Genomic DNA, 107,395 nt, shown 5'->3' on the forward strand with positions numbered 1-107,395 from the left:
TTCATATAGTTGAACAGAAACAATTCATTACTTAAATCTTCTCAAGATTAACAGCAATTTCTCCTCATGTAAGAAAAGTTGACAACACCGTTTGCTGAGCATTCTTTCATAGTTCATCCTATAATCACCTGGTAATTGGGGTAGCCAACTGGACTAGTTAATTCCCTTAATCAGGAAAAAAAAAAAAAAAAAAAACAAACCCTACAAAACTTCTATCTCTCTGACAAGTAAGTGGACAACTTGGAGCAAGACGTCTAGCTGAAACTTTCCAGGGTGACTGAGATAGGGGCTATCTTCGATGTTTAAATTTCAAAACCCTGCACTGTCCCAGGGACTTTATTAAAAACTTTCTTACAGTGTAAAGCTGGTAAGAGGCTTATTTAACCTTTAAAAAGATTTACATACCTATCAAATGGACAAAGCAGGATTTACGAACAGGTTTCTCAAGGAAATGCTCTAAGAAAAGGGAAGGAGGAAAAAGTCTCGATGTTTGAAAAGGACAATCCGATTTTGTTTACCCTTACAATTTAAACGCCCTCCCCACGAGCTAAAGTGGGCCTGATTGGCAGAACCCCATATGGCGTATTGCAGAAGGGACTAACGTAGCCCTATTCTGAACCAGCGTCCGAGAAAACAAAGGTCAGAGAGCGAGACTCCAGCTTGTGACTTCCATCCTCCCTCCAGCTACAGGGCGACGACTCAGACAAGAGAAAATGACTACACAGGATGAGGTAAAGGCCCACAGAAGACTGCTTTGCCTTCCCAGTCTGTCTCCCAGCAAGCAAGAGAAGGATGACCACAGAGATTCGCGGGCAGCGCGATGTTTCCAAGCCTAAACCCAGGAAACTGGCTCCCTGACAGCAGAAAAAAACGGTCCGGGAAACCTCCCTCCAGCTGACGCCCTCAACTAACCCAACACACCAACCGGAACCGCGTCACGTAATCGCCGGCACCGAGAGGCGGGTCCGGAAGCCGTCTGTGGAAGCCGCCGCAGAGGATTCTGGGGGAGTGTAGTTTTTGAGACCGAAGGCGGAGGGGACAGAAACTTCTCTGCAAACTTCTCTGCATGGATAATCTTAGAAAAGAGGAGGGAGAGGCTGTCGCCACAATGGCCATTACCCGTGGCGGCCAATGGGAGGCGCAGGCAGCGAGGGTTCGGGGGACTGTAGTTCTAGCATAGATCCGCGGTGGATGGCTGTATAGACCGATCTCCCTGTCCTTAAGTGGCTCTGGTGAGTGAGGCCCACGTGGGTCCTTGGCCTCAGGTATCCTTCCCTGCGCGAGAAAGAGGGTCGGGAAAGGCTGGGCCCGGGGTAGAGTGCGGCTGGTGGGGGAATGGGGACCGTGATTGGGGCCAGGGGTGCTTAGGGATGCGGCGTTGCGGTGTCTCAGGCCGTGCGGGTTCAGGATGTTCCATTTTTGGAGGAGGGGCGCTCGACAAGTTCATTTGGGGCGGGGAAATGGGTTAAACTCAGCCCCCCTTGAGTTGCCGGGGGTGCTTCGCGGTCCCCAGCAACAGTTCATCCTGACAGTTGGATTCCCAAGCCTGTGCCAGCGCTGTGAAAACAAAATTGATGTTAGGTACCGTTTATTGGGCAATTATTCTGTGCAATTGTTCTGCACCTTACAATTACTGCAAAATTTTATTCCTTCAACCAATTTGAAACTTAGGAATTAAAATTACGGAAGACGAAAAATTATAGAAGACGACGTAGTGTGTTATAAAAGTTAAGAACCTTTTACCTTTTATAATATGGCTGGGATTAGTATTTGGATCTTCATCAGTTATCAACATTTTGCTGTTATTGTTTCATCAACACCCCTTACCCCTCGTTTTTTGTTTTCCTGTTAAAGTATTTGGAAGCAAATCCCAGATATCATTTCACCTAAATATACTGTAGTAGGTATTTCCAATAGATAAGAACTGTTTTTTTTTGAAAGTATAACCACAATACTATTATCATATTCAACAAAATTGACAGTAATTCCTTAATGTCTTTTTTTTTTTCATTTTTATTGAGATTGTTCGGATACCATACAATTATCCAAAGATCCAAATCGTACAATCACTTGCCCCTGGGTACCCTCATACAGCTGTGCATCCATCACACTTAATTTTTGTTCAATTTTTAGAAACTTTTCATTACTCCAGACAAGAAATAAAGTGAAAGATGAAAAAAGAAAAAAAGAAAAGGAAACTCTAATCCTCCCCTATCCCTAACCAACCCCCCTCAATTGTTGACTCCTAGTATTGATACAGTACATTTGTTACTGTTTATGCGAAAATGTTGAAATACTACTAACTGTAGTATATAGTTTGTAATAGGTATATAGTTCTTCCCTATATGCCCCTCTATTATTAACTTCTAATTGTATTGTCATACATTTGTTCTGGTTCATGAAGTGATTTCTAGTATTTGTACAGTTGATCATGGACATTGCCCACCATAGGATTCAGTTTTATACATTTCCATCTTTTGACCTCCAACTTTCCTTCTGGTGACATATATGACTCTGAGCTTCCCCTTTCCACCTCATTCACACACCATTCGGCACTGTTAGTTATTCTCACATCTTTCTACCAACACCCCTGTTCATTTCCAAACATTTTAAGTTCATCCTAATTGAACATTCTGCTATACTAAGCAACCACTCCCCATTCTTAAGCCTCATCCTATATCTTGGTACCTTATATTTCATGTCTATGAGTTTACATATTGTAATTAGTTCCTTTCAGTGAGACGCTGCAATAATTGTCCTAATGTGTCTGGCTTATTTCACTCAGTATATTGCCCTCGAGGTTTTGTCATCAACCCATTTTTTTTTAATATGGTTTTGTTCACTCACCATACGTTCCATCTCAAGTAAATAATCGATGGTTTTCTGCATGGTCATACATTTATGTGTTCACCACCTTCACCACTATCTATATAAGAGCATCTATATTTCTTCCACAAGGCAGGAGGGAGAGTCAAAGAAGGTAGAGAGGCAAAAGAAAGAGGAAAAAAAAATGACAGCTAGGAAGCAGCAAAAGGAAAAATAACCTTAAATCAAAGCAGAATAAAGAATCAGACAATACCACCAATGTCAAGTGTCTAACATGCCTCCCCTATCCCCCCCTCTTATCTGCATTCACCTTCGTATATCACCTTTGTTACATTAAAGGAAGCATAATACAATGATTCTATTAGTTATAGTCTCTAGTTTATGCTGATTGCATCCCTCCCCCAATGCCTCCCCATTTTTAACACCTTGCAAGGTTGACATTTGCTTGTTCTCCCTCGTAAAAGAACATATTTGTACATTTTATCACAATTGTTGAATACTCTAGATTTCACCAAGTTACACAGTCCCAGTCTTTATCTTTCCTCCTTTCTTGTGGTGTCTCACATGCTCCCCACCTTCCTCTCTCAACCGTATTCATAGTTACCTTTGTTCAGTGTACTTACATTGTTGTGCTACCATCTCCCCAAATTGTGTTCCAAACCACGCACTCCTGTCTTCTATCACCCTGTAGTGCTCCCTTTAGTATTTCCTGTAGGGCAGGTGTCTTGTTCACAAAGTCTCTCATTGTCTGTTTGTCAGAAAATATTTTGAGCTCTCCCTCATATTTGAAGGACAGCTTTGCTGGATACAGGATTCTTGGTTGGCGGTTTTTCTCTTTCAGTATCTTAAATATATCACACCACTTCCTTCTTGCCTCCATGGTTTCTGCTGAGAGATGTGCACATAGTTTTATTAAGCTTCCTTTGTATGTAATGGATCGCTTTTCTCTTGCTGCTTTCAGGATTCTCTCTTTGTCTTTGACATTTGATAATCTGATTATTAAGTGTCTTGGCGTAGGCCTATTCATATCTCTTCTGTTTGGAGTACGCTGCGCTTCTTGGATCTGTAATTTTATGTCTTTCATAAGAGATGGGAAATTTTCATTAATTATTTCCTCTATTATTGCTTCTGCCCCCTTTCCCTTCTCTTCTCCTTCTGGGACACCAATGATACGTACATTATTGTACTTTGTTTCATCCTTGAGTTCCTGGAGACGTTGCTCGTATTTTTTCATTCTTTTCTCCATCTTCTCCTTTGCATGTAGACTTTCAGGTGTTTTGTTCTCCAGTTCTTGAGTGTTTTCTTCTGCCTCTTGAGATCTGCTGTTGTATGTTTCCATTGTGTCTTTCATCTCTTGTGTTGTGCCTTTCATTTCCATAGATTCTACTAGTTGTTTTTTTGAACTTTTGATTTCTGCCGTATACATGTCCAGTGCTTCCTTTACAGCCTGTATCTCTTTTGCAGTATCTTTTCTAAACTTTTTGAATTGATTTAGCATTAGTTGTTTAAATTCCTGTATCTCAGTTGAAGTGTACGTTTGTTCGTTTGACTGGGCCATAACTTTGTTTTTCTTAGTGTAGGTTGTAATTTTCTGTTGTCTAGGCATGGTTTCCTTGGTTATCCAAATCAGGTTTTCCCAGACCAGAACAGGCTCAGGTCCCAGAGGGAAGAAATATTCAGTATCTGGTTTCCCTGCGGGTGTGTCTTAGAAAATTGCTCCACCCTTTGATGCCTCGGGTCACTGTGCTTTTCTGCCCAGCAGGTGACACCTGTTAGCCTATTATCTGTGACTGCTGTGAGGAGGTATGGTGTTCCCCCAGGCTCTGGGGTCTGGTTCTGAATGGAAAGGGCCCCGCCCCTTTCCTCCTAGAGAAGACAGACCCCTCTGGTGGAGGTCATTAGCATTTCAATGGTCTCGCTCTCTGCTTGTGCTGTCTCCACCCTTCCCAGAGTCACAGCCCTGGAAACTGAAAATGACTGGGGCTTTCTCCACTGAGCCAAAAAAGAAACAGATAGTCCCCTTCAGACCCAGTCCAAGGCGACCCTCTGGCTCTCCCAGGTCAGTCGTCACCCAAAGCCTCTGTCTGTTTTTTGGGGCTGCGTACCTGTAGTGAGCAGTTCACACTCGCTCCTTAAAACCCCAGTTGGAGCTCAGCTGAGCTGTATTCGCTTGCTGGGAGAGAGCTTCTCTCTGGCGCCACGAGGCTTTGCAGCTTGGGCTATGGGGGAGGGGGTCCCACGACTTGGTTCTGCAGGTTTTACTTACAGATTTTATGCTGTGTTCTCGGGCATTCCTCCCAATTCAGGTTGGTGAATGATGAGTGGATGGTCTCGTTTGTACCCCCGCAGTTATTCTGGATTATTTACTAGTTGTTTCTGTTTTTTTGTAGTTGTTCCAGGGGGACTACTTAGCTTCCACTCCTCTCTATGCCGCCATCTTGCCCGAGTCCTCCCTTAATGTCTTTTTTTAATTCAGTTTTATTGAGATATATTCACATATCATACAGTCATCCATGGTGTACAATCAGCTGTTCACAGTACCATCATATAGTTGTGCATTCATCACCCCAATCTATTTTTGAACATTTTCCTTACACCAGAAAGAATTAGAATAAGAATAAAAAATAAAAGTAAAAAAGAACACCCAAATCATTTCCCCCATCCCACCCTATTTTTCATTTAGTTTTTGTCCCCATTTTTCTACTCATCCATCCATACACTGGATAAAGGGAGTGTGATCCACAAGGTTTTCACAATCACACTGTCACCCCCTGTAAGCTACATTGTTGTACAATCCTCTTCAAGAGTGAAGGCTACTGGGTTGGAGTTGGGTAGTTTCAGGTATTTCCTTCTAGCTATTCCCATACATTAAAATGTAAAAAGTATTAATTATATTGTGAGTAAGAATGTCCACCAGAGTGACCTCTTGACTCCATTTGGAATCTCTCAGCCACTGAAGCTTTATTTCGTTTCATTTCGCATCCCCCTTTTGGTCAAGAAGATGTTCTCAATCCCATGATGCCGGCTCCAGATTCATCCCTGGGAGTCATATCCTGCATTGCCAGGGAGATTTACACCCCTGGGAGTCAGGTCCCATGTCCGGGAGGGTTGGGGGAAGGCAGTGAGATCACCTGCCAAGATGGCTTAGAGGAAGAGAGGGCCATATCTGAGCAACAGAGGCACTCAGGGGGAGTCTCTTAGGCACAATTATATGCAGGTTTAGCCTCTCCTTTGCAGTAAGAAGCTTCATAGGGGCAAGCCCCAAGACAGAGGGCTCAGCATATCCCTTGATGTCTTTTTAATACCCAGTTTGTTTAAAACATTTCCCATTTGCCCTGAAGATAACCATGTTAAAGTGCAAACCCTAATCATTCAGGTAAGACGCATGAGAGGGAGAAGGATCTGGATTTCAGCAAGGCAAATTCTCCCTCTCCCTTCATTTTCTCTTTACCTATTGCTGGTGAACTTTCACTCTTGGTCACAAACTGGAATACTGACTCCATCTTGCCATCTTACCTCCTTGTTCTTTCTGAATTTGCCATCTATCTGATTAATATTGAGTCCTCAATTCTACTTTGACATACCCCCCCCATCTCACCCTGTGCTACCCAGATTTTCTCTCTTTTTTACATTCTATTTACCCCTCTGAGTTGTTCCTCTGAGGTAAAAAAGAAAAAAGAAATGATCATGGCATTCGCCTGCTAAAAAAAAGGCCATATCTTATTGCCTGTCTCTGATTCTGCCTAAACCCTCTGGGCTCTGGAGACAGACTGCCTGAGATCAAAGTTTGGCTTCACCACATATTAGCTATATTACTGTGGGCACATTATTTTGTCTCTGCCTTCCTTTCCTCATCTGTAAACTGGGGAAAATGATAGTACCCGATCTCATGGAGTTGTGAGGAAGAAATGTGATAATTCTCATAAGGCAATTGCAGTGCCTGGCACATAGTATGTGCTCAATATTAGCTATCAATATTAATATTGATTCCGAATAGTACCTCAACACATTTTTTTCAGTCTTACCCCTATTTCCTCCCTTTGAACCCTGTTTACAGCCAAGTGGGAATAGATTCTGTTTTGAGCTGTTTTATTCCTCTGTGCTTTGTTGCTTGACAGTTGAACTCCTGTTGATTTAGTTCATAAATTTACCCCATTGCAAAGACTCGTAGTTTCCCAGCTGCTAAAACAAATATCATACTATGGGATGGCTTTGGAATTGGGTAGTGGGTAGAGGCTGGAAGAATTGTGAGGGCTCAAAAATGAGCACTCATTTTTGAGTGAGAGAAAATTTGTGTTGTCTTAGAGAATACCTAATTCATGATGAACAGAATGTTGATAGAAATATGGACATTGAAGATACTTTTGGCAAGGCTTTAGAAGGAAATGATGAATGCGTCACTGGAAATTGGAAGAAAGGTGATCCTTGTTATAAAGTGGCAGAGAACTTGGCCATATTGAGTTCTAGTATTGGATGGAAGGCAGAACTTGAAATTGATGAACTTGGATATTTAGCTGAGGAGATTTCCAAGCTAAGTGTGCGAGGTACAGCCTGCTTTTTCGTTGTGGCTTATAATGAAAGAAAGCCATGGAAAGAACCTGGAAATCAAAGGAACCCAGAGGAGAAAGAAGATGTTGCTGTGTGCATTGCCATGTAATGCAGAAAAACAAGGACCAAGGCAGCCCCAGAACACCACAGGTTTTGGGGAGAAAGCATCTCCTTGCTGATGCCTCAATTATGGACGTCTTCCAGCCTCAAAACTGTGAACCAATAAATCCCCATTGGTTAAGCCAACCTGTTATATGAGTGAACCAATAAATCCCCATTGGTTAAGCCAACCTGTTATTTGATATTTGTTTTAGCAGCAAGGAAACTAAGACACTTGGCGTGCCTGGATTTCCTTAGGTGAAGTTATCCTCAGCCTCTTCTTTAGCACCAGAGTACTTTGTACATTCATACTCTACCTGTCCTATTGGTAGCTCTTTGAGAGTCAGGTACCTCTTCTTGCTCATCCTGGGTCTCTGTCCCAGTGCCTGACACCTGGCTGGACTAAGTGGCTGACTGTGAGGACATGAGGTGTCCTGCGTTCTCGCTGGAGGATCCATATGGGGGAGTCAGAAGAGTTCATATTCAGACAGAGGGTTAGGGCATTATTAGGGAAAGCCCCAACTTCCAAGTTAATGAGTGTGGACTTCATTCTGTGGCCATTAGGAAACCCCCGAAAGTTTCTGAACTGCTTTTAAGAATGATTTCCCTTCAGCTATTACGCTATTTCTCTCCTCTCCTTTGTAGCAAAACACCTTGAAAGAGTTGTCTCCACTTGCCTCCAATTTCTGCCCTCCTGTTCTCTTTTAGATCCACTCTGATCAGACTTTTGTAGCCCACCCTCCAGAATCTGTTTTTATCAAGATCACCAGTGACCCCCAGAGTGTTAAATCCAAATGGTGTTCCGGTTTGCTAATGCTGCCTTATGCAAAATACCAGAAATGGATTGGCTTTTATAAAGTGGATTTATTGGGTTACAAATTTACAGTTCTAAGGCCATAAAAGTGTCCAAACTAAGGCATCAACAAGAGGATACCTTCACTGAAGGAGTGCCAGTGGTGCCTGGAACACCTCTGTCAACTGGGAAGGCACATGGCCAGTGTCTGCTGGTCCTTTGCTCCCAGGTTGCATTTCAAAATGACTTTTTCCAAAATGTCTCTGGACTTCTGTCTCTCTTAGCTTCTCTCAGCTCTCTGCTTGGTTCTCCTGGGGCATTTCTCTCCAGGCATCTAGGAGTCCTCTCTTAGCTTCTCCAGGGCAAACTCTAGGTTTCATCTCTTAGCTTAGCATCTCCAAACGTCTTTCTGTTTGCATCTCCAAATGTCTCCAAGCATCTGTGTGGGCTCTTAGCTTCTCCCAGGGGTAAACTCTGGATTACATATCTTAGCTTCTCTCCAGAATGTCTCTCTCAGCTTCTCTGAGCTACTTGTTTCTGTGAGCTCTCTTAAAGGACTCCAGTGATCTAAATAAGACCCACCTGGAATGGGCAGGATCACATTTCCATGAAAACACTCAATCAAAAGTTTCCACCCAAGAAGATTGAATTAAAAGATGATGGCTTTTCTGGGGTCCATAACAGTTTCGAACTGGCACAAATGGTCAATTTCAGTCCTCATCTTATGCATCTTTTTGACAGCAGTTGCCACTGTCGATTCCTTCTTCCTCTTTGAAACGCATTTTTATTCCTCCCACTCTTCTCACTGGATCTTTCCATTCCCCTCAGTATCTATCACTGTCTGCTATATTGTCTTTTATTTGTGTTATTTTATTTTTTTCAATTTTTCCACACTAAAATGCCAGCTACATGAGGGCTGATGTTTTTCTCTGCTGAGTTTGCTGCAGTATCCCCAGTGTCAGACAATAGGCACGCACACAGTAGGCACCCAATAAAGTATTGATTGAATGAATGAATAGCTCAGCCAAGCATGTAGCGCTAACTCTGGGAAGCATAGGTAAGGCACCAAAGGATGTGGGGAGTGTTTGTTTCTAGGATTCCTAGAAATAATATTAAACAAAATGATTAATATAAAAAAGCAATTGTTAAAAAAAAACAATTGTTGCTTAACTGAATTTTGTTTTTGGGGGGATGCAGCATTCTCTAGCTTTCTGAAGCCATTCCTAAGCTCCAACACAAATAAGGATAAAAATGTAGTGCTCTAGTGTCCATCATAACTGACTTATTCGAAACAGACTTATGCTCCTGTATAATTCCTCTTTTTGGCACATCTGAGGGACGAGAGTTGCAGTGCTGATTTTTTCAACACTTCTGCAGAGCATTTAATTGTTGCCAGGCAGCTTCCATTTGAAGTTAAAAACATATAAGGACAGAATTACATGATTAATATCCTTTTTTGTGGTTAACTTTGCATAATGGAAATTTTCAAAAGTGCACTATTGAACCTGTTATCCAGCATCAAGAATAACCAACTCATGTTCAGGGTTGTTTTGTACACCCCTCCCCCAACTCTTTTTTGCAGAATTATTTTAAATCTAATTCTAGACATCTTGTTATTTCATCTATAAATACTTTATTATGTATTTCTGAAAAGGACTTTCTATTTTACCTTTTTAAAAAAACTGAGGCATAATTTCACACAGATCTTAAGTATATATTTCAGTGAATTTTGACAGATACATATACCCATGTAACTGCCATCTCAGTCAACATGTAGAACTTTTCCATCATCCTAAAAAGTTTTCTTGTACCTCTTTCCAGCAATTCCTCCCCCAACTCCTGAAGAAACCACTATTCTGATTTCTATCACCACAGCTTACTTTTGCTTATTCTTGAATTTTATATAAATCTAATCTTACAGTGTATATTCTTTTGCATTGGGCTTCTTTGGAACATGTTTTTGAGATTGATCTATGAATCTCTTTTAGTATTCTGTAGCTTTTCATTGTATGAATATTATCCCAAATTGTTTATTCTTTCTCCTGCCAATGGATGTTTGGATTGTTTCCAGGTTTGGGTGGCTCTGAGCATTCTTGCCTGAGTCTTTTTGCACACACTTGTTTTTTGGAGGTGGGGGGGAGTCAATAGCTAGAAGTGGGATTGTTGGGTCATACGGTAAGTGTATATTTAACTTTGTAAGAAACTGCCAGTTTTCTCCAAGAGGTAGTACCATTTTAACTCTCAGTTCCTGATGCACATCATTTTTGCCACCATTTGATGTCAGACTTTTTGTTTTAAGTCATTCTAATGTGTAACAGTATCTCACTGTGGTTTTAACTTGCCTTTCCCTAGTGATCAGCAATCTTGACCATATTTTCATGTGCTTTTTGGCTATTTATATATCTTCTCTTCTGAAGTATCTATTCAGATCTTTTGCCCATTTTGACTGGATTATCTCTTTATATATATTTGTCCTTTGTTAAATATATGTCTTGCAAATATATTCTCCCAGTCTGTGCCTTGACTTTTCATGTTCTTTATAGTATCTTTCAGAGAGCAAAAATGAAATCTAATTTTTTAATTTCTTCTTTCATAATTATTGAAACTTGTATTCTGTTAAAGAATTCTTTGCCTACCCAAAGTCATGATTATCCTGATTTTTCCTAAAAGCTTTAAAATGTTAGCCTTTACACTTAGATATATGATCTATCTCAAATTAATTTTTGTGTATGGTTTGAGGTAGAGGCTGAGGTTATGGATAATGCTTGTTGCAGCATGTTCCGGTTTGCTAATGCTGCCGGAATGCAAAATACCAGAAATGGATTGGCTTTTATAAAGTGGGTTTATTTGGTTACAAAGTTACAGCTTAAGGCCATAAAAGTGTCCAAACCAAGGCATCAACAATAGGGTACCTTCACTAAAGAACACTGATGGCATGGTCTGGAAAACCTCTGTCAGCTGGGAATGCACAGGCATGTGGCTGGCATCTGCTCCGGGTTTCTGGTTTCAAAATGGCTTTCTCCCAGGATGTTTCCCTCTGGGTGTCTGGCGGGGGGGGGGTTCTCTTAGTTTCTCCCAGGTAAACTCTGGACCAGCAAAAGTCTACCTTCAGTGGCCATCTCTAAAATGTCTCTCTTGGCTGTGGCACTGAACTCCTTCTGTCTGAGCTCTTATGAGGCTCAAGTAAACTCATCAAGACCCACCCTGAATGGGTGGGGCCACATTTCCATGGAAACACTCAATCATGAGGTCACTCCCTAATCAAAGATGTCATTCACAGTTAGGTGGTTCACATCTCCATGGAAACACTCAATCAAAAGCTTCCAACCTAATCAATACTAATAAGTCTGCCCTCACAAGATTGCATTAAAGAACATGGCATTTTGGGGGACATAGTACATCTAAACTGGCACACAGCACCATTTGTTAAAATGACTCTCATTTACCACTGGATTGCCTTGGTGCTTTTGTTGAAGACCGATTGACCATATATGTGTGGGCCTGTTTCTGGACAGTCTTCTTTTCCATTTATTCTTTTTTTTTTTTTTTTAATCTTCATTTTATTGAGATATATTCATATACCACGCAGTCATACAAAACAAATCGTACTTTCGATTGTTTACAGTACCATTACATAGTGGTACATTCATCACCCAAATCAATCCCTGACACCTTCATTAGCACACACACAAAAATAACAAGAATAATAATTAGAGTGAAAAAGAGCAATTGAAGTAAAAAAGAACACTGGGTACCTTTGTCTGTCTGTTTCCTTCCCCTATTTTTCTACTCATCCATCCATAAACTAGACAAAGTGGAGTGTGGTCCTTATGGCTTTCCCAATCCCATTGTCACCCCTCATAAGCTACATTTTTATACAACTGTCTTCGAGATTCATGGGTTCTGGGTTATAGTTTGATAGTTTCAGGTATCCACCACCAGCTACCCCAATTCTTTAGAACCTAAAAAGGGTTGTCTAAAGTGTGCGTAAGAGTGCCCACCAGAGTGACCTCTCGGCTCCTTTTGGAATCTCTCTGCCACTGAAGCTTATTTCATTTCCTTTCACATCCCCCTTTTGGTCAAGAAGATGTTCTCCGTCCCACGATGCCGGGTCTACATTCCTCCCCGGGAGTCATATTCCACGTTGCCAGGGAGATTCACTCCCCTGGGTGTCTGATCCCACGTAGTGGGGAGGGCAGTGATTTCACCTTTCAAGTTGGCTTAGCTAGAGAGACAGGGCCACATCTGAGCAACAAAGAGGCATTCGGGAGGAGGCTCTCAGGCACAACCATAGGGAGGCCTAGCCTTTCCTTTGCAGCAACCGTCTTCCCAAGGGTAAAACCTGTGGTAGAGGGCTCAACCCATCAAACCACCAGTCCCCTATGTCTGTGGTCATGTTAGCAACCATGGAGGTGGGGTAGGCGAATACCCCTGCATTCTCCACAGGCTCCTCAAGGGGGCACTACATCTTTTTTTTTCCTTGTTTTTGTTTTTCTTTTTTTTTTTTTTTAACTTTCCCTTCTTTTTTAAATCAACTGTATGAAAAAAAAGTTAAAAAGAAAACAAACATACAATAAAAGAACATTTCAAAGAGACCATAACAAGGGAGTAAGAAAAAGACAACTAACCTAAGATAACTGCTTAACTTCCAACATGTTCCTACTTTACCCCAAGAAAGTTACCTAATATAGCAACATTTCTGTGAACTTGCTCCTACTATATCCATCAGAAATTAACAGACCATAGTCATTCCTGGGCATCCCCAGAACGTTAAATAGCTTATCTGTTCTTCTTGGATTATTGTTCCCCCTTCCTTAATTGCTCTCTATTGCTAGTTCCCCTACATTCTACATTATAAACCATTTGTTTTACATTTTTCAAAGTTCACATTAGTGGTAGCATATAATATTTCTCTTTTTGTGCCTGGCTTATTTCGCTCAGCATTATGTCTTCAAGGTTCATCCATGTTGTCATATGTTTCACGAGATCGTTCCTTCTTACTGCCGCGTAGTATTCCATCGTGTGTATATACCACATTTTATTTATCCACTCATCTGTTGAAGGACATTTGGGTTGTTTCCATCTCTTGGCAATTGTGAATAATGCTGCTATGAACATTGGTGTGCAGATATCTGTTCGTGTCACCGCTTTCCGACCTTCCGGGTATATACCGAGAAGTGCAATCGCTGGATCGAATGGTAGCTCTATATCTAGTTTTCTAAGGAACTGCCAGACTGACTTCCAGAGTGGCTGAACCATTATACAGTCCCACCAACAATGAATAAGAGTTCCAATTTCTCCACATCCCCTCCAGCATTTGTAGTTTCCTGTTTGTTTAATGGCAGCCATTCTAACCGGTGTTAGATGGTATCTCATTGTGGTCTTAATTTGCATCTCTCTAGTAGCTAGTGAAGCTGAACATATTTTCATGTGTTTCTTGGCCATTTGTATTTGCTCTTCAGAGAACTGTCTTTTCATATCTTTTGCCTATTTTATAATTGGGCCGACTGCACTATTGTCATTGAGTTGTAGGATTTCTTTATATATGCAAGATATCAGTCTTTTGTCAGATACATGGTTTCCAAAAATTTTTTCCCATTGAGTTGGCTGCCTCTTTACCTTTTTGAGAAATTCCTTTGAGGTGCAGAAACTTCTAAGCTTGAGGAGTTCCCATTTATCTATTATCTCTTTTGTTGCTTGTGCGAATACCCCTGTATTCTAGGAAGAATACTCTGTAGTCTAGGAAGTGGCCGCCTAATACAAGGTCTTGAAGATGCTTTCCTACATTATCTTCTAGGAGTTTTATGGTACTTTCTTTTATATTGAGATCTTTGGTCCATTTTGAGTTAATTTTTGTGTAGGGGGTGAGGTAGGGGTCCTCTTTCATTCTTTTGGATATGGATATCCAACTCTCCCAGCCCCATTTGTTGAAAAGACCATTATGACTCAGTTCAGTGACTTTGGGGGCCTTATCAAAGATCAGTCGGCCATAGATCTGAGGGTCTATCTCTGAATTCTCAATTCGATTCCATTGATCTATATGTCTATCTTTGTGCCAGTACGATGCTGTTTTGGCAACTGTGGCTTTATAATAAGCTTCAAAGTCAGGGAGTGTAAGTCCTCCCACTTTGTTTTTCTTTTTTAGAGTGTCTTTAGCAATTCGAGGCATCTTCCCTTTCCAAATAAATTTGATAACTAGCTTTTCCAAGTCTGCAAAGTAGGTTGTTGGAATTTTGATTGGGATTGCATTGAATCTGTAGATGAGTTTGGGTAGAATTGACATCTTAATGACATTTAGTCTTCCTATCCATGAACATGGAATATTTTTCCATCTTTTAAGGTCCCCTTCTATTTCTTTTAGTAGAGTTATGTAGTTTTCTTTGTATAGGTCTTTTACATCTTTGGTTAAGTTTATTCCTAGGTACTTGATTTTTTTAGTTGCTATTGAAAATGGTATCTTTTTCTTGAGTGTCTCTTCAGTTTGTTCATTTCTAGCATATAGAAACATTACTGACTTATGTGCATTAATCTTGTATCAGGCTACTTTGCTAAATTTGTTTATTAGCTCTAGTAGGTGTATCGTTGATTTCTCAGGGTTTTCTAGATATAAGATCATATCATCTGCAAACAATGACAGTTTTACTTCTTCTTTTCCAATTTGGATGCCTTTTATTTCTTTGTCTTGCCGGATTGCCCTGGCTAGCACTTCCAGCACAATGTTGAATAACAGTGGTGACAGCGGGCATCCTTGTCTTGTTCCTGATCTTAGAGGGAAGGCTTTCAGTCTCTCACCATTGAGTACTATGCTGGCTGTGGGTTTTTCGTATATGCTCTTTATCATGTTGAGGAAGTTTCCTTCAATTCCTACCTTTTGAAGTGTTTTTATCAAAAAGGGATGTTGGATTTTGTGAAATGCTTTTTCAGCATCTATTGAGATGATCAATTGATTTTTCCCTTTCGAGTTTTAATGTGTTGTAATACATTGATTGTTTTTCTTATGTTGAACCATCCTTGCATGCCTGGAATGAACCCCACTTGGTCATGGTGTATGATTTTTTTAATGTGTCTTTGGATTCGATTTGCAAGTATTTTGTTGAGGATTTTTGCATCTATATTCATTAGGGAGATTGGCCGGTAGTTTTCCTTTTTTGTAGCATCTTTGCCTGGTTTTGGTATTAGATTGATGTTAGCTTCATAAAATGAGTTAGGTAGTGTTCCATTTTCTTCAATGTTTTGAAAGAGTTTGAGTAAGATTGGTGTCAGTTCTTTCTGGAAAGTTTGGTAGAATTCCCCTGTGAAGCCATCTGGCCCTGGGCATTTATTTGTGGGAAGATTTTTGATGACTGATTGGATCTCTTTGCTTGTGATGGGTTGGTTGAGGTCTTCTGTTTCTTCTCTGGTCAGTCTAGGTTGTTCATATGTTTCCAGGAAATTGTCCATTTCTTCTACATTATTCAGTTTGTTGCCATACAGTTGTTCATAATATCCTCTTATAATTTTTTTAATTTCTTCAGGGTCTGCAGTTATGTCACCTTTTTCATTTATTATTTTGTTTATATGGGTCTTCTCTTTTTTTGATTTTGTCAGTCTAGCTAGGGGCTTGTCAATCTTGTTGCTCTTCTCAAAGAACCAACTTTTGGTGATATTTATCCTCTCTATTGTTTTTTTGTTCTATATGTCATTTATTTCTGCTTTAATCCTTGTTATTTCTTTTCTTGTACTTGGTTTAGTATTGGTTTGCTGTTCATTTTCTAGCTTCTTCAGTTGATCCATTAGTTCTTTGATTTTGGCTCTTTCTTCCTTTTTAATATATGCGTTTAGTGCTATAAATTTCCCCCTTAGCACTGCTTTTGCTGCATCCCATAGGTTTTGGTATGTTGTGTTCTCATTTTCATTCGTCTCTATATATTTAGCAATTTCTCTTGCTATTTCTTCTTTAACCCACTGATTGTTTAGGAGTGTGATGTTTAACCTCCAGGTATTTGTGAATTTTCTAAGTCTCTGATGGTTATTGACTTCTAATTGTATTCCATTGTGGTCAGAGAATGTGCTTTGAATAATTTCAATCTTTTTAAATTTATTGAGGCTTGTTTTATGTCCCAGCATATGATCTATTCTGGAGAAAGTTCCGTGAGCACTAGAAAAGTATGTGTATCCTGGTGATTTGGGATGTAATGTCCTGTATATGTCTGTTAAATCTAATTCATTTATCAGATTGTTTAGGTTTTCAGTTTCCTTATTGGTCTTCTGTTTGGTTGATCTATCTATAGGAGAGAGTGATGTGTTGAAGTCTCCCACAATTATTGTGGAAACATCAGTTGCTTCCTTTAGTTTTGCCAGTGTTTCTCTCATGTATTTTGTGGCACCTTGATTGGGTGCATAGACATTTACGATTGTTATTTCTTCTTGCTGAATTGCCCCTTTTATTAGTATGTAGTGGCCTTCTTTGTCTCTCAAAACATCCCTGCATTTGAAGTCTATTTTATCTGAGATTAATATTGCTACACCTACTTTCTTTTGGCTGTAGCTTGCATGAAATATTTTTTTCCATCCTTTCACTTTCAGTTTCTTTGTGTCCCTGTGTCTAAGATGAGTCTCTTGTATGCAACATATTGATGGTTCATTTTTTTTGATCCATTCTGCGAATCTATATCTTTTAATTGGGGAGTTTAATCCATTTACATTCAACGTTATAACCGTGAAGGCATTTCTTGAATCGGCTATCTTATCCTTTGGTTTATGTTTGCCATATTTTTCCCCTCTCTCTATTAATATCCTTTATTGTACCCATACCGAATCTCTTTAGTACTGAACCTTTCTCCAAGTCTCTCTGTCCTGTCTTTGTTTCTCTGTCTGTAGGGCTCCCTTTAGTATCTCCAGTAGGGCAGGTCTCTTGTTAGCAAATTCTCTCAGCATTTGTTTGTCAGTGAAAAATTTAAGCTCTCCCTCAAATTTGAAGGAGAGCTTTGCTGGATAAAGTATTCTTGGCTGGAAATTTTTCTCACTCAGAATTTTAAATGTATCATGCCACTGCCTTCTCGCCTCCATGGTGGCTGCTGAGTAGTCACTACTTAGTCTTATGCTGTTTCCTTTGTATGTGGTGAATTGCTTTTCTCTTGCTGCTTTCAGAACTTGCTCCTTCTCTTCTGTGTTTGACAGTGTGATCAGTATATGTCTCGGAGTGGGTTTATTTGGATTTATTCTATTTGGAGTTCGCTGAGCATTTATGATTTGTGTATTTATGTTGTTTAGAAGATTTGGGAAGTTTTCCCCAACAATTTCTTTGAATACTCTTCCTAGACCTTTACCCTTTTCTTCCCCTTCTGGGACACCAATGAGTCTTATATTTGGACGTTTCATATTATCTATCATATCCCTGAGGTCCATTTCGATTTTTTCAATTTTTTTCCCCATTCTTTCTTTTATGCTTTCATTTTCCATTCTGTCATCTTCCAGGTCACTGATTCGTTGTTCAACTTCCTCTAGTCTTGTACTATGAGTGTCCAGAATCTTTTTAATTTGGTCAACAGTTTCTTTAATTTCCATAAGATCATCCATTTTTTTATTTAGTCTTGCAATGTCTTCTTTATGCTCTTCTAGGGTCTTCTTGATTTCCTTTGTCTCCCGTACTATGGTCTCATTGTTCATCTTTAGTTCTTTGAGTAGCTGCTCTAGGTTCTGTGTCTCTTCTGACCTTTTGATTTGGGTGCTTGGGCTTGGGTTATCCATATCGTCTGGTTTTTTCATATGCTTTATAATTTTCTGTTGTTTTTGGCCTCGTGGCATTTGGTGAACTTGATAGGGTTCTTTTAGGGTTTGTAGACCTATTGAAGTCTTTATCTCTAATTTATCAGATCTACAGCTTCGTGGAGTACACTTTCTCTAAGTAACCAGTAGGTGGCGTCCACGAGCCACCTGTCCTCCACAAGCCAGTTCTCCCCTGCTTAGCCTTTTTGGTGAGTGGGGGAGTGAGTCTTGTGGGGCCAAATTGGTGTACCAAGCTTGCGTGTGTAGTTGGTGTTGTCTGCCCTGTATGTGGGGCGTGTTTCTGGGCAGTCGGGTAGGAGGGCTGGCCCTAACAATCAAATCTCCCTGGTGATCCTAGAGTTTTAAAGCTGCTGCAATAGTCTAATCCTTCAGTTCAGTCCTGCCACAGTTTGTCTCTGCCACTGACCCACAAGTCCTTGGTATTGGCGTATGGCTCCTGAGACTTGCAAGTGGTCCCCTCTTCCAGGCTGTGCACCCCGGGTCCTCTGTTGAGGGATGACTGTGCTATGTCACAGGTGAGTGCCGTCCCCCCAGGGCAGTTCTGGGCTGCTGGGCTGTGTAGGGAGGCTCCCAGTCTGCTCAAATGATGGCTGAATGGGGCTTTGTTAATTCACACTGCTCCACCTTCCCAACTCTGGGACAATCAGCTGAGGTTGCAGGGAAGGCTAATGTCCACGCCCAGTTTTGTGGTGTGTGCCTGTTATTTGAAGCACTTCCGTCACACTGGGTTGTCTGGGGCAGCTCTGGGCTATGGGGCTGGCAATGGGCAGGAGTGTTACCTGTCCACCAGGATGGTGGCTGTGAGCGGACACCCCCCTTTTCTTGGGAAGTTGTGGTGTTTATTGAATTCTGTCAGCCACTGGATTATTGCCTTTTGTCTCAGAGCTCTCTTAGTTCTGCTCTTGACTTGACGTGCCCAAACTGAAAGTCTTTGAAGCTTTCTGTATTGGGCTTCTTAGAGTAATTGTTTTAGAAAAAGAAAAAAGGATTAAAAAAAAAAAATGGGTCCTCCTCAGAGATCTAATGGGTTATTGAAATGCTAAGAGACAAAGCAACCAGGGCCATTAAGGAAAGGTCCACAGGGCAGAGAGATCAGCTTTTCTTTGGGATTTGCATATGCGCCTCAGGGCCTGAGCTCGGGCCTGAGCTCTGCCCTTCCCCTTTCTATGTTCACCAGTACTCCAAAAATCCTCCGCTTTTATTTTGGAGTTTTTTGTGTTGTTTTTTTTCTATGCCTGCCTCCTCTCTGCTGGGCTGGCTGCTCTCAGATTCTCTGGTGTCTGGTCTCCGTCTATCTATGGTTGGAGTTTGGATCAGCAGAATGAGTTTCCGATAAGGGCTGCCACTGCAGTTCTCCCTTCTCCTTCCCGGAGCTGACAGCCCCTCCTCCCACGGGACTGAGCCTGGCAGGGAGGGGCGCGGGTCCCCTGTCTGCAAAAACTTACAGATTTCGCTGATCTCAGCAGTTCCACGTTTTCATGAGTGTTGTATGAAGTATGCCCAAAGTCAGATTGCTCTGTGGTGTCCAGTCCATGCAGTTCCTGGCTTTCTACCTACTTTCCTGGAGGAGTAACTAAAACATACAGCTCACCAGTCTGCCATCTTGCCCCGCCTCCCCTCCATTTATTCTTTTGTTTACTCTTATACCAATACCACACTGTCTTGACAACTGCAATGTTATTCTGTTTTGACATCTTATTAGACTTGACATCTCAAGAATATTGATTTTTTTCCTATTTTTCCTGTCCACAAATTTGCAATGTCTATTTATTTAGGTCTTTACTTTTTCTAAGTAATATTTTGTAGTTCTCAGTGTAGAAGTCTTGTGCATCTTTCTTTAAATTTATTCCTATGGATTTCTATATGTTTTCCAATGCTTTGAAAATGTCATTTTTAATTTAATTCTCCAATTGTTTGTGACTGATATTTAAAAATACAATTGATGTTTGTATATTGACCCCTCATGTCCTGCCACCTTGCTAAATTCACTTATTCTAGTTTTGTTGCTTTGATTTTTTGATTCGAGGGCAGTCATGTCAATGCACATAAAGACAGAGTCATTTCTTGTAGGTACTCAGTTTTATTAGTTGTCTGTGTATCTTTCCCGTATTTCTTTATGAAAAGAAATACACACACACACACACACACAATTTATCCCTGTTTTTTCTAAAGGTGTGTTTGGTTAAACTGAAACATTTAATTTGTGTAGTAAAATTAGTCCGCCCCTTTTCATTAATAGCTTCAGAATTTTGTGTGTTTTTAAGTAGGTCTGCCCTTCCCCCAAGGCCGTTTATATATTCTTCTATATGTTTCTGGTTTACTTTCCTGGTTGCTAAAACAAATACCATACAATAGGTTGGTTTAACAACAGGAATTTATTGGCTCATGGTTTTAGAGACTAGAAGGCTTGCTTCCTTCTGTGGTTGGTATTTTCTGGCTGGCTGGCAGTGTTAGGGGTTCCTTGGGTTTTTTGTCACATGGCAATGTACAATGGTGGCGTATTCTTTCTCTTCTGGGCTCCATTGACTTCCAACTTGTTACTGCACCCCAATGGCTTCTCCTTCTGTGTCCAATTTCCTTTGCTTATAAAGACTTCAGTATATTGGATTACGGCCCACCCTAGTTGACTTGGGGCACACCTTAACTAATAACATCTTCAAAGGTCGTATTTCATATGGGTTCACACCCACAGGACCAGGGGTTGGGACCTGAACATGCCTTTTGTGGGGAACATGACTCAATCCCCAACAGTTTCTAAATGTTTATGTTTTTGTTTCTAATGTTTAGCTCTTATTCCACTTGGAATTTGTTTCTGGGTAAGGTGTGAGCTAAGATTCTAACTTCCAATTGGATAGCAGCTTGTCTCAGTCCTTTATGACGAGACCATCCTTTACACACTGTTTGAAATCCTCTATTTACCATATACCAAAATCCTAAATATACATGGGTCTCTTGCTGAACTTTTTTTTTTTTTTTTTTTTTTTTTTTTCATTTAGTCCTCAGAACAACCCTGTGGGGTAGGTGTGCTTTTTTTTTTTTTTTTTTTTTTTTTTTTAATCATCATTTTATTGAGATATATTCACATACCACGCAGTCATACAAAACAAATTGTACTTTCGATTGTTTACAGTACCATTACATAGTTGTACATTCATCACCTAAATCAATCCCTGACACCTTCATTAGCACACACACAAAAATAACAAGAATAATAATTAGAGTGAAAAAGAGCAATTGAAGTAAAAAAGAACACTAGGTACCTTTGTCTGTTTGTTTGCTTCCCCTACTTTTCTACACATCGATCCATAAACTAGACAAAGTGGAGTTTGGTCCTTATGGCATTCCCAATCCCACTGTCACCCCTCATAAGCTACATTTTTATACAACTGTCTTCGAGATTCATGGGTTCTGGGTTGTAGTTTAATAGTTTCAGGTATCCACCACCAGCTACCCCAATTCTTTAGAACCTAAAAAAGGTTGTCTAAAGTGTGCGTAAGAGTGCCCACCAGAGTGATCTCTCGGCTCGTTTTGGAATCTCTCTGCCACTGAAGCTTATTTCATTTCCTTTCACATCCCCCTTTTGGTCAAGAAGATGTTCTCCATCCCACGATGCCGGGTCTACATTCCTCCCCGGGAGTCATATTCCACGTTGCCAGGGAGATTCACTTCCCTGGGTGTCTGATCCCACGTAGGGGGGAGGTCTTGCTGAACTTTGTATTCTGTTCTATTCACCTGTCTATTGCTGTATTAACACCATCTTTTTATTTTCTGTGATTTTATATTTTTTTCCTTTTTACTATAAAATAAAGCACAGATACATAAAACCACACAAATGAGATGTACAGTGTATATACATTAGTATAATGTGAACACCCAAGTCAAGAAATAGAACTTTGCTTGTCCCCCACCAAATGCCCCTCCATTTGCACTATCCCAATCACAGCTTTCCCCCACTCCCTTCTAAAAGTAACCTTTTCCTTCAGTTTCTTTAAGGTTCAGCCACCCAAATACACATTCTAAACATATAGCGTAGTCTAGCTTCCTTTTTTTTTCAACCTTAATATATTTTAAGACATTTTTATTCTACAGGTTCCTCTTACATTTTTTTTTTTCCCTTTTCTTAACAGTTAATCTGTTGACGAACCTGAGGCTCTACATGTAGAGCCTCCCTCAGGCTGTATTTTGCTGATTATATACTCTTAGTGCACATAACTATATACCGTTGACTTTTCCCTAAACTGGCAGTTGGGTGTAGAGCTTTATCAGACTTAGGTTCAAGTGTAAGTGTAAAAAGACTGTAAGTGATATATTATATTCAGGATGCATATAATGTCTGGTTCTTGCCCTTTTTTTATGTTATCAGTTCTTGATTTAATGCCTAGATTAATTAATCTGGGAATACAAAATGGTGATAAGCTAATTCTGTCATTTTCATATATTAGCTGGAATTATATTATTCCAGACACTTCTGCTCTTCTACTATTTGCTTACCCAGTGGTACAGTTTATATAGGAAGGAGATTAACTGCTTGAATCTTTTTTTTTTTTTTAAACCTTATATTGTTTTCAAGACAGTGAATTGGTTCCTTGTCATTAGAAGATGACTTTTCTTTTAAAATATTATTATGAACTCATAGATATAAGCACATTGATGGATTCCAATCTGTCACAAATGTTTTTCTTATCGAAGCTAAAATCATCCCATCTTTGGCTATTGAGTGCCTCCTCTAGTTAGCTCATAAATTCTTTTCACTTAACCATGGATGTTTTGTAAACATCTCTCCCCACCCTTCTCTTCCCCTCCCCTCCCTTTCTCTCCTCTCCTCTCCTTTCCTCTTGCCTCTGCTTGATCAGACTATCGCCTTTGCCTGGAATGTTTCTTCTTGCCTGAAAAGATGGGTAGATTTAATCTTATCCTCTAAATAGCAGCTTTCTTTTCATTTTTTTTTTTCAGTCTTCTCTGATAGCATCCTACTCTTTCTGTGCTGAGTTAGGTTTTTCCTGTCTGTTCCCTAATGGGAGGGCAAGTATAGGGACCAAGTCCTTTATTTTTGTGTTCTAGGCACAGCCACAAATCCTGGCACATTGAAATCCCAATCAATAGTGGGGACCTTGGCTGGGTGAGAATGGGTTCCTAGACTTGGAATCTTGTGGTAGCATGTTTTATTGTTCATCAACATCCTGGCACCCCCCTGTGGCCTGTCCTTATACGTGTACATCTCTGCCCTATTGAACTCATGAGTGACCATGTGATTTGATTTACCAGTGTGATATGGACAGAAGTGTTACTTTGGGTAGAATTTTTAAGAGCCTCCATATGCTTCTCCATTTTTTATTCCCCTCTGTCACTTCCACTGGTCATGTTCCAAACAGAGGCTGTGCTATTAGCCTCTATTCTGGAGTGAAGATGTTGTGGAGCACAATTACAGTTGACACATGATGAGCACAACACCCAAGGGAGGAATAAACCTTCATTACTGAGATTTGGGGGTGGGGTGGGGTGGTGTTTGTTACTGCAGAATAACGCAGCCCATCCTGACTGATATAGACTCCTTTCTCCACTTTAACTCTGAGGCTCCTGTTTTCTTCAGGGTAAATTTCTGTGAACATCTGGTCACACCCCCTTTTTTGTTTTTCTTTTTCATTTAGTCTTTTGTTCAGTGGGCCTAATTTTAGGCACTGGTAAAGAAAAGGGGTTGGAATGAGAATCTTGGATTGTAGGCTTGGCTCTGACACTCAGTAGCTTTGTGATCTTAGGGGCAAATAAACTGACCTCTTCATGTCTCAGTTTCTTCCTCTGTGAGGTGGAAGTCAGCAGTATCTACCTTGTGGCTATGTTGTGAAAATTAATGTAACTCTGCTTAGTACAGTACCTGTTCTGTAAATGTTAGCTTCAGATACTAGTGTTCCCAAGAGGAAGAGGTCTATATTTATCAACATTAAGCTAAACTGTTCTGCAGTAACATATGACCCTAACATCTCAGTGGCTCCCTCAGCCATCTCACCTTAAACCCAGTCTTATTCCTCATTCTTTGTAGGTTGACTTTGGCTTTCCATCATGGCCTTCTACAGCAGCCCCTGTTGGGAATATGCTGTTCTCAGAGCAAGAGAAATGGAGGAGTCAATCAATGCTTAGAGGTGGCACTAGCACTTTCCCTCATGTTTCATGGTCCAAGACAAGTCACAAAGCCAAGCCTGATGTCAGGTGCAGGAAAATACAATCCTTTTATAAAGAAGCTGATATTAGGGAGAAATTATAAAATCTACCAAAAAAGCCTATTTTATCCTAATCACTAGGATTAGCAAAATGACTGAGTGGTGTTTCTTCTTACAAGAAGCTCACATTCTAGTAAAAACAATCATATAAATAGGAAAATTGCATTATGGAGTGATTAAAGTAAAACACTCAGGTTGGACAGAAGAGTGTCTAAGTGACCCAAGGTGTCACAAGCTTTGCCTGTGGTGTTGGGGGATGATTCAGGAGGGCTTCTTAGGGGAACCCCAGCTAGCTTCAAGGGCATACTAGGCAGCAGTAGGATGGTGGTTATTTGGGCTGAGATCTTGTCCCAGGGTGTCTGAGGAGTTTTCGGAGGTGGCATAGCTCCTGACACCACCTGCCTCCTCTGGACCAAATGCGTGGAGGACTATGGATTAGACCTGTGGGACACATATGCACATCCTTGATAGGGACATGTGGCACACAAACACACAAATGGAAAGAGGGGGCTTATTTTTGCAGAGGTCATGGTTAGGCCTGGAGCTGTAACTAAATTAAAAGAGAGAACCTAAGATGGCGGCTAGGAGAGACAGGGCAAAAAAACACCTCCATGAAAAATACTAGATAAAAGCCAGAAAGTGACCCAGAACACCAGTTCCACTGATGCACCAGCTGGACAAGGTCTGCTAAATCCACAGGGACTGTGCATTTGGTGAAACTGGGAGTCTGCGTTCTGAAACGAGTGAGTAAACCTGCTGAATATCTGGCAGCCACACCACGGTGTGGGGAAACCATGGGTTGGCATTTGGAGGTGGACTAGTTCTTTTTTAAAAAAACCAAAAGCAGCTGCAGATCCGGCAGTGAGAACCGCACAGTGAAGTGCGGCGGGAATAGGCCATGGGTACACCTCAATATTTGGCGTGGAAGATAGCCTTTTGCGCACCCGCTGCTAATTGTCTCAGAGTGAGGAAGGCAGAGTGAGCCAAAAGAGGAAAATAACTACGCCCCTTGCAGCCATCTTCCCGGCAGGCTGGGAACGCTCCTGCTCAGAGCCGGCGCCACAGCCCAGAGCTGCGCCAAAAAAACACCCCAGTATGACAGGAAGTATTTCCAGCATCACACACACATGCCACAATATCGGGCATGGATAGTAGCTTTTTGCACATCCACAGCTAATTGTCCCGGAGCTGGGAAGATGAACCTGTGTGAAAAGGGGGAAATTAACATGCCCCATATAGCCATCCTTACGGCAGGCTGGGAATGCCCCTACACGGCCCGGTGGCCCAGAACTTCCCTTGAGGGATGGCGCGCACTTGTGAAGTAGCACAGCCTTCCCTCAGCAGTGGCCCTAGAAGGACACGGCTTGGAAGAGGGACCCACTCGGAAATCCTAGGGACCATACGCCAGTACCAAGGACTTGTGGATCAGTGGCAGAGACAATCTGTGGTGAGACTAAACTGAAGGTTTAGACTCTTGCAATAGTCTTAAATCTCCAGGAACACCTGGGAGGTTTGATTATTAAAGCTGCCCTCCCTCCCCAACTGCTCAGACACACACCCCACATTCAGGGCGGACAGCACCAAAAACACACCCAAACTTGTGCACCAATTGGAGCCCCACAAGAATCAGACCCCCACACACCACAAAGACAAAGTTGGGGAGAACTGACTCGAGGGGAATAGGTGACTCATGGACGCCATCTGCTGGTTAGTTAGAGAAAGTGTACACCACCAAGCTGTAGTTCTGACAAGTTAGAGATTAGTCTTTTTTTTTTGTTGTTGTTAATTTCTTTTTTTTTTATTAAATTCAGTTTTATTGAAATACATTCACACACCATACAATCATCCATGATATATAATCCACTGTCCACAGTATGATAACATAGTTATGTGTTCATCACCACAATCTGTCTCTGAACATTTTCCTTACATCAGAAAGAACCAGAACAAGAATAAAAAATAAAAGTGAAAAAAAACACCCAAATCATCCCCCCATCCCACCCCATTTGTCCTTTAGTTTTTATCCCCATTCCTCCACTCGTCCATACACTAGATAAAGGGGGTGTGATCCACAAGGTCTTCACAATCACACTGTCACCCCTTGTAATTTACATTATTATATAATTGTCTTCAGGAGTCCAGACTGCTGGGTTGGAGTTTGGTAGTTTCAGGTATTTACTTCTAGCTATTCCAATACATTAAAGCCTAAGAGGTGTTATCTATATAGTGCATAAGAATGTCCACCAGAGTGACCTCTCGACTCCATTTGGAATCTCTCAGCCACTGAAACTATTTCGTCTCATTTTGCATCCCCCTTTTGGTCAAGAAGATACTCTGAGTCCCACGATGCCGGGTCCACATTCATCCCCGGGAGTCATACTCTGCGTTGCCAGGGAGATTTACACCCCTGGGAGTCGGGTCCCACGTAGGCAGGAGGGCAGCGAGTTCACCTGTCGAGATGGCTCAGTTAGAGAGAGAGAGGGCCACATCTGAGCAACAAAGAGGTACTCAGGGGGAGACTCTTAGGCACCATTACATACAACTTTAGACTCTCCTTTGTGGTAATGAGCTTCATAAGGGCAAGTCCCATGCTCGAGGGCTCAGCACATCAAACCGCCAGTCCCAATGTTTGTGACAACATATGCTAGGGGATCAGCATCTCAAAGTTTAGAGATAGGCCTTACACTTCAGGGATAGAGTTAACTGCTGTAAGAGCTTACAGTCTAGGGACTATTACAATTATTGTGTCCACGTTAGGCTATGTTCTAAGATTCAATTCTGAGTTTACACATTGTAGTTAGTCCATATTGGTGAGGCATCATCCCTCTCACCATGTTTTCTCCAACACTTTTACTCCTATATATATATTTTCCTACAATTTTATAGAGTTATATTCACATACCATACATTTATCCACAGTGTACAATCAGTTGTTCATGGTATCATCATAAAGTTGTACACTTATCACCACAATCAGCATTTGAACGTACTTATTACTACAAGAAAAATTGTTTTTTTTGTTTTTTGTTTTTTTTTTAGCAATAAGAAAAAATGATAAAAAGAAAAATAACATGTCATACAATACAATATACTACTAAGGACAGCAAATAACACACTACCAAGAATCCCATATTACTCCCCTATATCCCCTTCTCATATACATTTAGCATTGGCGTATTGCCTTTGTTACATTTAATGGAGGTATATTACAATGTTACTGTTGACCATAGACTCCAGTTTGCTTTGATTATGTTTTTTCCTGAATACCATCCCTTTTTCAAATTTCTACATGGTTGACATTCATTTGCTTTCCCACATGCAAAAACATTTTTATATTTGTATATTTAGTAACAGTCATTGGCCACTGCAGTTTTTGCCACGTTATACAGTCCCAGTCTTTATCATCTATCTTTACCTCTGGTGTCATACATTCTCCTATCCCACCTCTTTCAGCTTTACTCACAGACATCTTTGTTCAGTGTACTTACAATACCGTGCTACCATCACACAGCATTATCCTGTCTATTTCTGGATCTATGCAATCAATCCTAAACATTCTGTAGTCCTTCAGCATCAAATGGCTGATCTCTGCCCTCTTTCTATCTCCTGGTCGCCTGTGTTGTCAGCTTTTAACTCCCAAAGTTTGTTCATTAATGTCTGTTCATATTAGTGAGACCATACAGAATCTGTCCTTTTGTTTCTGGCTAACTTCACTCAACATAATGTCCTCAAGGTTCATCCACATTATTACATGATCCATGTCTTTGTTCTGTCTTACAGCTGCATAATATTCCATCATGTGTATATACCACAGTTTGTTTATCCACTCGTCCTTTGATGGACATTTGGGCTTTTTCCATCTCTTGGCAATTGTGAATAATGCTGCAATAAACATTGGTTTACAAATGTCTGTTTGTGCCTTAAGTTTCAGTTCCTCTGAGTATATACCCAGCAATGGAATAGCTGGGTCATATGGCAAATCTATATTTAGCTCCCTGAGGAACCTCCATACTGTCTTCCAGAGTGGTTGCACCATTCTACATTCCCACCAACAATGAATAAGTGTGCCTCTTTCTCCACATCCTCTCCAGCACTTGTCATTTTCTGTTTTTTGGATAATGGCCATTCTGGTAGGTGTGAGATGATATCTCATTGTGGTTTTGATTTGCATTTCCTTAATAGGCAGTGAAGTTGAGCATTTTTTCATATGCTTTTGAGCCATTTGTATTTCCTCTTCAGAAAAATGTCTGTTCATGTCTTTTGCCCATTTTTTAATTGGATTGTTTGTCTTTCTGTTATTGAGATGCAGGATTCCTTTATATATTCGGGATATTAAACCCTTATCTGATATGTGGTTTCCAAATATCATCTCCCATTGTGTAGGTTGCCTTTTTACTTTTCTGACAAAGTCCTTTGATGTACAAAAGTGTTTAATTTTGAGGAGATCCCATTTGTCTATTTGTTCTTTGGTTGCTCGTGCCTTGGGTGTGAGGTCTAAGAAACCACCTCCTTCACAAGATCTTTAAGATATTGCCCTACATTTTCTTCTAAGAGTTTTATGGTCTTGGTGCTAATGTTTAGGTCTTTGATCCACTTTGAGTTAATTTTGGTATAAGGTGTGAGATGGACATCCTCTTTCATTCTTTTGGAAATGCATATCCAGTTCTCCAAACACCATTTATTGAACAGGCTGCTCTTTCCCAGTTGCTTCGGCTTCACTGCCTTATCAAAGATCAGTTGTCCATAGATGTGAGGGTCTACTTCTGAACACTCAATTCGATTCCATTGATCAGTATATCTGTCCTTATGCCAGTACCATGCTGTTTTGAGCACTGTAGCTTTGTAATATGCTTCAAAGTCGGGTAGTGTGAGACCTCCCACTTCACTCCTCTTTCTCAAGACATTTTTGGCTATTCAGGGCACCTTACCCTTCCAAATAAATTTAGTTATTGGTTTTTCTATTTCTGTAAAGTAAGTTGTTGGGATTTGAATTGGTATTGCATTGAATCTGTAAATCAGTTTAGGTAAAATTGCCATCTTAACTATATTTAGTCTTCCAATCCATGAACATGGTATGTTCTTCCATTTTTTCAGGTCTTGTTCAATTTCTTTTTTGCAGTTTCTTATAGTTTTCTATGTAAAGGTCTTTTGTGTCCTTGGTTAAGTTTATTCCTAAATACTTGATTTTTTTGGTTGCTATTGTAAATGGGATTTTTTTCTTGATTTCCTCCTCTTGTTGCACATTACTTGTGTATAGGAACACTACAGATTTTTGTGTGTTGATCTTGTAGCCTGCTACTTTGCTGTATTCATTGACTAGTTCTAGTAGCATTGCTGTAGATTTTTCTGGATTTCCTACATATAGAATCATGTCATCTGCAAATAGTGAAAGTTTTACTTCTTCCTCTCCAATTTGGATGCCTTTTATTTCTTTTTCTTGCCTAATTGCTCTAGCTAGAACTTCCAGCACAATGTTGAATAGCAATGGTGATAGTGGGCATCCCTGTCTTGTTCCTGATCTTAGAGGAAAAGCTTTCAGTCTCTCCCCATTGAGTGTGATGTTAGCTGTGGGTTTTTCATATATTGCCTTTATCATATTGAAAAAGTTCCCTTCTATTCCTATCCTTTGAAGTGTTTTCATCAGAAAAGGATGTTGAATTTTGTCAAATGCCTTTTCTGCATCAATCGAGATGATCATGTGGTTCTTCTGCTTTGATTTATTGATGTGGTATATTACATTAATTGATTTTCTTGTGTTGAACCAGCCTTGCATACCTGGAATAAATCCCACCTGGTCGTGGTGTATAATTCTTTTAATGTGCTGCTGGATTCGATTTGCGAGTATTTTGTTGAGGATTTTTGCGTCTATATTCATTAAAGAAATTGGTCTATAATTTTCTTTTTTTGTAGTATCTTTGCCTGGTTTTGGTATTAGGGTGGTGATGGCTTCATAGAAAGAGTTAGGTAGCTTTCCCTCTTCTTCAATTTTTTTGAAGAGATTGAGCAGGATTGGTACTAATTCGTTCTTGAATGCTTGGTAGAATTCACATGTGAAACCATCTGGTCCTGGGCTTTTCCTTTTTGGGAGCTTTTTGATGACTGACTCAATCTCTTTACTTGTGATTGGTTTGTTGAGGTCATCTATTTCTTCTTGAGTTAATGTTGGTTGTTTATGCTTTTCTAGGAAGTTGTCCATTTCATCTAAGTTGTCTAGTTTATTAGCATATAGTTGCTCATAGTATCTTCTCATTATCTCCTTAATTTCTGCAGGGTCGGTAGTTATATTTCCTTTCCCATTTCTGATTGCATTTATTTGTATCTGTTGTCTCTTTTTTTTTGTTAGCCTAGCCAGTGGTCCATCGATTTTATTGATTTTCTCAAAGAACCAACTTCTGGTTTTGTTGATTCTATTGTTTTCCTGTTCTCAATTGCATTTATTTCTGCTCTAATCTTTGTTATTTCTTCCCTTCTGCTTGCTTTGGGGTTAGTTTGCTGTTCTTTCTCTAATTCCTCCATGTGAGCAGTTAACTCTTCAATTTTTGCTCTCTCTTCTCTTTTAATATAGGCATTTAGGGCAATAAATTTCCCTCTCAGCACCGCCTTTGCTGCATCCCATAAGTTTTGATAAGTTGTGTTTTCATTGTCATTTGCCTCGAGGTATTTACTAATTTCTCTTGTAATTTCTTCCTTTACCCACTGGTTTTCTAAGAGGGTGTTGTTTAGCCTCCATATGTTTGTGAATTTTATGACCTTCTGCCTTTTATTTATTTCCAACTTCATTCCATTGTGGTCTGAGAAAGTGTTTTGTATAATATCAATATTTTTAAATTTGTTGAGACTTGCTTTGTGACCCAACATGTGGTCTATCCTAGAGAATGTTCCATGAGCACTTGAGAAAAAAGTGTATCCTGCTGTTGTTGGATGTAGTGTTCTATAAATGTCTGTCAAGTCTAGTTCATTTATCATACAATTCAACATCTCTGTTTCTTTAGTGATCCTCTGTCTAGATGTTCTATCCATTGATGAGAGTGGTGTATTGAAGTCTCCAACTATTATTGTAGAGGTATCTATTTCTCCTTTCAGTGATCGCAGTGTTTGCCTCATGAATTTTGGGGCATTCTGGTTTGGTGCATAAATATTTATGACTGTTATGTTTTCTTGATGAATTGACCCTTTTATTAATATATAGTGTCCTTCTTTGTCTCTTTTAATTGTTTCGCTTTTGAAGTCTAACTTGTCTGATATTAATATAGCTACTCCCGCTTTTTTCTGGTTTTTGTTTGCATGAAATATCTTTTTCCAACCTTTCACTTTCAGTCTATGTTTGTCCTTGTGTCTAAAGTGAGTTTCTTGTAGACAGCATATAGATGGGTCCTGTTTTTTAATCCATTCTGCCAGTCTGTGTCTTTTTATTGGGGAGTTTAATCCATTTACATTTAGTGTTATTACTGTAAGGGCAGTACTTTCTACTACCATTTTGTTTTTTGGAATTTATATGTCATATCTTATTTTTTCCTCTCCTTTTACCTTTCCTGATAATCTTCATTTCTGCACTCTTCTCCAACTCTCTCTCTCCTGTCTTTTCCTATCAGCCTGTGGTGCTCCCTTTAGTATTTCTTGTAGTGCTGGTCTCTTATTCACAAACTCTCTCAGTGTCTGTTTGTCTGAAAATGTTTTAATCTCTCCCTCATTTTTGAAGGAAAGTTTTGCTGGGTATAGAACTCTTGGTTGGCAGTTTTTCTCTTTCAGTATCTTAAATATATCATGCCACTGTCTTCTTGCCTCCATGGTTTCTGCAGAGAAATCTGTACATAGTCTTATTGACCTTCCCTTGTATGTGATGGATTGCTTTTCTCTTGCTGCTTTCAGAATCCTCTCTTTGTCTTTGACATTGGACAATCTGACCAGTAAGTGTCTTGGAGTAGGTCTATTGGGATCTATTCTATTTGGGGTACGTTTTACTTCTTGAATCTCTAATTTTCTGTCTTTTATAAGACTTGGGAAATTTTCAGTGAATATGTCTTCTATTACTCTTTCTGCCCCTTTTCCCCTCTCTTCTCCTTCTGGGATACCCATAACACGTATATTTGTGCATTTCATGTTGTCACTCAGCTCCCTAAGACCCTGCTCATATTTTTCCATTTTTTTCACCATCTGTTCTTTTGTGTGTATGAATTCGAATGACCTGTCTTCCAGTTCACTGATCCTTTCTTCTGCCTGTTCAAGTCTACTGTTGTGTCCCTTCATTGTGTTTTTCATCTCCATTGTGGCCTTCATTCCCATGAGTTCTGCCATTTGTTTTTTTAAGTTTATGAATTCTTCTTTATGGTCAGCCAGTGTCTTCTTTATATCCTTCAGCTCTTTTGCTATATCTTCCTTCATTTCATCAAATTTATTTAGCATTAGTTGCCTCCACTCCTGTGTCTCAGCTGAGCTATTAGTTTGTTCCTTTGGCTGGTCCATGTTTTCGTGTTTCCTGATATGGCTTGTTATCTTAAGTTGTCTAGGCATCTGCTTCTCTTGATTAGTTTATTTTGGAGCTTGTTTTCTGTCTTTTACCTAGTGGTTTTCTTGTTGGTTGGCTTTGTTTTCTGGCCTCTGTTATTCAGTTCAGCTTATTCTAGACCTCTAACTTAGGTTCTATTTAGTTGATCAGAATTTTTCCCCTCTTGTTTTTTCTGTTTCTTGCTCTGCCTCTATGTAACCTTTTTGTGAGTGGGTCTCCTCAGATATGGTCGACCCTAGTCAGATTTTCCCAGTCTAGTGAGGCCCAGGTCTCAGTGGGAGGGTATGGAGTTTTCCTGAGAATGAGACCCTCCTATGAGGCCTTTAGAATTGGTGCTTTTCCTCTCCTGTCCAGCAGGTGGCGCTGGCCAGCCCGCAGCTCCCCCACCAGTGTAAGGAGGTGTGGAGCCTTTAGTTCTCCTGGTGACTCTGATCCTGTCGGGGGCGTGGCTGACTGAAGCAATGTTCGCTGCGATCTCAGCTTTTCCTCCAATTCCAAACTTGTGTCCAATGTGTGACTGGTTACTGGAGACCCCGAAAACACTGTTTCATATAGTTCTTGGGTAATTGCCAGCTGCTCTAGGGGAGAGACGAAATTCTGCTCCTCACCACTTCGCCATCTTGCCCCGCCTCCAGAGATTAGTCTTTGAATAATCCTACATATCCTAAAAGAACCCTATCAAGTAAAGCAAATGCCAAGAGGCCAAAAACAACAGAAAATTTTAAAGCATATGAAAAAACCAGATGATATGTATAACCCAAACCCAAACACCCAAATCAGAAGATCAGAGGAGACACAGTACTTGGAATAGTTAATCAAAGAACTTAAGACAAACAACAAGAGCATGGCATAGGATAAAGGACATGAAGAAGACTCTAGAAGAGCATAAAGAAGAAATTGCAAGAGTAAATTAAAAAATAGATGATCTTATGGAAATAAAAGAAACTGTTGACCAAATTAAAAAGATTCTGGATACTCATAGTACAAGACTAGAGGAAGCTGTACAACAAATCAGCAACCTCGAGGGCCACAGAACAGAAAATGAAAGAACAAAAGAAAGAATGGGGAAAAAATTGAAAAAATAGAAATGGACCTCAGGGATATGATAGATAAAATAAAACATCCAACTATAAGACCCATTGGTGTCCCAGAAGGGGAAGAGAAGGGTGAAGGTCTAGAAAGAGTATTCAAAGAAATTGTTGGGGAAAACTTCCCAAACCTTCTACACAATATAAATACACAAAGCATAAATGCCCTGCAAACTCCAAATAGAATAAATCCAAATAAACCCACTCCAAGACACATTCTGATCAGACTGTTAAATACGGAAGAGAAGGAGCAAGTTCTGAAAACAGCAAGAGAAAAGCAACTCACCACATACAAAGGAAACAAATAAGACTAAGTAGTAACTACTCAGTGGCCACCATGAAGGTGAGAAGGCAGTGGCGTGACATATTTAAAATTCTGAGAGAGAAAAATTTCCAACCAAGAATACTTATCCAGCAAAGCTCTCCTTCAGATTTGAGGAAGAGCTAAGAATGGGGAAAAAATGGAAAAAATAGAAATGGACCTCAGGGATATATAGATAAAAATAAAACATCCACTATAAGACCCATTGGTGTCCCAGAAGGGGAAGAGAAGGGTGAAGGTCTAGAAAGAGTATTCAAGAATTGTTGGGGGAAACTTCCCAAACCTTCTACACAATATAAATACACAAGCATAAATGCCCTGCAAACTCCAAATAGAATAAATCCAAATAAACCCACTCCAAGACCATTCTGATCAGACTGTTAATACGGAAGAGAAGGGAGCAAGTTCTGAAACAGCAGAGAAAAGCAACTCACCACATACAAAGGAAACAAATAAGACTAAGTAGTAACTACTCAGTGGCCACCATGAAGGTGAGAAGGCAGTGGCGTGACATATTTAAAATTCTGAGAGAGAAAAATTTCCAACCAAGAATACTTTATCCAGCAAAGCTCTCCTTCAGATTTGAGGAAGAGCTTAAAATTTTCACAGACAAACAGATGCTGAGAGATTTTTTTTTTTTTTTTTTTTTTTTTTTTTTTTTTTTTTAGTGGTTGTTAATTTTTTATTTTAATTTTTACATTTTTCTGAGTTTCCACATTAAGCCTATATTTCTTTAACAGAAAGAAAATTAATTCTGAAAATGCCCCTGGCACATAAAGACCGGGCACTCTTCCATTCATTACATCTCTTTACCACACTTGCATAGATTTTCAACTTAATAAGTTAATTTTCAGGACTGAGAAAATCGATTAGAACCTGAAGACCTTGTATGTCTTAAAGAAAAGGTCTGTATTAAGAATCAGGAGAATTGGATTTTATAAGCACACACTCATATAGTTTTCTGAAGACATTGTTTCAATCCTTCTTGGTGGGCTTGGGTAAGCCACTCCCCTTCTCTGAACTTCATTTTATCCATGTGAAATGGGAGAACATTCTATTAGCTCCAAGCTGAGCCTACACCTCCCCTTGGCAGGCTCTTCTGCAGGTACCCCATGACCCATGGATGTCGACCCCAGCCACGTCCAAGTTGATCCTTTCCGCTCGTTCTTCTACCAATACTCTCCTGGGATAGTGAATATTGAAGGGAGTTCCTGTGCCCTCCCACTGCTCTCTTCTCTGTGGGATTCTAACCATTCAACTTTAAGGTTTCCTTCTTGTTTCAGTTCCTTGACGTTCAAGATATAATTTTCCCATGGAAAGTGTGTAAGTGGTTGAACAATTTTATTGTGGAGTTGTGCAATTGGAGAACTTAGCTCCATGGCTTCCAAAAGGTAATTTATCCAGATAAGGTTTACCTCACTCTTCCTTTCAATAATAATAACATCTTGGAGCATGTTATACACACACACACACACGCATATATTGTATGTGTATAAATGAGTATATATATTCATACACACTAACTTAGGTATAGAAATGAAATGGGGGTCAGAATTTTGCACCTGTTGTTATGTTGCTAATGCCCCCTCTCAGGGCATCTTGAAGCTGCTGAAAGATTCTCAGGTGTCATAAGAGAGGACTCTGTCAATTCCTTATTTTTTTTTTTTTTTTTTTTTTTAAATCATCATTTTATTGAGATATATTCACATACCCCGCAGTCATACAAAACAAATTGTACTTTCGATTGTTTACAGTACCATTACATAGTTGTACATTCATCACCTAAATCAATCCCTGACACCTTCATTAGCACACACACAAAAATAACAAGAATAATAATTAGAGTGAAAAAGAGCAATTGAAGTAAAAAAGAACACTGGGTACCTTTGTCTGTCTGTTTCCCTCGCCTACTTTTCTACACATCCATCCATAAACTAGACAAAGTGGTGTTTGGTCCTTATGGCTTTCCCAATCCCATTGTCACCCCTCATAAGCTACATTTTTTTTTTTTTTTTTTAATCATCATTTTATTGAGATATATTCACATACCACGCAGTCATACAAAACAAATTGTACTTTCGATTGTTTACAGTACCATTACATAGTTGTACATTCATCACCTAAATCAATCCCTGACACCTTCATTAGCACACACACAAAAATAACAAGAATAATAATTAGAGTGAAAAAGAGCAATTGAAGTAAAAAAGAACACTGGGTACCTTTGTCTGTTTGTTTCCTTCCCCTACTTTTCTACACATCCATCCATAAACTAGACAAAGTGGTGTTTGGTCCTTATGGCTTTCCCAATCCCATTGTCACCCCTCATATCCAACTCTCCCAGCCCCATTTGTTGAAAAGACCATTATGGCTCAGTTCGGTGACTTTGGGGGCCTTATCAAAGATCAGTCGGCCATAGATCTGAGGGTCTATCTCTGAATTCTCAATTCGATTCCATTGATCTATATGTCTATCTTTGTGCCAGTACCATGCTGTCTTGGCAACTGTGGCTTTATAATAAGCTTCAAAGTCAGGGAGTGTAAGTCCTCCCACTTCGTTTTTCTTTTTTAGAGTGTCTTTAGCAATTCGAGGCATCTTCCCTTTCCAAATAAATTTGATAACTAGCTTTTCCAAGTCTGCAAAGTAGGTTGTTGGAATTTTGATTGGGATTGCATTGAATCTGTAGATGAGTTTGGGTAGAATTGACATCTTAATGACATTTAGCCTTCCTATCCATGAACATGGAATATTTTTCCATCTTTTAAGGTCCCCTTCTATTTCTTTTAGTAGAGTTATGTAGTTTTCTTTGTATAGGTCTTTTACATCTTTGGTTAAGTTGATTCCTAGGTACTTGATTTTTTTAGTTGCTATTGAAAATGGTATCTTTTTCTTGAGTGTCTCTTCAGTTTGTTCATTTCTAGCATATAGAAACATTACTGACTTATGTGCATTAATCTTGTATCCCGCTACTTTGCTAAATTTGTTTATTAGCTCTAGTAGGTGTATCGTTGATTTCTCAGGGTTTTCTAGATATAAGATCATATCATCTGCAAACAATGACAGTTTTACTTCTTCTTTTCCAATTTGGATGCCTTTTATTTCTTTGTCTTGCCGGATTGCCCTGGCTAGCACTTCCAGCACAATGTTGAATAACAGTGGTGACAGCGGGCATCCTTGTCTTGTTCCTGATCTTAGAGGGAAGGCTTTCAGTCTCTCACCATTGAGTACTATGCTGGCTGTGGGTTTTTCATATATGCTCTTTATCATGTTGAGGAAGTTTCCTTCAATTCCTACCTTTTGAAGTGTTTTTATCAAAAAGGGATGTTGGATTTTGTCAAATGCTTTTTCAGCATCTATTGAGATGATCAATTGATTTTTCCCTTTCGAGTTTTTAATGTGTTGTAATACATTGATTGTTTTCTGATGTTGAACCATCCTTGCATGCCTGGAATGAACCCCACTTGGTCATGGTGTATGATTTTTTTAATGTGTATTTGGATTCGATTTGCAAGTATTTTGTTGAGGATTTTTGCATCTATATTCATTAGGGAGATTGGCCGGTAGTTTTCCTTTTTTGTAGCATCTTTGCCTGGTTTTGGTATTAGATTGATGTTAGCTTCATAAAATGAGTTAGGTAGTGTTCCATTTTCTTCAATGTTTTGAAAGAGTTTGAGTAAGATTGGTGTCAGTTCTTTCTGGAAAGTTTGGTAGAATTCCCCTGTGAAGCCATCTGGCCCTGGGCATTTATTTGTGGGAAGATTTTTGATGACTGATTGGATCTCTTTGCTTGTGATGGGTTGGTTGAGGTCTTCTATTTCTTCTCTGGTCAGTCTAGGTTGTTCATATGTTTCCAGGAAATTGTCCATTTCTTCTACATTATCCAGTTTGTTGCCATACAGTTGTTCATAATATCCTCTTATAATTTTTTTAATTTCTTCAGGATCTGCAGTTATGTCACCTTTTTCATTCTTTATTTTGTTTATATGGGTCTTCTCTCTTTTTGATTTTGTCAGTCTAGCTAGGGGCTTGTCAATCTTGTTGATCTTCTCAAAGAACCAACTTTTGGTGATATTTATCCTTTCTATTGTTTTTTTGTTCTCTATGTCATTTATTTCTGCTTTAATCCTTGTTATTTCTTTTCTTCTACTTGGTTTAGGATTGGTTTGCTGTTCATTTTCTAGCTTCTTCAGTTGATCCATTAGTTCTTTGATTTTGGCTCTTTCTTCCTTTTTAATATATACGTTTAGTGCTATAAATTTCCCCCTTAGCACTGCTTTTGCTGCATCCCATAGGTTTTGGTATGTTGTGTTCTCATTTTCATTCGTCTCTATATATTTAGCAATTTCTCTTGCTATTTCTTCTTTAACCCACTGATTGTTTAGGAGTGTGTTGTTTAACCTCCAGGTATTTGTGAATTTTCTAAGTCTCTGATGGTTATTGACTTCTAATTGTATTCCATTGTGGTCAGAGAATGTGCTTTGAATAATTTCAATCTTTTTAAATTTATTGAGGCTTGTTTTATGTCCCAGCATATGATCTATTCTGGAGAAAGTTCCGTGAGCACTAGAAAAGTATGTGTATCCTGGTGATTTGGGATGTAATGTCCTGTAGATGTCTGTTAAATCTAATTCATTTATCAGATTGTTTAGGTTTTCAATTTCCTTATTGGTCTTCTGTCTGGTTGATCTATCTATAGGAGAGAGTGATGTGTTGAAGTCTCCCACAATTATTGTGGAAACATCAATTGCTTCCTTTAGTTTTGCCAATGTTTCTCTCATGTATTTTGTGGCACCTTGATTGGGTGCATAGACATTTACGATTGTTATTTCTTCTTGCTGAATTGCCCCTTTTATTAGTATGTAGTGGCCTTCTTTGTCTCTCAAAACATCCCTGCATTTGAAGTCTATTTTATCTGAGATTAATATTGCTACACCTGCTTTCTTTTGGCTGTAGCTTGCATGAAATATTTTTTTCCATCCTTTCACTTTCAATTTCTTTGTGTCCCTGTGTCTAAGATGAGTCTCTTGTATGCAACATATTGATGGTTCATTTTTTTTGATCCATTCTGCGAATCTATATCTTTTAATTGGGGAGTTTAATCCATTTACATTCAACGTTAAAACCGTGAAGGCATTTCTTGAATCGGCCATCTTATCCTTTGGATTATGTTGCCATATTTTTCCCTCTCTCTATTAATATCCTTTATTGTACCCATACCGAATCTCTTTAGTACTGAACCTTTCTCCAAGTCTCTCTGTCCTGTCTTTGTTTCTCTGTCTGTAGGGCTCCCTTTAGTATCTCCAGTAGGGCAGGTCTCTTGTTAGCAAATTCTCTCAGCATTTCTTTGTCTGTGAAAAATTTAAGCTCTCCCTCAAATTTGAAGGAGAGCTTTGCTGGATAAAGTATTCTTGGCTGGAAATTCCTCTCTCTCAGAATTTTAAATATATCGTGCCATTGCCTTCTCGCCTCCATGGTGGCTGCTGAGTAGTCACTACTTAGTCTTATGCTGTTTCCTTTGTATGTGGTGAATTGCTTTTCTCTTGCTGCTTTCAGAACTTGCTCCTTCTCTTCTATGTTTGACAGTGTGATCAGTATATGTCTCGGAGTGGGTTTTTTTTGGATTTATTCTATTTGGAGTTCGCTGAGCATTTATGATTTGTGTATTTATGTTGTTTAGAAGATTTGGGAAGTTTTCCCCAACAATTTCTTTGAATACTCTTCCTAGACCTTTACCCTTTTCTTCCCCTTCTGGGACACCAATGAGTCTTATATTCGGACGCTTCATATTATCTATCATATCCCTGAGGTCCATTTCGAGTTTTTCAATTTTTTTCCCCATTCTTTCTTTTATGCTTTCATTTTCCATTCTGTCATCTTCCAGGTCACTGATTCGTTGTTCAACTTCCTCTAGTCTTGTACTATGAGTGTCCAGAATCTTTTTAATTTGGTCAACAGTTTCTTTAATTTCCATAAGATCATCCATTTTTTTATTTAGTCTTGCAATGTCTTCTTTATGCTCTTCTAGGGTCTTCTTGATTTCCTTCATATCCCGTACTAGGGTCTCATTGTTCATCTTTAGTTCTTTGAGTAGCTGCTCTAGGTGTGTCTCTTCTGGTCTTTTGATTTGGGTGCTTGGGCTTGGGTTATCCATATCGTCTGGTTTTTTCATATGCTTTATAATTTTCTGTTGTTTTTGGCCTCGTGGCATTTGCTGTCCTTGATAGGGTTCTTTTAGGGTTTGTAGACCAGTTGAAGTCCTTATCTCTAATTTATCAGATCTACAGCTTCGTGGAGTACACTTTCTCTAACTAACCAGCAGGTGGCGTCCACGAGCCACCTGTTCTCCACAAGCCAGATCTCCCCTGCTTAGCCTTTTTGGTGAGTGGGGGAGTGAGTCTTGTGGGGCCCAATTGGTGTCCCAAGCTTGCGTGTGTAGTTGGTGTTGCCTGCCCTGTATGTGGGGCGTGTTTCTGGGCAGTCGGGGAGGGGGGGTGGCCCTAACAATCAAATCTCCCTGATGATCCTAGAGTTTTAAAGCTACTGCAATAGTCTAATCCTTCAGTTCAGTCCTGCCACAGTTTGTCTCTGCCACTGACCCACAAGTCTTTGGTATTGGCGTATGGCTCCTGAGACTTGCAAGTGGGCCCCTCTTCCAGGCTGTGCACCCCGGGTCCTCTGTTGAGGGATGACTGTGCTATGTCACAGGTGAGTGCCGTCCCCCCAGGGCAGTTCTGGGCTGCTGGGCTGTGTTGGGAGGCTCCCAGTCTGCTCAAATGATGGCTGAATGGGGCTCTGTTAATTCACACTGCTCCCCCTTCCCAGCTCTGGGACATTCAGCTGAGGTTGCAGGGAAGGCTAATGTCCACGCCCAGTTTTGTGGTGTGTGCCTGTTATTTGAAGCACTTCCGTCACACTGGGTTGTCTGGGGCAGCTCTGGGCTATGGGGCTGGTGATGGGCAGGAGTGTTTCCTGTCCACCAGGATGGTGGCTGTGAGCGGACACCCCCCTTTTCTTGGGAAGTTGTGTTGTTTAGTGAATTTTCTCAGCCACTGGATTATTGCCTTTTGTCTCAGAGCTCTCTTATTTCTGCTCTTGACTTGACGTGCCCAAATTTCAATTCTTTGAAGCTTTCTGTATTGAGCTTCTTAGAGTAATTGTTTTAGAAAAAGCAAAAAAGGATTTAAAAAAAAAAAAAAAAAAAAACGGCCCTCCTCAGAGATCTAATGGGTTATTGAAATGCTAATAGACAAAGCAACCAGGGCCATTAAGGAAAGGTGCCCTGGGCAGAGAGATCAGCCTTGCTTCGGGATTTGCATATGCGCCTCAAGGCCTGATCTCCGCCCTTCCCCTTTCTGTGTTCACCAGAACTCCAAAAATCCTCTGCTTTTACTTTGGAGCTTCTCGTGTTGTTTTCCTTCTATGCCCGTCTCCTCTCTGCTGGGCTGGCTGCTCTCAGAGTCTCTGGTGTCTGGCCTCAGTCTATCTATGGTTGGAGTTTGAATCAGTAGAATGAGTTTCCGATGAGAGCAGCCACTGCAATTCTCCCTTCTCCTTCCTGGAGCTGACAGCCCCTCCTCCCCCGGGACTGAGCCTGGCAGGGAGGGGCGCGGGTCCCCTGGCCGCAAAAACTTACAGATTTCGCTGATCTCAGCAGTTCCACGTTTTCATGAGTGTTGTATGAAGTATGCCCAAAGACAGATTGCTCTGTGGTGTCCAGTCCACGCAGTTCCTGGCTTTTTACCTACTTTCCTGGAGGAGTAACTAAAACATACAGCTCACCAGTCTGCCATCTTGCCCCGCCTCGAGACCAGTGACCAGAGAGATTTTGCTAATAAAAGACCTGCCCTACTTCAGATCCTAAAGGGAGCCCTACCGACAGAGAAACAAAGAAAGGAGAGAGAGATAAGGAGAAAGGTTCGGTACTAAAGAGATTCAATATTGGTTCATTAAAGGACAATAAGAGAAAGAGGGAAAAAATATGTCTGACAAACATAAACCAAAGGATAGGATGGCTGATTCAAGAAATGCCTTCACAGTAATAACACTGAATGTAAATGGATTAAACTCCCCAATTAAAAGATACAGATTGGCAGAATGGATCAACAAATATGAACCATCAATATGTTGCATACAAGAGACTCATCTTAGACACAGGGAAACAAAGAAATTGAAAGTGAAAGGATGGAAAAAATATTTCATGCAAGCTACAGCCAGAAGACAGCAGGAGTAGCAATACTAATCTCAGATAAAATAGACTTGAAATGCAAGGATGTTATGAGAGACAAAGAAGGCCACTACATACTAATAATAAAAGGGGCAATTCAACAAGAAGAAATAACAATCATAAATGTTTATGCACCCAATCATGGTGCCACAAAATACATGAGACAAACTCTGACAAAACTAAAGGAAGCAATGGATGTTTCCACAATAATTGTGGGAGACTTCAACACATCACTTTCTCCTATAGATAGATCAACCAGACAGAAAACCAATAAGGAAATTGAAAACCTAAAACAATCGGATAAATGAATTTGATTTAACAGACGTATATAGAACATTACATCCCAAATCACCAGGATACACATTCTTCTCTAGTGGTCACAGAACTTTCTCCAGAATAGAGCATATGCTGGGACATAAAACAAGCCTCAATAAATTTAAGAAAGTTGAAATTATTCAAAGCACATTGTTTGACCACAATGGAATACAATTAGAAGTCAATAACCATCAGAGACTTAGAAAATTCACAAACACCTGGAGGTTAAACAACACACTCCTAAAATAAATGGTTTATGATGTAGAATGTAGGGGAACTAGCGATAGAGCAATTAATGAAGGGGGAGCAATAACCCAATAAGAACAGATAAGCTATCATGGGTAAATTTAATGTTCTTGGACTGCCCAGGAATGACTATGGTTTGTGAATTTCTGATGGGTATGGTAGGAACAAATTCACAGAAATTTTGCTATATTAGGTTATTTTCTTGGGGTAGAGTAGGAACATGTTGTACTCCCTTGTTATGGTTTGTTTGAAATGTTTTTTTTATTGCATGTTTAAAAAAAATTTTTTTTTTTGATATAGTTGATTTAAAAAAAAGAGTTAATTAAAAAAAATTTTGAAAAAAATATGCAGAGCCCCCTTGAGGAGCTGGTGGAGAATGCAGGGGTGTTGGGCTCCCCCACCTTGATGGTTGCTAATGTGCTCACAGATATAGAGGACTGGTGGTTTGATGGGTTGAGCCCTCTACCACAGGATTTGCCCTTGGGAAGAATGTTATTGCAAAGGAGAGGCTAGGCCTCCCTATAATTGTGCCTAAGAGCCTCCTCCCGAATGCCTCTTTGTTGCTCAGATGCGGCCCTCTCTCTCTCTAGCTAAGCCAACTTGAAAGGTGAAATCACTGCCCTCCCCCCTACGTGGGATCTGATACCCAGGGGAGCGAATCTCCCTGGCAACGTGGAATATGACTCCTGGGGAGGAATGTAGACCCGGCATCGTGGGACGGAGAACATCTTCTTGACCAAAAGGGGGATGTGAAAGGAAATGAAATAAGCTTCAGTGGCAGAGAAATTCCAAAAGGAGCCGAGAGGTCACTCTGGTGGGCACTCTTACGCACAATATAGACAACCCTTTTTAGGTTGTAGTGAACTGGAGTAGCTAGCCGTAAATACCTGAAACTATCAAACTACAACCTAGGACCCATGAATCTTGAAGACGATTGTATGAAAATGTAGCTTATGAGGGGTGACGATGGGATTGGGAAAGCCATATGGACCATACTCCCCTTTGTCTTGTTTATGGATGGATGAGTAGAAAAATGGGGAAAGAAAAAAAAAAGGCACCCAGTGTTTTTTTTCCTTTAATTGTTCTTTTTCACTTTAATTTTTATTCTTATTATTTTTGTATGTGGTAATGAAAATGTCAAAAATTAATTTTGGTGATGAATGCACAAACTATATAATGGTACAGTAAACAATTGAATGCATGCTTTGTTTTGTATGACTGCACTGTATGTGAATATATCTCAATAAATATGAATTTTAAAAAAAAAGAGAGACCTAGTTCAGATGCCTCAGACTTCTCATTGTACAGAGGCATAGGGAATTGAATGCAGCTGGGACCTTGGGCTGGGGGTGAAAATAGCTGAGTGCTGCATGCCGTGTTTGGCTTGGAGGGAGTCTCAGAGTCTCCTTTCCATGGGCATTAAGCTGTATTCTGTTTTTGCTCTGATTCAGGCTCTAGGTAGCAGAGACTAATCTGGGATATGGAGCTTGAATCTGAGGTGCTGGAAGGGTTGGGAGATAAGGGACAGTGTTGGTACAGATATGAGGGCCTGTAGTTCAGAAGGGAATGAGGTAGAAGAGCCAGGGAACCCTTGTAGACTGAGACTCCATGTTTAATGAATGAGGCAGGTGTGAGAGGACAGGATTCCTGAGAAGGGGCCAAAGGTTTAGGGCATATGATAAAGATCCTTGCCACATCCTGTTGCTTCTCCATCTCACAGGTCCTGGCTGCATGGAAACAAGATGGGCTCTTACAAGAAAAGTTCAGAGAAGTCGCCCCAGGCAGCAGAAATCATCTTGAGATGACTTAACTTCCAATTGGCCCTCTGGAAGAATTTTATGGCAGACATTGGCATGACTCTGAGGCCATGACATTATCAGATCCTTCTGCCTTGGGAGAACAGGACTGGGAGAAGATTTTGCCTTCAAAGAACAGGGAGGACATGGAAACCATGAAGGAATTGACTCAAAAGCATAAGACAAAAGGTGAGAGTTGTTGAGTGTCTGCAGAGGTGAAGAGGAGGAGCAAAACTCCAGGTACAGGTGAGAATGCTTTAGAGGCGACAGCTGCGTAACATGGCTACTCCCTTCCATCCTGAGGCTCAGAAGAGCTACTTGGGAGCATTATCGGAAGTCTAGTTTCTCGTGGCTTCTTTTTCTTCCCCTAGGTCTGCCTTCTAAGGATGCTGCCTGGCCCCAGGAGAAGAAGGAAAAGCCTGAAATACTAGTGAGCTGGGGTTACCTTATTTATTTTTCTGGGATTCTGGCTCATTTCTCAGAGAATAGGCCTAATTTTCTTCCTTCGGATGAGAGAGTTATCAACGTTTAGGCAATTCATGTCTTGTGTCACGTTCTGTATTGGTTTGAATCTGTTATGTGCCCCGTAAAAGGTCATGTTCCTTTTTTTTTTTCTTTTTCTTTTTTGATCCTTTTTTTAGTTTTTTTTTTTATTGAAATATATTCACATACTGTACAATCATCCAAAGTGTAAAAGAGTTGTTCACAGAATCATCATATAGTTGTGCATTCATCACCACAATCAATTTTTCAACATTTTCATTATTCAAAAAATAAAAAATAAGAGTAAAAAGAAAACACCCAAAACGTCCCATAACCCCCTCCTCCATATTATTCATTTATTCTTTGTCCCCATTTTTCTACTCATTTGTCCATACACTGGGTAAAGCAAGTGTGAGCCATAAGGTTTTCACAATCACATGATCACTCTCATCTCTAAATTCTTCCGTTATGAATGCTCAAGGATTTTTTTCCTGAATACTGCTTGATGCTTTCAAATTGATTTACAAATTGTTTCTCCAATGAAATCATAAGTGTTTGAGGGCCCTGCATGTGTTTTGTACATCAGTTGTGCTCTTCGCAAAGCTAGGTACATGGTAATGCCCAGAAGAACCTGATATGGAGCACCATGTGCTCTGAAAAGAATCACATCAGCTTCTTGCATATCCAGACTCTCCATGCCTACCAGTTATGCTGCACTCACTGCGAAAATTGATGGTGTCTTGCTCTGCATCAATTTATTTTTTGTTTTAGGTACCAATTACATTCCAGGATGTGACTGTGGTCTTCACAGAGGCAGAATGGAAGAGACTGAACTCAGAGCAGAGGAACTTACACAAAGAGGTGATGCTGGAGAATTACAGGAATCTGCTCTCGTTACATAAGTTTTCTTGTTTTCGAATAAATTCAGTAGATATTGACCACCAGATTAATATTCTAGACACTTAGAACATATTAGTAAATTAAATGGTTAGAAATCCCTGCCCTCATTGGACTTACCTTTTAGCATGAGGAGGAAGACAATGACAAAAAAGCCTTTTATAGGGCTATGTTAAAAGGCAGTTAAGTGCTACATATGAAAAAAAAAAGAATAAAACAGGAGGATAAAGGGACATTGGATGTGATGAGGTGGCTGGCTGATTTTTTTTTTTTTTTTTTTACATTTTTTGTTGTAAAAATTAACAAATATGCAGAACAATGATAACTTTCAAAGTGCTATTTAACAAGTAGAGGGCAAATTTCAAAGAATGTTATGGGTTACAGTTCCAGTTTCAGTTATTTCCTTATTGTGAAATATATGTACAGAAAGGTGATAATTTTCAAAGTACAATTTAACGAGTAGCTATAGAGCAAATTTCAAAGAAAATTGTTGTTTGAAATGCTCATTGTCTTTTTTTAAAATTCAGTTTTATTGAGATATATTCACATACCATACAATCAACTGTTCACAGTACCATCATATAGTTATGTATTCATCACCCCAATCTATTTTTGAACATTTCCTTATACCAGAAAGAATCAGAGCAAGAATAAAAAATAAAAGTAAAAAAGAACCCAAATCATCCCCCCCGTTCCACCCTGTTTTTCATTTAGTTTTTATCCCCATTTTTCTACTCATCCATCCATACACTGGATAAAGGGAGTGTGATCCACAAAGTTTTCACCATCACACTGTCACCCCTTGTAAGCTACATTGTTATACAGTCGTCTTCAAGAGTCAAGGCTACTGGGTTGGAGTTTGATAGTTTCAGGTATTTACTTCTAGTTATTCCAATACACTAAAACCTAAAAAGGGATATCTACATAGTACATAAGAATGCCCATACCAGAGTGACCTCTCTACTCCATTTAGAATCTCTCAGCCACTGAAACTTTATTTTGTTTCATTTTTGCATTCCCCCTTTGGTCAAGAAGATGTTCTCAATCCCACAGTGTCGGGCCCAGATTCATCCTTGGAGTCATATCCCATGTTGCCAGGGAGATTTACACCCCTGGGAGTCAGATCCCGCACAGCGGGGAGGGCAGTGAGATCACCTGCCAAGATGGCTTAGCTAGAGAGAGAGGGGCTGGCTGATTTTTGAAAGTGAGTATTTGTAATCAAAGAGGAAGTAACTAACGTTAGACAGACTCTATGTATCTAGGGTCAGAGCATTTCAGGTGGAGGGAACAGCAGATGCTGAGGCCTTTAGGAAGGGCTGTCCCTGCTGAGCTTGGGGACCTGCCAGGAGGCCAGTGAGGCTGGAGCACAGTTTGCAAGGGAGAAAGTAGTGAGAGAGACCTTCTGCGATGGAAGATAAAATGAAATGTCAAATTTTTAATGACCTTTTGGGTTTCATAAGCCATATTTTTCCTTTTCATTTATTTAAACCTCACAATAATTATTTAAATCTGGGTTGAGAAATACTATTGATTGCAACATTATAATAGAAAAGGGATTGTCCAATTTTTCTGTAAAGGACCAGATAGTAACTGTTTTAGGTTTTCTAGAATACACATGGTCTCTGTCACAACTCTCAATTCTGCTGTTGTAGCACAAAAGCACTCATACACAAACAAATGAACATGATACTGAAATTTGAATTTTATAGACTTATCATGTATCACAAAATATTATTTTCTTGACTCTTTTCTAACCATTAAAAAATGTAAAAACCATTTTTTAGCTTGCAAGCTATACAAAAACAGGCAAAAAGTTGGATTTGGCCTGTGGGCCATAGATTTCTATTTTAGATCAGCACTATCTAGAAGAAATATAACATGAGCCACAGTTCCCAAGTTTAACACAGAATAGACACAGAAGGGATTCCTTCTACTGAAAGACTTCTCGTTGATACCTTTCAGTGCCAAAGAGAAGGCAACAATAAATCACAGTTGAAAAATCAAGACTAGAAGTTTGGGTCACAAAATTCTGGAGTTACCTCAAAGCCTTGCAGAAGTTTACTGGCCAGAAACAGAAGTCAATCATGAATTACAGTGACTCGGAGAACCTAAGGAAACACCATCAACCCAGGGAGCACTCAGCTTGATTGTGCCAAACAGTCCTATGTGAGCACAGACAGCTTGGTCATAGCATGGTGCTACTCATTTGAAAGCCAGTAGTTCCAGCACCGATGAGTGCCTTGTCAAAGCAACCTAAGTGAAAACAGACCACCAAAACAAAAACAAAGATCACAAAAGTATAAAAAACCCAAAAGGTTGAATTCACTCAATTAACAGGAAAGGGGATACATCAATGAAGAAATTCATTGTATAGTTTGCTGAGAGGGAAAATGTCAAGGTTTTTAACTGTTAGGAAGGGGGTTCTGTGGTAGTTATCCTTAAGATTTGAAAACTAGCACTCTGGATAGAATAGAATGAGTTTAGAGGTACAGATACAGTTTATCATAAAGGTTTCATTGCTCATTGGTCAGGCAAGAGTTTTCAATGAGGTCCAGTAAAAGCCTGGGGCCTAATACATCATCATTTATCAGTGTCAACTGGATAGATCCAGTTTGATGAAATGATCCATCCAGTTTTGATATCTCTAGAAAGGTGCTACTGTCAATGGAATATTTTCTTATACACTGGTTTGGGAAAAACTGAAAGAAGAGCAGGTTTTGGGTTGGTTTGGGTCATGAAGTACCGGAATCCTGAAATCAGGAAACATGGTTTTCTTTTCTACTGCTGAATCTACACTATCTGGTAGAGAACCTAGCACTTAGATATTTTTTTATCAGTATTTGTTTATGGATGAGCAATCTGAAATTTAAGATTTCATATACAATCTCTTTAACCACCATTTCATGTATTATTTCCTACATTTGGAAGCCCTCCAGACAGTCATGGAGATTTCCATATTGGTCATAGTGACTGTTATCTCCAAGCAGTTAGCAAAGAGTTGTAGGCAGTATATATTAATTTGAGTGTCTGGTCTTTAGATAATTTAGTAGGAGGAAAAGGCTAACTATAACTGAAGCTGTTTACAAAGCAGAATGCTTCCTTGCAACATTCTAGTCTGACTGACATGTAAAAGAAGTTTTTGCTGTGGATTTTCTGGATTGTAATAGAAAATGGAATGTAAGAGAATTATTGATGGGAAACAAATTGTGTTGTACAAATATTATCAGTTACAAGTGTGGCAAAAAAAGATAGTATCTGTCATAAAACAAGGCAGTACAGCCCAGCAGCCCCATTTATAACTTACTGCTTGAACTGAAAACATTCTGTCTTTAGCAGAACCAAAGCCAGAAATCTACCCCTGTGCCTCCTGCCTTCTTGCCTTCTCCTGTCAGCAATTCCTCAGCCATGATGTGCTTCATCTCTTCCCAGGCTTATGTGCAGAAAATCATTTCCATCTAGAGGATTCCAGCCTGGTGTATGAGAAGCAGCAGGAACAGCAGTATTCTGATCAAAGCTACTGGAGTGAAGACACAGAAGGTCAAGAGAGAGAAGGCTCTGAACCTTTGTGTGGTAGCACAGTGGAGCGAGAGACTTCAAGGGCATTCTCCAGCCCACCCCAAGGCCAGTCACCTTGCTCTAAAGAAGGCAACACAGTGGTTGTGATAGAGCCCACCTCAACCCAAAGGGTAGAGCCTGTAGTAACAGACAAAGGATTGAAGGACTTAGGAACCTCAGGATTTAGAGCAATCAACTGTAGAGAGTGTGAACCAGACTGTAGCTCAAAATCAAACTTCATTACACACCAGGGGACCCTCTCAGAGAAGTCCTATGTTTGCAGTGAGTGTGGGCGAGGCTTTAAAGATAAGTCAACCCTCATCAGACACCATCGGACCCACTCAGTGGAGAAGCCTTATGTGTGCAGTGAGTGTAGCCAAAGTTTTAGCAAAAAGTCATCCTTCATCAGACACCAGAGGACACACTTAGGGGAGAAGCCCTATGTGTGCAAGGAGTGCAGGCGAGGCTTTAGTCAGAAGTCAAACCTCAACAGTCACAAGAGAATACACTCATAAGAGAAGACTTCTTTGTGCAGGGTGTGTGGGCAAAGCTTAGAAACAAGTCATTCCTCATGAGACATCAGTGGACTCACCCAGGGGAGATGCCCTATGTTTGCAGTGAATGTGGGCGAGGCTTTAGTGGAAAGTCATCCTTCAACAGACACCAGATGACACACTCAGGGGAGAAACCTTATGTGTGTCTGGAGTGTGGGCAAGGCTTCAGCCAGAAGTCAAATCTCATCAGACACCAGAGGACACACTCATGAGAAGCCCTATGTGTGCAGGGAGTATGGGTGAGGCTTTTGCAATAAGTCGACCCTCATCATCCATGAGAGGTCACACTCAGGCAAGAAGCCTTATGTGTGTAGTGAGTGTGGGAGAGGCTTTAACTGGCAATCACTCCTCCTTATTCACCAAAAGACACACTCAGGGGAGTAGCATTATATGTGCAGGGAGTGTGGGTGAGGCTTTAATCAGAAGTCAAGTCTCAATAGACACAAGAGAATACACTCAGAAGAGAAGCCTTATGTGTGCAGTGAGTGTGGGCGAGGCTTTAGTGAAGAGTCATCCTTTATCAGAAACCAGAGGACACACTCAGGGAGAAGCATTACATTTGCAGGGAGTACGGGCAAGGCTTTAGCCAGAGGCCAAATCTCATCAGACACCAGAGGATGCACTGAGGGGAGAAGCCTTGTGAATGCAGGGGTGTGGACAAAGCTTTAGCAGTAAGTCACACTTCGTCTTACACCGGACACCTGGGAGCAGTCTCTATGTGCATAGAGCATAAGTGAAGTTCCAGAGGTGTGTTGACCCTTGTCAGGCACCAGAGAACATATATGGGAGAGGAGCCAAGTGCAGAGAGTGTGGGTAACTCTAGCCCTAAATTGGTTCTTATTTCACACAAGAGGACACACTAGGTAAGATGTGTGCAGGACTGTGGGTGAGGCTTTAGCAGTAAGTCAGCACTCACAAACATCCAAAGACACACTTCAGGGAGAGGTGTCATGTTCAGGGAGTGTTGGTGAGGCATTAGCTAAAGAACAAATATGGTCAGACAGATGGGTCACTCAGGTTGGTGCTTTTTGTTTGCAGGAAGTGTGGGCAAGGCTTTTGTGATAAGGCAGCCTTCTTCACATACCATAGGGAGAATCCTAGTGCTGTGACGCTCTGCCTGGACAACCTTTTCAGGGCCACCACCTCCACTGCTGGAGATGACAGCTGTTGAAGGCTCACAGGTGACCTCCGCCCTAGCGGTTGCTCTCAGCTACAGGGAACTACATAACCTAGTGCTATGCACCATCCCAAGGAGTGGCTCCTGGCCAATGACTGGTTGATATGGGGAGACAAAACCCCAACCCATGACTCAACTGGGACAACTCCAAGGGGTCTTCCCAGGTGCAGAGCCCCCATAGGACCGAATGCTCTCTCAACATTGCAGGCCAGCTTCTTCCTCCATCCAGTCCTGCCCTTACTCCCCAATAAACCCATCAGTTCTCCATCTCATCAACTTTCCAGAAAATCCAGTCTGTGGCATCTTAAATGTACAAGGAATGTATGGCTTTGGTGATGAGTCACCCCTCGACAAACCCCAAAGGACAGAATAGAAGCTTTCTATGTACAGGGAGAATGAGCGAGGATTTAGGAAATAGGCCTCATTATACACCTCATCATACATCAGAGAAGAGCTTGATGGGGAGAAACTGTACCTGGGCAGGGAGAATGTGAGATGCTTTAGCAGTAAGTTATACCTCATTTTGCACTGCAGGACATGCTCAGGGGAGACCCATGTGGGCAGGATGGTGGGTGGAGCTTGACCCTGAAGTCCCTTCTTAACAGGCACAGAGAGGACAGAGTCACACTACCACAAACTACTGCCTCGTTTTCCTTTCTACTTTCTAGGCTCAGATGGTTGACAACTCTGCTCTGACCTCTATGTCCTGGGTCAATAACTTTGCACTGGAGGGGTCCATGTAGGTGCCGTATTGGAATTTGCCAGGTCCGTAAAATGGATTTTAGGCTTTGAGAATCAGAAAAAGCACAGAGTATTTTTTAAATGTAATTTTATTGAAATATATTCACATACCATATAATCATCCAAAGTGCACAGTTGTTTACAGTTTCATCATATAGCTGTGCATTCAATACCAGTTTTTCAACATTTTCATTACTCCAAAAAACAAAAATGAAAACAAGAATAAAAGTAAAAGAGAACACTTAAAACATCCCATACCCCTCCTCCTCCCTCATTTACTTAAAAAAAAATTTTAATTGAAATATATTCACATACTGTACCATCATCCAAGGTGTAAAACAATTGTTCACAGTATCATCATATAGCTGTTCATTCATTACCACAATCAATCTGAATACCTTCATCACTCCAAAAAATAAGAATAAAAATAAAGGTAAAAAGAACACCCAAAATGTCCCATACCCCCCTCCTCCATATTATTCATTTACTTCTTGTCCCCATCTGTCCACTCATTTGTCCATAAACTGGGCAAAGGGAGTGAGCCATATGGTTTTCACAATCACATGGTCATACCATATAAGCTATATAGTTTTACAATTGCCACCAAGAATCAAGGATACTGAATTGCAGTTCAACAGTTTCAGATATTTCCTTCTAGCTATTCTAATAAACTAAAAACTAAAAAGGGATATCTGTATGATGCATAAGAATTACCTCCAGAGTGACCTCTCGACTCCATTTGAAATCTCAACCACTGAAATGTTAGTTTGTTTCATTTCTCTTCCCCCTTTTGATCCAGAAGTCTCTCTCAATCACATGATGCAGAGTCCAGGCTCATCCCCAGGAGTCACATTCCACATTTCCAGGGAGATTTATACCCCTGGGATTTCATGTCCCACTTAGGCAGGAGGGCAGTGAGTTTATCTGCTGAGTTGGCTTATAGAGAGAGACCACATCTGAGCAACAAAAGAGGCCCTCTGTGGGTGACTTTTAGGCACAATTATGAGTAGGCTTAGCCTCTCTTTTGCAGTAATAAGATTCATGAGGGCAAGCCCCAAGATCGAGGGCTCAGCCTACTAAACTGGCAGTCTCCAATGCTTGCAAGAATATCATGAATTCCCCAGCTGGGGAATTTAATATTTCCACATTTTCCCACAGTCCCTCAAGGGGGCTTTGCAAATACATTCTTATTCTCTGCCTATATACTCTTGGTTGTTTTGGGGCTTCATGCTAACCTGTGCAAGCCAGCAAGGTCTCTCCCTAGTCAAGGTTCCATGTAATTATGGCACTTGAGTAAACTGACCATACAAGTTAAATTAGATTGTGTGCTACAGAAAATATGGATTTTGCACCTTTTCCCTTGATCCCACACAGAAACCAAAGTTATAAAACATGGTTTATATCATCCTCTAGCCTTTAGTCTTATCTACCCCAGTCTCAACCAAGTCCATTTTGTTCATATCTCTAACTGAAGTCTGACCTCCTTTTCAGCCTCTAACAGTTGATTCATGGGGCAGTGCTGACACTCACAGCTGCCAAACTCTGGCTGTGAGTCCCATGTGCCACGTAGGCACCTGAAGCTCCAGAGACTGACCACGTCACACACAAACAGCTCAGAATCTCTAAATTTAGAAATAACTGTTACAACTCATGAATAAATATAACTGCTGTAAGAGCTTACAATCTAGGAACCTTTACATAAGCTTTCCCCTTATAACCCATGCTCCCAGATTCAATTCTCAGAGTTTGCACATTATAGTTAGCCCAAATTAGTGAGGCTTTATAATGTTTGTCTCTTCATTTCTGGCTTATTTCATTCAGCCTGCTGTCCTCAGGGTCCATTCACTTAGTTGCAAACCTCAAAATTTCATTCCTTCTTGCTGCTTCCTCATGCAAAAACATTCTTATATTTGTACATTTAATCACACTTATTGACCACTCTAGGTTTCACTAAGTTATACAGTCCCAGTCTTTATCTTCTGTCATACAGACCCCTAATTTTTCTCTTTCAACCATATTCAGTCATCTTTTTTCAGTACCATTGCACAGTATTGTGCTATCCATTTCTAGAACTACACAATCCATCCTCAAGAACATGCTATACTCCTTCAACATCAAATGCCCAATCTCTGCCCTCCTCCTAGCTCCTGATACGTTAATTTCTATGTTCTTCTCCAAACCTCTCTCTCCTGTCTTTTCCATCCGTCTGTGGCACACCCTTTAGTATTTCCTGTAGAGGAGGTCTCCTGTTCACCAGCTCTCTCAGTTGTCTGTTTATCTGTAAATATTTTAAACTCTTCCTCATCTTTGAAGACAGTTTTGCCAGATACAGGATTCTTGATCGGCAGTTGTTCTCTTTCAGTATCTTCAGTATATCATACCATTGCATTCTTGCCTCTGTGGTTTCTGCTGAGAGATCTGCACTTAATCTTATTGAGCTTCCCTTTTATGTGATGGATTGCTTTTCTCTTGCTGCTTTCAGAATTCTCTCTTTGTCTTTGATATTTGAAAATCTGATTAGGAAATGTCTTGGAGTAGGTATGTTTGGATCAGTTCTGTTTGGGATATGCTGTGCTTCTTGGGCCTGTAATTTTATGTCTTTCATAAGAGTTGGGAAATTTTCTTTGATTATTTCTTCTATCATTCCTTCTACCACTTTTCCCTTCTCTTCTCCTTCTGGGACACCTATAGCATGTATATTTGTGCACTTCATGTTGTCATTCAGTTTCCTGAGACGCTGCTCATATTTTTCTATTCTTTTCCCTATCTGTTCCTTTGTGTGCAGGATTTCAGATGTCCTGTCCTCCATCTCACTGATCCTTTCTTCTGCCTCTCCAAGTCTGCTGTTGTATGTTGTGATTATGTTTTTCATCTCTTCCGTTGTGCCACTCATTCCCATAAGTTCTGGCATATGTTTTTTCAAGCTTACAAATTCTTCCTTATGATCACCCAGTGTCTTTTTTATATCCTTCATCTCTTTTGTCACATTCTCTCTCACCTCATTGATATGATTTAAAAGGTTGTTTTGAACATCTATAATTAGTGGTTTCAATGCCTGAATCTCAGTTGAAATGTTAGTTTCTTCCTTTTACTGGGCCATATCTTCCCATTTCCTGATGTGTTTCATGATTTTTTGCTGGTGTCTAGGCATCTGATTTTCTTGATTGGTTTATTCTGGAGGTTGTTTTCTCTCTTTTGCCTAAGGTTTTCTTGTTGGTTGATTTTGATCTCTATCTTTTCTTTTTTCTCTCCCTGGCAAGTTGTCAGATTGGTTCTGTCCTGTCTTCCCCCCAAAATCAGGTGTCCACCATGGCCTGCCACAGGAATGAGAGGTAGGCACTGGGCACCCCATCAGATTCACTGTGTGTGGTAATACAAATCTGCTGGCTTCCAGTGGGGCTCTATTTTCCACTGGCTAGCAAGACCTGGTTTGTTTTGGGGCTTTGATTTAACAGTTGGGTCTCCCCTATTTCTTAGCCAAAACAGAGTTGTGTTTCCTTACAGGGTGTGTAGACCAGCTCCTGTGATCCTAAGGAAGGGACTGAAGCGTCCTTTAAAAAGTATTGTCTCTCCTTGCACTTTCTGAACCGTCCAGTGCTGTTCAGTGACTTAATCATCCTCAGAAGCTGCTTTCCCTCAAGTCCCACTCCCTTTCCTGCCCTCTTCTATTATAGGCTTTGTATGACCCAGCCGGGTTAAAACTGTGTGATTCCTATGCCCTCACTTTGCTGGCCAAAATCTGGCTTGATGTAGGACTCTACCTGTGGCAAAGTATTCCTTCAGCCAACCCAGCACTCCAGCTGTCTCCAAGGCAAGGAAGTGGCCGCCGGCTGCTGCATCCCTCAAGGTTGGGGAAAGGTCTTTCAGACCCAGGACTGGAAACGCATCTCTGTCCACATTTTCTCAGTCTCTTTGTCCCTCACTGATCTGGGCTTTGAAATGTCTTCTCCTGTCCTCTGGGTCTTCAAACAGTGAAGATATTTTTCACTGCTGTGAGATTTTAAAATCTGTGTCCCAGAACCCCAAGGAGGGATCCTGTCTGCTGACTCTGTGCCTTTCCCACATGGAGACCAAGTGAGGGGGAGGTGGGTTAACCAATTGGTCTGGGATGGAAAATTCCTACCTGATATTTATTATCTCTTCAATTTGGCATTTGCAGGGTCTTTCTCCAGTCTATATCCTCCTCCGGAGTTCCAAACAATTCAGAATTGTCCTTTTTTTCATTGAATCTCTGGAGAGAAGTTTTCAGTAGGTCTTTATGTTGCCATGTTGATGACATCATCTCCAGCACAGAGTATTTTTTAAGCAATTTTATTAAGATATATTCACACACATACAGTTCATCCAAAGTGTACAATCAGTGGCTCAGTATAGTCACAGAGTTGTGCATTCATTACCACAATCAAATTTAGAACATTGTCATTACTCCAAAAAGAAAAACTGCATATCCCTCAAACTCCCCTAGTATTGATGCTTGGAATTGATGTGGTACCTTTGTTAGAATTGATGAAAAAATATTAAAATGTTACTGTTAACTGTAGACCATAGTTTGCATTAGGTGTATTTTTCCTCATATACCACCTTAATGTAACACCTTGTAATAGTGATGTACATTTGTTTGAGTTCATGAAAGAACATTCTTATATTTGTATTATTAGTCACAGTCATCATCCACAACAGGGTTTGCTATGTTATACAGTCCCATGTTTTATCCTCTAGCTTTCCTTCTAGTGACATACATGACTTTCAACTTCGTCTTTCAACCACATTCACACACACAATTCAGTGATGTTAATTATACTCCCAATAATATGCTACCATCACCTCTATTCATTTCCAGACATTTACAGTCAACCTAATTAAAAATTCCACACAAACTAAGCTTCAGCTCCCCATTTTCTACCCTCATTCTATCTTTTGGTAACCTATATTCTAGATTCTAACTCTGTTAGTTTGTTTATTATAATTACTTTATATTAGTGACATCGTACATTATTTGTCCTTTTGTGTTTGGCTTATTTCACTTGTTGCTTGCATAAAGACTTCCTTCCTACAGCTGAATAATATTCCATCATAAGTATTTACCATATTTTGTTTATCCATTCATTGGTTGATGGATACTTGGGTTGCTTCCATCTTTTGACAGTTGTGAATAATTCTGCTATGAACAATGGTGTGCAAAATGTTTGTTCATGTTCCAGATTTCAGTTCTGGGTATATACCTAGTAGCGGGATTGTTGGACCATATGGCAGTTCTATACTTAGCTTCCTGAGGAACTGCCAAACTGTCTTCCAAAGTGGCTGCATAATTTTTCATTCCCACCAGCAGTGAATGAGTGTTCCTGTTTCTCTACATCCTCTTCAACATGTAGTTTTCTATTGTTTTTTTAATAGTGGCCATTCTAATAGGTGTGAAACCACCCTTGCATACCTGGTACAAAACCCACTTGATTATGGTGTATAATTCTTTTAAAGTGTTCTTGGATTTGATTTCCAAGTATTTTCTTGAGGATTTTTCATCTATATTCATTAGAGAAATTGGTATGTAATTTTCTTTTCTTGTAGTATCTTTATCTGGCTTTGGTATTAGGCTGATGTTGGCTTCACAGAATGAGTTAGGTAGTGTTCCCTCCTCTTCAATTTTCTGGAAGAGTTTGAGCAGTATTGGTATTAATTCTTCTTGGAATGATTGATAGAATTCATCTGTGAAGCCATCTGGGCCTGGGGTTAGTGTAGGTTGTTTGTGTGTTTCTAAGAATTTGTCCATTTCATCTAGGTTTTCTAGTTTGTTGGCATACAGTTTTTCATAGCACCTTTTTATGATCCTTTTTATTTCTGTGGGGTCAGTAGTAATATCCCCTCTCTCATTTCTGATTTTATTTATTTGCATCTTCTCTCTTTTTGTCTTTGTCTGTTAGCTAAGGGTTTGTCAATTTTATTGATGCCAAACAACCACCTTTTGGTTTTGTTGATTCTCTCTTTTTTAAATTCTCAATTTCATTTATTTCTGCTCTAATCTTTGTTATTTCTTTCCTTCTGCTTGCTTTGGTGTTAGTTTGCTATTATTTTTCTAATTCCTCCGTGTGGAAGGTCTTTGATTTTACCTCTCTCTTTTTTTAATGTAGGCATTTAGGGCTATCAGTTTTCCTCTCAGCACTGCCTTCTCTGCATCCCCTAAGTTTTGATATGTTGTGTTCTCTTTTTCATTTGTCTCACAATACTGATTTCTCTTGCAATTTCTTCTTTGACCCACTTATTGTTTAAGAGCATGTTGTTTAACCTCCATATATGTGAATGTTCCAGCTCTCTGCCTATTATTCATTTCCATCTTTATTCCATTATGGTCAGAGAAAGTGCTTTGTATAATTTCAGTCTTTTTAAATTTATTGAGACTTGTTTTGTGACCCAACATTTGGCCTTCCTGGAGATCCATGAGCACTTCAGAAGAATGTATATCCTGCTATTTGGGATACAGTGCTGTGTATATGTCTGTTAGATATAGTGCAGTTATCATTTTTTCAAGTTCTCTGTTTCCTTATTGATTCTCTGTCTAGATGTTCTATTGATGAGTGGTGTATTGAAGTCTCCAATTATTATTGTAGAGACATGTATTTCTCCCTTCAGTTTTGTCATTTTTGCCTCATGTATTTTTGGGCACCCTGGTTAGGTGCATAAATATTTATGATTGTTATTTCTTCTTGATGGATTGCCCCTTTTATTAATATATAGTGTCCTTCTTTGTCTCTTATAACAGTTTTGCATTTAAAGTCAATTTTGTCTGATTGTTACAGTGACCCCAACTTTTTTTTGGTTACTGTTTGTGTGGAATATCCTTTTCCAACTTTTCAGTTTCAACCTGTTTGTGTCTTTGGATTTAAGGCGAGTCTCTTGTAGATAGCATATATTTGGATCTAGTTTTTTATCCATTCTGCCAGTCTGTATTTTTTGATTAGGGAGTTTAATCCATTAACATTCAGTGATATTACTGTAAAGGCAGTACTTACTTCAACCATTTTATCCTTTGGGTTTTATATGCCACATCTTATTTTTGTCTCTCTTTTTGCCCTGTCTGATAGTTTTCATTTATACACACTCCTCCAAACCTTGCTCTCCTGTCTTTTCCTTTCAGCCTGCAGAACTTCCTTTAATATTTCTTGTAGGGCAGGTATCTTGTTGGTGAACTCTCTGTTTCTGTTTGTCTGTGAAAATTTTTAACTCTCCCTCATATTTGAAGAATAAAGAAGTATAGGTGGGCAGTTTTTCTCTTTCAGTACCTTAAATGTATCACACCACTGCCTTCTCACTTCCATGATTTCTGATGAGCACTCAGAACTTAAACTGCTGTTTCCTTGCGTGTGACAAATTGCTTTTCTCTTGCTGCTTTCAGCATTCTCTCTTTATCTTTGGCATTTGACATTCCAATTAGCATATGCCTTGGAGTGGATTTGTTAGGATTTATTCTGTTTGGAGTATGTTGCGCTTCTTGGACATACATATTTATGTCTTTCATAAGAATTGGGAAATTTTCAGCCATTATTTCCTTAAATATTCCTTTTGCCCATTTTCCCTTCTCTATCTGGGACATCCATGTCATGTATAGTTGTGTGCTTTCTTCTGTCATTTAAATCCCTGAGAACTTGCTCACTTTTTTTCCATTGTTTTCTCTATCTGTTTTTCTGTCTGGAAGATTTCAGTTGTCCTGCTTCTAGTTTGCTGATTCTTCTGCCTGTTCAAATCTGCTGTTGTATGCCTCTGGTGTATTTTAATTGCGTGTGCCTTTCATCCCCATAACCTATGTTTCTTTTTATACTTTCACATTCTTCTTTATGCTCACACATTGTCTTCTTAATATCGTTTATCTCTTTAGCCATATTTTCTTTCATCTACTTGAATTGATTTAGAAGATTTCTTGAACAGCTTTTATTAGGTTGTCCCCAGTTTTTTGTCTCTTGTGAAGTTTAATTTGTTCCCTTGACTGGACCATATCTTTCTGCTTCTTAATATGGCTTGTAATTTTTTCTGAGGTCTATGCATCTGATTATCTTGATGTATTTATTCTGAAGGTCAGTTTCTCTCTTGCCTAGGGTTTTATTGTTGATTGGCTTTGTGTTAAGGCTCTTCTTTGGCACTTGGTTCAACTTATTCTATATCTTCAGAATAGCCTGTATTGAACTGGTCAGATTTTTTTTAGCTCTTCATCTGATTTGTGCCCTGTATATGCAGTACAATTTTTTTAAAATTTTATTTTATTTTATTTATTTTTTTTTTTATGGTTGAATAATATTGTATTATTTGGATATACCACATTTTTTTTTTCTAGGTGTTCTTTCTTTTTTTTTTTTTTTTCATTTTTATTGAGATTGTTCAGATACCGTACAATTATCCAAAGATCCAAAGTGTACAATCACTTGCCCCTGGGTACCCTCATACAGCTGTGCATCCATCACCACACTTAATTTTTGTTCAATTTTTAGAAACTTTTCATCACTCCAGATAAGAAATAAAGTGAAAGATGAAAAAAGAAAAAAAGAAAAGGAAACTCTAAACCTCCCCTATCCCTAACCAACCCCCCTCAATTGTTGACTCCTAGTATTGATATAGTACGTTTGTTACTGTTTATGAAAAAATGTTGAAATACTACTAACTGTAGTATATAGTTTGTAATAGGTATATAGTTCTTCCCTATATGCCCCTCTATTATTAACTTCTAATTGTATTGTCATACATTTGTTCTGGTTCATGAAGTGATTTCTAGTATTTGTACAGTTGATCATGGACATTGCCCACCATAGGATTCAGTTTTATACATTTCCATCTTTTGACCTCCAACTTTCCTTCTGGTGACATATATGACTCTGAGCTTCCCCTTTCCACCTCATTCACACACCATTCGGCGCTGTTAGTTATTCTCACATCTTGCTACCAACACCCCTGTTCATTTCCAAACATTTAAGTTCATCCTAATTGAACATTCTGCTGATACTAAGCAAGAGCATTAACATTTCTTCCACAAGGCAGGAGGGAGAGTCAAAGAAGGTAGAGAGGCAAAAGAAAGAGGAAACAAAAAAAAATGACAGCTAGGAAGCAGCAAAAGGAAAAATAACCTTAAATCAAAGTAGAATAAAGAATCAGACAATACCACCAATGTCAAGTGTCTAACATGCCTCCCCTATCCCCCCCTCTTACCTGCATTCACCTTGGTATATCACCTTTGTTACATTAAAGGAAGCATAATACAATGATTGTATTAGTTACAGTCTCTAGTTTATGCTGATTGCATCCCTCCCCCCAATGCCTCCCCATTTTTAACACCTTGCAAGGTTGACATTTGCTTGTTCTCCCTTGTAAAAGAACATATTTGTACATTTTATCACAATTGTTGAATACTCTAGATTTCACCAAGTTACACAGTCCCAGTCATTATCTTTCCTCCTTTCTTGTGGTGTCTCACATGCTCCCCATCTTCCTCTCTCAACCGTATTCATAGTTACCTTTGTTCAGTGTACTTACATTGTTGTGCTACCATCTCCCAAAATTGTGTTCCAAACCACACACTCCTGTCTTCTATCACCCTGTAGTGCTCCCTTTAGTATTTCCTGTAGGGCAGGTGTCTTGTTCACAAAGTCTCTCATTGTCTGTTTGTCAGAAAATATTTTGAGCTCTCCCTCATATTTGAAGGACAGCTTTGCTGGATACAGGATTCTTGGTTGGTGGTTTTTCTCTTTCAGTATCTTAAATATATCACACCACTTCCTTCTTGCCTCCATGGTTTCTGCTGAGAGATCCACACATAGTCTTATCAAGCTTCCTTTGTATGTAATGGATCGCTTTTCTCTTGCTGCTTTCAGGATTCTCTCTTTGTCTTTGACATTTGATAATCTGATTATTAAGTGTCTTGGCGTAGGCCTATTCATATCTCTTCTGTTTGGAGTACGCTGCACTTCTTGGATCTGTAATTTTATGTCTTTCATAAGAGATGGGAAATTTTCATTGATTATTTCCTCTATTATTGCTTCTGCCCCCTTTCCCTTCTCTTCTCCTTCTGGGACACCAATGATATGTATATTATTGTACTTTGTTTCATCCTTGAGTACCCGGAGACGTTGCTCATATTTTTTCATTCTTTTCTCCATCTGCTCCTTTGCATGTAGGCTTTCAGGTGTTTTGTTCTCCAGTTCCTGGGTGTTTTCTTCTGCCTCTTGAGATCTGCTGTTGTGTGTTTCCATTGTGTCTTTCATCTCTTGTGTTGTGCCTTTCATTTCCATAGATTCTACTAGTAGGTTTTTTGAACTTTTGATTTCTGCCGTATACATGTCCAGTGCTTCCTTTATAGCCACTATCTCTTTTGCAATATCTTCTCTAAACTTTTTGAATTGATTTAGCATTAGTTGTTTAAATTCCTGTATCTCAGTTGAAGTGTACGTTTGTTCCTTTGACTGGGCCATAACTTTGTTTTTCTTAGTGTAGGTTGTAATTTTCTGTTGTCTAGGCATGGTTTCCTTGGTTATCCAAATCAGGTTTTCCCAGACCAGAAGAGGCTCAGGTCCCAGAGGGAAGAAATATCCAGTATCTGGTTTCCCTGCGGGTGTGTCTTAGAAAATTGCTCCACCCTTTGATGCCTCGGGTCACTGTGCTTTTCTGCCCAGCAGGTGACGCCTGTTAGCTTGTAATCCTTGACTGGTGTGAGGAGGTATGGTGTTCCCCCAGGCTCTGGGGTCTGGTTCTGAATGGAAAGGGCTCCACCCCTTTCCTCCTAGAGAAGACAGACCCCCCAGGTGGAGGTCAATTAGCATTTCAATGGTCTCTCTCTCTGCTTGTGCTGTCTCCACCCTTCTCTGCTTCACAGCCCTGGAAACTGAAAATGACTGGGGCTTTCTCCACTGAGCCAAAAAAGAAACAGATAGTCCCCTTCAGACCCAGTCCAAGGCAACCCTCCGGCTCTCCTAGGTCAGTCGTCACCCAAAGCCTCTGTCTGTTTTTTGGGGCTGCGTATCTGTAGTGAGCAGTTCACACTCGCTACTTAAAACCCCAGTTGGAGCTCAGCTGAGCTGTATTCGCTTGCTGGGAGAGAGCTTCTCTCTGGCACCACGCGGCTCCGCAGCTCGGGCTATGGGGGAGGGGGTCTCACGACCTGGTTCCGCAGGTTTTACTTACAGATTTTATGCTGTGTTCTCGGGCATTCCTCCCAATTCAGGTTGGTGTATGATGAATGGATGGTCTCGTTTGTCCCCCCGCAGTTATTCTGGATTATTTACTATTTGTTTCTGTTTTTTTGTAGTTGTTCCAGGGGGACTACTTAGCTTCCACGCCTCTCTATGCCGCCATCTTGCCTAAAATTTTATTTTATTGATATATATTCACATACCATACAATCATCCATGATGTACAGTCAGTTGTTCACAGTACCATTATATAGTTGTGCATTCATCACCATAATTTTTGAACATTTTCTTTACTACACACAAAAAAGAATAAGAATATAAGTTAAAGTAAAAAAGAACACCCCAAACAACCCATATCCCCCCTCTCTTCCTATTATTTATTTACTTTTTGTCCTCATTTTTCTATTATCTATCCATGTGGAGTGGTAGCAACAAAGTCTTCACAATCACACAGTCACACAATGTAAGCTATGTAGTTATACAATCATCTTCAAGATTAAAGGCTACTGGGTTGCAGTTCAACAGTTGCAGGTATTTCCTTCTAGCTATTCCAATACACTAAAAACTAAAAAGGGATATCTATATAATGCATAAGAATAACCTCCAGAATGATCTCTCGACTATTTGAGATCTCTGAGCCATTGAAACTTTATTTTGTTTCCTTTCTCTTCCCCTTTTTGGTCCAAGAAGGCTTTCTGAATCCCATGATACCAGGACCAAGCTCATCCCCACAAATCATGTCCCATGTTGCCAGGTAGATTTACACCCCTGGGAGTCATGTCCCACATAGGGAAGAGGCCAGTGAGTTTACCTAAAGACTTGGCTTAGAGCGAGAGGCCACATCTGTTCAACAAAAGAGGTTCTCTGGGGGTGACTTTTAGGCACAATTTTAAGTAGGCTTAGCCTTACCTTTTCAGTAACAAACTTCATAAAGGCAAGCCCCAAGATCAAGGTCTTTGCCTTCTAACTTGGTTGCCCACAATACTTGTGAGAATATCATTAATTCCCAAGGTGGGGAATTTCAATATTTCTACATTTCCCCCTAGTTCCTCAAGGGGGCTTTGCAAATTCATCTTTATTCTCTGCCCAAATTACTCTGGGATGTATTGGGGGCTTCACACTACCTGTACAAACCAACCAGTTTTCACTCCCTGCTTAATGTTCCATGTAATTATGTTTTTTGAATAAACTGACCTTACAAGTTAAATTATATGGTTACAAGAAATATAGACTTTGCGCTTAATAAACATATCTTCCTTTGGTCTTACACAGAAGTTGAAGTTTTAAAAACACTGTCCATATAGTTCTTTACCCTTTAGTCTAAATTACCTTTGTCCTAACAGAGTCCATTTCATTCATATCTCTAATTGAAGTCTGATCTTTTTTCAGACTCTGTAACATTTGCTGTATGGGGTAATGCTGATATTCATAGCTGCTGGACTCTGGCTCTGAATCTCAGGTGTCACACAGATACCCAAAGTTCCAGGGACTGATCAGATTATACACAAAAAGCTCAGCATCTCAGAATTTAGAAATAGCCATTACAACTCAGGAATAGATGTAACTGCTGTAAGAGTTACAATCTAGGAGCCTTTACAGTAAGCCTTCCCCTGATAACCTGTGCTCTCAGACTCAGTTCTCAGAACTTGCACATTATAGCTAGTCCAAATTGGTTTTTCTTTTCATTTCTGGTTTATTTCACTCAACATACTGTCCTCAATGTCCATGCACCTCACAACTTCACTCCTCGTAGCAGCTCAGTATTCCATTGTATGTATACATCAGTCGATGTACCCTTAGGCCACCTCCAGCCACTGCAAATCATGAATACTGACACCATAAACCCCACTGTGCAAATGTCTATTTGTGTCCCTCTTTTCAGTTTTTCCAAGTATATACCCAATAACCAGGACCATATGAAAACCCCATGCTTAGCTTCCTGTGGAACCACCACACTGCCCTCTCCATCAACAGTGATTAGGTACATCCCTTTCTCCACATTTTCTCTGGCACTTGTAGCCCTCTGTTTATTTTTAGATGATTTTATTCACACACCATACATTCCAACCTAAATGAACAATCAATGGTTCCCTGTATAATCACATAGTTATGCATTCACCAACACTATCTGTATAAGGACATTTCCATTTCTTCCACAAAGAAAGAGGAAGAGGCAAAAAAAGTAAAGAGAAAAAAGAAAAAGAAAGAGAAAAATGACAACTAAAAAGCAACAAAAGAAAAAATTAAAATAAAATACAATAAAAAAGTCAGACAACAAAACCAATATCAAGAATCCCATACCCCTCCCTTTTACCCCCTTTTATAGACATTTAGCTTTGATATATTGCTAACTATAGACTCTATAGTTAGCAGTGTAACTAATATTGTTAAATATAGACTCTAGTTTGCATTGATTTTATTTTTTCTCAATTATCACCCCATTTTTGACACCTTGCAAAGTTGACATTCATTTGTTCTCCCTCATATAAAAACATATTTGTACATTTAATTGCACTCATTGACCACTCTAGGTTTCACTAAGTTATACAGTCCCAGTCTTTTCTTCTATCTTTCCTTCTGGTGTCCCACACACCCCTAATGTTCCTCTTTCAGTTGTATTTACAGTCATTTTTGTTCAGTGTACTTACATTATTGTGCCACCATCACCTAATATTGTGCTACAAACTTCTCTCTCCTGTCTTTTCCTATCTGCCTGTAGGGTTCCCTTTAAGTATTTCCTATAGAGCAGGTATCTTGTTTACAAACTCAGTGTCTGCTTGAGAATATTTTAAACTCTCCCTCATTTTTTTTTTTTCTAAGGAAACTTTTAATAAAAGCACATTTTTAAAAATATTTCATATTAAAAGTTACTAAAATGATTTTGGAAATTGTTTTTAAGCAAACATTTTACAACATACAATTATTATGATGAGAAACAGGATAGGAGAAGCAGGAAGAGAGTGGCTAGGTTGATAGTAAAACAGCAGGAGTATATTTTGTGAATTATTAGGCACATACATACAACATTGAATATTACTGCTTTAGGTGGTGGTTAGAATATTTAATGCTATTTTGTTTTACAAAACCCCTTTTTTTTTTAAAGTTGTGAGATTCCATTGTTAAGCAGTTATTACTAGTTTTTACCATTTTCTAACTTTGATCACAGAAATGATTTTTTCCACAAACCTTTTATAGCTTTCTGTATCCATTCCTTAACCTTGACTACAAAAACAAATTTCCCACTTTACAAACTTTTTGCAACTTCCTCTATTCATTCTGGCTTCATTCTGCATTCTTAAACAATCAGTTATTTAGAGCAAAGCTACTTTCTCTTTCCCTCTAATTAGAAAAACATTCTTTATACTTTTTTTTCATGATATAATTGTTAGTCAGATTTATCCCCTTTAATAGTTGTATAATTTCCATAGTATGGATGTAACACAATTCAATAATTTATTAATATTTAGGTTGTTTCCTACTTGAAACCATTATTTATAATGCTTAAATAAGTGTTCTTATTCATATGTCCTTATTTACCAATTTTTGTTTTGTAAGACAGATTCTTGTACTAAGGATTTCTAGATTAAAGGACATGTGCATGTTACATTTTCATAGGTACTACCAGGTTGCAATCCAAAAATATTACAGCATTTTACAGTTCCACTAGCAATGTATGAGGGTTTCCATGTCTGTCCTCTGTTACCAGTACTGAAATTGTCACTATTCTTTATTTATGACAATTTTTAAAAAAAATTTTTTTAATTTTTATTTTTTTTATTTTGAAATAAATTCAAAGTTATAGGAACAGTTGCAAAAACAATACTAACCCCATACACAGAATTCCATCATACCCTGACCCCCCTCCCCTGATAGCCCAATCCACTAACATTAACGTGCTGTCACATGGCTATTTCTTTCCCTCCCTCCCTCCCTCCCTATCATCCATCATCTATTGCTCTGTCTTCTGAACATATGAGAGCTAGCTGCTCGCACCCTTGAACAAACACTATAATTCACTTATACACTTCCCATGAATAAGAACATTCTTTTATGCAATCCCATTAAGTGCAGCTAAGAAGTACAAGAGATTCAACAATGATACAAAGCTTACATTCTATATTCCCTTTTCCTTATGTCTCAACTGTGACCCTTTGAGCCTCCTGTCCTCCATCCTCCAATCCCATCCAGTTTCATCCTTGGCATTCAATTGTCGTCTATTTAGACTTTTTTTTTTCCAATTGTGGAAACATAGATACAGCCTAAATCTTCCCATTCCACCCCCTCCCTAGCCTTCCATTAGTGGGATTAATCACATTTAGAATGTTGTAATGCTCTTTCCCACCATCCATTACTAGAAATTTCCCTTCACCTCAAACAGCAATCCTACACTCATTGCTTAACTCCCCATTGCCCCTTCCCCCATTTCTCTTAACCCATACTCTACTTTTCATCTCTATGGTTATATTCTCTAATAATTTCTTTGTGTTACTGTGGGGCTTAAAATTAACCTCTTAAATTCATAACAGTCTTGTTTTTCTTTGATACCACCTTCATTTCAATAGGACACATAAACTATGTTCCTATACTCCTCCATTCCCCCACCTTTATATAGTTGTCTAAAATTACATATTTTACGTTGAGTTCAAAACCACTGATTTGTCATTAGAGTTTGTGTAATTTATATCCTGTAGGAAGTAAATAGTGGAGTTACAGTTCAAAAATTATTGACTTCTATTTGTATTCCATTGTGTTTGGAGAATGTGCTTTGAGAATTTTCAAATTTTTTTTTTTTTTAATTTATTGAGGCTTGTTTTATGTCCCAGCTTATGGTCCCTTCGGGAGAAAGATCCATGATCCCTAGAGAAAAATAAGGGTCCTGGTGATTTGGGATGTAAGGTACTATATATGTTGGTTAAAATTCTCTATATCTCTTTCTCCTTTCTTTGTTTCTCTGTTGGTAGGGCTCCCTTTAGAATCTGAAGTAGGGCGGGTCTTTTATTGGCAAAGTATCTCAGCATTTGTTTGTTTGTGAAAAATTTAAGCTCTCCCTCAAATTTGAAGGAGAGTTTTGCTGGATAAAGTATTCTTGGTTGGAAATTTTTCCCTCTCAGAATTTTAAATATGTCATACCACTGCCTTCTTGGCTCCATGGTGGCTGCTGAGTAGTCACAACTTAGTCTTATGTTGTTTCCTTTGTATGTGGTGAATTGCTTTTCTCTTGCTGCTTTCAGAACTTGCTCCTTCTCTTCAGTATTTGACAGTCTGATCAGAATATGTGTTGGAGTGGGTTTATTTGGATTTATTCTATTTGGAGTTTGCTGGGCATTTATGCTTTGTATATTTATATTGTGTAGAAGGTTGGGGAAGTTTTCCCCAACAATTTCTTTGAATACTCTTTCTAGACCTTTACCCTTCTCTTCCCCTTCTGGGACACCAATGAGTCTTAAGTTTGGACGTTTTATTTTATCTGTCGTATCCCTGAGATCCATTTCGATTTTTTTGATTTTTTTCTCCATTCTTTCTTTTGTTCTTTCATTTTCTGTTCTGTGGACTTCTAGGACACTGAGACGTTGTTCCACTTCCTCTAATCTTGTATTGTGAATATCCAGAGTCTTTTTAATTTGGCCAACAGTTTCTTTTACTTCCATAAGATCTTCTGTTTTTTTTTTATTTACTCTTGCAATGTCTTCTTTATGCTCTTTAAGGGTTTTCTTTATGTCGCTTATGTCCTGGGCCATGGTCTTCTTGATGTCCTTTAAATCCTTTGCCATGTTTTCTTTCCTCAGTTGTAGTTCTTTGATTAATTCTGCCAAGTACTGAGTCTCTTCCGATATCTTGATTTGTGTGTTTGGAGTTGGATTCTCCATATCGTCTGGTTTTATCATATGCATTAAGATTTTCTGTTGTTTTTGGCCTCTTGGCATTTGTTTTGCTTGATAGGGTTCTTTCAAGTTGTAAAAACAAAAGGATATCAATCTAATTTTTCAGAAACACAGTTTGGTGATGTACACTTTCTCTAACTAACCAGCAGATGGCGTCTGCGAATCACCTATACCCCTCAAGTCAGTTCTCAACCTTGTTCCCGCAGTGTGTGGGGAAATGATTCTTGTGGGGTTCAGTTGGAGAACTCAGTTTGGGTGTGTTGCTGGAGCTGTCCGCCCTGAATGTGGGGCATGTGTACGGGTGGCCAGGGAAGGAAAGGCAGCTTTAATATTCAAATCCCCCAGGTTCCCAGAGATTCAAGGCCACCGCAAGAGTCTAAGCCTTCATTTCAGTTCAGCCCCAGACCCTTTCTCTTGCTGTCCCACAAACCACCGAACTTGGCGTAGCGTCCCTGGGTTCTCCGAGTGGGTCCCCCCTCTCAGCCTTGATCCTCCAGGAGCTCAGCTGAGGGAATGCCGTGCTACGTCACCAGTGCGCGCCGTCCCTCAAGGGAAGCCCTGGGCCGCTGGGCTGTGCAGCGGTGCTCTCAACCTGTAGCAAAGATGGCCGAATGGGGTGTCTCAACACCCCCCCTCACACAGTTCCTCCTTCCCAGCTCCGGGACAACTGGTGGGGCTCTGGGCTGTGGGCACGGCCCCGGGCAGGAGTTCATCCAGGCCTCTGGGGAGCCAGCTGCGAGTCGTGGGGTTTCTTTCAGCTTCCGGCTCTCCCCTCCATTCCCCGGCCCCGAGGGTATCTGCAGCAGACTATCCTCCAGGCCAGACACTGAGAGGCCGGCCCAGCCCCCTCTTTCTGTCTTTTACTGTGTGGTTCCCACTCCCGCAACTGCAGCTGCTCCTGGGTTTTTCCCTGTTTTTTTTTTTTTTTAAAAAGAGCCAGTCAGTCTCCAAATGCCAAGCCCTGACTTCCCCACAACACCGCATGGCTGCAGGTCTTCCAGCCAGCTTACTCACTTGTTTCAGAATGCAGATTCCCAGTTTCACCAACTATATGGCCCCTGTGGAACTAGCAGAACTCATCCAGCTGGCTCATCGCTGTAACTGGTATTCTGGGTCACTTTCTGGTTTTTATCTAGTGTTTTTCACGGAGGTGTTTTTTTGCCCTGTCTCACCTAGCCGCCATCTTAGTTTCTCCTCCTCTCCCTCATTTTTGAAGGACAATTTTGCCTGATACAGAATTCTTGGTTGGCAGTTTTTCTCTTTCAGTATCTTAAATATATCATACCACTGCCTTCTTGCCTCCTTGGTTTCTACTGAGAAATCTGCACATTGTCTTATTGAGCTTGCCTTGTATGTGATGGATTACTTTTCTCTTGCTGCTTTCAGAATTCTCTTTGTCTTTGACGTTTGATAATCTGATTAGTGAGTGTCTTGGTCTACTTGGATCTATTCTGTTTGGGGTACGCTGTGCTTCTTGGATCTGTAATTTTATAACTTTCATAAGATATGGGAAATTTTCAGTGATTATTTCCTCCATTGTTGTTTCTGCCCCCTTTCCCTTCTCCTTCTGGGACACCTATGATACATAAATTCATGTGCTTCCTGTTGTCATTCAGTTTCCTGAGATGCTGCTCATATTTTTCCATTCTTTTCCGTATCTGTTCTTTCATGTGTAGGATTTCAGATGTTTTGTCCTCCAGTTCATGAATCTTTTCTTATGTCCCTTCAAATCTGCTGTTGTATGTCTCCATTGTGTTTTTCATCTCTTGTATTGTGTCTTTCATTCCCATAAGTTCTGCCAATTTTTTCAGACTTTTGAGTTCTTCCTTATGTTCCTCCGATGTCTTGTTCCTTTGACTGGGCCATATCTTGCTTTTTCCTAATGTGACTCATAATGTTTTGTTGTCTAGGCATCTGGTTTCCTTGATTACCCCAAGTGGTTTTCCCCCATACCATATGGGCCAGGTCTCAGGAGGAACATGTAATCAGTATCAAGTTTCCTTGAGGAGCAAGTTCTCAGACTGTCCTGTGAGGCCTCTAGACTTGGTGCTTTTTCTTTCCTGTCCAGCAGGTGGCACTTGTCAGCCTGCAGCTCCCCACAAATGTAAAGAGATGCAATATCCGTTAATTCTCAGTTGACCCTGTCCTGGCCAGTGCTTGGGTGTCAGAAGCCAAAGTTGTTTCTGGTTCTCCCCCTTCTCAGACCCTGGGGTCTGAATTCTCTGAGTGAGGGCATCCACTTGAGCTTGGCTCCACCCCCCTTTATTAGGGAAGATACACCCTTTAGTGAGTGTTCTGGTTTGCTAATGCTGCTGTTTGCAAAATACCAGAAAATGGATTGGCTTTTATAAAGGGGGTTTATTTGGTTACAGAGTTACAGTCTTAAGGCCATAAAGTGTCCAAGGTAAAGCATCAACAATAGGGTACCTTCACTGGAGAAAGTCCATTGGTATCTGGCAAACCTCTGTTACCTGGGAAGGCATGTGGCTGGCGTCTGCTTGCTCCCAGGTTACATTTCAAAATGGCGTTCTCCAAAATGTCAGCATCAGCTTCCAACAGCCATCTTCAAAACGTCTGTCTTAGCTGCAGCTTCTCTGAAGTCCTTCTGTTTCTGAACTTTTGTAGGGCTTCAGTAATTAAATCAAGACCCAAGCTGAATGGCCACACCTCCATGGAAATAATTCCAACAACAGGTCACCCCCTAATCAGAGGTGTTACTAGTCACATTTCCATGGAAACAATAAAAAAGTTCCAACGTAATCAACACTAATACATCTTCCCCCACAAGTTGCATCAAAGAACATGGCATTTTGGGGGACATATTACATCCAAACTGGCACAGGGAGTTATCTTCTACACTTGAATTCATCCTTTGTCTCTCTGACTCTGTTAACTCCCCTCTTGCCTGGGTAATCGCTGACAATTAAAAATGCCTGAAGCATTCTCTAATGAGCTGCTTAGAATGAAAGATAAAAAAATGAAAAAGAGCAAAAGGCCCTTTTCAGAACCAGTCCCCAAATCCCCAGTTTTGCTGGTTGACCAGTGTTTTGTACCTGGTTCTCTGTGCCCCTTTTCTTGGGACACAGCCATTTTCCAGTATTCTGAGCTCAGCCATCTCCAAAGGCCTCTGTTTTTATTTATTTATGTTTTTTTTTTTTTTTTTTTCCCATCAGCCCTGCCTCCTCTCTGTGGGATGAGCCAGAAATTCCTTTCCTGTTTGCTCTGGGGATATCTGTGCTTGTAGTTTGTATTCAGTAGTCCAAATTTGTTAATTAAAACCGCAATTAGAGTTTGGTTGAGTTGCTTGTTCCGGTTTGCTAATGCTGCCATTTGCAAAACACTAGAGATGGATTGGCTTTTATAAAGGGGGTTTATTTGGTTACAAAGTTACAGTTTGAAGACCATAAAGTGTCCAAGGTAAGGCATCAACACTTGGGTACCTTCACTGAAGGATGGCCATTGGCATCTGGAAAACCTCTGTTAGCTCAGAAGGCATGTGACTGTCATCTGCTCTGGAGTTCTGGTTTCAAAATGGCTTTCTCCTATGACATTCCTTTCTAGGCATCTGCTTGCTTCTGGGTTGTGTTCTCCAAAATGTCTCTGTAAGCTGCAGCTCCTCCAAAATGTCACTCTCAGTTGCTCTGAGGTCCTCTGTCTGTGAAGTCCTTTATACAACTCCCAGTGATCCAATTAACACCCACCCTGAGTGGGCAGGTAAGACCTCCATGGTAGTTATCCAAACGTTTCACTCACAGTTGATTGAGTCACATCTCCATGGAAACAACCAAAGAATTTCTAGCTAATCAACACTAGTATGTCTGCCCACACAAGATTACATCAAAGAACATGGAGTTTTGGAGGACATAATATACCCAAACTGGCACACAAAGTTATAGTCTTAAGACCATAAAGTGTCCAAGGTAAGGCATCAACAATAGGGTCCTTCACTGAGGGATGGCTGATAGCATCTGGAAAACTTCTGTTAGCTGGGAAGTCATGTGGCTGACATCTTCCTTTGCTCCAAGGTTGTGTTTCAAAATGGCATTCTCCAAAATGTCTCTTTTAGCTGCAGCTCCTCTCCAAAATGTCACTCTCAGTTGCTCTGAGGTCCTTCCTTTTGAGAGTTTTTTTTTAGGACTCCAGTGATTAAATCAAGACTCACCCTGAATGAGCGGGGCCACATTTCCATGGAAACATTCAATCAAGAGGGTTCCAACCTAATCAACACTAATACATCTGCCCCCACAAGATTGCATTAAAGAATATGGCTTTTTCTGGGGGACATAATATATACAAACCAGCACACTTGTCCTCGCTCCAGGCAACCAGCTTCTTTTTTCCACAAGGAAGAGTTTCAGCTAAGCCTACAGTGCTGGTGGGGGAGGGGAGCCAGCTCCACAGTTTGGGGAGCTTTACTTACAATTCTGTGCTGCAGTCACAGCCATTCCACCCATTCCAGGATGGTGTATGACGCATGTCCAATCACAGATGTTCCCCAACAGTTGTTCCAGGCTATAAACTAGTTGTTCCGGGCTATTTACTAGTTGCTCTAGAGGACTAACAAAATTCCACACCTCTCTGTGCTGCCATCTTGCCATGCCTCACAGTACAATTTTAATGATTGCACTTTTTGTGCAGTTATTTCACCTCCAGGGGAAAGCCCACCCTTACTCCCCACCAGAGTTAACTAAGAATTCAGTGGAAATCTGACTTCATGGTGAGGGGACCAGTGACTTCCCTTTATTACTCCCTTCTTTGATGGGCATCAAAAAATACTCTATTAGCTTTGGGGAGTCTTCAGAGAGGTTTTTGGCATACTTCCCGATCCTCTCCCCAGGGCACTTTGGAGTCATCTCTGCCCCCTTTGTGCATCCCTGACCCTGTTTTGGCTGGGAAATCCTGACTTGGGAAAGATCTCTCTGGGGTGAACTTCCTCCCAGAGTTTGCTTTCCAGGCAAAAGCCACTAGAGACAACAAAAAAAATATAAAAAACAAAAAGAACAGAACAAGACTCCCAGAGAAGGAATAGCAGTTGAATAGATAAATATATTGTGGCATGTGCATACAGTGAAATACTATTCAGCAATAAAAAGGAATGAACTATTGATACAATCATGTAGATGAATCTCAACAAGTATGTGGGTAGACAAAAAAGGTTACATGCTGTGGTGGTTTGGAACTGTGTACCCCAGAAAACCACATTCTTAAAGCTACTTCATTTAAGGCATGGCCGCAGGGTGGGTCTTAATCCTCTTACTGGATTCCTTGAGAGAGAGAGAGAGGGAGAGGGAGAGGGAGAGAGAAAGAGAGAGAACTGTGGAAGCAAGAAGCTGAAAGCAACAAAACCTGGAAGAGAAGGGAGCGACCAGTAGATGGCGCCATGTGCCTTGCCATATGGCAGGGGAGCCAAGGATTGCTGGCAACCAGTCCAGTCTTAGGGAAGAAAGCATTGCCTTGATTTGGACATCTTTCTCTGCCTCGAATTTGTAAGCTTGTAAGCTAATAAAGTCCCACTGTTAAAAGTCAATCCATTTTATGGTATCTGCTTTGAGCAGTTTAACAAATTAAAACACATTCATAGAAAGGATTCCATTTACATAAAACTCTAGAAAACGCACTGTGCCAGTTCGATGTATTATGCCCCCTAAAGCCCCATTATCGTTGATGCAATCTTGTGTGGGCAGACAGATTAGATTTTGGAATCCTTTGGGTATTTCCATGGAGATGTGATTCAATCAACTGTGGACAAGACCTTTGTTTGGATAATTTCCATGGAGATGTGACCCCTCCCATTCAGGGTGGGTCCGAATTAAATTACTGGAGCACTACATAAGCTCAGACAGAAGGAGCAAGCTGGCTACAGCCTAGAGGGACACTTTGAAGAACACACTGGAACTGAGAGAGGAGCTTCAGCTTACAGAGACATTTTGGAGATGGCCTTTGAAAGCAGACTTTTGCTCCGGAGAAGCTAGGTGAGGACAAATGCCCCAAGAGCAACTAAGAGTGACATTTTTGAGGAGGTGAAGTCTAGAGAGGAACGTCCTGGAAGAAAGCCATTTTGAAACCAGAACTTGGAGCATACGCTGGCCATGTGCCTTCCCTGCTAACAGAGGTTTTCTGGACATCATTGATCACCCTCCAGTGAAGGTACTTGATAGTTGATGTGTTACCTTGGACACTTTATGGCCTTAAGACTGTAACTATGTAACCAAATAAGCCCCCTTTTTTAAAAAACCAATCCATTTCTGGTGTTTTGCATTCTGGCAGCATTAGCAAACTAGAACATGCACATTAATCTATAGTGACAGAGTGGTTGCTTGAGGGAGACCTAGGGAGAAATGGGAAGGAGGGATTACCAAGGGGCACAGGGAGACCTTTTGGGGGTAATGGATATGTTCACTATCTTGATTGTTGTGATGGTTTCACAGGTGTATAAATATGTCACAATATAAAATTTTAAACATGTTCAGTTTATTGTATGCCAATTTCACCTTCATAAAACTTTTTTTTTAATTTTGCAAAATGAGTTTTTTTTTTTTAAGGCATATAGACAATAAACAAAGTAAACATTTAATCACATCTTAACTTCAGCAAAGTGTTGTCTGTCCGAGAATTGTTTCATTAAGTTCCAGTCTCTAAACATTTTTAATTCAATCATCATCATCTTCATCATAGTCCATTACTTTTCTTCTATAGAATAAAACTGTTGTTTTCTTTTCTGTGTGTTGGCTTACTTTCAAAGATTTCTATTAAACCCTGTTCTGATAACTTAGTTGTCCATATCTTGCCACCTGTATAAGGCAATTCTCTATTGCTTTAGTTTTTTTTTGGTAAAAGTGCTAAATTATTTAACCTGGCCCAGACTGACTGATCCAGAAGTTGGGCTAGGGTGGTGTTTCTCATTTCTGCTTCCCTGTGCTTGCTTTCTGTTGTGCTGCATTGCTAGGATCCCTGTGTTCGCCTTCAGGTCCACCAGCCTCTGCCTCCTCAGCACCTCCAGCTCCTCTTCCACCATGATGAGGCCATTCCAGCTCAAGCAGCCTACAGCCTCTCAAGCTGTTTAAAAAAAAAAAAAAAGAATAGGGAGCAGTGGGGGGAGCAATTGTGGATAAGGTGGTGTGCTGGTTTGGTTGTATTATGTCCCCCAAAACGCCATTATCTTTGATGCAGTCCTGTGTGGGCAGGAAACGTATTGGTGTTGATCGGGTTGGAGACTTGATTGGATGTTTCTGTGGAGATGTGATCACTCAACTGTGGGTGAAATCTTTCATTGGATAATTTCGATGGATGTGTGGCCCTGCCCATTCAGCATGGGCCTTTATTAGTTTACTGGAGCACTATATAAGCTCAAACAGAAGGAGCAAGCTTGCTACAGCCAAGAGGGACACTTTGAAGAATGCACAATAGTTGAGAGAGTAGCTGCAGATGAGAGACAGTTTGAGGACAGCTGTTGAAAGCAGACTCTTGCTCCAGAGAAGATTAGAGAGGAAAAATGCCCCAAGAGCAACTAAGAGTGACATTTTTGAGGAACTGCAGCCTAGACAGAAATGTCCTGGGAGAAAGCCATTTTGAAACCAGAACTCTGGAGCAGACACCAGCCATGTGTCTTCCCAGGTAACAGAGGTTTTCCGGACACCATTGGCCATCCTCCAATGAAGGTACCTGATTGTTGATGTGTTACCTTGGACACTTGATGGCCTTAGGACTGTAACTGTGTAAACAAATAAACCCCCTTTATAAAAGCCAATCCATTTCTGGTGTTTTGCATCCTGGCAGCATTAGTAAACTAGAACAAGTAGCAAGGGAAGGCCTCTGAGATAACACTGGAGTTGAGACCTAAAGTCAATGTCCCAGGCAAAGTGAAGAGCAAATGCAAAGGCTCTGAGGTGGGAATGTTGTTGAGTAGTTGAAGAACAGCAAGAAGGCCAGTCGAGGATGAAGGAGAATGAACAAGGAAGAAGGTAGAGAGATCCATTCAGGGGTCTCCAGACAGAAAGTTTCCTCTAAACACAAATAGGTATTTTTTCATATATATGGAAGTTCCATCAACTATTTGGGAGAAAGAGCTGTTGATGGTGTCTGCCCTGATCCTTCCCTCATTCACAGAAAAAGGGAAATATTGATTCTAGGCTTTTGTAGAGATGGATCTGGGCTGGCTACTAACTATTGCTTTCTCACAAATCAGACCAGAATTTTACATACACCCAGTTCTCATGACTGGTATCTTTATAAACTCACAGGGTTATTTTTTATCGTGGATGCTGTGGTGTGCCACTCAGAACCCTCTTCAGGACCGAAGCACTTATTCTCCCAGCTGCTGGGAATGCTGGCTACTGAGTCCTCTCCAAGAATTGCCCTGGCCCAAGGGAGCCCCTTCTGTAGCAGCCCAAACCCAGTGACTGGACTTGTGTGGGGAACGTGGCGTAGCCCACTGCCTCAACTCAGGACAGCTTTGAAGGGCCATGCTAGCACCAGAGCACCCTCTGGGGACTGGCTGAAGCCTCGGTTAGCATTTGCAACGCAGTTCAACTTCCTGTGCTCTCTAATCCTGCCGCCCTCTTTCTCACAGATGTTATCCAAACGGCATTGCCCAATAAAACTTCTGCACATGTATCTCTGTTTCTGAGTCTGTTTTCCAAGAAACTTCACCTAAGTCATTTTATTTAGTAAGTCTCTTTCCATCAGGACGTGTATCCTGGCGTATTGGTCTTTTCACCTGCCCGATCCTTGTTTCACACTTGGAGGCCTTTTAATAATATTTCAGTGATCTTAATTTAGTTCTCAGTTAACTTTTAAAAATTACACACCTATTACATGAATGCATTTGCATTGGAAAAAAATTTAAATAATGCAAAGGCATAGAGTAAACCACTCCAAATATACTGCCACTGGTAGGTAAACATTATTATCATTTAACAGTAACCATTGTTATATTTTCTTGTGCATTTACATACATTATGTATGTAAAGGTTTTTTCTTATGGGGGTACAGAAATAACTAGAATGATACTAGTTATAAGGGTTATGTTTGAGTACAAGTATCAGAAAAAAATCAACAAATAGTGGATTAAACAAATCTAAGCCAGGATGTTATTAAGGTCCCAATTATCCTGTCTTGACCCACTCAGCCATCCTTAGCACACGGCTTTCACCCTCATCATGACAAGATGGCTACCTACCCTTCTTCCGGGCATCACTCTCATACCTGAAGCAGAAAGAGGGGACTTTGCATTTTCTGTGTGTGTGGAGTAAAGAGATTCCTCAGCCCTGGGACTTCTGCCTTCATCTCACTGACTATAACTGTCTCATGGCTAACCCCAGCTGCAAAAGAGTCTGAAGAAGCAATTATTGTTAACCTGGCCACATGGTAGCCCCAAACAAAATTGGGATTCCATTAATAAGGAAGCAGGGAAGAAGGAAAACAAAGTAGGCAACCAGCATTGTCTACCACACTGTATATACATTTTTTGGATATTGTTCTCGCTCTGTCAGAGGAAAATATCTCTTCAGGAAGAACTTCCTTTGATCATTTTTATTTTTATTGCATATATCAGTAAAAGATTAAAAAAAAAGTCCTCCTTCTCCTAGCTCTACCTCCCTGGAAACCTGAAAAAGGTGGCAAGTCAGTTGGGTTGACAGGTAACCTTGCTTATTGTAAAGATGACTGGCAAACTGCATCTGGACAGAGGACTGTGGAGGAACTGTACCTGCCTGGCAGGAAGCCATCGCTTTGGGTTTCCAGGAGCATGGAGTACGTGGTAACCAGCACTAGCCAGCTGGGACCTGGAAAGGACCTGGTCCTGGGGCTGTTACAAGCCGTTGACTACAGGAGGCTTCTAAGCCAGGGTGGCTCCCACCTCCATCCATAGGGCTTCTTCCCTCGCATCTGAGCTGTCACAAGGCAGGGTGGGGGTTGTGGAGACTAACCTCTGGACTGCTGCGAGGACTCCCACTGAAGACGCAGCCTGACGCTGTGTCCCCAGTACCTGGAGATTTCTAACTGAAGCTGGTACCAAATGTAGCCTTTCGTGGTTGTGAATTTATCTACTTGAGCCTAAGATAATTAAGAGTTGGAGTTGCCTACTATGTGTTAGAAACTTTAGATATGATATAATAATATCGAGTGATTATTCAGAGAAGAATGTTAATAAAACGGAAATAATTACCAGCTCCAGGGTTAGAAACTTGAATTAACAGCATGGCTTACCAGTTAAGAGAAATTTTAATTTCAACATATGCAAAAGTATCACAGATTGAAAAGAGGTGCCTGACACGATGTCACAAGGTGTGGCTTCATTAACATGCTTCTTAATTAGCTAAATGATATTGGGAACAGTCTCGTAAGCCCAATAATTTCAGATACCATAGCAGCAAAAGTAGGAGACTAAAACTCCTCTTCTCTAGTTCACAAGCAAAGGAGATATTCGCCAGCATGCCTAAAGGCAGCCAGCCTGGCAGTTTCTAACCAGCATCTCACTGATTGGTAATCCTGCCATGTGGTGATCACACATTTTTAATATCATACCAGTTCATATGATTGCTTTGAAAATGAAATTCAAAATGAGCCAATAGATATAAATTCATGTTATATCACATTGTTTTTATTCACATTGTTTCTCAGTCTCTTTGTTTTTCCCACAAGGAAGTTGATACATAAATTCACACCAGCTTTGGGTTCTGAGAATTCCCAGATCTAAGGTTAGCTGAAACTGTCAGCTATTTTTCTACCACTCAAAGAGATACATCATGTGCCTTTTAAAACCAAATACTAGACCCACTCCATAGCTTGAATATGCCCACCTAAGACCTGTCTGTATCTCCCCTCTACCCCTTGGGAATTACTGTCAAACCTTCAAGCAGGCCAGCCAGAATAACCTGGAGTCATGCGAATCTCAACTCAAATCCCACATCTTACATTACAGTGTGAGTGTGCAAGGTTTTAGAGTTATTTTAAATTTCTTTTTGGCTTGCAAAGATGGCAGTACCATTTCCTCCCATCCCAGATGCTCTCTGCTGCTCTTCTCATCAAAAACTGGAGTATTTTTCCATTGTAACTGGTCTGGCTTTGGAATCTGCTTTACCAATAGATGTGGCAGATGCTGTACAATTTCTGAGGCTAGGCCTCATGAGGCCTTGCAGGCTTCTGCTCTTGCTCTCTTGCTGCCCTGTGAAACCTTGTTGCCTGTTGCTGAGACCATCAAGTGAGGAAGCCTGGCCTGGCCCACTGCTGGAGAGCAAGAGGCCACCTGGAGAGAGAAGCTCAGCTGATAGCACCAACCAGCAGACGAGGCTGAGGCAACTAGGGTTATCCAGCCCCAGTCAGTCTGCCAAATAGCCACATGAGTGTCCCCAGGTGAAACCAAACAGAAGACTTATCCATTCAACTCACAGAATCATAAGAAATAATTTTGTTTTAAGCCACTAGTTTGGGAAGGGGGGAGAGGAGGGGTTGCTATTCAGCAATAGGCAACAAGGTTTCACAGCCAGTAGGTGGCAGAGTCAGATCTGGAATCTAGAACCTTCTGGCTCTTTAGCTATTCTCTTGCCCCCAAATTACCCTGCCTTCTAACGCATCATCCATGCATGCATTCAAAAATATTTACTTAGCATCTACCAAGGCCAGGCAATGTTACTGAGATATAAAGTCTCTGTTCTCAGGGAGCTTATGTTCTAGTGAGAAAGACAGGCCATAAACCAAATAAATAAGTATGTAAAGTAACATGAGAATGTAAGTGATATAAGGAAAAAAAAAAGCAGGGTAAGGGAAAAGGTAGGGAAAGCCTCTCAAGGAGGTGTGAGCAGAGACCTGAATGAAGTGAGGAACCAGCAATATGAGTATCTGAGTGGGGAGGGGGAGGGCAAAAGCCCTGAGGTGGAAGCTTTCTTCACTGGGTTTTAGGAACAGCAAGGAGACCAGTGTGGCTGGAGCATGATGAATGAGGGGAGAGTGGAAGGAGATGAGGGTGGAGAGAGAGGCAGCACTCAGAGCACACAGGGCAGGATTTTATTCCACGAGTACTGGCAAGTCATTGAGAAGTGGAGAGCAGGGCAATGACATCATCTAATATAATCCCAGTACACCATAGAAGGATCCCCGAAGCTGCCGCGAAAGCAAGTGTGAGAGCAGAGAGACCAGTAAGGGGCTGATTCAATGATCTGAGAGAGATGATAATGGCTAGGACTGCAGTGGTAGTGGTGGAGTGGGTGAGAACAGCCAGATGCAAAACATTTTGAAGACATGTTTTCACAGGATTTGCTGATGGATTGATTATGAGATGGGAAAGAAGGAGAGGGACCAAAGATGCTTCCAAGTTTGTCATTTTGGTTTTTTGTTTTTTTAACGTGAGCAACTGTGTGAATGGTGATGTTGCCCCTTGTGAGATGGGAAACACTGGTGGTGAAAGAAGAGAGGATAGAATTAAGAATTCAGCTTTCAAAATGTTAAACTTGATATACATATTAGACAAAATACATATTAGACATACATGTCGAACAAGAGGCTGGATATACAAGACCAAGAAGGGGCAGTGGTTTACCAGTAATTCCAAGGGTATCTTAGATCTGGGAATCCTCAGTACCCAATGAAGAGACGAGGGTTAGAGGAATACATTTCAAAGTCCTCAGTCATTCATTCCTTCAACACACGTTTATTGAGACCTGATTTTGTGCTAAGGAGTGTTCTAGGCACTGCAACAGGGAACAATACACAAAGAAAAACCCCTACCCTCATGGAGCTTACATTCTAGTGGGGGAGAGTATACCAAGTAATAAAAATATATAGATGTTAGATGGCAATAAATGCTAAGGAAAAAAATGAATCTGGGATGGGTGGGTGGAAAGTTTGCATTTTTAAACAGGATGGACAGCGAAGTCCTTACTGACAAAATGTTGAGCTTAAGGCTTGAAGGGTGTTTGGGCATGCGCTATTGTCCAGGTCTGGGGACGAGCATCTCGGCCAGAGGCAACGGCAGATGCAAAGGCAGGAGAACGTCAAGCAAGTTCACGGAATAGCAAAGTGTGTTTGGAGGTGGGGAGAGGCGGGGAGAGTCAATTATGTAGAGAGATGGAGAAGGCAGGTCTTATACGAACGTACACAAGGAACGCGTCGGAAGCTATCAGAGAAGTCCAAAACTTGAAACCCCGCCTCCACAGGGAGCCCACAAGCGCACCGCCTTAGCCGGAACTCAACCGCCCGGCGCGGGACCGGAAGTAGCTTTCTACCCGACAGCAGTTTTCTGACGGCCGCATTTCCGGTAGTGGCGGCGGGAATCGGGTCGCTGGCGGGAGTGTAGGCCTCTGTCGAGACTAATCCGGCGGGAATCGGAGCCATCTGGAACCGCCACCATGGTGAGGGGGCGCGGGCAGGCGGCGCGAGTCTCCGAGTCTGTTTAGGAGTGAGGGCCGCGGTTGCTCCGGGGGAGGAAGCTGGGGTTGAAGCCGCTAATGGCAGTGAAGGCCCGAACCGCGGTCGCTGGGACCGGGTAGGGGAGGCCTGGAGCGGACCGTTCGTCGTGGTGGGGAGGGGGAAGCTGGAACCCGGGAAAGGAGAGTGGGGCGAGGGGCGAGGGTGCAACCGCGCCTCCCGAAACCGCTATAGCGACAGTGCCTGGGACTCGGTAGGCACTAAGTAAACTTGCTGCATAAATGTGTGTCTCGGGTTTCGGCGCAGGCACCAGGAGCCGAAGGAAGGCCGGGGGGGTGGGTGGGACTTCGGAAAATGCTCAGGCTTGTGAAAGAGGGTGAGGGGCCAAGACGGAGTTGCCGAGGGATGTGGGGGTTCTGGGGGAGGTTTGTGGTCCGAGAGTAGTGGATGGGGAGGAGGGAACGGAAGGGTGAATGAGATTGTTTGGAGGAGGAGTTCAACTCATTTGTTCAGCATATATGTATTGAATTTGTCTGACTTCTCAGGTTCTGGGGCTACAGATTGAAATGTTTCTTTCCATTCCTGAGTTCACTTCTCCTTGTGGACTCGGAAAATAATCATAATGCTATGTAACTCAGCGTTATGGCGCGGGTTGAGGCCGGGGGGAGCTTGGTAAGAAGGGTAAGAATGCTTCCTGGAATGCATGATTCCTGAGCAGAGTCCTAAAAGGTTTGTCGGGAATTTTTTCAGCAAATGATGGGAGGGAATATTATAGACTCAGAGAATTGCAAGAGCAGAGGCATGTGGGGTACCACGGTTGAAAGTTACTGGAGGGGAAAAGGGAGGGAGAGGTAGAAGATGAGACTGCAGGACTCCATAGGAGCCTGGTTATTAAAGGCTTTGTGTGCTACTTTATCTTGTTGGTGATGGGGCATGCTATTGAAGGATTTTAACTGGCAAAATACCCAGAACTTGTGTTTAGAAAGATTACTTTGGCTGTTTTGTATTGGGTGAGACTGGAAGCAGGGAAACCTGATAGGATACTGTTTGGAGAATTGGCTAAATCACTGGATTCAGGCTGACTGGGTGCCAAGGCAGCGTCCCGGTGTGAGACAAGGCAAGTTACTTAACCTTTCCTAACCTCTGGCTTCATGTGTCAAATAGAAACAATAATGGGGCCAATTTGAGGATCAAATAAGACAATAGATATACAGTGCTTACCACAGCATCTGTTGCACAGTGAATACCCATTAAGAGCTATTACAAGGCAGGTGGATGTTGCCATCAAGGTTCAGATCCTTGTGGTTAGAACCAATTGGAATAGTTATCTAAGACCATGAACTGCATAACCAGGGGTCTTCAGGATGGCAAGTGGTGCCTTGGTGGAGTCCAGGTTTATTAAGGACCTTGTCCTCGTCTGAGCTCAGAGATGAACAGCAAGTACAGTGCCCAGTACACAGAAGACACTCAATAAATTGGATGACTTCAGACTTGCCCACATCAGTCAGACTGATGGGAGAGTGATACATAGATTAAATGCCAGTTCATTTGTTTCTAGAGAGAAATGTAACTGCCAAGGGCACCTGACAGTTCATTCTGAGGTGTCAGTGTAGTGGTTCTATTTTAGCAAAGCTACGTTGGAAGCCAGATTATAAAGCAGAAATTTGTTGGGTTAATTTAGAAATAAATGTAGCAAGTTATATATTCTTGAAGGCTATTATGTGCTCAAATAGATTAGCACCCTGGCCACCAGAAAATTTCTTTCTCTCAAAGGCAGTCTAGGGAACACACTAACAAATTCTTGATTTGGCGATTTCATGCTCCTCACCTCCAAGCTGATCAACTCCTGACTGATAACAAGCTTCTTGTTGATTGGATTTCAGCCTTCTTAGTGCCAATCGTGTTCCAGCTCTTCCTTTACCCTGTCTTTTTGATGGAATGTGGGTGTTCATAGCATTTGAAGTCACACCTAAAATCTGCTCAGTGGCAGATGGTTAATCTCCAATATGAGTGGATTTGATTGGTTTGGGGACACCCTACACTTTCACCTCTGAAATTATGACACAACATAGGCAAAGTCCATTGCAATATGAGAAAGACTGATTTTAAGGGAGGGGAGAATAGCAGAGCAGTGGGCGGAGGTCAGGGCTCAAAACAGGGTAACATGGGAGAGTTGAGGGAAGGGGCTATGGGTGGCAGGCAGATCTGATACTATTGGAAAAAATTGGTGCATGGAAAAGAAGGCCTGGCCCAAGTGTAGGAAGGATCAGGGTTGAGTGGGTGGAAAAGAGCTTGAGTCTCATCCCTGCTGATTTCTCTTTGCAGACTGTGGGCAAGAGCAGCAAGATGCTGCAGCACATTGACTACAGGATGAGATGCATCCTACAAGATGGCCGCATCTTCATTGGCACCTTTAAGGCTTTTGACAAGCATATGAACTTGATCCTCTGTGATTGTGATGAGTTCAGGAAGATCAAGTAAGGAGAGGGCTTTGGGGGGGGAAGGTTGAGGGGGAGGGCATTGGGTGGGCGGGCCAAGTGACAGGCGGTGATGTAACTTGCCGGTTCCTCTCTTCCTGCTCTCCCGTTGTAGAGGGCAGACTAAATGGGGACATTGAACACTAAGAAATCTCCTTTAGTGCCCAGCAATCCTTGAGGTTTGGTTTTAGCAAAGTATAAGTTGTGAGGAGGGCTGCTAGGCTTTTTGTTTCTCTGACTTTTGTGCCCCTGGGTACTGGGGTAAAGGGCTCTCATGTTCTCCCTACAGGTGTGTAAGGGGGGAGAGCTTGATTTTCTGGCCTCATTGCCTATTTGTAAAGCTGTAGCCTAAAGGGCTCTCCCAATGCAGCCTGGTCTGAAACTGCTTTAAGAAGCCTCTGACCCTCTTCAGGGTAAGTGCTCAGCTTCCCATGTGGGTTTGGGACCAGTGATTATTGTTGACATTTTAGCAACAGGTGGAGATGTTTTCCCTACAATTTCATCACTTACTGGATGACTCCCTTGCTTTAAGACTCACTTATCTTAAGCTTCAGGCCCATGAAAGGATTTGATCTAGCTTTCCATCCTATTTTACATGCAAGGCATCTAGGGGCCCTGAGATGATGTGACTTCCCTGATTTCCCAGCTCTCCTGTTGTGTGCAGTGTCCAGATTATGTTGTCACCTGCCTGTGAATTCCCTTTGGAGCTGTTATTTTCTTTTGGGACATGAGGCCAAGAAGTGCAGGACAAAAACTGGTAGGGACTCTTGCTGTTCCAGACACCGTTGGGGCCAGCAGATTAGTGTAGAGCTATCCAAATGGTTCCTTTCTGTTTTTTTAAGTAAATTAATTTTATTCTAATAATAAAAGTTTATTAGAAAATATTTTTTAAAAATACAGAAAAGTGTAGGAGAAAAAGATTTACATTTCCCCCTCAGAGAAATAGCATGACATGCTTGCTATAAAAAATAAAAAAATATGGATAAGCCAAAAAGGAAAAGGAAAAATTGCCCACCCAGAGAAAACCATCATTAATTTAATTTATAATCATTCTATAATCAGGGTGTTTTGGCTTCCTTTTATTTTTAGGTTATTGGGTGTTTGTTTTGTTTTGTTTTGTTCTTTTTTTGCCTATCCTGTTGCAGTTTTTATCCCAGTTTACATTTATATTCTGTTCATCCTTTTCTGGTTGTTGTTCAGAAATTGCTGTTTTTGCTTGTGCTTTTGAGGAACAGATTTATAATTTTTATCTAATGAACTCTTGCCTTTTCCTTTATGGTTTCTATTGTGACGTGAGGTGAGGTACAGAATTATAGGCCTGTGGGGTTGCATTGGTACTAAAAGGATACCTCATTGAAGTGGGTGGGTGGGATTCAGTTGACTGGGGGAATTGTTTAGGCTGCCCCCCTGATGTTGGCGAGGCCTTAAGCTGAAGGGAGGAAATGGGTTAATAGCAAAGAGGACTTCACTGAGGGAGAGAGAGACCTTCCCAGTTGCTATAGGATAACATTTGAGCCAGGGCTGAGCTTTCCTGACTCTTGTCCTATCTCTTGGTGTGTGCGTCCTTTGGCATGGTAGGAAACTGGCTGTTGCGTGGGAAAGCTTATGTGCCATTTGTTAGGAGGTACAGTGTAAAGCAAATCTTGGGGGCCCCTAGGCAGGTGAACCTGAACTTAACCCTCTCTCTAATTTTTTGTTGTTTGTTTCTTCGAAACCTGTCTTTAGGCCAAAGAACTCAAAACAAGCAGAAAGGGAAGAGAAGCGTGTCCTTGGCCTGGTGCTACTGCGAGGGGAGAACCTGGTCTCAATGACGGTAGAGGGGCCTCCTCCCAAAGATGTAAGTCAGTGTGGGGTGCCGAGAAAAGGCCAGGAAGCCCTGCAGAAGGACCTGTCATGAGCCAGGCTCTGTGCTGTGATCCGCATGTCTTCACAGTCCTCACAGACACCCTCTGGAGTGAGGGTTTTGCCCCCTTTTTTACAGATAAGAAATGGGATCTAAGAGCTTACCTTGCAAGTAAGAGTGGTGATAGGAAATTAGAATTCATATATTTCTAACTTTAAAGCCCCCTTTCTACCGTCCTGCTTCCTCAGTTGACATACATGGTGAGTCAGCAGAGGAGGTGCCTAAGGCCATTTGGGTCAGTTCTTAGGTGATGGCAAAGTCTAACTGGACCTTAAGTCAAACTTCAATCAAAATAGAATTCATATATATTTTGTTTTGTACACTTATAGAATAATAGCTAATATTTATTGCACATCTGTGTGCAGGGCATTGCCAAGCTCTTCAACATTTTATTTAATCTTTATAATAGTCTTTGAGATAAATTATTCCCATTTTATAGTTGAAACAAACTGGCTTAGTAGATTGCCTATGGTTTCACAGCTAGTAAGGGGTAAAGCTGGAATTTGATTCTAGGAAATCTAGATTTCTTAAACCATGCTACATTTAGAAATAGATCAGCCTCTAGAGAATCTAGCTGAATTTGTTTTCCCTTACTCATTTTTAAACATTTCTAATCAAAAGAATAATTATCTTATTGTAACTTTTAATTTTTATCCACATATATATGGCTGTTTAATGTATTTAACAAATATAAAATGTATAATATTTTGTTCTCCTTTTTCACTTAACATTTTAAACATTTTTCCATTTGCTGTATAATTTTTAAAGATCATGTTAATGACTTAAAGATTTTCTGTCAACTGAGTACACGGCAGTTTATCCTAGCCATTTCCTTTATGATTCTCACACTGCAGTTTTTTCCAATTAGCAATGTCTGTAAGAGACGTTTTTTGGTTCCACGTGTATACACATAAAACTCTTGGTACCTATTTGCAGTCGAGTTGCTACTCTTAGAGCCCAGTGTAAACCTTCATGACCATGACAAGTTTTACCATAACGTTATCATTTGTGGATAAAGAAACTGAATGCCACAGTCTTGGTATTACTTGCCCATGGCACCCAGCAAGTGAGAATCAGAGATGAAACTGGATCTTAGGTCTCTGATGCCAGACAAAGTGTTCTTAATCCACCTCACCTTTCTGAATGGAGCCCTGACCCTTTGTTGTAGGTTTAATTTTCACAGGAGTCCATATAGATGGCTGAGTTGTGGCACGTTTCTCTAGACTAACTCTCAGGTACTTCTGCCCTGCTTCTCGGATGATAGCTAGGCACATAATTTTGAATAGAGGAGGAATAGTGTTAGTTCATAAATGTTACCCACCGCTGTGTGCTGTTTTGATGTCTGTAAATCTGAGGGGCTCCCTTGGCAATGATATTTCCAAAGTATACTTCTGTTCTTTAGGCCACTGAGCATCTTAGCCTGTTTCTTTATTTTTCAGACCGGCATTGCCCGAGTGCCACTTGCTGGAGCTGCTGGAGGCCCAGGGATTGGCAGGGCAGCTGGCAGAGGTATTCCAGCTGGTGTTCCCATGCCCCAGGCTCCTGCAGGACTTGCAGGCCCAGTCCGTGGGGTTGGTGGGCCATCCCAACAGGTGAGGAGTTGGGGGAAGGGCGCCAGCTTCTGGTGGCTAAAATAGAGGATAAAGGGAGCCCAGAATGACCAATCTGTGATTGTTAGGCTACTATTGCCTCTCTGTGCTTTGTTTGTGGCCCTAGGATCAAACAAAGAGGGGAACTTGGGCATTGTAGAATATATTGATGCTATTAAAGAGGTGCTTTAGCCAGTGGTATTCAAGCAAAATGTTTCCATAGTAACATCTGAAATACACTCTTGCAACCTCTGGTGAATCATATTTGAAAATGCAAGTGCCGTCTCTAAGTTGAACTGGGCATCCTTAACTCAGGCCTAGAACATGGGAATTGGGCATATAAGCTTGATTTTCCTTGCAGATGGTTTTGGATAGGAAATTTGAAGCTGTATAACTTGGGAGGTGGTAATTGCCTTTTTTTTTTTTTTTTAAAAAAAAAAAAAACCACATTGGGGAAGGATAGGCTCATTGTGCTATGCCATTCTACCTAACCCTCTCCCCTCCTATATCCTTTTAGGTGATGACCCCACAAGGAAGAGGCACTGTTGCAGCTGCTGCAGCTGCTGCCACAGCCAGTATTGCAGGGGCTCCAACCCAGTACCCACCTGGTCGTGGGGGTCCTCCCCCACCTATGGGCCGAGGAGCACCCCCTCCAGGTGAGGAGCCCATAAGGAGATCAGTGCTAATTGATATAAGTTGTCTTAGCTGGATTCATGATGAGATGTAACCTTGACTGAAACTGATGATGAGTTCGTGTAATTAAGCAGGATTACTCTGAGATCCAGCTGGGCTGGCTGACTGTGGAATTAGCTGGACAGGAGCCATTGGGAGCCTCAGCTCTCTGGCTTAAGTCCCAGTTGGCTGGGAAGGTGGGATGGTCCGTCTTTTCTCCCAACTTGTTGTACAGCTTTTGTATGTTTCCTGCTACCTTGAGAAAACGGAGGCTGACCTGCTTTCTTGGGGCTTTTCTCTTGTAGGCATGATGGGCCCACCTCCTGGAATGAGGCCTCCCATGGGCCCCCCAATGGGGATCCCCCCTGGACGAGGCACTCCAATGGGCATGCCCCCTCCGGGGATGCGGCCCCCTCCCCCAGGGATGCGGGGTAAGTGCCTGCAGCGGTGACCTTTGCTTTCTTCTCTAGAGCCTTGTTGGGATGGGAAATGGGGGGAAAGATTGGATTTCAACCGTATCCTCCCGACTTCTAGCCCTTAAGCCTAGGGAGATATAACCCCTTCGAGAACAGCTTTGTCCAGAAAGGAAAGAGAATAAGCATGTCGTAAATTGGTGTTACTTCCCCTCTTAGAACAGTTAGAGCAGCCCTGCACCTAGAGTGCATTCCAATATCCTGTGCAGTGTCCTCAGGGTACTGGACTAGTGCATTCTGAGGGTCCCCAAGAAAAGTCAGAAAATTGCCTCATGCCCTTAGGTTTGATAGTATATAGTGATTAAGGGTGGGCTCTGGGTATATGTTTGTGTTTATTTGCTTTACTATTTCTTATGTAATGTTTGAGAAATGTTGACATAGATTAGCCCCTCCATTTTGTTGATGAGGAAACAGACCCGGGGGAGCTCATTGCCTGACTCCCAGCCTAGTATTCTTTCCACCAAGCTATTGTGGCCTCCAAGATAACCCATGGCCAAACTTGGTGCCCCCCATGTCTAGTTCAGGTTTCCCATTCTTGGGGTTTATAAGCGTAGGAACCCATTAGCCCCAGATAAGTCTCCAGTTAGCATAGACTCCAGGTATATCCCTCTGATCACTTGGTAACTGCAGGGTTGTGGGAGGCTGGGGCAGGGCTGGGGATTGGATTTCCAGATCAGGCACTGACTAAACTTCTTGCTCTTACTTCAGGCCTTCTTTGACCCTTGGCCACAGAGTTATGGAAGTAGCTCCACAGAGGCGTGGGCCCGATTCCCCAGGGCCACGTTACCACAGACCTGTTTGTTTGTTATGCTGTTGTTGGCGGAGTCTCACCGGATTGTCTGGTTTCCCTTACAGGGCCCCCTCCCCCGGGAATGCGCCCACCAAGGCCCTAGACTCATCTTGGCCCTCCTCAGCTCCCTGCCTGTTTCCTGTAAGGCTGTACATAGTCCTTTTATTTCCTTGTGGCCTGTGAAACTAGTTTATAATAAACTCTTAAAACAATATTGTAAGTGCACCTAGGTGTGTCTGTGGTTTTTATTTTTAGGAAAATCTGTGATGTATTGAGTACTTAAGAAGGGCTGCCTTGGAACAGTTAACCCTAGTCCTCTCAGCTGCTTCCCTTACAAAATATTTTACTCACACATTGCAGAGAAGCAAAGTTGAACTACACCAGACTTTCTTTCACCTATCAAATTGGCGGAGATAAAACAGCTTGATTATACATCAAACTGGTGGAAATAAACACTCATACACTGTTGGTATGGGGTGTGCCTCCCCTTTGGAAGGCAGAGTGATAATACACATACACATTTTGACTCAGCATTTTTACGTCAAGGAATTTATTTTAAATATGGTCACAAAAGTAGAGAAATGCTCAGTAAGTATGGCACATCCATAAATAACATACAGAGCACTCTGCAAGGTTAGTGTATGGTATACTGCCATTTGTGTTTTTTTTTTTTAAAGATTATACATGTAGATATAAGGATTTTTGTAGGCATCTCTCAGAGTCACACATGTACATACAACCTAACCCAGTCTTCAGGTTGTGGGACTTCATGATTTCCACCTATAAGTAAGTCTCTTCAGTTGATGAGGTGGCCACAGAGAGTACTCTAGAATTTAGGACTTCAGAACTACCTGGTAAAGAAATAGGTGGAGTCACTGCTCTTTGGAAAGAGCAGTGTCTGGTGGGAAGACAATTCTAATTGTCTTAATGAAATGTTAGTTAAAACGTTGGCAGCTTTCCAGCAGGTGTTAAGGAAGAATTTCATCACAGAAATAGTTTACCAAGGCTTTTTGTAGTAGGAAGGATGTCACCAGCGGAGGAAAAGCCTGGGCAAAGATGAAGTAGGTGCTGGGTTTATTGGAATAAGGATATCAGTGAGGTGAGTTTGGTGGCAGCTTTTGGCAGAAGCACGAATGTTTGGCTCAGTCAGTGTAACTAACTACCCTGAGTAGCAGAAAGTGCAGAGCAGGACTGAGCTGGAAGGTAGATACTCGTTACAATCAAACAAAAAATAAGCATATCACACAGGAAGTACAGTGGAGTCATATTAGTAGCAAAGTAAAAACCCTGTATGGTCAAAATTGTTCTTAAAGATCCCTTCAAACCCTCTTGAAGGATGGTATATATAGTTCTCTGAACAATCCTATATAGAAAAACCTTAGGCACCCCTATTTTGAGAACCACTGAGAGAACAAAAGTCTGCAATCAGACATCTGGGCATTTCAGTCTTTAAGGTAATTCCCAAATCTCTTGTGAAAGGGGTTTGGGTGGAGAATTCTAATGTTCTGTGATCTGCCTGTGGACTTTGTACCACTCCAGTTTTCATGCTAGTAAATTAGTCTGTAGCTTTGAAGAACTCAATGAGATAAAAGGGTAAAGAAATTGGCTCACTGCAGGTTTGCTGTGGGATTTAAATTTAAATCCTGCTTGGCCAGACCCACCTGCATGCTATTATACCTTCTGTTTGTTTCTCTTAAAAACATATAAACATGCTCAGTAAAGAACTAGGAAAAAAAACTATCAGAGCCCTAAATACTCTAAACGTTCAATACAAGCCTTTTGTCTCATTGGGTTTTGTGATCTTACTATATACCTAATTTTCTATTTCCTTTAACATCAAAAACGTAGCCCCCAATCTTTGCAAACATCGTAATGACTTTAGCATTTCATCAAGTGGACATACCAATATTTAATCAATTCCCAGTAGTCGCACATTTAGATTAGTTTGATGTGAGATATTTGTTTAGCTACAGTGATAACCATACTTGGGTATAAAGATCATTCTATTTTAGATAGTTATAAGTAGAATTTCTGAGTCACAGGTTATAAACATTTAAAAATAATTTTCTTAAAACTTCAGTCAATGTGCCATATTACAAATCAGACAACTACACTTTTCACTCCTCAGAATTGAGAATTGTCATCAAGGAGACAAACTTCTAGTTTGACAGCTGAAAAATGATATATCATTGTTATACCATTGTGTTCTTTGTATTTCAAAGGAGGGAAACTTTTTTAATGCTATCTATTTCCTCTTTATGTATTGTCTTTTTTTTTTTTTTAAATCACTTGTGATAGACATTTTTCCATGTTGCTACATGAGTCTTCATCATGTTACTGGATGTACATCTAGTATTTTGAGTTTTTCATTATTAAAAATCAGGCAGTGATGAATATTTATGTAGAAATATTTCTTCTTAGGATTTCTAAGTTTTTGGGAGCAATAGTCATGATTCAAAGGCAGATGCCAGAAAGAAGATGCTCATTTACTGAACCCAGATGTGTGCAATAAAAAGGAATTGGCCAATTTGATAGAGGGGGACAGGAATGGAAGGGAGAGTTTTCACTATGCCATTTAGAACCCTTTAAAATATTGAACCATGCGAGTGCATTACCTAGTTTAAAAATTTTAATACATTTTAAAAATTAAAAACGGTGAAATAATGAATGTATTTTTAAGAAGTCCACCAGGATGCAGCACTACTCTGTCAGGAGGAAAGCAACAGAGCCTGGGCTCACTCTTACGCACGGGTGCTGGGACTGAGTTGGTTTTTTCCTTCCTTGTTTCTATCTAATTTTCTACAAAGATCTATGCTGAAATAAGATACACTTTAAGTAAAGAAGGAAGTGTCAGATCTGCCTCTCTTTAGCTAGCTGTGTGGCCATATCTCTGTATTCGTGTGTAAGTCCAAAAAGTAGAGTCACTGAAGAAGGGGGGGCTGCATTTAAAATGCTAGTACATTTGCCAAAAGTCCTTCCGTTGTATTAGCATATTAGCAAATCTCATTAATAGCCGTGTATATGGTGCTCCTAACCAACACAGTGTATGGTTATATTTGCTAGATCTTGTTCAATCTGGTAGTTAAAAAAATTCCTTGGTTTAATTTGCACATATTTAGTTATGAGGTTAATTATGGTTTATATATTTAAAAGCCACTTATATTTGTCTGTGAACTGCTTCCTTCCCTCTAATGAGGGCAGGGAATCCATCCACGTTATTTCCCAGGCTCTGCATTCAACACATACTGCTGAATGAATGAATGAAAAAATAACTTTTCTAAGTTCATGTGTAAACTGTTGCCTCATCTTTAACATGGGATGTGTCTTATAGTAGCCCTTTGAGGGGGCGATACTGATGTTCTCCGTTCCCCTGAATTTGGTTCAGTTTTCTTCACTGATGACTCCACACACACAACAAGAGACTATGAAAGATTTATTACTGACATAACCAGGCTTTATTTTACTCTTCATCTTCTAGGTTCTTGAAGTGGGAGCTGAGATAATTGATTTGAGACTTTTCCTTTTTTCTAGTGTAAACAGTACTATAAATTTCCCTTTCAGCACTGCTTCAGCTGTGCCCACAAGTTTTGCTTTTCATTTCATCCAGGTCAATGTATTGATTTTGCCTTGAGACTTCCTCTTTAACCCATGGATTATTTGGAAGCATGTTGTTTAGTTTCCAACTCTTTGGAGATGTTCCTGTTAATGTTCTGGTTTTGATTTCTAGTTTGATTCCCTTGTGGCTGTAGAACACATCATGCATGATTTCAATTCTTATAAATTTTTTGTGTATTTCTGTTGTCTTATTGCCATGTTAAATGGATTTCTTCCTGTGTCCTCTCTATTTTGCTGTTGATCCCATTCATCAAGTTTTTAAAATATCAGTCACTGTTTTGAGGGTTCTAAAATTCCCATTTTTTTTCTTCTTTGTAGTTTCTATTTCTTTGCTGAGATGTTATGTATTTTTGCTGGGAATTTTCTATATTTTTATTTGATTCAGGCATATTTGTAATTGCTTACTGAAGCATTTTTGTGATGGTTACTTTAAAATCTGTCAAAGAATTCTGACATCTTTATCATCTCAGTGTTGGCATCTACTGATGGTCTTTTTCATTCCATTTGAAACTGTCCTTGTTCTTGGTAGGTATGATGACTTTCTATTGAAAAATGGATTTTTAAACTATTATATCATGAGACTCTGAATTTTATTTAAAACTTCTGGTTTAGCTGGCTTTCTACAGTTGATGGGCATTTGGGTTGTTTGCAGTTTGTCTTGCTACAAATGGAATTGCTGTGAACAATACTGTACATGTCTTCTGATGCATTTCTTTGTTTTACACCTGGTTATAACATTGCTGAGTTATTGAGCTTGAGAATTTTTAATTTTAGTAGTTTGGAATTTAGTTTCCAAAGAAGTTTTATTTAGACTCCACTCCCACCAGAAGTCTCCAAGGGTTCTTATTGCTCCAAATCCTCACAACATTTGGTATTACGCAGTCTTTTATGCTGAGCTATTCTGGTGGCTATGTAGGAGTATCTTACTGTACTTCAAATTTGCATTTCATCCTTTTAAAGTAAAATTCAGTGGTTTTAAATTTATTCGCAAAGTTGTGCAACCATCACCACTATTGAATTCTAGAACATTTTCATCACCCCCCCCCTCAAAAAAAAAAACTCTGTACCCACCAGCAGTCACTCCCCATTGCCCCTCTTCCCCACTCTTGGCAACTATATAAATTTACCTATTCTGGACATTTCCTGTAAATGGAATCATATAAAATATGACCTTTTGTGTCTGACTTCCTTAGTCTAGCATAATATTTTCAAGGTTCATCCATGTTGTAGCATACAAGAGTATTTAGTCCTTTTTATGACTGAATAATATCCTATCATATGGAAATGTAACATTCTGTTGATCCATTCATGAGTTGATGAACATGTGTATTGTTTCCAATTTTTGGCTATTGTGAGTAGTGTTCTCATGGATGTTAATGTACAAAGTTTAGTGTGGATGTATCTTTTCATTCTCTTGGGTATATACATAGGAGTGAAATTGCTGGATGATATGGTAACTCTATGTTTAATTTTTGAGGAATTCCAAGATTGTTTTCTGAAGTGGCTGCACCATTTTATGTTCCCATCAGTAGTTTATGAGGGTTCCAATTTACCCCCATCCTCATCAACAATTGTTATTGTCCCTCTTTTTGGTTATAGCCATCCTGGTGGATGTGAGCATATCTTGTGGTTTTGTCTGCATTTCCCTAATAACTAATGATGTTGGCCACTTTTCAAGTGCTCATTGGCCATTTGTAAATCTTCTTTGGAGAAATGTTTATTCAAGTCTTTTGTCCATTTGTAAATCATGTTGTCTGTTTTTAGTTGAATTGTAGGCATTCTTTATATAATCTAGATATTAAACTCTTATCAGATTTATGATTTGCAACTATTTTCTACTATTCTCTTTTCACTTTTTCAATAATGTCCTTTGATGAACAAAGTTTCTAATTTTGATTAAGTTCCATTTATCTAATTTTTCTTTTGTTGCTCGTGCTTTTGGTGTTATATCTAGGAATCTTTTGGAAGTCCTTACTCTGTCATTCCTGTGATGTCCTAGGAATGATGATTTTTTGATGTCCCCTTTTGTGAAGTGTCTTTTAAAGTCTCTTGCCCATTTTTTTTAAATTAAATTCAGTTTTATTGAGATATATTCATATACCATATAATCATCCATGGTGTACAATCAGCTGTTCACAGTATGATCATATAGTTATACATTCATCACCCCAATCTATTTTTTTTATTTTGAAATAAATTGAAAGTTATATGAACAGTTGTAAAAACAATACTAGCCCCATACACAGAATTCCATCATACCCTGACCCCCCTCCCCCGAGGGCTCAATCCACCAGCTTTAACTTGCTGTCACATCGCTATTTCTTTCCCTCCCTATCATCCCTCGTCTATTGCTCTGTCTTCTGAACATATGAGAGCTAGCTGCACACATCCTTGAACATACACTATAATTCACGTATATACTTCCCATGAACAAGAACATTCTTTTATGCAATTCCATTAAGCGCAGCTACGAAGTACAAGAGATTCAACAATGATACAAAGCTTACATTCTATATTTCCTTTTCCTTATGTCTCAACTGTGTCCCTTTGAGCCACCTGTCCTCTATCATCCTCCAGTCCCATTCAAGTTCATCCTTAGCATTCAATTGTCATCTAGTTAGACTGTCTTTTTTTTTTTTTTTTCAGTTGTGGAAACAGATACAGCCTAAATCTTCCCATTCCACCCCCTCCCTAGCCTTCCATTAGTGGGATTAATCACATTTAGAATGTTGTAATGCTCTTTCCCACCATCCATTACTAGAAATTTCCCTTCACCTCAAACAGCAATCCTACACTCATTTCTTAACTCCCCATTGGCCCTTCCCCCATTTCTCTTAACCCAAACTCTACTTTTCATCTCTATGATTATATTCTCTGATAATTTCTTTGTGTTTACTGTGGGGCTTAAAATTAACCTCTTAAATCCCTATCAATCTTGTTTTTCTTTGATACCACCTTCACTTCAATAGGACACATAAACTATGTTCCTATACTCCTTCATTCCCCCATCTTTATATAGTTGTCTAAAATTACATATTTTACACTGAGTTCAAAATCACTGATTTGTCCTTAGAGTTTGTGTATTTTATATCATGTAGGAAGTAAATAGTGGAGTTACAGTTCAAAAATTATTGACTTCTATTTGTATTCCATTGTGGTTGGAGAATGTGCTTTGAGTATATTCAATTTTTTTTTTTTTTTTAAATTTCTTGAGGCTTGTTTTATGTCCCAGCTTATGGTCCCTTCTGGAGAAAGATCTGTGATCACTAGAGGAAAATGAGTGTTGTGGTGATCTGGGATGTAAGGTACTATATATGTCTGTTAAAATTCTCTGTATCTCTTTCTCCTTTCTTTGTTTCTCTGTTGGTAGGGCTCCCTCCAGAATCTGAAGTAGGGCAGGTCTTTTATTGACAAAGTCTCTCAGCATTTGTTTGTCTGTGAACAATTTAAGCTCTCCCTCAAATTTGAAGGAGAGTTTTGCTGGATAAAGTATTCTTGGTTGGAAATTTTTCTCTCTCAGAATTTTAAATATGCCATGCCACTGCCTTCTCGCCTCTATGAGTAGTCACTACTTAGTCTTGTGTTGTTTCCTTTGTATGTGGTGAATTGCTTTTCTCTTGCTGCTTTCAGAACTTGCTCCTTCTCTTCAGTATTTGACAGTCTGATCAGAATATGTCTCGGAGTGGGTTTATTTGGATTTATTCTATTTGGAGTTCGCTGGGCATTTATGCTTTGTGTATTTATGTTGTGTAGAAGGTTGGGGAAGTTTTCCCCAACAATTTCTTTGAATACTCTTTCTAGACCTTTATCCTTCTCTTCCCCTTCTGGGACACCAATGAGTCTTAAGTTTGGATGTTTTATTTTATCTATCATATCCCTGAGATCCATTTCAATTTTTTCAATTTTTTTCCCCATTCTTTCTTTTGTTCTTTCATTTTCTGTTCTGTGGACTTCTAGGACACTGAGATGTTGTTCAGCTTCCTCTAGTCTTGTATTATGAATATCCAGAGTCTTTTTAATTTGACCAACCTTTTCTTTTATTTCCATAAGATCTTCTATTTTTTTATTTACTCTTGCAATGTCTTCTTTATGCTCTTCGAGGGTCTTCTTTATGTCACTTATATCCTGGGCCATGGTCTTCTTGATGTCCTTTAAATCCTTTGCCATGTTTTCATTCCTCGATTGTAGTTCTTTGATTAATTTTGCAAGGTACTGTGTTTCTTCCGTATCTTGATTTGTGTGTTTGGAGTTGGATTCTCCATATCATCTAGTTTTATCATATGCATTAAGATTTTCGGTTGTTTTTGGCCTCTTGGCATTTGTTTTGCTTGATAGGGTTCTTTCAAGTTGTAAAAAAAAAAAAAGGATGTGATCTAATTTTTCAGGAACACAGTTTGGTGACGTACACTTTCTCTAACTAACCAGCAGATGGCGTCTGTGGGTCACCTATATCCCTCAAGTCAGTTCTCAATCTTGTTCCCGTGGTGTGTGGGGAAATGATTCTTGTGAGTTCTGTTGGAGAACTCAGTCTGGGTGTGTTGCTGGAGCCATCCGCTCTGAATGTGGGGTGTGTGTATGGGTGGCCAGGGAGGAAGGGCAGTTTTAATGTTCAAATCCCCAGGTTCCCAGAGATTCAAGGCCGCCACAAGCGTCTAAGCCTTCATTTCAGTTCAACCCCAGACCCTCTCTCTCGCTGATCCACAAACCACTGGACTTGGCATAGCGTCCCTGGGTTCTCCGAGCGGGTCTCCCCTCCCAGCCATGATCCTTCAGGAGCTCAGCCAAAGGAATGCCGTGCTATGTCACCAGTGCACACCGTCCCTCAAAGGAAGCCCTGGGCCACCGGACCATGCAGCGGCGCGCTGTCAGCCTGAAGCAAAAATGGCCGAACGGGGCGTCTCAACCCCCCTTCTCACACAGTTCCTCCTTCCCAGCTCCGGGACAGCTGGCAGGGCTCTGGGCTGTGGGCATGGCCCTGGGCAGGAGTTTATCCAGCCCTCTGGGGGGCCAGCTGCTAGCCGCGGGGTTTCTTTCTGCTTCCGGCTTTCCCCTCCATTCCCCCAGACCCAAGGGTATCTGCAGCAGGCTATCTTCCCGGCCAGACACCGAGAGGCCGGCCCAGCCCCCTCTTGCTGTGTTTTACTGGGTGGTTCCCACTATTGCAGCTGCGGCCGCTCCTGGGTTTCCCCCCCCCCTTTTTTTTTTTTTTGAAAGAGCCGGCAGGTCTCCAAACGCTGAACCCTGGCTTCCCCAGACCGCTGCACGGCTGTGGGTCTTCCAGCCAGCTTACTCACTCGTTTCAGAATGCCGACTCCCGGTTTCACCAAGTATACGGCCCCTCTGGAGCTAGGAGGCCTTGTCCAGCTGGTGCAATGCTGTAACCGGTATTCTGGGTCACTTTCTGGTTTTTAGCTAGTGTTTCTCACGGAGGTGTTTTTTCACACTGTCTCAGCTAGCCGCCATCTTAGTTTCTCCCCCAATCTATTTTTGAACATTTTCCTTACACCAGAAAGAATGAGAATAAAAAATAAAAGTAAAAAAGGACACCCAAATCATCCCCCCCATCCCACCCTATTTTTCATTTAGTTTTTGTCCCCATTATTCTTCTCATCCATCCATACACTGGATAAAGGGAGTGCGATCCACAAGGTTTTCACAATCACACTGTCACTCCTTGTAATCTACATTGTTATACAATCATCTTCAAGAGTCAAGGCTACTGGGTTGGAGTTTGATAGTCTCAGGTATTTACTTCTAGCTATTCCAGTACATTAAAACCTAAAAAGTGTTATCTATATAATGCATAAGAATGTCCACCAGAGTGACCTCTCGACTCCATTTGAAATCTCTCAGCCACTGAAGCTTTATTTCGTTTCATTTCACACCCCCCTTTTGGTCAAGAAGATGTTCTCAATCCCACTATGCTGGGTCCAGATTCATTCTCGGGAGTCATATCCTGCGTTGCCAGGGAGATTTACACCCCTGGGAGTCAGGTCCCACGTAGCGGGGTAGGGCAGTGAGTTCACCTGCTGAGTTGGGTTAGCTAGAGAGAGAGAGAGAGGGCCACATCTGACTAACAAAGAGGTACTCAGGGGGAAACTCTTAGGCACAATCATAAGTAGGTTTAGTCTTGCCTTTGCAGTAATGAGCCTCATAAGGGCAAGCCCCAAGGCAGAGGGCTTGGCACATCAAACCGCCAGTCCTCAATGTTTGTGAGAACATCAGCAACCATCCAGATGAGGAAGTCCAACACTTCTGCATTTCCCCCCAGCTCCTCAGGGGGGCCCTTTTTGCCCATTTTTAAATTGGGCAAAGAAACTTTTCTAATTGTTTTGTAGACGACCTTTGGATATAAGCCTCTGTCAGTTCTATGTGTTAGAAATAGCTTCTCTCACTTCGTAATTTGTCCTTTCACTTTCTTAGTGGTGTTTTTTGATGAACATGATGTTTTAAATTTTAAAGTAGCTCAAGATATTAATCTTTTCCTTTATGTTAATGCTTTTTTGGTGTCCCAGTTAAGAAATATTTCCGACTCTAAGGTAATTCAATTTTTTCAGTGTTATCTTCAATGTCTTATGTTTCACTGTTAGATTTGCTGTCCACCTGGAGTTGATTTTGGGTATGACTGGGGTAGAGTTTGGATTTTTATTTTCCCATGGATATTCAACTGACTCAAAGTCGTTTATTGAAATGACCTCTTTGACCTGCAGCTGTGAAGTGCTGCCTTCATTATAAATCAAGTGTCCATAAGGTAGGTCTATTTCTTGCCTCGATTCTGTTGCACTGACCTCTTATCCTCTGACAATACTGCAGTATATTAGTTACTATGGCTTTATAATAAACCTTGGTATCCAGTAAGCATCAGCCTTCCCACTTTGTTTTTTTTATTTAAAATTATCTTGGCTACTTTTGGCCGTTTACATTTTGTATACATTTTAGAATAGATACATGGGGTAGATATAAATTTTTACTGAGATTGTATTGCACTTACAGATCACTTTGAAGTCTTCTGACCCATAAACATGGTGCATTCCTTCAGCTGTAGAGGTCTTCTCTAATTTTTCTCATTCATGTTTTATAGTTTTCTGGATAGAGGTCTTGCACATCTCTTATTATATTTATTTCCAAGTATTTTATGGTTTTCTATGCTATAATAATTGGTGTTTTTAAAATTTATTTTCTAATTTTTTTGTTGCTGGTATGTAGAATCACAGTTTTTTTTGTTGTTTTTTTAAATTCAGTTTTATTGAAATATATTCACATACCATACAATCATCCATGGTGTACAATTAACTGTTCACAGTACCATCATATAGTTGTGCATTCATCACCTCAATCTATTTTTGAACATTTTCCTTATGCCAGAAAGAAATAGAATAAGAATAAAAAAAGTAAAAAAGAACACCCAAATCATCTCCCCCATCCCACCCTATTTTTCATTTAGTTTTGTCCCCATTATTCTACTCATCCATCCATAAACTGGATAAAGGGAGTGCGATCCACAAGGTTTTCACAATCACACTGTCACTCCTTGTAATCTACATTGTTATACAATCGTCTTCAAGAGTCAAGGCTACTGGGTTGGAGTTTGATAGTCTCATGTATTTACTTCTAGCTATTCCAATACATTAAAACCTAAGAGGTGTTATCTATATAGTGTGTAAGAATGTCCATCAGTGTGGAGAGCCGTCTCCCGGGACGGGCATAGCGCATGCGCTGTAAACCTGCTCCAAAGTCCCCCCGCCCATCGAGTGGTGCCAAGATGGCGCCCACATCCTGCTTCCGGCTTCTGATGTATGTAACCACCCGCTGTATTCACCAATCATGCTTGTGTGCGTGGCGTTAGCCCATTGGATACACGCAAGGTTTATAAGAAAGTTCCCGGGCAAAGCTCGGGGAGACAGCCCACAAGGAGCCGCGCCTGACGGCCGCATCGAGGTTGTTCTCCCCCGAGGTGTCTCGCCCCGGGTGGAACCTGTAAAGATGATGATTGCCTAGTCTCATTAAAAGTTTATCTGCTTTACCACCGCGAGTCCTGAGTGATCACAAATGCTCCGGGTAAGACGTTGTCCGCACCCTCTCTCCCCTTATTTCTCTGGTCCCCATCGCCGGCCGACCGGGGACTCGAGGCGGGGCGGAGAGAGCGCCGGACAAGTGGTGGCCCGTACGGGGAACTCATTCGCGTTCCCCTCGACCCGACGGAGACGTGCTCCCGGGATCCGTGGCTTGACTTCCGCGACTGATCACCGCGAGAAGGTAAGCACCCCCTTTTTTCGTGCGAGGACTAGGGCCCGTGGGCGTTCAGGTAGCCCCGGGGACTCGGAAGAGCTCTCCGAGTGATTAAGAGATAGTGCCGACTGCAAGCATGGGGCAGTCTGAAAGCTCACCCCTATTAACCCCCTTAAAGACCCTTTTGAAGCAGCGGGGTATCTCAGTTAAGAAAAGTTCTCTCCAACGATTCCTTGATGATGTGGCCACTTTTGCCCCCTGGTTTCCCTGCTCTGGCAGCCTCAACCTGCCCTCTTGGATGAAACTTGGCCGTGATATAGACCGAGCGCGCCAAACGGGTGTCTGTCTGGACCCGATTCTAGTCCTTATATGGGAGACTGTTAAGGGCCATATCGCTCCCTCCACGTCACAGTGGAAAGGCCCTGACCCGGTGCTCGGCTGGGCCGGAGGCTCTGTTTGTGTTTTTCCCCAGGAACCAGGACGTCAACCAGTGTGGGTTCCGGAAAGACTGGTGGGAACCGTGGCATCACCTGGGGAGGCCGGGGAGCAGCTGTCAGAAACGCCAACGAATATACGGCCTGGGCCATTGGACCAAGCCTCCGGCCTTCAGGGACTTGAGAACATTAGGAAATTGAAGCCTGTTAGTTTCGACCTTTCCACACTGGGCGAGACTGTAAAAAATCTGTGGGACCAAGTCACCTCTTGGTTCTCTTGGCCCAATTTGACTAATTGGATTCTCTTGATGGTGGGACCATTGGTGGGATTAGTCATTGTTAAATCTTTGCTAGAACGCCTGTTTCAAGCGCGGCAGTACCGTGTTACCACTATGATGGCTATGTCCTCCACCTTTGATACCCCCAACAGCGACCATTCTGATGGCCATACCCCATCCTGGCCGCCTCGGGCGGGGCACTCGGGAGCGAGGTTTGTAGCTAAGCGCGCAGCTATGTCCCGGGTATAACGGGCGACGCCAGCAGTCATAATTTTTGTCTCAGGTAGGTCCCTAAGGCAGAGTCATAGTTGTGGCCAGACTTGACTCTAGCCAATGCATAGGGACGCCTAGTGACGCCTCCGACTCTGGTTAATGCTATCCCTGCCCCCGCCTTTGTCCCCCAGTTGCAAGGCAAAGCACTGCAGGGAGAGTCATGTTGTTTCCAGCTCACGGACTCTCCTGTCTCCATATGAGGTGAGCATTCTGGTCGGTGCTAGAGGCTCCGCCGCTAAATGGCTGAGACCTAGTCCAGACTCCCCAAAGCACCGGAACAAATTGTGAGCCATCTGGGTTCACGGGAGCACACTCATCACTGGGGACACTGGGTCGATATAAATAATAAAGGGGGAGATGTGGAGAGCCGTCTCCCGGGACGGGCATAGCGCATGCGCTGTAAACCTGCTCCAAAGTCCCCCCGCCCATCGAGTGGTGCCAAGATGGCGCCCACATCCTGCTTCCGGCTTCTGATGTATGTAACCACCCGCTGTATTCACCAATCATGCTTGTGTGCGTGGCGTTAGCCCATTGGATACACGCAAGGTTTATAAGAAAGTTCCCGGGCAAAGCTCGGGGAGACAGCCCACAAGGAGCCGCGCCTGACGGCCGCATCGAGGTTGTTCTCCCCCGAGGTGTCTCGCCCCGGGTGGAACCTGTAAAGATGATGATTGCCTAGTCTCATTAAAAGTTTATCTGCTTTACCACCGCGAGTCCTGAGTGATCACAAATGCTCCGGGTAAGACGTTGTCCGCACCCTCTCTCCCCTTATTTCTCTGGTCCCCATCGCCGGCCGACCGGGGACTCGAGGCGGGGCGGAGAGAGCGCCGGACACATCAGAGACCTCTCGACTCCATTTGAAATCTTTCAGCCACTGAAGCTTTATTTCATTTCATTTCACACCCCCCTTTTGGTCAAGAAGATGTTCTCAATCCCACAATACCGGGTCCAGATTCACCCCTGGGAGTCATATTCAGTGTTTAGGGAGATTTGCACCCCTGGGAGTCAGGTCCCACATGGGGGGAGGGCAGTGAGTTCACCTGCTGAGTTGGCTTAGCTAGAGAGAGAGGACCACATCTGAGCAACAAAGAGGCACTCAGGGGGAGACCCTTAGGCACAATTATAAACAGGCTTAGCCTCTCCTTTGCAGTAATGAGCTTCATAGGGGCCAGCTCCAAGACAGAAGGCTCACATATAAAGCTGTCAGTCCCCAATGTTACACAGTTTATTTTTAACATTAACCTTATATCCAGTAACTTTACTAAATTCACTCATTAATCCTAATACTTACCTGTAGATTCTTTTGGATTTTTCTATAATAAGTACACAATCATATTGACTGTGAGAATAATGACTTGTATTTATTCTTTTCCAATCCTTATCCCTTTTATTTCTTTTTTATTGCCTTATTGCACTGGGGGCTCCAGGACAACATAAGTAATGATAATGGTTATCTTTTCCTCATTCTCAGTCATCACTCCCCCTTTCTGTCTCTAGGTACCTAAGAAGTGATGCTGAAATGAAAATTCAAGTGCATCACCACACCACCCACTCATATATCTAGGACATCTCTGAGGCCATGGAAATACCTGGAGCCCAGTTCTTGTCTGGAGATGAAAAGGCTCAAGTCTCCCCTGGGTCTGTGAAGCTCATGGGCTTGACCCACTCTCCGTGGGCACCTGGGCTCTGCTCCCCGATGGGGGAGGGAGGAGTGCGGAGGGGCTGCTCTCCAGGCTGGGATGTGTCACTTGACCTGGTCCTGGTGCTGGTGAAGGGAGGCAGGATCCAGGGACCCAGCCCAGGTCCTGGGGGACATCCCCAAATTTGAGGGGTTCTTGGGAGGTCTTGTATCTCAAAATAGGTTTCACTGATGATACTTTAAATTTCTCCTCTAATCTGGATTAAGTAGTGCCCTCTCCAGGTGCATAGTGTGCAAGGCCAGTTTAGCCCATGCATGCACTCCACACACACATACATATGAGCTTGTCATTGGCCATTCTAAATGCTTAGTGACCAGGGGAACTGTCCCCTTTCTCATTCCAGAGGGACACTGGAGAAATGTCCCATGCAAAGATAAAGAAATGTACCCTGTGGTGGTTTTGCACGTAAGCTCTGGAGCTAGACTGCCTAAATTTACTACCTGCTCTACCATTACTGATTTATTAACCTCTGAGAAGATACTCAAACATCTCAGAGACTCAGTTTCCTAATCCATATATGAGAGATAGCATGATCTATCTACATGGCACATAATAAGCACTCCTTAGGAATTATTATTGCTGTCATTATTATTAGATACTAATAACTCCCTACCTCTTCTGCCTGTTTTTGATGCAAACCAACTTGACAAATAGCAGTACCCTATCCTAGATTTTCACTACTCCTTCAGGCCACTCAGTGGCTGACCTCAGCACCACAGTACCGCCACCACCCTCCACCCTGCTTGCTTCAATTTAAGAAACAGCCTTATAACCCACTCTGCCTGAGCAGTGGACAGGAAGTCAGAGATCTTTCCGAGGGGCAGTCTTTTGAGCCTGCACAAATTCCAAAGATGACTTGAACTAGAAGCTATCGGAGCGGTCAGGGTCAGAGATGACTGGTGTCAAGGGCTCAAGCTGGAACCTTGCTCCCGTTTCGGTCTGGGGTCTGCTCAGGGCTTGGCATGAGCTCAGATTTAGGCTTAATCCCAGGCTGAGGTGCCATTTGGCATCAGAGCTCAGTGCTGGAGCAAGCAGCTGAGTCAACCTACAGCAAGGCTGGCAAACCACAACCCATGGGCCAAAGCTGGCCTGTTTTTGTAAACAAACTTTTATTGCAACATGGCTATGCTCATTCATTTATGTATCGCCTATGGCTGCCTTCATGCTACCACAGCAGAGCTGGGGAGTTGTGGTACAGGCAGTATGGCCCCCAAAGGGTACAGTATTTACTCTCTGGTTCTCCACAGATAAAAGATGTGCTAAAGGCGAGAAAGCCCCCCTGGTGTGGGAAAGCCCAGGTCCCTGCCCTAGCTCGGTGTTGAGGGGCTGCTAAGGTCCAGATGGAGTAGAAGAAACCAGGGAGACTTGGAATGGAGGCAGTAGGAGGCCCGGGCCTTGAGTAAAGGGATGCTTCAGGGTTCCCAAAGCCCCCTTTCTCAGTCTTGGACTCCCCAGTTCCGCCCTTCCTTTGTTAAGGGCACATCAGGGTGTCACCCTACCAAATGATAGGAATCCCCACCTGCACATTTTTCTTGGCAGTTTCTAAAACCTCATTCCCATCCCCACTCTCCTCTGGGCCTCTGAGCCGTCCTCTCTCAGTCTCTCCACCAGGGGTGCCTCTCATTGTCACCGGGGTGGTCCCTGCTTCCATTTGGAGCTGAAATCACCTGTGGGGCCAGTTTTGTCCCATTAAAATGCTACCTCAGCTCAGCTGAGCAGTCCTAAGGGCCTAGGAGTTGTGCTGGAAACACAGCTCCCAGGCAGCTGGCCCTCATCACCTTCAGCTACTTTCCTCTCTCCAAATGCACAAACAGAGAAGGGGTTTCTCCCGTTATTTCAGCCTCCAGAGCCCCCTGCCTGCTGGGTGACTCTGAGGAAATGACTACCTGCTCTGAACCTCCAGCAACCCCTTTATAAAATGGAATCAGCATCACATTGGGACTGGTGGTTTGATGTGCTGAGCCCTCAAGCATGGGACTTGCCCTTATGAAGCTCATTACCACAAAGGAAAGTCTAAAGTTGTATGTAATGGTGCCTAAGAGTCTCCCCCTGAGTACCTCTTTGTTGCTCAGATGTGGCCCTCTCTCTCTCTAACTGAGCCATCTCGACAGGTGAACTCGCTGCCCTCCCCCCTACATGGGACCCGACTCCCAGGGTTGTAAAGCTCCCTGGCAACGCAGAGAATAACTCCTGGGGATGAATGTGGACCCGGCATCGTGGGACTGAGAGTATCTTCTTGACCAAAAGGGGGATGCAAAATGAGACGAAATAGTTTCAGTGGCTGAGAGATTCCAAATGGAGTCGAGAGGTCACTCTGGTGGACATTCTTATGCACTATATAGATAACACCTCTTAGGCTTTAATGTATTGGAATAGCTAGAAGTAAATAACTGAAACTACCAA

The 107,395-nt window shown here is 41.2% G+C and overlaps 2 protein-coding genes, 1 long non-coding RNA gene and 1 pseudogene across 5 annotated transcripts; 2 read left to right on the plus strand and 2 right to left on the minus strand.

Annotated features, from left to right (window-relative positions):
- Positions 1-644: 644 nt before the first annotated feature.
- Positions 645-77,556, plus strand: ZNF343 (zinc finger protein 343). Of its 2 annotated transcripts, XM_037812012.1 has the most exons (7): positions 645-1,232; positions 44,671-44,935; positions 45,118-45,176; positions 46,001-46,127; positions 49,556-49,747; positions 51,274-52,177; positions 77,438-77,556. In XM_037812012.1, exons 2-6 carry the CDS (start codon positions 44,818-44,820, stop codon positions 51,342-51,344), a joined length of 567 nt encoding a protein of 188 aa, XP_037667940.1. In that variant the 5' UTR covers positions 645-1,232; positions 44,671-44,817; the 3' UTR covers positions 51,345-52,177; positions 77,438-77,556. The 2 variants fall into 2 exon arrangements, with proteins under 2 accessions (XP_037667940.1, XP_037667939.1); XM_037812011.1 differs by having other exon boundaries at positions 655-1,232; positions 49,556-52,177.
- On the minus strand, positions 75,848-76,212 carry LOC119515263 (annotated as a pseudogene).
- Positions 77,557-81,536: 3,980 nt separating the features above from the next.
- On the minus strand, positions 81,537-82,377 carry LOC119516091. The gene is made up of 2 exons (XR_005213189.1): positions 82,290-82,377; positions 81,537-81,587 (listed from the first exon to the last, which is right to left on the minus strand). It is a non-coding gene; the product is annotated as an uncharacterized LOC119516091 (long non-coding RNA).
- Positions 82,378-82,386: 9 nt separating this feature from the next.
- SNRPB (small nuclear ribonucleoprotein polypeptides B and B1) lies at positions 82,387-90,688 on the plus strand. 2 transcript variants are annotated; one of them, XM_037812269.1, is made up of 7 exons: positions 82,387-82,543; positions 84,885-85,036; positions 86,762-86,873; positions 88,379-88,531; positions 89,046-89,184; positions 89,506-89,631; positions 90,529-90,688. In XM_037812269.1, exons 1-7 carry the CDS (start codon positions 82,541-82,543, stop codon positions 90,564-90,566), a joined length of 723 nt encoding a protein of 240 aa, XP_037668197.1. In that variant the 5' UTR covers positions 82,387-82,540; the 3' UTR covers positions 90,567-90,688. The 2 variants fall into 2 exon arrangements, with proteins under 2 accessions (XP_037668197.1, XP_037668198.1); XM_037812270.1 differs by having other exon boundaries at positions 90,382-90,673.
- The last annotated feature ends 16,707 nt before the right edge of the window (positions 90,689-107,395 follow it).

This window comes from Choloepus didactylus, chromosome 19 (genome assembly GCF_015220235.1).
Source record: "Choloepus didactylus isolate mChoDid1 chromosome 19, mChoDid1.pri, whole genome shotgun sequence".
In the NCBI taxonomy this organism is placed as follows: Eukaryota; Metazoa; Chordata; class Mammalia; order Pilosa; family Megalonychidae; genus Choloepus; species Choloepus didactylus.

Bases quoted from the DNA above. Each gene is read 5' to 3' on its own strand.
- ZNF343 (XM_037812011.1), top strand. From the start codon at position 44,818: ATGACATTATCAGATCCTTCTGCCTTGGGAGAACAGGACTGGGAGAAG. The intron at 45,177-46,000 runs GTGAGCTGGGGT...TTTTTGTTTTAG, and splicing joins AGGAAAAGCCTGAAATACTA to GTACCAATTACATTCCAGGA. The intron at 46,128-49,555 runs ATAAGTTTTCTT...ATCTCTTCCCAG, and splicing joins CAGGAATCTGCTCTCGTTAC to GCTTATGTGCAGAAAATCAT.
- SNRPB (XM_037812269.1), top strand. The intron at 88,532-89,045 runs GTGAGGAGTTGG...ATATCCTTTTAG, and splicing joins TTGGTGGGCCATCCCAACAG to GTGATGACCCCACAAGGAAG. The intron at 89,632-90,528 runs GTAAGTGCCTGC...TTTCCCTTACAG, and splicing joins CCCTCCCCCAGGGATGCGGG to GGCCCCCTCCCCCGGGAATG.